This window comes from Mercurialis annua, linkage group LG2, assembly GCF_937616625.2.
Source record: "Mercurialis annua linkage group LG2, ddMerAnnu1.2, whole genome shotgun sequence".
Lineage (NCBI taxonomy): Eukaryota > Viridiplantae > Streptophyta > Magnoliopsida > Malpighiales > Euphorbiaceae > Mercurialis > Mercurialis annua.
The window spans coordinates 55466963-55603838 of record NC_065571.1 but is presented as its reverse complement, the minus strand read 5'-3'; the positions used below and the strand labels follow the sequence as shown (position 1 = coordinate 55603838).

Sequence of the window (136876 nt, the reverse complement as noted above, 5' to 3'; positions counted from 1 at the left end):
TTGGGAATAGTGGGTTTTGCTTTGGCATAAATATTTTTCAGTATTATACTAGTTTTTTGTTAGGAATATGTTCTTCAGTAGCACCACAAAAGCCTTTAACATATGCCACTTTCGCCACTTGGCAAGGAGAAAAAAAATGGAAATTACTAGACTCAGCCATTTTTAGTATTTTCATGTTAATTTAATCTTGTGTTTTTTTGACTCTTTGCTTTGTAAATTAATGTAGATTTAGGGCTAAAATAAGTAGTACATTTTTCACTTTATATTCTGCATGCGTATAGCCATAGTCAGCTTTTCAAAAATTCATACATGAAATTAAACTTTTTGCTCTTATTCTGTAAAAAAAAAAACAATATATCAATCTCTGTGACACACTCGTGGATTGCAGATGTAAATTTAATGTTTTTTTTATTAATTTAAGTATATTATTAAAAAGATTAATTAAGCAACTTTTGTAATTGCAGGTGCACGTACTGCCTCAAGAAATGCTCGGCAGATCAACTTTTGGGCTGTCCATGTGGCTTCTCAAGTGGTTTTCTGTGTCAATCGTTGATCAAATTTTATTATTTGTATCGTATTTCATGCTCGGTGATACTTCTCAAATTGGCCTCCACCGTCCTAAAGTTGGTCCTCTTCAGCTCAAAAATGTCACCGGAAAAACTCCCGTCTTGGATGTTGGCACTCTCTCTAAGATCACAAGTGGTCATATTAAGGTCTATTTTTCTTATGATAGAACATAAATTTCTATAATTAATTAATTAATCTTGTCTTAAATCAAATCTATATGATTTATATATAGGTGTGTCCCGGAGTAAAGAGACTAATGCATCATCATGTGGAATTTATTGATGGAAGGATAGAAAATTTTGATGCTATCATTCTAGCTACAGGCTACAAGAGTAACGTTCCGATTTGGTTAAAGGTATGCATACATATATAGAATTTATATTGGGTATTTTTTTGTTATCAAACTATAGTATTTTTTAAATAATAATAAATAAATAGTGATTTATTTTATTTTGATAACAAATGTTTATATTCGGCAACGGGAGGTTACTAGATAATTTTAAATGACATATTGTTATATGGACAGTAAAATATAAATATTATCTCAATTTTTATCGTATATCATTTAAAAGCTAATATCCACTTTGAAAAAAAATAGTTTGATAACTTTAAAGTAAATAAAATATATAATAAATTTCATTTCATTCCTCCAACTTGTTGCAAAAAATAAAAGATATTTATATTGGTGGTTTTAGACAAATAAACTCACAGTGCGTGATGAGTCAATGATGGAGTAAAATGATTTAATTCTACCAAGTTATGAGTTTATTTGCCTAAAACTTTTTAGACACGTATGATCTTTTGTACAGAATGGGAGTGGTAAAATGAACCTTTATTAATAAATGTTCGATCTTCATTCTCGATGTGAGTAGAGATGCATTTTAAATCATTTAGTATAGATATGTAGAAACCAAAATTAAAAATTAAAAATCGATTATCATTCTATTAAATATTGTAGTTTAATAACGGCAAGTGTTTTTAACCCATTTTCTATTAGAAACAAATATTTTTATGAATTATAATAGTTAAATAATTTGGCGTGCAGGAAAATAATATGTTCTCAAAAAAAGATGGATTGCCAATCAACAAATCGTTCCCAAATGGATGGAAAGGTGAAAATGGATTATATGCTGTAGGATTCACAAAGCGTGGCCTGCTGGGCGCAGCTATTGATGCAAGAAAAATTGCGCAGGACATTGAGCTTCGCTGGAAAGCTGAGGCCACAAATTTCATGGCATTTGCTCGTGCACCACCGCACCAATTATGATACCAAGTTGATCACACTATTTAAAAAAAAAAAAAAAAAACCTAATGAAACATTTTAATTTGAATGAAGCAAAAAAGAAAAAGAAAAAAATTAATGTGTTATTTTCAAACTTTTTCATTTTCATTTTGCACAAAAGCTAGGAATATGTTAATTAGGTTAGAAAGTTGGGGGAAGAAGATTCTCAATGTGTATAATATATCTTTGTGTTCTTTTTTCTATTATTATTAGTTAGTTAAATTTTTAAGTTAGGTAGTTTTATTTTGCAATTTCATTTGTGTCAAGATCAGGTCAATGTGGTGAATATATATATAAAATTAATTATAAATTAAACATCTCCATTCGAATTTAAATTGATGTTTTTATATATTTTTTCAAGAAAAAAATGGATAAAATTCCTATGAGTTCTCATAAATTATGCTTTGGGATCTCATTACAGAACATTCAACTGATCATCACCTTTGGGACCATATTTTTACAATCTTTTTTTTTTCAGAAAACAAAAAGCAAAAGTGATGCCAAAGAAAAGAAAAAAAAAATAAATGAAAGAAAAAACTAGTTCAAGTAAAAAGGTATTTTAAAGAATTACTAATACTCAAATGATAGAGACGTAAGACAACTTTATGCTAAGATTATGAATTTAATTTCTCCCACGAGTGTTGTTTTCTCTAACGACAAAAATAAAATAAAATTATAGAGCTATAAATCTAAAAATTGACTAATACTTATCCTCATCAATCCTCACAATAAAGAAAACTTTGGACCACCACCATACATTTACAAATACATACTCACATATAGGGTCCAAAACAATGATTTTCATCATAAGTTGATCCCTATCATTGAATTAATGGGTATTAATAATGATGTTAATTAAGAGGAAGATTTAGGTCATATTCAAAAATGATTCAAGAAAAGAGATGATCACCAAGTTTGTAGAAAATGACCATTGCATACCCATCACTTTTTCAGGCTAAATTGCTCTGATCTGTCATCAAAATATTCCTATTCCTAAATTAACACGTCTCATGATGTTCTGTTAGTTCAAAAACTTATGCAAAATATCCTCTTAAATTGTTTCGAAAAAAATATCTTCCAAATGATAGTGGTATAAAAAATGTTTTCTCTTCGGTAATGAGGTACCCATAATGAGTTTATTATGTACATCCGTCCAATAAAATTAGTCCATTTTTCTATTATATAATTTTAAAAAAATATACTATAATTAATATTGTAAGTATATTTTTATATTTTTATAATATTTTTCACTTTTTATTGTACTTTTATTTAATATTAATATTATTTCTTAATCTTTTATATATTTTATGAATAGCAATAAATACTATTCCCTCCTTTTCCAATTAATTTCTTCTATTTTTTATATTTAATTAAGGCTTAATGGCAAAAAAAACCCAAACCTTTACGACTTGTTGCAATTATATCCAAACCTTTTAATTTTTGCAATAATATCCAAATTGCATTATTTTGTTGCAATAATATCCAAATTACACTTTTTATGTGATTTTTTTGAGTTTTTTGCCATTTTTGGGGACTTTTACTATATTATTATACATCAAAACATAATAATATCCTAATAATCTTAATTGAAAACAACAAATTTAGCCATCAATTTGACTATTATTGCTACAAAAAATGCAATTTGAATATTATTGCAACAAAAAAATGCAATTTGGATATTATTGCAAAAATTAAAGGTTTGGATATAATTGCAACAAGTCGTAAAGGTTTGGATTTTTTTTGCCATTAGGCCTTTAATTAATTGTCCGTTTAAAATTTCATTGTTATTAAAAAAAATCATTATTGCTTCTATTGTAGGTAGTGAATATAGCAAATATTTACTAATATATTGACTTTTAGTATATTTATATAATTTTTTTATTTAAATAAATCTTTAATGAATCTTTTAATATGTTTATTTTGTTAAAAAATGACAGTTACAAGAGAAATATAGTGAGTAGTTCGTTAGTAATTTTTTTTAAAAACACAATTAAAGTATTAAATTTATGGTTTATTATTTCCTGAACTTGAACAAGATTTATGAGAGAAAAAATAACAACTCTATTTGAACAAAAGAGGGCAAAACAATTTCCTCAAAATAAAAAAAGGAGTAAAACAAAGTGCTCTCCTTCTGTAGGGATACATACATCTAAGAAAATTTAATATACGTTTTAGACCAAATTTAACATGTTTTTTTTATATTCAATCTATTAAATAAATCACATCAACGGTGTTTGATATTTTTTTTAATTCCTCTAGTTTTAGTTTAAATTTCTTTTAAATTAGTGTTTCATCTTAGCTTAATATGTTTAAATCAATTTAATTGAATTTTATTCATCACAAAAATTTAATTGAATTTAAATATTTTAAGATAAATCTAAATTCCGAATAAATTTCGTTTTTAATATTCAAATATATCTATTAGCTTGATTTATATGAGTTTGTTGTACATACATTTTAAAAGATAATAACAATTAAATTTAAGTCTCATATAAATCAAAAAAAAATTATGAGTTCAGATCACACCGAATTTAATTTTACAACTAGCTGGTGCTCAAATCTGATATAAGATGGACCGAATCTGTGACCGTATTTGAATTTTAAAACTAGTGATCAATTTGTGAATGCCAAATTTATGAAGAAATTTCAGTCACAAAGTTTTATGACTAATTAAATTCTTAGTTTTTATTGATTTCAGTTTCAAATTTTGGTTTTCGAATTCTAGATTTTTAATCTTGGTGTTGATGGATTATATTGTAAAATCTCATACAGCCAAGAGAACAAGAGTTTCTCCGAATGACATATTAAAAGGTAACATTATTAGAAATGAGAAAAAAACCGATCGAATTTTAAAGGGTAACATTATTAGGGATGAGAAAAAAACCGGCCGAAATTTAAAGAAAATCGAGTTTTGGTTGAATTTAATTAGGTTGAATTTGATTGGGTTGGGTTTTTTAAAAAAATATATATTGAACTTTAGGGTATTTTTTGGATATGTGCTGAAGTATCAGCCGACATCTGACATGAGAACAGGTTTTTATTTGTCTCTAATATGAAAACATCGATGCCACATCACCTATTTTCAAAAAGATCGCCGATTTTAGTCTCAAAGAGAATTAGCGAATTTAGTGATCGTTTTTAAACATTAAAAGATTTATTGATTACAGAACAAAAAATCAGGGCCATGGATGGATGATTGTTAGTTCATAGGCTATTAATGAATCATAGTTCAAATAGTATAAGTGTTACCATCATTTTAAGAATGTAAATTTAATTTCTTCCATAAGTGCTCATCCTCTCCAATTAACGGAAAAAGATTTAAGCAAACTGACCAAAATAACCAATAAGAGGCTAGATGCACAAGTAGGAAGATCAAGTACGCAGACAATGACAGGAGAAGTGGTAAGCAAGTGTTATGAGTATAATGATGTGTTGTTGGCAGGTTATATTCCGACCGACGGGAGATTATGATGCAAATCGAATCTTCTTGGGTTTAAAATAAAGAAATTAAACTCTAGCTACCTATAACAAATAAGAGACAATTAAGAGTATCAACGTCAAAGTTTGATTTTCTTTTTCTTTCTAGGGTTAAAATCTTGATTAGGACCAGCAAATGATAGGCCTACTAATAATTTGCATGGCCCATTAGATCCCCTAATTTCATACTTAGAGACACTTTATGGCTTAAATCCCTCCCCCATGCTGCCGACTTTTTATTTTGTATTAATATAGTATGAATGTACACATAAAAGGATAATGTCGAGGTCGAGCTATAGCTATAGAAAGGTTAATGATAATGCATTTATTTAAAGTTGATGCAAGTTGCACTTTAAACATCATCATTTTCAGGTTTACCCTTTTTTCTTTTTTATTTAGCCCAAAATGATGAATATTTGAGTTGTGCATTGCAGAGATAAACAAAAAGATGACAAAATAATAGAGATGACAAATATCTTCATCCAACTTTTGATATATATATATACCAAATTAAAAAAGGTTTATATGTATTGGAAATCTCACATTGGAAAAATAATGTGTAATATATAAATAGAAATAATTGACAAAACCATCATTTTGTGTTTAATATGGTGTCTAACCTTATGCACTCTCAATATTTTTATATATATTGCATTTCTTTTGATGTCTGATTTGGCTGGGTGGAACGAAGTGACTCCAGTTAAAATTCAGAGCAGTAAACGGAGCCACTCTAGATAACAATGAACCGACTTTCATGGAAAGTTGAACAATCTAATGTGAAAGTCTTTTGACATGTGAAAGGAGATTGTTGAATAGTACGTGAAACATAAATGGAAAAGACTAATCAATCTATTGACTTAAAATTTTAGATTTAATTTGGTATTTTTGGCCCATAATTATAGTTCTCATTTAACTTATAAATATATTTTTTCATACGTTACGCTTGTACCGGTCGAACGGGAGTTTAGATGAATTGTCCGGCCATGAGAAAGTGTTATATACATACTAAATATTAATTGTCAAGCCACTTGTTGCTAAAATCTTGAATGCAAACAATACAATAGTATAGCTATTACAATTATGCAACTTTCTTGTTCCTGAAGCATGCAAAATTAAACAAAAGGTATAGTTGTCCTATAAAAATAATAATTTCTGTAAATACGATCAAGGTCCAGATCGCACGTGATCACCATGCAAACAAGTCACCACCAGTCTACCGTCGGGGCAGCTTTCCCGATTGTGGAGGTACATATTACGCACATGTGTACTCGTGCACTTGGACCATCCAACTTACTGCTAATATACAGATTAATTTAGTTGTGTTAAATTTATTATTAGTGGTCCTCTAATCTTATGGTAGTAAACTGTCACCATTCTTCCTGGACCATTTCTTTTATTAATTAATTACTATCATATTGCTATATATGTTCTTAACTTAAATTTGTCTTTTTTCTTAGAAAATACAGAATTACAAATAATTAACAATTGTGACTTGTATCGATCATTACATCCCCCGATCATAGTCTTTATTAGACTACTGTTTGATTTAAAAGAAAATCTTAATTTTAATATTACAGAAGCAAAGATGATTTTGATATATGTCATCAATGTTATTTATTTGAGTGGACCTTTAAGAAAATGATTGAGCAGTCAAGTGAAATAGTGTATCATTTTTGATCATATGACATTGACCTTCGAACAACTGTAACAGTGTATGCATAAAAATTGAAGAGAGATCAAACTATGGACTGGATTATCTTGGAACGATTGAGAATTGTTGATTCATGAAATTGTAGCGTATAATGCTAATTTTTAACTTTCAATCCAAAAATATTTTAAGTCCCTGTAACAAACAAATGGTATGCAATTTTCAATCAAATTGTTGTATCAAATAAAGCAATTTGTCAAATATATTATAATTTTTGATTTTTTTATTCCATCGATCTTTACCAAATATACGCACAATATTTTTAGGACTGGCGTAGCGCAATAGTATACGTCAACATGTACAAAATGTATCCTACTTAGTGCATATAATATTGTTCCACATCAGTTTCAAATTAGAAATGGATACATTTGGCAAAGGTAGCAAAAATGATGAACCAAACTGCTAAGATTTTAAATTCATAGTATATCTGGAAAACAAGCTTCATTTGTGAGTATATAAGTTCATTTTGCCTTAAAACAATACTTGGCTGGCCATATTTATATGGGTAACTTTCATTGAAGTGCCTCTCTTTTTTCTTTATCATCATAGCCCTAAAGTTTTAAATCATATTTATATTCTCTCAGTTTTTATTTTATTTTCTTATTGTCCCCGATATTACTTCAACAATATGTACATTAAAATTTAATAATGTGACGGTCAATTGAAATCCTATTTGAACCGAAAAATTACGTCTTATGAAAAAAAATCGGTCCAAATAGGACTTCTGTTAATTATTTTTTAATCGAAACGGAACTCTATTGATGTCAAGGTATACAAAATGAAGGAGAATATAATTGCAAATTAAAGCTTGGGGACTATGACGGGATACTAACAAACATTTAGGGAGTGTGAATGAAAATTATCCTATTTATATGATTTTGACCAAGAAAGGGAAAGTGAATAAAGCCCTAGACTTTAGAGGATTGTATTATTTTTGAAAAAGGGCATTTCATTAGATTCTGATTCTACTTTATCATGCAGATGAAAAGGGCAAGTCATGCAGGCGCAGCCTATACAATAGCAGAGGTAAAACAAGTGTAATATTACCAAAATCAATAATGAATTTTTTTGATATCACATGGTATTTTATATGTAAAATTGGACCACCCATTTTTATTTTGCAACTTGTCTTCTTCAATCATTAGACCATCTCTCATGGGATTCATAAGAAGTCTGCCATGGAGTTTTGTTATCTTTTTATGTCTCTCTTTCTCATCTCACACAAATATTTCTTCTTTAGAAAAATTTACCTCAACTTACATTCCCCTTGATTAAATGATATGAGAATAATTAACCTACTTAACTTCATTTTTACAAAGTCCATTGTAAACTTTAGTAATTTAAAATGCATTTTTTTTTCAATCTGAATTACAGATTAAAAATTTGGTCGATCAATGTTGATGTAGAAGTCTGAATCCATCTTACCATGCCGTTTATTTTTTGAATTTTGGCGTTCCATGTCAACTTTGATGGGCAAATCTTCAATTCGTAATTTGAATTGTACAAAAAATACAAACAAGTGTATTACATTGTAAAAATTGAAAATTATGTTGAAATTACAAAACTTGAGCCTAATATATATCTATAAGTGTATTATGGCAAAACTTTACGATATTATATAGTTGATATTGAATAAAAGTAAATAAGATATATTGTTTTAAGAAGTAATCCTAATCAATATAGAAACCGAAAATAAAAAGGGCTTTTTACTCAAATAACCAACATTCAAGTTTGATTTATTTTTATATTGACTCATATTTGACATTTTAAAACTACCATACAAAAAAGAATTTATTACTTTTATACCATTCATATAAATAAAATCCTAATAGCACAAACCCTCATAAACAAGATTATTTTCTCTCTCCTCAGATTTCTCTATCCTTTCCCTCTCAACTCACCTTTTGTTCTTTGCATCAATCCGCCTCCGCCGTTCCATTTTCATCGTTCCGCCTTCATCTCGCCGTTATCTTTCTTTTATCGTTTTGATTTCAGATCTGAAATTTTTTGTTCTTTCTTTTATTTTCAGATCTGTAATTTGTTTATTTATTACTGTTTTTCACCATTAAACATGTATAAAGAGTATTTTTAAAGAATCTAATACTTATTTCATGTTATGTAGAATAATTTTGTGATTTTATAGAATAAAATTCTGTTATTTCTGAATTTTTTTGTGTTTCTGCGTTTTTTTTATTCTGCAAAACGATTTCTTGATGATGATTGATTGCTGAATTATTGTAATGTTACAGTGTTGTTGATTTTATGTTGACTTTATGTTGATATCAACTGATTTTTTTATATTTTAATATTGAAAAATAAGATAATATTGTCTGTGAAATCAACTAAAAAAATTAAATTAAATTAAATTGAGATTAGAAATGATATGGTAGCATCAAGGAGAAGACATATAATGATGTTGACTTATTATAATATTACAGTGTTGATATTGTGTTGATTTTCGGTTGATATTTTGTTGATTTTATCATCGGTGAAGAAGACAATAATGATGTTAAATTATTGTAATGTTACAATGTTGATCTTATGTTGATATTGTGTTGATATTATGTTGATATTTACTTGATTTAACATTAACGAAAAAGAACACGTTATATGTGAAATAAAATAAAAAAATTGATATCAAATTGAAAAAATGTTTAAAAAATAAAAATTAGTGCAAAAAAAGATTGAAAAATTTAAATTAATGAATTTATTACATATGTTGATTTCGTGTTGATTTCATGTTGATATTAAAACTAACGAAAAACATCAGCAGTAAAAAAAAATCAAAATCCAAAAAAATTAAAAAAAATCAAAAAAAATGAAATTAAAATATGTTAAATATTAAGTGCAGGAATATAATGGTGAAAAAAATAATTAAAAATGATGAAAGAAAATGATGGAAAATGTGAATTAATATCAAAAGTAAAGTTTTTTCAAAAAGTAGTATAAAAGAAAAGAAATCTGGTATGAAATGTAAAGATTTACAAGGGGTGGTAAAAAAGTAAATGTTGGAGAAAAAACAGTATTTTATATAAAAAGCCCAAATAAAAATTAAGTCCAAAAAAGTTTATAAATTAAAGATACATCTATACTATATCTAAAAGCACGGAGGGGGGGGGGGGACAGGCAAATTTACTGAATAATCCTTTTCAGTTTACTACTAAATAAAGGTTTTATAGTCATTAACTAATTAGTTATTTAATTAATCACTATTGTAATTAAAATCCTAATTAGAATAGGTAGCTAAATTATCTCCAATTTAATTTTTAATATGTAAATAATAACTAAATTGTCTCCAAATTAGTAGGAATACTTATCTTTTAGTTTGATTCAACTACAAAATTAAAATACTGTATTTGGTCAATATATTATTATTTAAATTTCTATCTTATTATTTTTAATAATATTATTAATAAAATTAAATTAATTATTTAATTATGATTATTATAAAACCAAAAGAAGAATAAATTCAGTATGGAAAAAATTTTAATAACCGAATATATTTACATTTACAAAAATTCTTAACTAATTTAATATTAATTATAAATAAAAAATTGATATAATTATAATAAATTTATTAATATGTTCATTGAGGAGTTACGTTACGAGCCACGTGCATAACATGTAATGCGAAATTAGTATTTTTAAAGGCTGAAAAGTATTTTAGATGATAAATTTGAACAAAAAAACATGTCCATGATGGTTTAGGGGTTCGTAGATCTATAACTCAATTTCAATTTGATATGTTATTGATCTAAGTAATTTCAATTTGATCAGTCAAAAGTTAATTAAGTCCATCAAAGTAAACAAATTGAATTGAAATTGGACTTGTAGCTATTTATTTTAATGTATATATCAATATGGTTAATTTACATAGATCAGTTACATTAGTATTTCTCTCTCTATAAAATTTTTGCTCTCTCGTCTTTCTATTTTTTTTTCTCATTTTCATCCTTTGAAGGATGGGAGAAGATATTTTTCTCGGTGTTAATCAGAAAATTACTTTCTCTCTGCCTATAATATTATTTATTTTGTAATTTTCATCTTTTAATTTAATAAATATCTACGTTAGGGAGCTTTTTTATGATGTGGATCTTATTGTCTGTTTGTTTAGAGCTTTTATGGTTTTAGTTTCATTTTATATTTTGTTTCATAGATCTATTAAGAATTTTTAGTATTTGTTCGGACTTTAAATTCAATTTTTTTATTGATGTAAGATTGTTGGAGGGTTATCGTTCTAACTTTTTAGAATCTCATTGACGAGAGGATCAAAAATACTAGGATTCAACGGATCGAACGGATTGTCGGTCTAATCGGAAGAGCAAATCGAAGTATCTGCTCCAACAGAACTTTATTCTCGTTCGATCCTCTTATGCGGAATTAATGTTTAGATCTGTCTTAGTTTGTTTTATTTATTGTTTGTTAGTATTTTAAATTAAATATTAAAATCATATATTATTTCTGTTATATAATTTTCCAATTTGTAAATTACTCTTTACTAATGAATTATATCTATTGAAAGAATATATTGTTAATTTTGTGTGGTGTTTAATATGAATAGTGAAGGGTCATATCAAGCCACAAATGAGCTAGGGTTCCAACTTCCATGGATTGAGAGGAAAAACAAAAGGTGCTATTCATATCATCCTTGTCAAAATGGCAAATTAGGATATATGATTGTCTCTACACATAGACATGCAAGTTGTAGTGGACTTATTTTGTCTCCTTCCTATTGGAATCTCAATATATACTTGAAGAATCTACCTTTTTAGCTTCAAAGGATCCACCTAGTTCTATGTAAATCATTCACAAAATTGAGATTCCATGTTCTAATTAGGAGTATACAACTTGGTAACTTTTAGTTGTTATTGCTATTGCTAGATATTGGGTTCCACCACCAACTTCAAGCTTAGTGGAGGAGACATTCTTTTGCCCTAATTTTCCTTCTTTATTTCTTGTATAGAAATTTTTATTTTTGAAGGGCTTTTATTAGGTCTACATTATACTCTAAAGCTCACTCAATATTAGGCCTATTGGGTACCATTTCCAACTTTGTGGGATCATTTGTTTTTCTCAATGAGTTTATTGTTGTTGGGCTTGAAAAGACAGTTTTTTATGTGGGAATTTCTTTCTTTTTCTTTTAGTGGGATTTGTATAATTTAAGCAGCATTTTTTTTTATAATTTGAACATGAATTGTCCTGAACGGGTTCCAACTATAAAACGACACTTTTAAACTTTTCACATTCAGATTAATTAACACTTGAGCCGGGTAGGTCCCTTGCGGGAGAAACTCTGAACTCAAATTTTATACGGCTGCATATATGAGTACAGTTCGAACCCGTAATTTAAGTAACATTAAATAGTCATTTCATGCTTTTTTTTATCATTTTAAAAGGATTTTTTTAAAAAATTTAACAATATGATGCTCAACGCCCATCTAATTACATGCCTAGTAAATGAACAAAATAAATTCAAGAAAAAAAATGCTATTTAATTTAATAATTTTACACTAATATTTCATTCGAAATGGAGTCCCGGAATTTTATTTACCATCGACCATCCCTTAAAAAGTTACTCCCTCCGTCCCATAAAGATAGGCCATTTGGACAAATACGGGAATTAAGAAAAAAATAGTTAGATTAGTTTATTTATGTACTTTTCCATTTTTAGCCTTTAATAATTTTTAAATAAATAAGTAATATATTGATGACTAATTTTTGTATTGGTGTATTTTGCATTGATATTAAAAATTGATATTTACTCCACATTGAAACATGGAGAAATTAATTAAGTTGAAGATTACAATGTATATTTATTAGGGGTAACTAAGACTTTTAATTTTAAAATTACTAACCAAAAATAAAAGGTGACTTATAATTTAAGTCGCCCAAAATAAAAAGGTGGCCTATTTTTGTGGGACGGAAGAAGTATATCTTTAAAAAAAATTGAACTATATCTATTATGTACAACACATTGCACAATCGTGGTGCAAGTCCACCTACAAGTTCAAGATGTTAATATATGGTGAGCTATAATATTAACTGTCATTTATTTCTAACTCATCCCAAATGCAAAAGCATACTAGAAGTACAAAGAGAGTCTGTTACAATATCAAATTAATTAGGTGCGACTCTAACAATGATTACAGCATATATGTGTTGAAATAATTAGCATTACTTTTCAGAAAAATATAAAATTAATTCAAAAATGGCTACTAGCATTTTTAAAAACATTTGATATTAATTCATTAAATTAAAGTATGAAATTGAGTAGAAATCTAAATTAAGTAGACAATTGTTAAACCCTTTAAAATTTGATACCTAAATTGTCCCTCATGTCGAACTCATCCATATTACAAAAATCAGAGAATGGAAGAGCTGGCAAATGATTAGGAATAAGCATTGAATCTTGCTGGCTATAAGGCAACATCGGCAAATGCTGCCTATCCAGACCGCCGTAGCTCGCACTATCGAACACCGTCATATTTCCTCCGACCATCATATTCTGATTCTGACTCGTAACCGGTTGATCAAAATAAGTAGACCGCTGCTGCTCCTCTTTAACCACATTGCAAGCCCTGATGCTACTCGACTCGCCCCCGCCGCTGCCATTGCCGTCATTCCCCATCATCATCATCCACATCGACGGCGAACTATTCAGAGGATTCACGTCGAGTACACCCGGAAGAATTTGATCATGCAAAGACAAACTACTCCGATCATGCAGACGATGATGATTATATTGATTCATGCAAACATTATTATTATAAGCCTCTAACTCAAAATTCTTTTGAACCAAGGCATTAGCAAAAGTTGAAGCCATCGGATTAACTTGAAAATGCCCTAGAAAATTGTTACTCTCGCCCCGTTTCTTCAAGATACTAGCCGTTGTACATTTAATCCTGGAATCAAGAGCACCCACTAACAAACAAAGTTCACGAAATTGCAATAAATCTAAACGAGCGTCCCATGATGGATATTGAGCTCCTTTAATAGCTTTTCGAGTTCTTGAAACATCATCGGCGATTTTTCGCTTCCGAGTCACAAAAAAATCCGACAAATCTTGAATTTTCTTCCGGTCATTGCTCTGATCTCTGTACCTTCTAATGATTCGTGTCATCTCGGAGTCATCATTGGGCCATATTTCCCGATCAACCGGACGATTGTTGAACTGTGGACCGTAGATTATTATACTTGCATCAACATCGCAAAGAATGTGAAATTCTTGAACTTTTTTTAACAAACCCTTTTTTCTTTTGTGATAAGTTGTCATTCGAGATTTCTCGTTGGCTATCAGTTCCATATTTAGCTTCCCACGACCCATCTAATTAAAATTTTAAATGAATTAAATCAAGCATAAAGATAATTAAACAATTATAATCACTAACATGAATAAGTATAAGTAACTCAATACAGAAATTAATTAAACAGCATAAAAAAACGTTACAGAATATAAGAACCTTAAATTAGATTGTAACGGTCTGCAAAGTCTTTAGTTGAAGGAGAAAAATAATAATGGAGGTTGAGTTTTGTTCATGAAATTTGCATGGATGAAGCTTTATTCCTCTTATATATTTATGATCGTTGTTATTAAGGAAAACGAATTTTGAAAATCTTAAAAATTTATTACCTTCCAAATTTTATACCCTCTTATTGAGGAATAAATTATATCGATCAGAAAATTTTCCGTTTTAAAAATTGATTCTATCTTAATTATGCAAATCTATTTCTGAGAAAATTTGAATTTTAAACATCAATTTTTTTTTTTTTTTTTTTAGGGTAAACATCAATAAATTAACCAATAATCAAAGACAATAACTCAAGTGTAAGCATATTCGCAAGGTCTCACAATTTTGTGTACTAATATTGTGAACTAAACATCAATTCTTTAGGGATGTATCTATCATTTATCAGTTATCCAATCGTTTTTTTCATCTATACTTTATGCTTATATACTTACTGTATATGACGAGTGGTGTACAAGTAAATTTATTGAGTAGCCCCCTTAGAGCATCCCCAATGGTATTTTTTTGAATAAAGAGCATCTTTTGGAAAATAAAAAGCATTTTAAAAATAAAAGAGTGATATTTAAAATTTTACTCCAACGAACTCTTTAATATCTGTTTTTTATTGTATATAATTTTAATAATTAATAATAAAATAAAAGTATTAAATAATAATAATATTAAATTAATTGTCTCTCTAATATTAAATTTTATTTTATTTTGTTTTCATAAAAAATATTAATAAAATATTAAATATTAATAAAATAATTTTTTAGTTTTAATTTCTGATTCATTTATTTATTCAGTTTTTTTTATTAAAAGTAAAAATATAATATTTAAAAGTAAAAATAACCACCTTATTTTTTAAAATTTAAAATTTTACTATTTGAAAATTGGAGTAAAGAGTAAAAATGGCTCTCTACATGTGGAGAGCCATTTTCACTCTCTACTCTAAATATAAAAAAATAGAGAGTCCATTGGACTCCTAATTAATTGTCAAACTCTTTAATTTAAAGAGTTTGATAATTTTAGAGAGTTCATTGGGGATGCTCTTATATTTTATTACTAAACTATTACTTAATTTTAAGTTCTATGATCATATCCTCAAAAAAAAAAAAAGTTCTATGATCATTAGCTCAGTAATTATAAATTCAATATTGTTATTTAATTATTAAAGGTAAATATAATTGAAATTTAATTTATATAAGGAAAATTATTGTTAATTAGGAGTTAAATTTGAAGTTTAAAATTATAAGGAAACATAAAGTCAATTAGGAGTTTAATTTGAAAAATTTAATACCTATAAGGAAATATAAAGTCAATTAATAATAATTTTTAATAAGATCACTAATAATATTAATATATTTTTATAAATGAAGTGAAATTTAATTTGAAATCTTATTTTACTAACTGTTTAATACTAATATTGTTTTTAGTTGATGGCCTTTATATATATATTTTTTTTAAAAGAAAATTGATATGTTGATTAGTTGATGTAGTCGTTATAGAGGCGATTGGGCCAATATTTGGCAAAAGCCCATCACACATGGATCAAAATTGACGTTACTTGGCCCGTCAGTTATGTCTATTACACGTGGACCAAAATTGTGATATGGTCCGGTCGAATGCAAATCCACCGGCCCTTTCTGTTAAACTTGTTCATGGACGGGCCCGGTAGTTTTAAGTGCAAATCTAAATCAGGCCCGATAAGAGGCTAATATTATTATTTAATTCGGTATTTGATAAATCATTGAAGAGTCTGGAGATATCCGAGCTGCCACAATCATCATCTGAGAACAAGAAAAACAGAGGTCAGATAGAACGTCGGAGGGGATCTCCGACTTTTCGCTCTAACGCTCAAACAAGTAACTTTGGTCGGGAAAGAAAAAAGAAGAGAAAAAAAAGAAGAATTGAGGTGGAAAAGATGTTAAAAAATAAAAAGTTTAAAATAAAATTATAATTCTTTTTACAATTGTTGATTGGGTTTACAAATTACCAGTCGAAATTCTAATCTTATAAAAAAGAACAATGTAGATTCAGTCAATAATTTTTGCTAGAAGAATATAGTTTTATTAGAAAATTTTAATAGCATCCAGTGCAATTGTTTAAATATAAAAAATTTGAATTTAACGCTTCCTAAAGAAATCAAGATCTTTTTGTTAAAACGTAAATATATAAAATTATATAGCAACACTAAAAATTGCGTTACGATGTGTCAATTTACGAATATTTTTATAGACAAATAAACAATCAACTGGTGTAATTTTCTTTGCACGAATGAATGAGATAAGAAAATTTCGATGATTGCAATATGAGATTAAAAAATTAAATTAGAAAGTCTTATGCAATCAATCAACCTACATTTCTTTTATGATTCTCTAGATTCAGTTGATCATCAATTGATCATTGGATTTAAAGTACATTTTACCAAGACTGCAATATGTGTTGTGGCAATTTCAATCTGAATTGCTCAATTGAATTATAAAAATTGTTTTTCATTCTTCAGTTGTTTTGACGGAATGCTTCTAGTATACTTCTTGATAGTTCATCCATTCCGCTCGATAGTTTTTATTAATCTCATACTAACTTTTTTTATCTTTAAATGAATCTTATTGAAAAATTAAAATCAAAAATTTCACTGTATACAGTTCGGATCTCCACCGCATTAGAAGATTGATAAAGAGAACATCGAAATCCATAAAAAGCCACATATAATTTTCACACAGAAAAATATAAACTCCATAGATATAGATATAAAAATTTATAATTAAAAATAAAAATAAAATAGCATTCAAATCCATATTTCTAAAAGATATAAATTTATTGCATAAAATATTAAAATAAGAGCAACGCCGATCAAATATTGATTTGTGGTGTGTCACTTATAAGTAGGGTTGTGCATTCGGTTAGTCGGTCGGTTTGGTCACCGAACTGAACAAACCGAATACCAAAATTTGGTAAAAATTCCAAACCGAGTCGGACCAATTTTAATTTTGACTTGCACCGAGTCCAACCGAACATTTTAGTTTGGTTCGATTCGGTTAAAAACCAAAATTTGTTGCTTTCTCTATTTTTATCTTTTTATCATAAAATTAATTTTAATCTTAAATAATAAGTGTCTAATAAATATTTTTATATATTTCTTAGGATAATTATATGTTCTATGAAATTTATTAATTTATATAGCAATTATAATAATGAAATAGAAACCAAACAATATAAATTTACATAAATTTACATTTTTTTTTATTTGATTGTTCGGTTTTTTGTTTTTTTTGTTTTGTTTTTAAAATGCTTAAACGGAACCTAAAACCGAACACCAAACTTTTATATAATTACGACCGAACCAAACCATAGTCACAAAAAACCAAACCATAGTTGTAATTTCCGTCCGGTGAAACGGTTTGTTTTGGTTCGGTTTTTTCACAGCCCTACTTATAAGCACGCCTTTTTTTGTTGCGACTAATCCAGATCTGACTCGTGTCGCGCATCTGGCATGGTAGGTGAGTCTGTTAGTGGAGATTTTTTTCATTCACAAGGCTCAAACCCGATATCTTACTTAAACGATATCAAACCGCTTACCATTTGAACCAACCTCCGTTGGTATAAACACGCCTTTTCGATTCACCATATATACAGTCAGTTTTGAAATATTATATTTTTTTTATAGTCACCATGAAACAGGACCACTTTTTTTGGCCAGCATATCATTCACGTCAGACATAACTCAGCAAAACAACATCAAATCAGATTAAAAAATTTGATATAACTAACGCAACACAAACAAATTTAGTATTTTATTGTGGTTAGTTCTTTTTTTAATGTTGTCTTTTTATTATTTTGTTATCATTTCTTTGTGAAGGATTTGTGGTCATTTTTTTATTATAAAAAAATTGTTTTTCCTTTTTTTATGAAGTGTGTGTCAGGTAGTGATAGAATGAGATGTTATACTTGTAGTTTTTGATACAAGAAATCAGTTTGCAGATTTTGAAGAAATTGGTCGAGGACTGTACTCTTTTAATGACACAGTTGATAATTTATTTATTTTTTGTTTTCGTAAGTAGAATTATAAATTAGCCAGCGCATGTCAGCGTAAATTGTTTGTTACAAGTCAGGTTATTGGGTCTAGATTTTTAATTTTTTGTTTAAATTTCTAACAACGTAACTATTTCTGATTCGATTTAATAAAATTTAATGATTTTAAATAAAAAATGTCAAATATATATATTTTCGGTTGTACAAGAAAATAATGAACAAAATTAGATGAACACAATACATATTGAAAAATAGAGTTTTTTTTTGCCAGATTGAAAAAAATAGTTAATCTAGTAATTTTGGGACAATGTTTTATTTTGTTTAATGAATTTTCACTTATTTTAAAAAAATTAATTTATATATCCAGAACTATAATACATTTATTGACTATATACTGGAAAAAAAATTAACAGTTTGGTTTAATAATTATTTAATTTATGTCTATTATGTTCAAACAACAGATAAAAATAAAGAACTGTAATTAATAAAAATAAAATATATTTTAATCTTTCAACTTATTTTTATGATAAATATTCCATAATTGAGATAAACTCAACGTGTTTTAATTATCAATCTGAATTTATTAAAATATATGACTAATCATCTAAAAATATCACATTTATAACTTTTTTTTATTTATATTTTAAACTTTTAGATTATCACTTTTATCTCATTTTCTAATTATAATTATATGAAGCCACAATATATTTATATTTTTTTTATCAAATAAACAAGTTATACTTTTATATTAAAAAAAATTGAATTATATAATAAAAAAGGTCTTGTCATACCAAATGTTTACTTGTGACACTTATAGCTAAATTTTTTTAAGTCGACTAGACGCTACTTTGCTGAGTCCGGTCTAACATAAATGACCTCGTGGCAATAAAAAAACAGTTTGGTTCGATGATGGCTATAAAGAAATAAAATATCTTAAAACCGGCTATATTTGGTGAGTGAAACTGAAAAGACTTATTATGACTTAATTTTATTTTGATCGAGCTGAATATATAATCGTCAAAAAAAAAACAGAGAAACATGTAATTAGAAATTGATTACTAAAAGAATTTCCAAACCAGAGGAACAAATATTCAATATGAACATAGAGAACACGACAATTAATCGGTGACATAAACACAAGAGAGAAGAAAAAACTATGAGAACGCGATTAAAACTCAAACTTAAAACAATGTTAAAAAAAATTTAAAAGGAAAAAAAATCATTTTATGACCTGAGTAAAGAAGGCCTTAGAGGTCTTGAATGGACACTGCGCGGAGTTGAATAAGCTGGTGGTGGATTCAAGAACTCAGCATACATCTCCATGAAGAACTTGTCAACAATGTCTAAATAAACAGGACACGTAAGTCTTGAATAATAATGTAAAACTTCTTCAATGTCCAAAACATGATCAACATTGCTCATGTCAATCATCTCTAGCTCCTTTAATTTCTGTGCCACCAAGAAACTCCGTTCTTCATGATCTCTTTTATTATATTCTTGAAATCTTGTCAAACCCTTCATTTTGTTACGACTGTTACTGCTAGCCTTGGTGAATTTCTTGAATTCTCCGTCCATTTCTTGTTTAGGTTCGGCCACAGCCGCCACGGGCGGCTGTGGCGGCGTTACTGTTACGTTGTTTGTTGTCTTTGTTGCTTTGGGTTTGATATTTTGATCTGAATTATCCCACCGGTCACTGAATTCGTGATAGAATTTATCTAAATCTTTGTTGTTGTTGAAGCTTGAATGGACAGTTCTACTCATGTCGTTGTATGAATATGGATTGTTTGATGTTTTTGGTATTCTCTGGTACGAATCAGAAGAAAATAAGGACTTGAAGTTGTTTAGGGTTTTCTGAAAGAGTTTTTTGGTGGTGGAAATGGATTTTCTAAACAGCATGATGGGCTTCAATGGTGGTTGTTCTAGCTAGGTGGGAGTAATGAAATATATAACTTATGTTATACAAATTAAAGATATAAAGATGGCGGATTCTGATGATCTTGTAAAGATTTCTTTATAAGGAAAAGAAAAGTAGAGGAGCCATGAAAGTTTTCTTGAATTTACTAAAGAGAAAAGGAAAAGAAAAAAGGTAGTTTTCTTGGGTTTGGAGTTTGTTTTTTTACGCTCCTTTTGCCTTTCTTGAATTGTGGTTTGTTTGTTGTGATGTGGAGAGGAATGAAATGAAAAAAAAGATGAAGGGTTAAGAATTCTTGAAATGTACTTATGATGGTGGAGTTGGTGTGTAGGCTCTTTAGGGAAAAAGAGGGAGCGGGTATGGTTGTTGAACTGGATCTTTCTTCGTGTGTGCCTTGGCTTGTGGGATTCATTGGCTTGGCTCCTTAGGTATAGGTATGTATTATCATCAATTTACAATGATATAAAAGTTTTTTCCGATAATTGGGAATGGAAAACACTTGTGAGAAAAATAGGATCCACAACTGCCCAACATTTATACCATTTGAGTTATATATTGCTCATTGGTATAGTGTTATGTACTCGCTCTGATCCATAATACTCATTTTCATTCTATTTCCATTTTTACCGGCTTCTTGGTGGGTGCCTTGTTTTGTGAGACTTCATTGATTTTGAGGTTCAGTTTACATGTATGAGCTCGACCTCATGATCAATTAACTCCGACTCATTTCGAGTTTGGAGAATTAGTTTTGCTACAAGTCTTGTGTGAGTCCGAACCAAATTTAAATTCGTATTAAGTCTGTGTTTGTATTTTTATATGTGGAATTCAATTAGCCAGATTTAAATAGATTGAACTCTTCTCAATTGAATTTTTATAGATTAATATACATTTCAATTTAGGTTGGAAAAGCTTTAATCTGACTTCCCATATTATCAACCGAATTTGACTTTTAAATATTCGATTCAAATAAGATCTAAATTAAATTCATACTGAACTAGATTTATATTGTAAAAAGACAATTATATAATCCGTCCAAATCTGCTCAAATACGCACAATGATAATGCATATTGTGGGATTTAAACTTAGTCCTATAAATTTTTTAAAAAATGAGTTATTGATATAATCACGATTGGTTGATTAGACTTTATCTTAACAATTAAAATCAGAAATAATTTAGATTAACTAGGAAATCGACAGAGGTTTACATCAAAGTACCAGATGTATAATTGTACGTAGACAGTTGAATATTCAATGATTTGGTAATATTTGTCATTTGATGTAACTAATTAAGTAGAAATAAGGAATTGTTGTGTTAATTTGATTGCCCCGTACTCAACAATTTATAGTTGAGGGAATTTTAAGTTAATGGACCATCGTAGATAAAGACAACTCCCCGTGAATCACGGAATTTCTGGACTTAATTGTACTACTTTTGATTAAGTCAAACCCAACAAATTACTGTAATTATTGAATGGAGATGTACATATTCTACATCAAAACCAATAAATTAATTACGGCTTACTGTGTGATCTAGCACCTGGACTTGTACATTTTTACTTTTTTTCACCTCACACCTTCTCATTTCACCTTTAAAAACTTATCAACTTTTTTTCACCTCAAACCCTACTAAGTTTTCTTCTTCTTGTTCATTTGGGGTGGTTTTTGGCCATTTTTGGCCAAAAATCACCTCACCAATCTCTCAAATTTAGTTTTTTCATAGTTTTTATCTTTAGTTTTCGAATAAAGTTTCTTTCTTGGCCAATTTTAGTCTAGATTTAGAAATTATTTTCTACCATAGTCTTTTAATTGAGATTAGATCTAATCTAATCGAAATTAAGAGTAGTTTTTTTCATCTTTAGAGATGAAATTGTTTTTTGCGGTGCAAACGACTTGGATCTCTGAAACAATTATAGGCAGCATCTTACGACGGATTTCATCAAGTACAGGTATGTTTTGCGTCAATATCGATGATGTTTTTAATTTTCAAGAGAACAGATGTATCACAGAAGATGTGATCAGTCGTGCATTCGAAGTTAGACTTCTTTAGAACGTTCAATAAATCTAGATTTTATTATTAGATCTAGTTTTAGTTTACAAATTTGGGTGACCATTGGTGGTTAGTTTAGCCCTAGTCGATGACTGTATTTTTACAGCTCTCATCATCTTTTCTAGAATAGTTGACTCAGTATGTTGAGAAACCGTTCATGTAATTTTCGTTATTATTAATGGAAAATTTTGCCTTTGTTAAAAAAAAAACTTCTAAAATAGCCAATTTTATAATAATTTAACGTTTTTTTGTCCAATTAGGACAAATGATTGTTTACAAACGAAAATAAATGCCTAATTGATAAATTTTTACAAATTTAAGTAGCAATTTATCCCCTCAATTTATAAGCAATGAGCAATTAACATATAAATTAACTTTATGAATAAATCAGTGCACAAATTTGTTGATTATGGACAATTGGCTCCATTTTGGCAAATTAGCTTACAAGTTAAAAGGAGCAAATTGCCAATTGAGGAACTATTAACTTACAATTGAGAGGGGGGATTGCCAAAATGAGGCTAATTGACCATAATCATCAAATTTGTATACTGATTTGCCCATAAAATTAATTTATATGTTAATTGTCCATTGCTTACAAATTGAGGAGGCATATTGTTATTTCAGTCAATTTTTACATATGTGTAAAACTGAAAGTATAATTTCACCTCTAAATTTTGCCACTTTAATAAGTGACGCACCTAATCTATAACTACATCCGATTATAGCATTTAACTTTGATTTTTATTTGGTTTTCACTTTTTTTTTTGATAATTTGGGAAGGGAGGAGCGCTTGTTGGAGAAATCGAACCCACGACCTAGCAGTTTGCTGCTTAGCGCTTATGCCGTTTGAGCTATAGCTCATTGGTACGGTTTTCACTTTTAAATTTATGTTTTTTATTCTTTTGAAACATAACACATCTTTTTTATCTTTAATTTTTAGTTCTCTATTAGATTAAAATACTTAATATTATCTCAATTTCCATCCATTGTTTTATATTTCATCAGTCTTGATTTCTCTAAACTTCCAATCAAATATCTCTGTCAAAATTCAAGGTAATCAATAACATATGTTAAAAAAATTTCTTTCTCAATTATATAGCAGGCCAGTATGCATGTTCATGTGCATGGGTAATGTTCAGGCCCACCCACCTAGCCTGGGCTTGGACAACAATTTAATGTCTCAAACCCAGTCTAAGTCGGATTCAAAAAAATCCGCTATATCATAAACGCCCTTGAACTTTTTTTTATTTCTCATATAATTAGTCTGGAAATCAAGTTCATCCGTATTCCACAAAAATAGAATATAAAGGCCGAGACTGGATAGCAAAAATGAATCTCTACAAAAAGTGTGTGGAAAGAGTTGCAGAGTGAGAATAGCATAAAAGCTTGGAGTAATCTTGTTTGGTATGCAGGTAATGTTCCTAGACAGTCCTTCATAGTCTGGCTTGCCTTGATGAATAGGCTGCAGACTAGAGATAAACTGATGAAGTGGGAAGTGATTCAAAATGGTGACTGTTGCTTCTGTAATTCTCACACAGAAACAGTAGATCATCTTTTCTTTGCTTGCAGCTTTTCAAAAGCTATTTGGAAAGAAATTCTGAAGATTATGGGTTTCACCAGAGATGTTCTGGAATGGAGAAGAGAGATCAGTTTTATGACCAGGAGAACTAAAGGCAAGTCTGAAAGAAGCAGAAGCAGGAAAGTAGCTTTCAATGCTACTGTTTATCAGATATGGATAGCTAGAAATGATTTGATCTTTAATAAGAACAAAGTCATGTGAGATGTTGTTGTGCAGAGAATCGGGTCTGATATCCATTATAGGAGTATGTAGTTCTCCTGATGATGCTGTTTGAAGCCTTTTGGCTTAGTTGTTAGCTTGTTCTGTATTCCTGATTTATCAGGGTTTCTTGCAAATCAATAAAATTTGCTGTTTTGGTTGATTGACCAATAAAAAAAATGAATCTCAGACCGTTTTTGGGTTTACATAAAAAAAATAAAAAATTCAAGTAGGCCCAGCTCGAGCCCATTATGAACATGGTCCATGAACAGAACGGGCCACTGAACAAGGGTTGGTAAATTCAATCTTGTTTTTTTAGGCCCATAACTATGTATATTTATGTGTAAAAAGAGGGCAAAATTTGGCAAAAATTTAGCTAAAATGTACAAAAAATGTATTTTAATTTTAAAATATTTTCTAAACCGTAATTTCATCTTTATCTAAAAGAACATTTTTTTTCTCTTTTTACACTTTTAATGTTGTATATAAAACATATATCGTATATACATATAAAATACCTCAAAGATTTATTGTTAATGCATTTCTACTACATAGCAGATAAAGAAAAAAAAAGTAAGGTGCTTACTGAAATTTTAAATGTTGAATAAATGCTATTTTCTAAAAGAAAAACTTATTTTTGAAAATTTTGATCGATTTTAGGGTATTTTTGTTATTTCCCCCTTAATTGTTATGGAAATAATATTGAAACCTTAAAAAAGTTAATTAGTAAAATCTTTAAACTAAAAAAAAAAAAATTTAAACAATATGTTGTTTAACTTAAAACAATTACAAAGTTATTGAACGATTATTTTCTTAGGCAAAATTTTGTTCCCTCTAGAAAAAGTTATGCTTCCGCCCCAGATTTGATAAGCATAAGTTAACGTAAATTTTATTTTATGTTTCCGAAGCTAAATCCATAGCTAAATATTTGGGAAATATGTAAAGTTATTCAAAAAAATCACTTAAATTTAAAAAAAGTTTTAAGTCCAGTATTTTTAATCTTTACTTGAACAATATACATTTATTAATTTGTATACTTTCATTTTTACTTGTAAAAGTATATTTAATCATTAAAAAATATTACACTTTTTAAAACAAATTATGGCCAAACTTTCAAATTGTTTATTTTAGGCTTAAATATGCACAAAAAATCACAAACTTTCGCGCGTTTTTTATATTTAACATAATTTTTTAATTTTGACAAAAAAGTTCATGAACTTTCAAAATTTTGCAATTAAAGACATCGATACCGTTTTGAATGTAAAATGACGCCATTTTAGATTAAAACGGTGCAGTGCAGTTTTGGATGTAAAAATACACTATTTTTCAAAGAAAACACACGTGGTCTTAATTGCAAAAAATTACAAAGTTCATGTTAAATAGCCAAAATTAAAAGATTATGTTAAATACCAAAAGCACGCAAAAATTTGTGATTAATTATACACTTAAGCCTTTATTTTAACGGCGCCCATTTTTTAAATTTTAGTTTCAAGTGTAGCCATTAGTTCAAAATAGAGCAATTTTTTTAAATGATTTCATATTATTCTAATTTACCTTTTAACCATCAACAATTCCAAACATAAAGGACATATTTGGAATTCAATGATTAAATATAGAAAAATACATCGTATTTTTATGATATAGAGTTTAAAAAGTGAAATTTTTTTGAGTTATAAAAAGAGGGATACATTCATTTTGGACTTAATTACTTAAAAACCACTCACTTTGAACTTTTTTTTTTCGTTTATACCTTGATCTATGAAAAAATTCATTTATACCCTGACGTATGTATTTATGTGTCACCTCTACCCGAGACACTAAATTAACCTCTTTTCATTTAGAAAAAAGTTTAAAATAGTTATTCATTTTTAACCTAAGCTAATTAGAGTTTAATTAGAAATGAATTTTTCTCTAAATGAAGGACTATTTTAAACTTTTTTCTAAATGAAAAGTGGTTAATTTAGTGCCTCGGGGTAGAGGTGAAACATAAACACATACGTCAACGTATAAATGAATTTTTTCTAGGTCAGGGTATAAACGAAAAAAAAAAGTTCAAGGTGGGTGGTTTTAAAGCAAAACAATGTTCAATTTTTATAGTATGTCATATATCACCTAATAAAATATATCAAAGAATATATATATATATATATATATATATATATATATATATACATTAACTTTTAGTCGTTCAATTTATTTCAGTTCAAATAAAAATAAAAATATAAAAGACTACATGAACATACTGTATTTATAGTCGGCCCTCTGATAATTAATATATATGGTGGATTAAAAATTTATTAATTATTAGAATTATTAATTTATTGAATATTTTTTATAACGTACAACTGAAATTGGTTCCCTAAAATTGTATTAATTATTAGAATTATTAATTTATTGAGTATTAATTATTAGAGGGTTTACTGTGTTGTATTACCTAGAAAATATAATTTATTACTATATTTTTGTATTTTTATTTATATAGACTACATCAAACTGGGAAAAAAAAGTTGAGCGATTAAATTGCACTTCATTAATTATTATTTTTTACAATCAAAGGAACTTTTATTAATTCTGCACTTCATTAATATTAATTAAGCCAATCAACTTATTATACTAATAAAATCATACATATTTTGCTAAAATTTCAAACCTCAAATTTTTCAATAATGTAAAGAATTTTACAAATTCTCTATGTTAAAAGCTAAAACGATAAGTTAGTTAAATGAACTTAATCTTACAAAAAAACTGTTGCATTGTTTTACTAGTTTTAAGCTATATTTCTAATGTTTCCAAATATTTGTCCTATAATAAATAAGCTATAGCTAGGTCAAATCAAAAACCCAAAGAAGTGGATAATATTAGTACTAAGTAGGTTACAGAGATGCATGCATGAGAGAGACGAAGCTCAAGAACCCAAAAAATGCTAAGCAATTAATGAGAATTACCAAGCAAATTCCATAAACAGTCGACCAACCAACAATACATATACATATAAACCACTGCCATAACCACACCATTCTTTTTAAATCTTGCCCTGTCAATTTCTTATCATTAATTCAAAGCTCCACTTTTATTTAATCTCTTATCTCCGCTTTGTAATGTAACGAAACATAGCCATCGAACCCAGAAAATCGCAGTAAAAAGTGGAGCAAATGATGCACGTAATTCGAAATTTGTTTCATGTTTTGGGCTCACATTCTCTCTGTACTCTCTTAACTGTTTCACTACCCATTTTATCATTATTCCATTATGTCTTCTCTTTTTTTATAATTTTAAAATTTTAAAATTTTCAGCTAAAGTGGTAAAGAAAAATCCAATATGGAGTGAAATGGACGTATGACTGTTTTTAGGAAATTTTATTAGGTATGACAAATCAGTCTCACAGTCCCTTTTTCTGGAATGGAAACCCTAACTGGGCCTTCCCCAGTCCACCTCCACATGTTTTTATTCTCTATCACCATATATTATTATTTTCCAATCATAAATAGGAGTTCTATAAGTCGATTCGATTTGGTTCGGTCTTCTTAATTATTCGCTAAAACCGAATCAAATTAAAATATGTCAAAAAATTAAACCGAGTAAAACCGATAATGGATCGAACTAATAGTTATTTGATTGGTACAGTTTGATTAAAAAATTGATTCTGATTTGGTGTTTGTCCAACCCTAATTATAATTGTATCCAAGTCCAGTTATATATTTTTGGATTTTGGATTTTCTACTATAAAAATAGTTTAATTGATTTAAATTGCTTGGAATTGGATTATATATGCTAAAAGCACACTATGTTACAAAAGTAAAACTCTGTCCAATGCTAAGGTGGTAGGGTGTGCTTGCTTTTGTCTTGCCTGTTTTTCAATGTAATGGCAACAAATCAGTTACATACTAATTTGAATTTAGTCAATAGTACAACAAATTAACCAAACCTAACACATATAATGGTATTATAATTATTTTGTCTCTTTTATGTGTTTATAAAATAAAAAGAGTATGTATTGCATGTATCTCTTCATTTCATTTGCCAACATGTTACAAAATTTTAAATATTTCAAGTCTTTGTCCACAGGCATCGTGCCAATCATATGCCCATAATATTCAAATTTCAAATTGGGTATATTACATGCATTTTCTTCTTTGTTTTTTTAGTTTCTTGTGAATGAATGGTCAAGATTTCTAAATATTTCTTTGGGTACGGTGGATTGTGTATATTTATAGGGAGATTCTAATGGACAAGAAAGGAAAAAATAACAATTATTCTTATATGATATGATATGGATCTAAAATATAACAATGGACATGTCACATTGTTACTAATTAGCGTTGGCTTGGTACAAAGAACTCAACATGTATAATATCATTTCGATCTTTTGTTAGTTTTGACCACGACATTGATTGAAGATGTCCTCAAATGCCCATATTACATATTAAAAAAAATAGAAAAATAGTATAATTCATGTAGCATATACTTAATAATCATTCCATTACTTTGATCACAGTTTAAATCTAATGATTAATTTAAGTATTTAACATAATCATGGAGTATTTCAACGATTGTTTAAAGGCAACAAGAGTTTATATATCCATAAATTTAACCAGTAAACCCATAAAAATATTTGTGACAATTTGATCCATCAACTTTATAATATGTGATAACTATATCTAAACTCTCATTTTGAAATATTTTCAGACACAATATGACCCTTCTTAAATTGAAAAAAAAATTGTGAAAATAATAATTGGTGGAATCAAAAATTAAATCATAAGCTATAAAATAAATCACAAAAATAAATTGAAATTGAATATTGGATATATTTGTCATGAACTTAAAAGTTGAAGAATCATTTATCATAATTTCAAGGATATATTTATTATTTTATTCAAAAATGTGAATATCCATAAAATTTGTCTTGCTTAAAATATCCTTTTTATTAGCTAATGTTAGGAAAAATGAATTAATTATACATTCAAAATATAACAAAGTTGGTAAGTACGTAAATTCTAAATAAATATTATTATCAGTTTGGTCCGATAATTTTCTAATTTGTGCTAATTATATATATAAATTGTAAGAAAAAAGATGAATGAATTAGTTGATAAAGATTAAGTATATTTTAGTCTTTTAGCATATTTTACAATAAATTAGTTTATATCTAGAAAAATTCATAACAATTAAAAACTACTTATCAAATTTAATCGGAAATTTTATGTTGCTATTAATTTTTTTATGAATTGTTATGTTATTATCAAGAAAATTAGGATTTTTCTACAAATATGACTAATTTATTGTAAAAATAATTTAAAGTGTTGAATTATATTTTATTTTGTTTAATCAGATCCTTCATTTTTTTATTGGCTATTTGGATAAGTGACTCAAAAATAAAAAAATTGAGATAAAGTGTAGATTTCTTTCATTCAACATATATTTATCAATTTTATCATACTATAACTATTTGATATTTATATTTAAATATCATTTGAGATATTGAAGTTAATTATAAAAAGTTGAAATATATTAAAACAAAGAATAAGATAAATAAGCAGCTTTTTCTTTATTTTATCTTCTGGTTGCATTGTAGATGAAAGAGTCCATCGCAATATTTCGAAGTTTGAAAAATCATTTGCTCTCATAATCAGAAAAGCCACCGTCTCAATCTTTCAAAGGCTCAACCCACCATTTCAGTTAAGTTTAAAAAACATCAAATATGTATGTTTGTCAAATTTCTTAGGCTTAATACTGAAAAATATAATATCTCATAGTTTTCATTTTTTTTAACAAAAAGATTTATAAAGTTTTCTACCAATATGGTTCATTTATCATAAAATAATTTAAATTACTCTGACTCAAAATTAAAATTAGTAGACTAAAGTGTCAATTTTTTTTATTCAGCATAATATTATTTGTTATTTTTATCATAGTTGTGGGAGTGATTTATTTTGCCTTATTATAAACCGAAGCTCGAACTCTATTTGCTTAAAGTTTTGAATTTAACTCACAACCTCATCCGAATTCTACTAAATACACAATATATGCCATTTGATATTTGTATTTAAATATGTCTCAATAAAGTTGTCTACTTTGAAAAATTGTTTTGTCCTAAAATTCTTGTCTATTTTTCAAAAATAATTTAACTTTTACACCTAAATTTTCTATATTACCCCTATTTAAAATCTACTAATAAATAAATTAAAAGTAAATTGCAAATGGACCCTATATTAAATAGGGGTATGACAAAAAAAAGTAAGAAATTTTTTATAAAATTTATAAATAATAATTATTTTCTTAAACTGTGTAATAAAGGCAAATTGGACAACTCTATTGAAACACAGGGAGTATAAAAATATCATTTGAGGTATTGAATTAATTATAAGAAGTTCTATATACTATTAAAACAAAGAATAAGATAAATAAACAGCTTTTTATTTACTTTTCTTTATCTTTTGGTTGCATTGTAATTTGTAATGAAAGAGTCCATCGTAATCTTTCAAAGTTTGAAAAAAAAAAGAACTTTTACTTTCAAATTCAGAAAAGCTTCCATCTCAATCTATCAAAGTCTCATCACACCATTTGAATTAGGTTTAAAACACATCAAATATATTTGTTATACTCCCTTAAATATTATTTAAATTCCCCATTTCTTATTTTTGATTGGACTCAACAATATATATCAAACTTTTCAATTTCCATCATCTTCTTATTTCGATCACAAATCTTGTCAAACACAGCTAAAATACGGTACTAAATCATGATACAAGAAAATAAACTCTCTCTTTTACCATATTCACTAAAAAAAACAGACAAAATCTGGCCATAAGATCTAATAATAGAATAAGACTGTAATAAGAAAAAAGAAAACAATCTTTTTTCTGTAGATAAAGTGATTTTGGTACAGAAAATAGAAAGGTAAAAAAAAAACAAAAAGTGATCGATAATAGTAATTAATTAAGATCTTTTAATTAATTAGAAGACTAAACTACAGCATAATAGAAAATTACATAATACAAATTTTTTGAACATTATTTCAAGACCAGTTAGAGAACAAAGCCTCCCATATTTCAGTGAAAACTTCAAGAATAATATTATGATGATTATCAGAGTTCAAAGACAAGAAACACTGTAAAAGCTGCTCAAGATCCTTCGCTGTAAATATTTGTTTTTCAACGATCATCTCCACCATTGATGTTCTGAAATCATTGTACGGATCACTAGAGCTCTTCACTACCGCAAAACTGTCCTTCACTTTCCCATGCAAAGGCAAAATACCCTTATTAACAGCCGTGGAAGCTCTTCTCCGGCGAGAGGAACTCTCCTTGTTACGGCGGTGACGGCGGCTGTGGTGGTGGTGGTGAGATGATGAGTCGGAAGATAGGCTTCTAGAAGAGAAAAGAGTATCAGATTCTTCATCTTCTTCTTCTTCACTGCTGAACCAGTAGTATTTATCTTCAAAATAAGCACTATCCTGAGAAGAAGAGCTGAACAAACTCCAATCTCTACGATTATTTTTACCATTCTTGAACTGGGAGCTACTGGTTTTTTTCTTTTTCTTGTTCTTCTTAGGTTTTTTGTAGAAAGGGTTCAAGAAAGGAGACACCGGAGAAACAGGAGGACACGAGTGTCCACCAGCCGATACAAAAGGAGGATACCGGCCGGCGCCGGAGATTTTCTGTCTCGGAAAAATAGAATTAGAAATGGCTCTGGTGGTTATTTCAGGGCAGTTTGGTTTGCAAATCGAAGGAAATGGTCGAGTTAACGGTTCCATTAAATGGAAGTACTCATTGTAGTGACTGTTTTGAGGGATGAAGACTGGTTTTTCGACCATTTCCGATAGGTTTCCGGTCCGGCACGAACCGAACGAGCCGCGAAACATGCGAGATATTCGGGTTTTGAATCGGTGTTCCATCGCAAGAAAGAATAAAAGTTTTTGTGTTTTTTTGAAGAAGAAGGTGGCGGTATTTAAGGGGGTATATATAAGTACACACTGAACTATAAGTGGCTCTTTTTAAAATTCAAAAAAATAATTATTTTTGAATTTATATGTTTTTAAAGAAAATTAAAAAAATAATAAGTTGGTTTATAACGATACTTTTTGCTGCTTTTCGTCTTATTCTTTGTCAGGGGACTTTGAAAAAACTGGATTTATGAGAGATACGTTTTGCTTAGTTTCAATGATTAATTAATAATGATACTTTTGTTGTACTCATTAGTTTAAAATTAATAAATCCTACTTTATTTTGAATTTTACTACTAATGAAATGGGAAAAACAAAAAAGGTAGCCCTGGAAAAAGAAATTTCTCATTGTCAAAAAGTAATGGTTGAATTTTGCAAACCACAAAATGGTTGAATAATTAATTGGTTTTTAATTATGGGATTAACAAATTGAACTAAATATAAAAGAGAGCAGCAGGTCAATTAGATAAACTAATTTGGGAAAGGTTTTTTTTTCCTGTGTGTTAGTGTTACCCAGCAAATGCTAAGGAGTCCATTTCTGATCTTCATTTATAGGTATGCCTAAGTAGGGGGACCAAATAAATATTGAAACATTTCTTATAAAGTTTTAATTGAGCATTTGAAATTCAAATTGCATAGAATGGTTTAAGTTAAGGTCATCTTATTTTAACTAAAAAAAATTAAAAATTTGGTAAGGAAAGTTTCACTGTCTTACAATTGTGCCTGATCGACTAAAATTCGAATTAGTCGATAGCCAATATGAATATCAGAGTTGGATGGTTAAATTTAAATACAAACTTATAATTAATTAAATTGTTCAAAAATTGCGCACTTAATGTTTCATTTTGATTGGAATTTTGCGTTATATTCAAACAATTGTTATATAGTATATATTATGGTATATTTATAAATGACTTAATCATCAAAACATACTTTACTTTTTTTGACTTTTTTCTTTTATGACCTAAACTTTTAAAATCGTCGTTTTTAGTCAATTTTTTATTATTTTCAATTATAACTATTTGTTAAAATTTAAATTAAAAAAAAATTAAATATATCTTTTATATTGTTCCAATTTGTCTTTTTACCGTCAAGAATTTCAAATAGATATGAAGCGTATAACGAACTTTTTTACTCAAATTTAAACAAATGTTATACGTAAAACTGAAGATTAAAATTGGAGATTTTAAAAATTTGAATCATAAACGAGAAAAGTTAAAAACATGGAATATTGTTTTGGTGATTAAAGCCTTTGTAAATTATGCGTGATTTTGGTTTAAAAAAGATCACCTAGTGAATGCTGAATGACTTGTGATCCAATAATAAGAAACCGACTAAAAATTTATTGCTTCAAATCAAGAAATATACATAAATAAAAGAAATAAAGTACTATTAATTTCAATTTTCCCCTCTGAATTGAGAGAAGTTGATTTCAACGTATAATTATACACGTTATATAGGTACGAACTATATATATCATGTGAATAACGTGCAGTTATGCATCTACTGCCACTAAAAAGTTAAATAGAAAGGAAAAAAAAAGGTATCGAGTCTGTCAAATAGAGAATGATTATGATTTGATTAAATTGAATGAATATTATGAAATTAACATCCTAATAAATAATACATAAACAAAAGAAAGAGGGCTTAGTTCTTTGATAATTATAATTAGCCAATAATATTAAATTTTCAAAGTCACTAAACTATCGTTTTATTTTATTTTGGTTATGGAATTTTAATTATTTCAATTTAAATATTAAATCAATTTTAAAATTATAAATTTTTTATGATTTTTGAGACAATAAATAAGAATTTTGCTAGATTATGCCTTAGAAGGATAAAAGGACATAAATTTGCATGAAGCATGGAAATGGAAGGGTAGTTGGGAAGCAGCTCTATTTGTTTTCTAGTATTATACATGCATTTACCTACCTTTTAATTTCAAGTTCTGTCATTGCCTCTTTAGTACAATCAAACTTTGATTTTTATAATTTACTAAAAAAAACTTTGATTTTTATAAATATGAAATCATGTTTATTTTATTTATTACTTATCACTATTATAAATGAATTTAGCAAATTTTATATTTTAATTCAGAATTTTCCGATAGCTTAAAAATCAGTCTGACAACTGATTGAGCATGGCCACAAATTCACCATTCAACCGGTTGAATAAAAAATAGACAAATTTATTCAAAGTCTACAAATTTTTTTTGATGAATAAAGTCTACAAATTTTAAATTGAAACTTAAATAGAATTTTAGCTTATAGTAAAAAGTATATTAAAAAATATAATAAATGAATCACGATATTAGTACATAAAAAATGAGACAAACAAATGAAGGCGGAAATGCACAGACAATGACTCCTTAATTATTAGAGATCTCTATTTTGAGCCTTAAACATGAAGCCGTTTTTTTTAAAAAAAATATGAGAGAAGTTTACCACCCTAACGAGTAGGGACAAAACTAGTTTTTGTGTATCTAGTAATCGTACAAAAAAAATGGAGGGATTAATTGTATAAAAATAACTGTATTATTTATTAAAAAAATACAGAAATGGATTTTATGAAAAAAAATGGATGGGCGGATGCCCCCTCAGGCTATATATTTGATCCGCCTCTACTGACAAGTCATGTCCGGCTCAATTTGAATTAGTTGACGTAGTGACTCCATATATCAAAACAATACTCGCACCAAAAAAAAGAACGAGACTCTTTTTACGATTTAGCCAATTCAATAAATTTTTATTTTTACGGCTTTTCCGATTCAAGTAAATTGAACCATATTTTAAAGGAATAACCGAACCGTCTGACTTTTTGTTTTCGGCCGAACAGATTGAACCATCCGATCCGACCATTTAGATTCTTAAAACACAAAATTTAACATTGAAACATGGAGAAGTGAATGGAAAAAGTCGCATAGATAAAAAAAAATAGAAAAGGGGGGAGAGTTTTGAAATGTGAGAATCAGAAATATGAGTGGAGGACAAAGGTAAGATTGCTAGCTTTTCCCCTTGTTTCTTGCTGCCAAATTAAAATTATATACACTCACCTTTCCCATGTTCAAATCCATATTTGATTTTACATAAATTTGTCTATATCCTCTTGTCTAGCATGATTTTTTTTTTACCCTGGATGAAAAAAAGTCTACACTCTTTGAATCTTAGAGAGTACTCTTATAAAAAATTATGTATTCCCCAAAAATAAATATTTAAAATATGTATATCAAGGCCTTATATGGTGTATATCAATGGTGAATAAGAGAATCTAAGGTATGAAGAAGGTTCCAAGGAGACAAAAACACATAAAAGAATGCAAATTTTAGCCTTAAAATGAAGAACCAACAGCTAACAGACAGTTTTGGGTAAGTTGGATTCAACTTTTCAATGGACTGGGGTCAGTGAGGACAAGAAGAAACTATTGCATTTTCATTTCACATACATTACCAATGTATTTTTTTTTTCTTCTTTTAATTCATCATTGTTCTATGGAAAGGCTCTGAAATTTCAAATGTCATTTTTGCATCATAAAATTGGATTTTAGTAGTTTAGGGCAATTTTGGTTTTATTTATTATTTATTTCTTTATTTTTCATTGGCTCTACGAATATTAGTTTACTTTCTATGGACTATTAATGTCAATAGCATTTAATCGACATGCTTCTTTTGAATGCAGTGCGTTCATTCTTGATAAATCACCAACGCCTGGACCGGTCAGATGAACCTGGAGGAATAAGAACACAGAAAGTCAGACGAAATATCGGTGGAGGTCACCGGCAATTCGCTCCGACGATCAAGTCAGTATTTACTTGAGGAAGAAGAAAGAAGAAGAGAAAAGAAGAGAAAAGAGTGTAGAGTAAGAAAAAGAGATACTTCTAGGGTTTGTTGATAAGGTGGTTTATATAGTTTTACCTGGCACGTGTATTCCGCAGTGGATTCTTACTCTTTTTGGTCCCCACAGAATCGGTTAGTTGACGTGGTTTGCTCACGTTGAGTCTCGCCTCTCGAGTAAGATATGCAGTACATGGAAACGTCTATATGTCAGATTCTGTTCAGAGTTTGTTATGGAAAGTGTTAACTCGGTAAAACACCGTATACCGAGCTCTCTTTTACTTGTGTTGGAGGTATAGCCGCTCCGGGATAGTCGACCTGTGATTCGGTCTCTCCGTGGTCTTTCTCTCTGGTAGATCGGTCGAAAATGGTCATTAGGTACCAGGTCCTTATGTTCGCTTGACCTGGTAAGGTTTCATGTTGGTGAGGCTGTTTCACCGCCTTATTGCTGGTCTTGTTATCAATTCTTAAGTAGTATTTACGAGCCGAGCCGAGCCGAGTTTGAATATGCCAAGTACAAGTGCAAATTCGAACTCGAGTGTTATATAAAATGAGCTCGAATTTGAATCTTTTTAAATTTAAGTTTGTGCTCAAATGACATTTGAATTACTCAAACTTAAACTTAATTCGAATGTAATAAAGGATGAAAATAATAATTAAAATTTTCACATTTGATGCATTTAAAAGAGTGATTGTAAATTATACAAACCATTCAATTAATATGATATATAACAAAATTTATAGCTATATAAAGTTAATATTATAAAAAAACATATTTTATATGTGTAAAAGGCCAGTTTAGATTTATTTAGTCTTGCAAATCTCACGGGTCTCTTAAATTGATATTCGAACTCTAATTGAGATTTAACACGAGCAGTTATAGTTCGTCTTAATTTTTAAGTCGATTTCGAATAACTTGCGAATAGCTTAGATATGTTTATGGTTCGGATTTGGACTTTACATTTTTAATGAAAGCCCAATTCTTGCACAAACCCGATTTGGACTTTATATTTTTCTCAACTTTTACATCCCTAATTTTAAAGCAAAAATGTCATCTTAATCCATACACTTATATATTATGATCAATTAAGTTCATTTTCAATCATTAAGGTCAAATAGACTCATAAATTTGTTAATTGGACTATACAATCAAGAGTACACATCACTAACTACACATAGATTACACACATTAAGCTTCTCTTGTATTTTCACTACACTCAGCTTTATCATCAAACAGAGATGTAATCTCTTCTAAAGTCTTGCCTTTTGTCTCCGGCATAACCACATAAAAGAACACTATAGCAACCACCATTACTCCGGCCAGCACAAAAAAAACACCCCCAAAACTAATCTTCTTAGAAAAGGATAAAAATGTCATTGCAACCACCCCACTCACCAACCGGTTCACCGATATAGCCAAGGCGGACCCCTGAGCCCGTAGCCTCATCGGAAAAATCTCCGACGAGTAAACCCAGGTAATAGGCCCAAGCCCAATAGAGAAAAACGAAACAAAAGCACAAACAGCCACTACACACATAATAACAGCCCAAAGTGGCCTGTTATCCGGATTCTCAAGGAACTTAGAACCTAACCCTAAAACAACCAGCGAAACCGCCATACCGGCGGTCCCAAACAACAGAAGCGGCCGTCGGCCGAACCGGTCGAGAAAAAGAGCCGAGACCAAGACAAAAAAAGCCTTGGAAGAGCCCATTACGACATTAACACCAAACAAAACATTCTTGTTGTGAATTCCGGCAGCTTTGAACACTTCGGGAGTGTAATAAATAACAGCATCGTTGCCGGAAGCTTGCATAAAGAAGTTAATTCCGATGGCCGCAATAAGCATTCTCCGGACAGGCCGAGATGGTCTTAAAAAAAGCTCTTTCCAAACGCCTTGACCTTGCCACTTTGAAGAACCTGAACCTGAACGTTGGTCTAAACTAGAAACCGCCATTGTTATTTCAGCAAGCCTAGCTTCAGCTTCCTCCGGACTGTCCGTAATTCTGAGCAAAACCCGTTTGGCCTCGTCAACCCTACCTTGAGTTACAAGCCACCGAGGTGACTCGGGCATTGCTATAACCCCAAACCCAATTAACACAGAAGGAATAGCAGCCAGGCCTAACATTATTCTCCAGTTGATATTAATCGGCAGACCGGAGAGCGCAAAATTTGAAATGTAACCTAACAAAATCCCGAACACGATGAAAACTTCCGGTAAAGAGGTGAGGAAGCCACGTGTCATGGCCGGGGAAATCTCGGCAGAGTAAACCGGAGCAATCATTAGAGAGTAACCGACCCCAATTCCGGCCACAACACGACCAGCCATGAGAAATGGATAAGACGGAGCTAAACCCATTAAAAGCGCACCGATTAAGAAAGTTCCGGCGGCTAAAACAATCGTGTAACGCCGGCCGATGCAATCTGAAGTTTTCCCTGAGGCTAATGAGCCTATTAATGAACATACATTCAACACACCCACCAAAATTTCGACTTGGGTTGACGAAATTTTCATGTATTCTCGAATAAATAGTACCGCCCCACTCATTACACCAATATCTGTACACAAATTATAAAAATTAAAGAACACCCAGAAACCAAATTGTAAAAAAAAACTTCGAACTGGTATAAACGCTGAGCAGCAAACTGCACGAAATTAAAAACGTACCGTAGCCTAATAAAATAGAATTGGTGGAAGCGAACAGAGCACAAGCGAGAGCATAATTATTGAGGCGAGTTTTTTTATTCGACGGTGGATTAGAATTGGCATTATCCGGTAGTGTTGTGGGTTGTTGTGATTCAATTTCAATGGCATTTGATTTGGGTTCTTGGGATTCAGTTTCAATGGCGTCCATTTGAATTGATTTTTGTTAGGGTGGGGAGAAAAAAAAGTGAGTGAGTGAGTTACTGTGATTTCGTTTGGTTGTGTGGAAATGAGAGGGAATCAAATGCATAGGAAAAGGGGTCAAATTCAATTACACGGCTAAATAGGGATAAAATTCAAAAAAGAATTTCACATTTATCGCTTTGAAATCGACTTTAGACCTAATTTCATACGCAAGATTTGGGTTTTATTGAAACAAAAACAAAAAGATGGGAATTTGCTAAGGAAATGCAGATTTGTAGGGTTTACTGTATAGCATTTTTTTTTGGGTGAGTAGAGTTCCGCTCGTTTGCCATGACTAACAAGTTTAGTTTCAGGACAGCATTATTTACCTTTCTTGTCCAAAATAACTCTATTTCAGTTTCGCCCATTAATTTTTCCTTTTTATTATTCAAAATATTCTTTTTATATTTACGGATATTTTGAGTATCGTTGGAGATTCTCTAATATAAATGTTTAAAATTATAAATTTGTGATGGGTGCCATGTGATAAATTTAGATGTTGATATGAAATTTTAATTAACATGCAACGTTATTAAAATTAATATAAACAATGCTTGAGTAATGACAAAAATAATCAAATTATTAAATAAGTAATAATTTAGGAACAATTGAAGTATAAATTAGAAGATATTCGACTAGTTAAGTTAATTCAGTTGACTGAAGTTTTAAAAATTTAAATCGTAACTGATCTAAAATATTATTGATTGATCCGGCGAAATAACTAAATTAACCAAAAGTTTGAGCTAATTAATTCGATTTAACCGAATTTTCACTTCATACCTATCATGATTGTTTTATCTTTATCCAATAAAAAAGATCTGATTTCATATAAAGAGTAATTAAGAATTTCCTTAAGTTAATCCCACAATCGAATCCGATTAATTGGAAAAAAGGGTAGTTAATTGAGACGATAAGATAAATAGAACTACCATGGGAATACAAAATCCAAACTATTACAGCATCTTTGTATATTTTCAATTTTTTCAGGGGCTAAAATGTTAAGCTAAAAAAGCATGAGGATGAGCATGCAAGATGAATGATCCTCAAAATTATTTTGAAGCAATTATTTCATTGATTTGCCTGGCAAAGACTGTATGCTGCTGATTACTCAATATATGAGGCCATGCCATGCACATGATGCCTCTTCTTTTACCGATATGAACGAACCGATATAGAACATATAATGAATAATTACTCATTTTCTAAAATTAAAACTTAAATAACATCAATAACATAAGTTTTATGTAGCCTAAAATTTGTGTTTTTTCATATTTGCCAGCCTAAAAAAAAAACTCTAAATCCGCCACGAAAATAAGAATCCATCGAAGCTATCTTTAAGAACAAAATCAACTATATATTGAAATTTGAGAGAATAAAAATGTAAATTTATTTTTGTTATTCCAATACAAATCAAGAATGGACAGTTCAAAAAAGTATTGTACAAACACATCAGACTGGAATCTAATCCAAATGTAATTGATGCATATACAGATTTCTAGCCATTGAATTATGACCAAAAAACCAATCCAATAGCAGGAAAAAAAAAAATCAACCAAACTAATCAAACCAAATCATGAACAATGATATTTACCTTCTTCAAAATTGGATTTTCCTGAAAATTAAGAAACAAAATGCCTTTCATTCTCAGGGACTTCATCTTCAAAAAGCAGACCAATTTCTTCCAAGGTTTTACCTTTAGTTTCAGGTAAATAGAAATAAATGAAAAATGTGGCCAATACCATAATTCCTGAAAGTGAAAAAAACATTCCTCCAAAAGATATCAACCTGGAAATGCTCAGAAATGTCATAGCCACAATCCCACTCACCAACCGGTTGACGGATATCGCCAAGCTTGAACCTTGAGCTCTTAACCTCATCGGAAAAATCTCCGATGAGTAGACCCATGTGATCGGTCCGAGTCCAATTGAGAAGAAGGATACATCAGCACACACGGCCACTATGCACAACACAATGGCCCATGATGGCTTGTTATCCATGTTTCCGAGATACTTGGAACCGATGCCCAAAGCAGCCAGTGAAACGGCCATCCCGATTGTGCCCAATAACAAAAGCGGTCTCCTCCCGAAGCTGTCCAAAAACAGAGCTGACACTATGACAAAACATGTTTTGGCTATTCCCATGATGATGGTCACACCTAGAAGCTGCTGTCTGCTTTTAATTCCAACATCTTTGAAAACTGCTGGAGTGTAATACATAACAGCATCATTCCCTGAAGCTTGCATAAAGAAGTTGATTCCGATAGCCGATATAAGAATTCGACGAATCGGCCGAGATGGTTCGAACAGCAACTCCTTCCAAGCACCCTGCCCTTTCCAATTGCTTGAACCAGCTCCATGAGTTAAATCCTTAGCAGCTTTTATCATTTCTCTTAATCTCAACTCTGCTTCTTCTTCCGAGTCTGATGTTTTGACCAAAACCTTCTTTGCTTCGCCAAACCGACCTTTCATTACTAGCCACCGAGGCGATTCGGGCATCACCATCACGCCTAAAGCAACTATTATAGATGGAAATGCTGCAAGTCCGAGCATTAGTCTCCAATTAATGTTGTACGGAAGACCTGATAGAGCATAGTTCGAGATATAACCCAATAAAGCTCCGATATTGATGAAGACTTCAGGGAGAGAAGATAGGAAGCCTCGAGTCATGGCTGGCGAGAGCTCTGCTGTGTAGACCGGAGCAATCATTAGGGAGTAACCAACACCAATTCCAGCTACTACCCTTCCGGCCATTAGAAATCCGAAAGATGGTGCTAGTCCCATTAGAATTGCCCCAATAAGAAATGTCGCAGCAGCCAGAACAATTGTGTAACGTCTGCCGATATAATCAGAAGTCCTACCCGATGCAAAAGATCCGATTAATGAACAAAGATTTAGGCAACCGACCAAGACCTCTACTTGCGTTGAAGTTATACCAAGATCATCCTTGATGTATAGAACCGCACCACTCATCACCCCAATGTCTGCACATAAAAAGTCAAAATCATAAATGTTTTTAAATTTACCTCAATTAAAATGATTCAAGTAAAAGTCATAACTCACCATAGCCCAAGAGAATAGAATTTGTAGACGCCAAAAGCGCTCCAGCAAACGCATATTTGTTGAGGCGCGTCTTTCTCTGAGCTGGAGCACCATGTGATGCCTCGTGTTTTTGGAATTTACCTCGATCAGCTTCTGAAGGCGGAGAAGATTCTGTATCAGAAAGTGGGTGGTAGTAACCATGTTTGTCTGCTTCAAGAGTAGAACTGAATTGCATAACTGGAAGATCAAATGCCAAAAAAAAGAACAGAATTTAGAAATACAAAACACGAAAGAGCTCAGCTCAATTCCATCCAATCTGTACATTAAGTTATGTATTCCACTCAGAATATGGAAAACAGAAAGACATGTTTAAATTTCTCTTTCAAATGATTGCAAAAGAAGAAATAAAAGAACACCTTTACTTTTGCCTGTTCAAAGCCGCTTTGTCGGCAGGATATGAAGCACGCTTCTTCACGAGATATAACTTGAAAAAGATAGAACTGAAATGAATCTACCTATACCAATAACAATCGCTTCCATGTTTCTCTAATAACATTGTCAACTTATCAAGTTCAAGGACAAAGAAAGAGTCCATAAATAATTTCTTTCTAAAAGTTGGCAGTGGGGACAGAGAAAGCTCAATGATTAACATATGCATTTACTTGTGTTAAACGTGATATCTATTTATTTTTCACATCTAAAAGAATCCTAACTTTCTAAGCAATATTCCGATTTAAAAAAAAATGGTTCGGTTTGGTTTTACAAAAAAATTGGATCGGTCGAATCGAATACAAAATCCTACCTAGAGATGTAGAAACTTGAATCCAAACCCATGTTTGATGTCCTGATTCCACAACCAATAGATACAATGCTACACAAGCGGTATGAACACATAACTTGAATGGAATATGCTAGGGGTAAGTAAATGGCTGGTTCGGTTCAAATCGTGTGACTTAACCAAAATCCAATTAACTTAATTACTTCATCTCTTTAAATCAAACCAACTGAATCAATCAAATTAACAAAAATCTTAAGAAGTGTAAAACCAACCAGACCGAATTAGACGGTTAATTCAATTAATTCGGTCAAACTGATAAAAAATATAAAGACTAATAATTATAAAAATTATTCGGTTAATTGGGTTAACCGAATTTTTAAAAACCTTAATCGTAACCAAATCAAAAAAATTTCTTAACCAAACTGAGCCGACCGAACTAACCAAATCAAACGAACCCTTTAACTAAACTTAATCAAAATAAATCAGTTAATTTGATTTAGCCAAATTAGTGCTCATCCCTAGAAAATGCCACACTAAATTTTTAAAAGTAGGCCCAGCAAGTTCTTTTCTGTGTTAATTCCAAATAATCCCAGGTGAACCAATATTTTTTCTTTTGCCATACTTCAATCCATAATATGCCATTTTGTTTGACCATCTCACAGTTTCTTATCAAGACGGCATAAAATAATTCCATCTATTTTCTAGAATATCCATAATATGCCATTTTGTTTGACCATCTCACAGTTTCTTATCAAGACGGCATAAAATAATTCCATCTATTTTGTGCACATGGTGGAAACCTTCAAATAAACAATAATTCTTCTTTAAAGCCAAACTTCCTGGTCCTAATTTCATTTTCTTCTGTATTTTTCTATTAACTAATAAATTTCAAGCTAATGGACAAGCAAATGAATTATGTGCAAGCAACTGCAAGTTGTGTATTTTTTATAAGCTGCACAGCTGGGCGTTCAGCTGTAACAGTTGAGATGCGTCTCTTCCAATTTACATTAAATCAGTCGGAATAATAGTAGACAAGGAGAAAATAAAAGTTTGATATATTTATTATTTTATAAAGGCTAACTACCAAGGGCCGGAAAGAGACAAACAAATGAAACTAAAACAGAAACTCCAATATTAAATTATTATGTAGTCATCCATTTCAACAAATTAATAGACAAACTCTATCTTTGTACAGTAGTAGAACTAAAAAAAAAAATTTAATTTTTTAAATCAAATTGAAACCCAACAGGTCGGTTCGGTTTGATTAGACCAAAAGTGAACTCAATTTTCTTCTACTTTCAAAACTGAATCCTAAATGAAAGACCAAATTTTTTGATTTGGTCCGATTATTCGGTTTTTATACACCCGTAGAGACGATAACATCATGGCCAGGTCAGCACATCCTTATCCTCTTTCTAAATATTACATGATGTGGAGGGCATAATCTAGTTATTCAGAATAATCCTTGAACCTAAAGAAAGAAATATAATTAGAATTCTTTCAAAAGACTAATTGATACCTTGGGTCATCAAAAATAGCATGTCCCTGCCTTATTTTGCTGCAAAGCCATATAGATAGCTGTATAGCACACCTTTGTAAAACCTAACCAAAAACTCAATTCTCAAGCCCAACAACCTACTTTTTTAAATCATTTCAAGCAACCACCTAACAGCTCCTAGATTTTTTCTTCTACAACCTACTACTTTATCCGAAGGAATTACTCGAAAACTAACAGTGATTCTAATTTAGCAGCAATAAGTATGAGCTTGTTAGAAAATATTAATATCGATATGTTTAAGCTAAATGATCGAATAAATTTATGACAATAGAAGAAAAGGAGGCATACTTGAACAAATTTAGTGCAGAATATCCCGATGTTGATCAGTTTGAGAGCAAAAGTTGCTAAATGACATGATAATAAACACCTGATGCCTCCGGTAACTGAATCAGAATACAGCAAACCATTCAGCGAGCGGATTGGAAGACGAAGATAGTCTTTAACCCAGACATTCTTTCTTGAACTTTTATGACATTGATATATCAAAGTTTCGAATGCTTTTTGCACTAGCAGAGCTCTTTTATCTTTCTGAAGAGGCAATAATGGTAAATCTCAAGAATGCAGAAAAGGAAAAAACATATTATGCATATAAAATACAATATAAGGAGCTACTTTTAATCACTTTCCAAATCCTTACCGATTTCCAGAATCGATCAAAATCGACTAGGTCCCTTGAACCCTTCACTTTCTTTGACACATACTTGAAATCCCCATGGATATATTTCCCAATGTAGAACCACTATGCAATATCTGCAATGAAATGCAAGATTCAGTAAAATTAAATGCAAAGATACATAAAATAGAAAGAAAAAAAAACAAGTACCAAGTTGTTGGCAATGGCAATGACCCAGTTTGCCCTTGGAAATGTTTGTTTGTTTTTGTTTTTGAATTTTAATGAATGAAAAGTCAGTTGGCTTATCATGACTACAAGGGGACACCCATCAAGAAGCAGGGAAAATGGTTGGTCAAGAAGCAAACAGGACCCATCAATTATAAGCTATTAACATCAGAAAAAAAACCTTTTCAAATTGTAAACCTACTCCTCTTTTCTTTTTCTTCTCTTTATCAATTAAAGATTAATTTGAAACAATTTTCCATTTTGGTAAAAGTTCCATTTCAAATAACATGGGAGTCTTTTTTATTTTATCATTGGGGAGGCGGAAACGCTTGTGTGGAAGGAATTAAACCTACGACCTAGCAGAATACTGGTTAATGCTTATATCATTTGAGCTATAACGTTTATATCATTTAAGCTATAGGTTATCCGTAAATAACAGGAAAGTTTGTCACTAGAGCTTATAAAAACACAAATCAAGAAGTCAAACAAAAATAAAATTTGATTGTCCTGACCCAAATTATTGCTCAAAACATCCTAAACAACTTTCTCAACCAAAACTATCATTTTTCAATTGCAAGGTATAAGCAAGTAAAAAACTAGGGTTTCAGTAATGAAAAAGAGATCGAAAAATATCAGTCAAAATCAAGAAACAGTATGATAACAATGTAGATTAAAAACCCTAACAGAAAAACCCTACAAAGATTCGATCAACACTTATACTAAAGCAAAATCAAGAAGAAAGCCAACAGATTTCCACTTTTAACAGATGGAAAACAAAAATGAAATGTAAAAAAGAAAGAAAATTTACCTTCTTTTATGTTTTCCCAAGAAAATAGTTGAAGAAAATTCCATATTTTTGGTTGAACCTTTTCTTAAAAATAGCATAAGACATGAATACAAACAGCTTAATAGCTTATATCCCTATCTGCTCAGTCATTCAACAAGTTAAGCGACGTCGCTTCAACTGGATATGCCATGTGCTTCTTCGTAATGCCATTGACATGTGTCCCGCTACCGCCAAGTTCAAAAATTTATACCTGTAACGTAAACTCCCGCTAAAGCACGACACTTTTGAGTTTTAAGAAATAAAACCCTTCTCTAGCTTTTCTCTGCTGCATGCAAGGAAAATGGTAAAATCTTTTTCTAAGTAGCAATGACACAGAAAAACGGTGTTATTTTAAGATCTTCTACGTAAAAAATGAAGTTCCGTGAACATTTCTGAAACAGAACACGTTTGAATGAAGTGTTCGTGCTACCAAAATCTTTTTCCAAGATGTTGCCTTTCTTTACGTTTGACTGTTGTAAAATGTTGTTGAATCTATGAAATAAGTATCTGTAGTTTCTCTGAATTTAGATTTACATTAACAGTTGACAGAAATAACTGTCAAAATCAAAAAAAATCTGGTTATGTACTTTTTGGCTTAGACATACATGATAATTCTCTGTTTGTGTCTGACTAATAACAGTTTTATGTGCAGAAGCAAAGAGAATTTGCTTTTCCCGTTCTTGATGTTAACACGATGACATTGACAATGGCATCAAGGATTGAGATATTGATTGACTTGAAAAGCTATGTCTGAGATCCAATTCACTGTATTGCCAAAAAAGAGCTCCCAGAACCAAAGATCTATGGCAAGGATTGACGAGAATATGAGCAATGCCAAGGTTTGGTAACGATTCAATGGCCAACCCGATATTTCTGCCATTCTTGTCAGGAATGGAAGAGAACTTCTGTTCAAGTCTTTGTTCTTTATGGACCATGCTGTTATCCACTGCACTTCTGATGGTACCAACTCGAATTCCTCTCTTAGCCTCCTTCCTAGATCCGGCATGTGCCCGCCTCCGTATAGTATAGCTATTTTATTGTGGCCGTCGGCCATTGCTCTTTCAAGTGCTGCAATTGCTGCCTTGTTCCTCTCGCCAATTATGACTGATTTCTCTTCCACGTCCGCTGTTACCTGCGTGAACCTTCATATACATATCCCCTTCAGTCAATCCTCAAAGTTAGGAACTATTCTCACAAGTCACAGTGGAAGGGAAAATATAGTTCTGTAGTTTAACGTGTTATGAAACAGAAAAGCTTGTTCATTATTAAACTACTTGATGAAAAGAAGCTAGCAATTGCATGATTTAGCCTAGAGTGTAATCGAGTCGAGACGAAACAATGTAAAGCTCAAGCTTGACTCTATTTTAAAATTCGAAGCTCAAATTTAATTTAGGAGCTCGAATTCAATAGAATGATTGAGAATCAAGTTCCAATTTAGCCAAATGATCTAAGATCTATAACGGGTTTTTTTTTAACTTATTTTTAGGATTATGTAGACATATGTCAGAAATTTCCATCTAAGCAAATCTAATCCTAAGAAATAGCTCAAAAAATTCAAAAGCAAAACAGGCAATTGAGCACTTACTCAGATGCTAATCGCCTTGCCAGGAAAACCTTCATTGCAGCACCAAAGTCGAGCCTAGACAAGGCTTCTAGTTCTGGATATTCTGATGTCTGTCTCCCAACTTCACAAACACCTCCAATAATGAGAAGGCCTACCAGTGGCATTGGAAATACACGAGAAGCCCATAGAAGTTTGGATCTCCAAGGACCGAGCTCTTCCGGAATTGAACTGAATTGCACCATGGCTTTTGTTGATTTCAGCGTCATGTCTCTTGCAAATGTGAAAAAACTCTCTCCTTTTTCGTGCTGAACAAAATGTATCACACCAATCATAAATCAAGAAAAGAATGTTCTTGAAATGTATTCATTTCAGCAGTTCCCACATTTCATCAGTTTACCTGAAGTTGCTTGAAGGTCTCGATGTCAAGATCTGCATGATACCAATTTTCAGCCTCATAATCAAGACAGTCTAACTGAAAATCAAGCACGAGGAATCGAGCCATCTGCCGCTGAATAAACCCGATAATGTTAAATCCACTTGAACGTGAATTTCTCAGCTCCTTTATAACAGCTTTGTTTTTTCTGTTTTCTAAGATTTCCTTACTAGTCACCATCTCATAAAGGACGCAATCATAGCGCCCAAGGTCATTCTGGAGCTTGGTAAAATAACTACACGAAGGAAATTACATCATTACAATTCACATAATTTAGGAAAAACACCATTACCAAGTTGTTACAAACCAAAGAAATGGCAATCAAACCAACTCGCATAGCTGCCTCAGGCCAAAGCTAAACCTTGCCTTCGAAAGGCACCTAAGAAAAGAATGTCCTTATTACGGATTATGGAGTTCGAAGGGTTAAAAAATCCTTCAAAATCCTCATATTTCAACCCACCAAATCAGAGGGTTGGGAAAAAATTAGACAACTAAAAGCTTATTTTCAACTAAAAGTTATCATAAATTCATATTTTACTTTTAAGGATCCTTCTTTTTTTGGTGACGAGGAATCACTCTTCGGAGCTTAAGCCCAGGGTCATGGTCAAACCCCCGCAAGCCCACATGCCTAGCAATTCCGGGCTATAATGGCCAGTCCCAACCACTACATTTATTGAAAAGGGCGTAGCCGGGATTTGAACCCGTGATCATGGCTCCTAGATGGCTGAGACTTAGACCACTTGATAACCCTTACATTACTTTACTTTAAAAATCCATAATTTATTCCACTCCCCTTATCCCAAACAATTTCATATCATGTCAATTCTTTACACTATTGACAATATAATAAGCTCAACAACTAAATGCCCACATAAGAAGATTATGTCATATGGTCATAAGCAAGTAAACTAAGCCAATGATAATATGAGAAAGACTAAGCACATACTCTTGATCAGCAATATGAATTGTGGAAACCAAATCAACCTACACCAACCCAAAAAGAAGCAGACCAATTAGCACACATATAATTCAATAAAATTCAATACATTGAAAACAAATCCAAAATATACAATCTTTTTTACCCGGAGGAAAGGTCTGAGAAGAGACCAAGGAAACCTCTTTTTATAACTAACAACAGCAGTCTGCAACTCCCCATTGCTTGAGTCATTTCCTCCCTTGAATCTCAAGAAATCAGCAATCGAATTGTTTTGAAAAAACTGGTCGGTGGAACCATCGTTGGTATTGTAAGTTGACGAACAGGCAGAGATTTTTAATGATGTTTTATGAGTAAAACGAAGGGATGCAAATTTGGGTGGCGGTGGTTTAGATATGTCGGAGCTTGAAGGTAAGAAATATGTGGAGGGAAGTGTTGAGAGTGAAGCGGTGACCACCATTCTCGGCCGGTGGCTCTGGTTCTCCGACAAAGAGATTGCGGTTTTGTGTTTGTTTATCTGGCTAATGGCTAGCCACTCTTTTTTTCCTCCGCTTGCTCTGATATTTTTCTTTTATTTGTTTAAACTTGCACGCAAGGCTTGGAAATATTATCCAGTGTTCAAAATACCAAACAGGTGGTCGAACCAGTGTGGCTACCGATCTAGATTCAACCAATTTAATCAAACCGCTTAAATAAAAATAAATATAAACAAACAATTTAATCTTATATCTGAAATTTTTTATAGTTTTAAAAAAGAAAAATAACAAATTATAATTAAACGTATGAAAATCGTCTAATTTTATGGTTTACCCATTCATACATATTCCGACCTTTCATGGTTGAACCGGTTGAACGACAGTCCACTCTTAAAAAGTTGGTAATGCCTGTCTGAGAAGTAAAATCCATATACGTGCTGCTAACACACTAATCAATCTCTCGCTTCATGTTAAGTCAATTTGAAATGCTAAAAAAAGAAATCTAAAATTTTTAATATTGAATTACTATAGAAAAATTTATGGGAAAGCCGAAGTTTAGTGCTTACAACAAGATGTTCCTATATCTACATATTAAACAATCAAATGAATGAACTAATTAAATTATTACAGGGAAATCCATTTCCATGTATAATCATGAACAGCTACAAGGAAAATGTGTAATAGATCTTCGTCCTCTTTTAATTAATGTGAGAACAGCCGAAGACCGGCTTCTAAATCCTCCAAGGTGATGGTCCGCAGTTCATCCATATCTACGCAGTCAAAATCAAGCCTCAAATCCAAACTCTCTCTAGCATTAACGAGCATTGTATCTGTTAGACCTCCGTTCATCTCCCTCCGTTGCTTTTCTGAAGTTTCCGTCTCTATTATCTTCGCAACAGCATCTATACTGCATTTTGAATGTAACTTGAATCCGTAAAGCAAACTATCTTCTTCTTGATTATTCATCTTAAGATGGACGATCTTGGATAAATCTTCGCAAGTGAAGTCGTCAAAATGAAAGAACTTTGTCACCCTTCTACAGAAGCCTTCATTTGAAGCTATTACTCGTTTCATTGGTTCACTATATCCAGCAAATATGACTACAACTTTTCCGCTGTCCATAACAGACATTATCTCTTCCAAGGCTTCTAATCCGTAATCCTTATCGTCTGCTTTCTGCATGGGTATAAGCCGGTATGCTTCATCAACGAACAGGATTCCTCCCTCTGCTTCTTTAATCTAAACACAGAAGTCATTGATTAATGTGATGCTCGAAAGCAGTCATATTGTCTCTACCAGTAAAAAGTAGTATGAATCTGCAGCAGATTTACCTTTCTCCTAGTCTTTGGTCCAGTATGACCGACAAATTCACCAACCAAATCCGTACGTTGTACTTCTGTTACTCTGTCAGTGGGTAAAACTCCCACCAGATGAAGTAATCTTCCAAGTACTCGAGCTACCATGGTCTTCCCTGTATAAATAATATGACATGTATGTCACAACAACTTAATTAATAAAGTTTCTGCAGAACTAAGTACAACTATTTCAGAATATAACTTGACGACAATTGATATCTTGACGTTTTCTAGTAATTTTCTACAAAAAAACTATCTCGATGCTTATAAAGAACTTGGGGAAAAATAGATTGCACCAAACACATTACATAGCATCTACGGAGCTTTAGTTTGTGTGATAAGATGATCATCATTTATAACTGCCTTATAATATCAAACAGCGAAAGCTAGCCAGCAATATCAGTTCCAAAGAAATGGCCTGCGGGGATTCTAAAATACTTGCATAAATGAATTAGTGGTTGAATAAATTTAGTCGAGTACCATAAGAAAATCTGCAATAAGGTAGCCAATTGCATAAAAGAAGTAGAGGGAGTAGATTTTCATTTAGCATCCAGTTCTATAACTGAGGAATGCAATACATGCATGCCAATATGTATCTCGTAATTATCCAATCTGGGTAGCAATTACCTGTTCCGGGATTCCCCAAGAAAGCCATATGAGGTGGTCTTCTCACTCCCACTTTTAGCCCAAGGGCCATGCGCCTCTCATCCAAAAGCATACCCTTCGCCCATTTTCTTAGTTGTACCTTCAGTTCATGCAGCCCCACTATGTTACATAATGCATTTTCAAGTTCTTCCATCTTAGCTTTTGTTTCACAACAAGCTACAAGCGCTTTCTTCTTTCTCTGCTGATCAGTATGCCACTGTAAAAGCTGATACAGCTTCTCACTTCCTGGACCTTGTGAGAGATGATTCGTAGGAGTCATGCCTTCCTGCAAGTTTAAGGTCACAATAACCATCAGCTTTTCATAGTATATTAAAATAAAACAAAATAAAATAAGTAAGGCCGTGAAAATCTGAAGTACATTATCCATAGCACTGCAGTCCGCATTATACTCGAGCAATGTCTTAACAGTTGAGTAGTCATCTGATCTGATCGAGTACCAAACAGCAAGGTGTAATGGAGTCATCCCATTCTGTTTTAACAAGTGCAAAAAGTAAAACTGGTTTAAATTAAAGCAGAACTTTTGCACACCTGGCAGTTTTAATTTTTTTAAAAGAAAAAAAAATTATAGAAGGAGGCTAAGGAAATATACATTTGCTTTGGCTTCAATGAAAGCACCGTGGGCAAGAAGTAACCGTGCAGCTTCATTGCATCCATTCTTTGCAGCCATGTGTAAAGGAGTTTCTCCATACTGCAAATGCAGCACAGAATCACTCAGATCTGAATTTAAGGGCGTAAGGCGAGATAAAGAGCTTATAGATATGAATTAACTCAAGGAAAGTGAATACCAATTACCATATTCTTGGCTTCCAATTCAACCTTCTCCGGTCCTTGCCAATCAAGCAGAACCTTAACTATCTCAGCCCTGTTGTTGCCAGCAGAAACATGGAGTGGAGTCTGTGCCATCTGAAGCAACACAATGAAAGAAAAATCAAAACTTGAGAAGAAAAAGATGCAAATTAACAGAAAATACATGGTATCCATCTTTACTCTGATTGTTCAGTTTCAGCTTTTGTATTCAAGTGTTACTTTAACTTTGCAAACAACAATTGTAAATTTCTTATAAAGGTAGATAAGGTTCGACAAATTTCCTGATTCACTTTACATTACACTACACCACCAAATATGCAAGAACTACGGCTGCAAAGCATTCACCCTTTCCTTTGTTGCTTTACTGATCTTCTAAGCTACGACGTATAGATAACAACATAAGCTTATAGTCTTATCCTAAATAACCAATCCCGGATCCTCCATAACTTGTAAAAGTAATACAAACAACAACATTGTCGACAAATGAAGTATCTAAACCTCCATAGCTCATCAGAATTTAAGCACCCCCAATCAATTCAATTGTATTCATAACAGATCTATAATCACTCCATCATAAAGTTGAAGCCAATAATTTCCTAATTGTTTCTTCTTTGAAGTCTAAATACGACTATACATGCTTACGCTAGAAAATCACAAAATGGAAGAAAAAAAAGATGCCGACCCATCAAACCCAATCAAATTCTGGTCCTAAATTTGCAATCAAATCATAAAATTGTGCAACTAACAACAATCTGGATCCAAATTCAGATATGAAGATAACAATTTAAGATTGGCAAAAATATCAAGACCCAATAACCAAAATTCAACAAAAACCTCGAAATAAAACAGATTATAAAGAATCTTACAACAGGGTTTCTTTCATTGAGAAGAGAAGAGTTGGCACGAAGAAGCTTTTGGAAACTGGGAAGATCACCGGAGAGAGCAAAGCCATGAATGGAGGTCACCTGTCTAGAAGATCTAGACCGTTGATCATAATGGGTAGCCGCCATTTACAAATTTCTGTTGATGTTTTGGATGGTGGATTCTTCTTCTTCTCTCCCGAAGAACAAGGGGAGAGACAGAATCAGAGAAATTCAGAAATGGAGGGACAGTTTTTTTTTTCTTTACTTTTTCTGGCTGACGGTCCAATATTTGTATGATGCAAATTTTTTCTTGGTTTAAGTCAAATTTGTTACACTGATTAAAATGATTAGAGAAATTCACATGCATTACATTACTGTATAATAAGAGTAATTAGAGTGTGTAGTTAGGGAGTTGTTAGCATTTTTTAACGAAAAGATTGGAAATTTATGTTATTTGGGTTTGCTTTCGTCAGATATTGCGTAGCGATTGATAGTAATGAGCTGTTGTGGTATGTGATTAATGGCTGCTACTGCTAGCTAATAAGCACCATCAAAGCTGAACTGGCACACTCATTTCTCATAAATTCAAGGTTGGAAATGGAAATCGGAATGAAAAGAAATAGAAATTGGAATGATTGTTTTCATTTTTTGTTTGGTTCAAAGTATAGGAATGGGAATGAAAATGGGTAAAGTTTAATAAAAAAATTATTTATTATTTATTAAAATATTTTTTTTATTTTTAAATATTTTTTTATATTTATTTTTTAAAATTATTTTTAAAAAAAAAATTATTAAAAAAATAGAAAATAAAAAAAATATTTTTTTTAAAAAATATTAAAAAATATTTTTTTTATTTTAAGTATATTTTTTAAAATTTAAAAATAATTTTTTTAATAATTATATATTTATTATGTGTCATTAAATTTTTTTGTTAAATTTTGATTTCTATTCCCAAAAGTTCATTCTCATGGGGTAAGGGGGGAATAGGTGATTACCATTAAAGGGGTAATCACATTCACATTCCCTAATATAATTTGACAAAACAAACACGGACAAGGGGAATTATTCTCATTCCCATTTCCATTCTCATTCCCCTTTTTTTGGCGAACCAAACAACCCCTTAGTTTTTTCTTTTACATGGTCCATGAGGTTCCTCTTGAACGGCATTTTGATATTACTACACTTCAAATTCACAATCTCATTTAAGTCTGAAGAGCGTCTTACCTACTCACCTACGCCTATAAATTTACTTTTAATTGTTAGTGCCAATGGAATTAGAGAGTATATTGTTTGGTTCAATAAAAATAAATATAGAAATAGGAATGAATAGAAGTGTACAAAAAATAAAATATTAAAAGAACCAAATGTACAATTCTATAAAGAGAATCAATTTTAATTTTTCAATATTATTAATATGTAACATTAAATAAATTACATAAAATATTAAAAGCAATACTATTGATTTTTTAATATTAAATAAATTACACAAAAAATAAAAAACAATATTGTTTACTAATAATATATTACTATTTAATTATAATTTAAAATGAGAAGTGAAATTTTGAATTGATTCGTAAATAAATGAAAGTTCATTTCTATAAGTGAAAGGAAGAATGGACGATCTCATTGAGGGATAATCACATTACCATTCGTAAGTGAATTTTAATAAATTAAAAAAGTTCGTGAAAAGGTACATAGTCGCTTATACGAAGTGAAGGTATGTAATCACTTGAACATTATGCGTTAGTTTCAAGCAAGCCGAGCCGATGAACGGAGAATACCACTCTACTAATAACACGAAAAAGAAGAAGTTTAGAAGTCCAAAAGAACTAAAAAAAAAGCTCCAAAAGTCAAAAGTTCAAAGCCATTAAATATATGTTAAAGCCCAACACAAAAATCTACAATTCAGGATCTTCAACTTTAGCACACGCAATAAAATTTACTAAAACAACCGTTTTTTATCATAATGGAAAATATGGAAAGTTGGAGAACGTGGATACTTTAAAAAAAAAGTGGATATCTAACGGTTGTTTGAAAAAGTGTTTTAAAGTTTAAAAGAGAAAAAAGACGACGATTGTAGAGCCGCGTCACAATCAACCAAAAACTCAAAAACTCTTAAAAAAAATATCAATATCAAACACTTTAGTTTGTGAATTAATTTGTATAGCAATTTATGTTTCTTAGTTCAGTCTCTGTTTTCAACATTATTTCAATCGTAATATCAATTAAAGTATCAATTTCAATTTTTCAATTCCAAGACCTCCCTTTCATTTATCCGTATATTTATTTAACAGCTTTGAAGTTTTTATGTCATTTGAAAACTGTTACAACTATTTGATTTTTTATTTCAAAATCTATAATTTAAGATATAACCTCTAACACGTTCACATACACAAAGACACCAACTATTTTCTAAAATTCATAGGAAACAATTTGGCATGTCTAGTGGGATTATTATAAAGACAGCTCCAATAGCTCTTAGTATTTTCGAAAATATGTAGCCTACTCTCAAGAGGCAGAGTGCGTCTGCAATAGTAAAATTATATGGAATTGTTCACCAAGTGGTTGAGCAGTTTGAAAAAAATTTCGCGCCTCTTGATCATAAAATTTGGAGGCGCCAAAAAATGTTGTTTTTACCGTAGGACCTGGTACTGTAGAAAAGGAGAATGTGACCAGAGATCATCCAAAAAATATGCAAAGTATTATGATATAGATGAAGGAACATTTGAAAAGAGTGGAACTGATGTATGAGAAATTTGAGGAACAATTCAGAGAACATGCTAAGAAGATTGAGGAACAATCTAGAGAACATGCTAAGAAAGTTGAGGAGCACTCGGAAGAGAACAAAGAACAGTACAAGATCATGATCGATATTGTAGGGATGATTTAAGGCTAGAAAAATTTCTCATAAATTTGCAAAAAATACCCTAAAGTAAGGAGAACTGAGGAGGCATGCATCTGATCATCATGCTCAAGAGGTAGTAAAATCAAGTATAATTCCTCAACCGCTGCATGTACTCGGTCCAAACGGTAGAGTCTCTAAGGATTTTTTTTAGTCTGAAAAACAAACAAAACTTGTATTCAGAGAGCAACCCCTTCCGGATCTTATAGAATATAATTATCAACAAGATCTGGAGTCAAAAAACCTTTAAAATCTATTAAGCTATTATGCAATTTTTATGAAGAAACTCATAAAACTACAATAGAAGTCGGAGAACAGGCAAAGACGACCCCTAATCATGTTAAGATTAGGAAAATTCAAAAGAGTCATGGTCCATCATTTATTAGCCGTCAATCTTAAAGATCGAAGATAATTTTGAGGAACCAAATTAGAAAAAGTTTTTATAAAATATGAATTCCTAAGATATTTTTTGTAAAGCAACAAATAATCTTTTATGGTCTTAAAGGAAGAAAATTCATACAAAATTTGAATGTCTAAGAAACACTTGGAGAAGTATAGTAAGAGATAATTTTTACATTCTCCAAAAGACAACCGGTGAAATCTTAAAAAGAAGAGTTTGAATATGTAATGTCTCTAGAGAGATTTTCATGTGAGAAAAATATTATTAGATATAATTCTAGTAATTTTAACAGCCAATCGCCTAAGATCACTTCTAATATTATTAACTCTAACAATCAGATTATTGTTAACTATAAAAAAGGACTCTAGAGGCAATTTATGCGTGTTACAAATATTTCTAATCCATCTTAATGTTAGTGGAAATAAGACCGCTAGAGGATATCAAAAGGAAAAAAACCGATCTCTCATTGAATACAAAGTCCTAAAACGTGACATTGATCAGATAAGTATTTTCTGCTTATTCATTGTATTTAAATGTCACAATTGTTATTTTTATATTTTTCAAAATTGTCAAGAAAAATAGTGTACATTTTAATGACTATACTATATAAATATTATGTTAAAGTATAAAAAAACAAAAAGAAAGACCAAAGACCTTAAAATAAATGAGACTGAAACTAGGACAAAAGAAAGCAAACAGTGAAAGAATCTGAAAAATATAGATTTGCAAAAATGAGAACAAGTTTCAAATTCTCTAGACTTTGGTCAAAAACTAGGGAGGGTGTAACCGAGTCGACTCGACTCATATCGAGTCAAGCTCGATTTCGAACTACTCGAGTTAATTATCGAGTCGAGTTCGAGCTTCAAAATACTTGACTCGATGAGCTCGCGAGCGTAATCAAATTTCGGTTAATTTACCTTTTTATCCTCTTTATTTAAATATATTTATAATAATATATTTATTTTAATATTAAAATACAATTTTTAAATATTTATATAGATAATCAAGTTGAGTCGAATCGAGCTATCCGGTCACAATTATTCTATCGAGTTCGAGCTCGAGCTCCCAAAATGAAACTCGATCGAGTTGTAGTCAAGTTTAGAGCTTCAGATTTTAGAGTCAAGTCGTGTTCGAGTTTGACACTGTTTCGACTCGACTCGGTTACGTCAAACTATGGCTTGTTCATATTTGTTTTTTTTACTGTGTTTTAAATGTCAGTATCGTACTGGTAGATTTGAAACGCCACTTTAGTCGACTAAACCAAATTGAACGAAATGATTAAACCGTTGTCGAAAATAAAAATGGAGGACCATGTAGCAATTTAAGAGTAATTCTCTCTTTATTCTAGGAAAATAATACAAAGGATCAACCAATCCCCTCCCCCTCCCAATTTGACACAAAGCATCAAAAGTCATCTTCGAAAAAGAAAATCCATAAAAAGAACCACAAATATACCAAATGGTATCATTATTCTCCATGTATTAAAAAAAGAATGTAATACTTAATTTAACCTAGGAGGATGCGACTAGAAAAGAGGTTTTTGATATAATTATTTGACAAATTTGTGGATTTTTTTATCCTATTTGCTTAATAATAACTATTTTGATACTTCGTGCCAAGTTGAGGGGTTAAAATTATTTGTTCTTTCAACAAAAATTTGAATCGAGTACAACTTTAAGCCAAAGATGGATATTTTTTTGTTGAACTGCCAAAGATATTTGCTTAAACAAGATACCAAAGATAACACAGAGACCCACAAGGCGACGTGTGAGCATGGAGATTAAAGATGAGGTTGCTTTAACGTGTGGCCATCACAATTCTCTCCTCACCCGCCAAAATCAAGATCATCAAATCTATCACAAACACTCGGAAGATATTTTCATTTCATTTTTTTGTAATCTTATGCCAAAAGATAGACCATCAAACGTGCCAACAACGTTACTAGTACATTAGAGCACCAATTCTCAGTCTCTTACATGACATAACTACTTTACTTTCAGACATGGCAGCTATGTTTACTACTAAACTTCACGTACACCCACAAATTTTAGACCACTTTTCTTTCAGTAAAACACAGAGAAATGGGCTGCTCAGTTCAGGTCTTTCATGGTCTGGTTCTGGTGGTGTAAAGTGCAGGTCTTTTAGGTCTGAAGATGGTGGGGAAGTGGAAGTGGAAGAGAATGGAAAAGATGGTCGTAGAAAGTTGCAGAAAAATATGATTAAGTTGAAGAAAAAAGATGGGTTTTGGAGCTTATTAAAAGATGCTGTTGCACATTCAAATGAGGAAAATAGTAAAGCAATGGCTAAATTGGAAGAAGCTTTCTCATTTGTGAGTAGTAAATTTTGTTAATTTATGGGTTAATCTCATGAAAAATCACAATTTTATGTGTTTTTTTAATTTAATCACGTCTTTTAAAATTACACAATTTTTTTCAAAATCATACACACGGTGCGATTCTCATTTATTAGTGTAATTTGTTGAGGTTGTTGATCATTTTTGGGCTGTTATCTCAGCAAATTATGACAATTTGTGTATTTTTATGATTCTTTTTAAAAAGCGTGATTATATTGAAAAAATACGTCAAGTTTGTGAATTTTTATGATATTAGCCCTTAATTTATTCAATTTTGTTAGTGACTCAGTAAATTCGTAAGTTCGGTTGGGTAGCTGCAAGTTTATTTACAGTTGCAATTTGTTTCTTGTGATTCAGATTGCTCTGCAAATTGGAAGATATATTGTTACTATGATGAGCACAGGTGTGATACTTGCAGTTGGCTTTCAATTGTCAGGTATGGAGATATGGTTGCTACAGTTTTGAAAATGATTTGTAAACCTTCATTTATGATATAAATTGGCAAGGAATTTACTTGTGTGGATTTTGGTGAAGGTGGGGACGGTCAGATGAATACGCTAATTTGGTATAGTTGGCTTGGAGGAATTATTATCGGAACTATGATCGGTGCTAACTTGGTTTTAGATGAACATTGTCGAGCTGGTCCACGTAATGTTGTTGTTACTGGAAGGTATTTCTCTTCAGAAGTAGTTAGTTTCGAGTTGTCTAAATATTTGGTGTCCTCACATTTGGTAATTCTACAAATGACGGGAGTTTTTCGATGCTTAAACAAAATATATCTTAATGTTTCTGTGTCTAATTTGTTATTTTTGTAAACCTGGAAAAACAATTATTGTTTCACTAGGAATTATGGTGTGGGAGGTATAAAAACGCATTTGGCATAGAAATGCTGCAAATGAATTTGAAATATGGAGAATTTATTCTTCTCTGTTTTTATGCATGTTGATGCTGTCTGGTTCAGTACAAGGGGACTCGGAAAGGCACTTGCTCGCGAATTTCTTCTGTCTGGTGACCGCATAGTTGTTGCTTCACGAAGGTTGGATGCGGAATATGGATTATTTTCACTTTGTAGTTATTAAATTATCTCGGTAATATATTTACTCATAACTCCTCATCCTTGTTTGGATCTTTATTAAGGCAGTCCTGAGTCTGTAGACGAAACCGTCAGAGAGCTGGAGGAGAGCCTCTCGGAAGTAATGGTCACCACCAGCGGCTCATCTAGGACAAATCTGGCACATGCAAAAGTGGTTGGCATAGCATGTGATGTTTGCAAACCCTCTGATGTGCAAAAACTGGCAAACTTTGCTGTCAAAGAATTTGGTGCCATTGACATATGGGTGAGCACTTCAGCCTCCTGTGGATCTTCTAATTAGTTATTTGGGAATACTTTTAGTAATCATGATTTTTCATTGGCATTATCCCACATGTTAATAGCCCAATGACAAGGTTGGGGCAGCTACAGGTCATTTAGGAATCCATCATCGATGTCCTGAATCCTGATGCATTTCACACCTGATAAACTACTACTATTAGTTTTGTACCAAAAAAGAACAGTTTATAATATGTATGTAGGCATAATTATTGAGAAAACATAATTGAGATTATTGTTAATAATACTATTATTTGTCTTACAACATGGAACAGATAAATAATGCTGGCACAAACAAAGGATTTAGACCCTTGCTGCAGTTTAGCGATGAAGATATTACTCAGGTACTTGAGATATGTAACTGGTATTTCCCAAGTTTGCTTTCCTTAAATGATTCGGTGAATGTACAGTCCTTACAATAGATTATTGTTTATAGAAGTGCCTGAAATTAATTTTTGCAGGCATTAAGATTGTTAACGTACGACCCTTTATTCAACTAAGCCTTGAATGAATCAATTATTGTCATATATTATATGTTCATGATTCATGAATCCTTATGACATATCTGAACTCTCTGAATATGTGTAATTGTGTGTGCAACATGAAGGATTGTGCTATGATTCTTACAAATGCAGTGTACATGATGTGAATGCATGTCATTCTTTTACAATTCAAGTTGAGTAGCTTGTTCAATTGGTTTGTGTAGATTGTTTCAACAAATTTGGTTGGATCTATTCTCTGCACTCGAGAAGCCATGCGGGTGATGGTGGACCAGGTTAAGGGAGGGCACATTTTTAACATGGATGGTGCTGGTTCTGGAGGATCTAGCACCCCTCTTACAGCTGTGTAAGTTCTAATTGCCTTGCAAACTAGCAACCATAGGTCCATATCCTCATAGGCAGGAGCTAAAAGTTTCAATCGGAATTCTATAATGTTTCTTGTCACTTTACATGTGCTATGCTCAGAAGGTCCTCGTTAAAAGGATTCTTATTGTGTTCAATTTTCTCAAACTTGTAGTTATGGGTCAACAAAATGTGGTCTTAGGCAACTTCAAGCATCACTTTTAAAGGAGTGTAGGCGATCAAAAGTTGGAATGCATACAGCATCTCCAGGCATGGTCCTCACGGATCTACTCTTAAGGTGAATGATTACATCCTTATTTATCATACGCTATTAAATTGCCATTTTAGGAAGCCATTGTTTTAGAAGGTCGTAGTGGCCTTTTATATTCGCTATTGGCATGATTTACTTGAGAATTATCGTGGACGACTCTATGATTGGCTCTCTCTTCCAAACAATCTGCAAATATCTAGAGCTCACAGTTCGTGAAGGTGGTATGGTTGATTAATTACATTTCGATTGTCTATTTTTGCAGTGGTTCAACACTTAAAAATAAACAAATGTTCAACATCATTTGCGAGCTTCCAGAGACAGTTGCTAGAACTTTAGTTCCACGGATGCGGGTTGTGAAGGGTTCAGGCAAAGCCATCAATTACTTGACCCCTCCTAGGATACTACTCGCTTTGGTCACTGCATGGCTGCGGCGAGGTCGCTGGTTTGATGACAAGGTAATCTTGATCTCTTCAGGGAATTTGTTGGGTATAACTCAACTACAAATGCTGTTACTTGAAAACTCACTCATTGAAATTAGGCTTAATTGATTTGAAAATCACGAACTTTAGCATATTTTGCAATTTAACATTAAAAGTTCGTGTTAAATTTTCCAGAAATGCTTAAATTCGTGATTCTTAAAGTAACTAAGCCTTGAAATTAATAGAACTTTAGGCAAGATAAATTGTTTTACCTGTAAATTCTTATTCTTGCATATATTGCAGGGAAGGGCATTATACGCAGCTGAGGCAGACCGACTCAGAAACTGGGCTGAAAATCGTGCCCGATTTTCCTTTACAGATGCAATGGAGATGTACACAGAAAATGCATGGGTGTCTGTGTTTTCACTTTCCGTCGTTTGCGCCTTTATAATCCTGTCGAGCACAGCCAGCTCATTTCATGGCACCTAAATCCGTCCTTTTCTAAAGCATGCAGGACGTAAAATGTCGATGCCATCATTCACAGAAACTTGCAGTCAAGAGAGGTAAACAAACTCAGAATAGGTAGTGTATGATTTATCTGCTTAACCATTGATAAGCAATCAAATGTGTTAGATTATAAGCCTAAGTGATTAATTAACCAATTGGTGCACAGGCTCTGTAGGTTAAGTATGCAGAAAAATAGAGCACATATTTTATTTATTCTGTAGAGAAAATTCAATTAGATGAACACAAATATGGCATTCTTGATGATGCTGAGATGCTTGTAAATATGATGATGAAATTGTTTTGAATTCAATTCAATGCAAGCTGCAAATCCTCTTGAAATAATGGAGTAAATAATATCTTGTCACTCATTTTTTTTGTAATACTTTTATCATTGTGGAGAGAATGTTTGTGAAGAATTGAATTCACGACCTTAGCATAATGTTATCCAGCGTTTATGTTCAAATTATACATTTTGAGTAGTAGCTCATTGTTCTTTTTTTTAAAAAAAAAATGTACATGAAAATGTACATTTTTTTAATGACATTAAAATTTACATAAGTGACTCGTTTTTTTTTAAGTTTACTTTTGTATCTCATGAATGAAATCAATTTTTTGTTCACCTGAAATTAATACAAAATCAACTCTATGTCAACATGATATTAATTTGTAAATCAATTTTAAAAATGAAAATAAAAATTAAAATATAACTTTTTTATTTTATATAAGAAATATTTATGAGTTTTTTTATTTTCGGAAAAGAAATATTTATGAGTTAAATATAAATAAAATGAAAATTTGAAATGTTTATATAAACAACTTGAAAACATTGCCATTTAGGATACTATCATGTGTGGAAGCAAAACCCATATAAAGAGGAATCAAGCATCGATTATGAAGCACTATTCTTAATTTTGAATTGGTTTATTAATGACTTAAGTGACAATTTGCCTTCTGAATTTATAAGCAATGGACAATTAACATATAAATTAACTTTGTTGATAAATTAAATACGAACTTTATAATTATAGGCAACTAATTTTATTTGGACAAATTAATTTACAAGTTGAAAGGATAAATTGCCAATTTAAAGAACAATTAGCTTACAAGTTAAAGGGACAATTTGTCAACATGAGATTAACTGTCCATAATCAACAAATTCGTGATTAATTTATCCACAAAGTTAATTTATATGCGTATTGTTCATTATTTACAAGTTGAAGGGACAAATTACCACTTAAATCATTTATCAATTATGTCTACCCTCTTAATCAAATGGTGACATTTTTAACGACATGATCAGCGCAAATATGAGTATGAGTAGGATATTTTGGATTCTTAAAAAAATATTGAACTTTTATTTATAATAATCAACGAATATAATTTATTAGAGGCAAATAATTTTATGTTCAAAAATATATAAAAGAGCATCGATTGCAAAATAAAAATTATGTTTTATGATAAATTTATTTGATAAGGAAAAGGTAAAATACATATTTGATACATATTTGAATCTCTATGTATTATTTATATTATTTTATACTTAGATCCTTCAACTTTTATTTATTAAGATTTAATTTCTATACTTTTGATTTTATACATATTAGGTCCTTTTACCACACAAATAAAATGTGTGTATCCCATGCATAGTTAATACGACCGAGATATATTTTCACTTATTTTTTATACATTTGTTCTCGAAATTGGATCCATATACTTTTGCTTTTAATTTTTTTTTTGTTAATTTTTTTATAGGCTGACATGATACTGTAAATTTTGTTGTAATAAAATTAATATTTATAAACAAAAAAGTGCAAAGTTTCAAAAAATATATAAAAAAATTATAGTAAAAGAACTCAATTGAAAAAAATAAAATATAGTAATAGAGAAGAGATCGCATCTAGGAAAAGTAGAATGGAAAAAGGGAGAGATTGCATAAATTAATGCGAGACATAGCAATGGATTATCTAAACGAGACTAGGGGTGTGCAAAAACCGACCGAAACCGAATAACCGAACCGAACCGACAAATTCGGTTCGGTTCGGTTTGAAAAAGTAGAATATTTTCGGTTGGTCGGTTCGGTTCGGTTTTTAAAGTAAAAAAATTTCAGTCACTTTTACACGTAAACCGAACCGAAAAACCGAACCGAACCGAAATAACCGACCGAACCGACAGGTTCGGTTCGGTTCGGTTTGAAAAATTAAATTTTTTCAGAATTTCGGTTCGGTTCGGTTTCTTAAAAAACCAAAAATTTCGGTTCGGTCGGTTCGGTTTAACCGAATGCACACCCCTAAACGAGACAGTGAATATTTGCTTTTTTTTTGTTTATTTTTTAGAATAAATATTTGGTTTATTTAGTGAGGGAATTAAGCGAATGTCATGCCACTAATTATGAGACTTTGAATATAAAAATATCAACCCCATGTGCTTCCTTCTCTTTAGTCTCTGCTCCATCTCACCTGTCAATTGGGCCCCTCTAATTATCAAATCTATTTTATTAGCCCCCCTTTCTAGATAACTATATATTTTCAGCCCCACAATTCTTTCCCAATCTTCCTTTTTCAGAGTAAAAGGAAATTTATTATGCTGGAACCAATCAAATTAGTACAGGTAGGCATGGTTCACAAACCGGCGGTTTCAATTTGGAACCGCGTGTTCACGATTGAAGAAACACTGAAATCGGCTTTGACATGCCTATTGGGCGGGTACGGTTCCCACCGGTAAAAAGAACTACAAAACTATTTTGAAAAAAATAAAATTTAAAGTATATGAGATTAAAAGTTACAAAAAGTTCACATAGGTGATTAATTATACTTAATGATTAAAGCAACAAAATTTTATTTAATTTACAATGACATATATAGTACTAGAATATACTAGAGATAATTAAATAATATCTTATATATTTATAATGGAATATGTTATAAATAAATATAGAAAAATATATCAACAATTAAGTGTATATAATATACATCTATAAGTAGATACTTTTAAATTCAAAAAATTCCGGTTCACAACTGTAACCGGCGGTTTTAATTTTAAAAATATTGAACTGGCTCGAAACAGTCATCATCCCGATTCTAACCAGTTTGAATCCAGTTCAGAATTTGATCGGTTTACGGTTCAACCGGCCATGTCTATAAATTGGTGTATGATGTGCTGTCATTACTCATTTAGACCATTAAGAAAACATTTCTTCATCAAATGATTTTTTGTGGAAAGTTTTTACAGCTTAAATTTTCTGGTGGTTAGTCTAATTGTCTGGGCTGTTTCAGAAAGGATATCTGTTCTATATGTAGGAAATGGCATTATTTGATAATATATAGGCCTGCGAATAAATGTAACATGCTTTCAAAGACTTAGCCAATAGGCCATCGACATCACATTAATTAATAGCATGTAGGAGATAGGCAATATTAGGGGAGTGCATTGTGATAATTTAAAAAAAAATTAAATCGACTTTAAATTATAAAGAATTAATTTTCTAATTATATTAAACTAATCGGTTTCGGTTAAATTTTAAATTCGACATTTCAATTAACTTTACTTTAATCTAAAATCAGACTAAATCAGAAAATAATTTTCTTTTATAGTATCAAATTGAACGGAACTATCGGTTTGAATCGAAATCGGTTTTTTTTACACTACTAACCAGTATGGTTTGACAATGTCAAGTCAAATGCCAACCATTTGATTCAAAACAAAACAAAGCCTGCTGCCTTCCACATTTGAACAAACCTCTGCTATTATTCTTTTCTAGAATTATTTGCCGTCTACAATTTTATATAGAATATTAGCACTAATATTCTATTTTTGGAACAGAATTTTGTATTAAAAAATACTCAATTTATTTCCCAAACTGAGTAATTTTTATAAGGTCAATGTGCAATCAATTAATCAATAAAAAGAAAATAGCTAAAATAAGAAATTTAATAACAATGCGCGTAGGTCCATGTTAGTAACTGCATGGATATTATTATATTAGATTAAATTTAAATAACTCTCATGCATTATATATATATATATATATATAACTTCAGATTTCATAAAAAAAAAAATATAACTTCAGAATGTTTGAACGAGGCATCGCTGACCATTATGAATCCATTGAACATTATAGTATATAGTACAAATTAAACAAATAAAAGTAAAATTATATCAATACTATTTTATTGTTGAATATGTCTATATTTCTTTCAAGTGGGTAATTTTTTAAATTTTATTTTTAATTTTAGGAAAGATGTCAAAATCTTCAAGTGTGGTTACCCGCTGGTATCCAGCTGGTCTGCCTTTTGCTTAGAGTAACAGCCATATTTATATATAAACAATTTAAATATAGTGATATTAAATTGCATTAGTTTTAGTATTATTGACTTAACACAGTTAAATTTTTTTCCTTTTACCTAATATTGTTGTCCTGATGTGTTGCTGATTCATTTGCATTCTATAGTTTTATTTACTTAAAAAAAAAATCAGATTTCCGCTGCTTTGGAATTTCATATTCATGTCAGATAAAATTGTAATGATTAGAAATTTAGATGGCAGATAAAGCTAAAATAGAAAGAAATACGATCAAATGCAATAAATTGGATTTGATTATGATCTTCAAATATAACAATGGACCTAAGTTTGTCTAATATGGACATACCTGTATGGATAATTAGTTGGCCATAATTATTAAACCAACAATAATTGATTCTCTAATCACAAAATAATGGCTTAATTACTTAAAAACCACACACTTTAAACTTTTTTTTCGTTTATACCACGACCTAAAAAAAATTCATTTATACCCTGACGTATGTGTTTATGTTTCACGTCTACCCCGAGACACTAAATTAACCTCTTTTCATTTTTAAAAAAGTTCAAAATAGTCCTTCATTTAGAAAAAAATTCATTTCTAATTAATCTCTAATTAGCTTATGTTAAAAATAAATAACTATTTTAAACTTTTTTCTTAATGAAAAGAGGTTAATCTAGTGTCTCGGGATAGAGGTGAAATATAAATACATACGTCAGGGTATAGATGAACTTTTTCCTAGGTTAGGGTATAAACGAAAAAAAATTCAAGGTGAGTGGTTTTTAAGTAATTAAGCCCAAAATAATAATAATAATTGATTCTCATTATCATGTATATAAAGAAGGAATTCCAACAATAATAAATTGATTGAGTAGAAACTTTTACATAATTTCTGTCCCTAAATAACGTGTTAGACGAGCCTTTATAATTTTTTTAATTAAAATTTTTTATTTTATCATTTTATTCCTTATAATGTAAATATTTTTCTCAAAGATTTTATTAATAATAATAAACATTATGCCCGCGCGGGTTTGGTCTAATGGTCTAAGTCTCAGCCATCTGGACGCCAAAGGTCGCGGGTTCAAACCCCGGCAGGTTGGGTTGCTGGCCATTATAGCCATAAATTACCAGGTATGTGGGCTTGCGGGCGGTCCACATTCCGGAGTTTGACAATGATATTGAGTTTCGGCTCAGTAGATACTTATTTTATATACTATATAGTTGAAGATAATTATTTAAATTTTTAAAAAATTGTGGGCACTTAATTAATTTCAATTATTATATATTCTCATGAATTATAAATTTACGGGTACTTCTTTTATACAACGTGAATCTGTATTGAAGTTGTCTTTTTCTACTTTTAAATATATCTTTTTATCGTAAAAAAAGAAAACAAGTTCTACTTTCATTTTCACTATTAAAATATTTATTACTATAGGAAAACTGAAGTTGTAATTTAACCAGAAAATTAACTTCAGATTTGATTCCATAATTTGCCTATAATTTAGCCAGTCTTCACTCTCAATCCAGTTAGGAAGTTCTTACCTAGACCGGGTCCATGGAAAATTTATGGACCTATCCAATAAAGTGTTAGAGAAATGAGAAAAAAAAGAAAATAATAGGAAAAAAGAGAAAATTGTGTTAGATTTTCTAACACCTCATTGGGTAGGTGCATGGAAAATTTATAGACCGGGACTAGGTAAGAATTTTCCAAGTTCAAAAGGGGAATATTTTTTTTTTCTTCTGAAAATAAGAGAATAAAATATTATATAGCTAAAAGATACAGAAAGGAAAAGCCGTTGAGGGACGACCAATCAGAATACAGGCAGCGCTTAACAACAATTCAGATATTTAAAAAGAAAATTCCAAACAAACCCTCACATGTAACAAAAACATTTTAAGATTAAATTACAACAATCTAAGGAAAAAAAAAACAACTACTAATATCCCTCTGTTTACACTTAACACTTTAAATATTTCATATTTATTATAAACATTTTTTAAACTTTTTTATATAAAATCAAGTATGATTTTTAAAATCGGACCGAGAAATATTTATTCAAAATGTTTATTTTTATAAATTTAAAATTGATTTAGTATTTTTCTACTTATGAATAAAAAATCCAAAACGAGTGAAAAAAAGCCGGAGGTCGTAAAGCGCGGGCCAGACGTGTGGGTCCTACTAACGAACAGACGATACTTTTTGGTTCATCTTCTAATCCTCCACTCCCATAGCCAAAAAAACAAAAATGAGTTCTGCAACTGAGTTCAACTCAGCTCACCGAGTCTATATTTTCTGAAACTAAATTATCCAAATCCTTTTCAAATTTTAATAACCGTTGAAATATTCATTTCTTTCTTTCGAACAATTCTTCATTTTCAGTGAGGTGAAACAAAAAAATCGCCATGTCTGCTCCAACTCCCACTTCTCCGCCGTCTACTAACACTACTGCTCCGCCACCGGCTACTCCCACCGCACCTCCTCCGTCCACTCCGGCTGCACCTCCACCTGCTACTCCCGCCACTCCAGCTGCACCTCCACCTTCTACTCCCGTCACTCCTGCCGCCCCACCACCTTCTACTCCCGCCACTCCGGCTGCTCCTCCACCTTCCACTCCAGCCACACCGTCAGCACCGCCGCCAGCCACTCCATCTCCACCTACAGACTCATCTCCTCCGCCTCCTTCAAATCCTTCAACTCCTCCAACGTCCACTCCCACTACTCCTTCTCCGCCGTCTACAACGCCGTCTCCCCCGGCGCCACGTGGTACCACACCGTCGACGCCTACTCCGATAGGTAAAAGTCCTCCACTTCCGTCCACTCCCACCTCGACGAATCCACCTTCGTCCTCCTCAGGAGGCTCATCGGGAATATCAACCGGCGCGGTAGTCGGAATAGCCGTTGGTGGACTAATAATTATATTACTATTTAGCTTGTTTTTTATTTGTTGCCGGAAAAAGAGACGGAGACGTGACGATGAAGCTGCCTATTATATGCCTCCGCCAACTGGCCCTAATAAAGGTCTCATTTTAATTATTTTATTAGTTCTCTTATATCTATTCTGATTGAAGATTTAATAAAATTTTGTTCTTAATTATTTCCCGGTGATTCAGATGGTCCTTACGGCGGTCAACAGCAGCAACATTGGCAGCACAATGCACCACCGCCACCAGGTCATGTATTCACAGCAATGTCAAATCCAAATCCAATTCCACCGCCGCCAGTTGCGTCTCGGCCACCGTATCCTCAAGAGCGTGTCTCAATGCCGCCGCCGCCGCCTCCTCCTTTCAGCAGTGGCGGGTCTGGCTCCAATTATTCGGGTTCTGAAAACCCATTGCCGCCTCTATCTCCAGGTCTTTCATTGGGGTTCTCTAAGAGTACGTTTACCTATGAGGAATTAGCACGCGCCACCGACGGGTTCTCCGATGCTAACCTCCTTGGTCAAGGTGGTTTTGGGTATGTGCATAAAGGAGTTCTTCCCAATGGGAAGGAAGTTGCTGTTAAGCAGCTTAAAGCTGGAAGTGGACAAGGGGAGCGTGAGTTTCAGGCTGAGATTGAAATTATTAGCAGAGTGCATCATAAACATCTTGTTTCGTTGGTCGGATATTGTATCACCGGCTCCGAAAGATTGCTTGTTTATGAGTTTGTTCCCAACAACACTATGGAGTTTCACTTACATGGTATGCTTCAATAATCAGATCTTAAATTATTGCACAATATAATGTGATTAAGTGAAGAATGTGTTTCAGAAGATGTGTTTGATACTTTGTTTAGCATATAGTTTTAAGCTGAATATCCATGCTTTAGGCTACATGTATCTGATAGAGAATATACATTGTAGGTAAGGGACGACCTACCATGGACTGGCCGACCAGACTCAAAATTGCACTAGGATCTGCCAAGGGACTTGCATATCTTCATGAAGATTGTAAGTTCTTCTGATTCATCCTCGCCACTCTTCCTTTCCCCTGAAAAGTAGTCTAAAAGATGTTATGGTATGTCGATTTGTTGATTTAGACTAATTGTTTCTTTTTGCCCCGCAGGTCATCCTAAGATCATTCATCGTGACATCAAGGCAGCTAATATCCTCTTGGATTTCAAATTTGAGGCAAAGGTATAACTGCAGCACTGAATTTGTGGATTTCTATTGATAGTCACCGAGCAAAATGTAGCAATTTTTTAATAAATAAATCAACTTTATTCTGCATCTTATTTGAACTTTAATTCTTTTTATCCTGTTGATTATTGCTAATGGGAGGATATATCTGATATCTGGTTTTCCTTCTTGCTCAGGTTGCAGACTTTGGACTAGCAAAGATCTCTTCTGAAGTTAATACACATGTCTCCACCAGGGTGATGGGAACCTTTGGGTAAGATCAACTCCTTCATTCATTTTTAGCTTCAAAGCTCTTAGATTCTATTGTGGATTGTTATTTTTCTAAGTTGAACTTGAGGATAAAAAAAATAAATATTTTAAGTGTGAAATTAAGATTTATTTTTTTGGGTGCTTCTTTCTTGTTACTTGCTTAAACATTTTGAATTGTTCATAAGACCATAGTCACCTTTAGAATTTTCAGCTGCATTATCCCTTATTGATATATTAGCGCAGACAATTTATACAATTTTTCTTTTTATGGTTTTATGATAGTAAGATCATTTGGTCTATAACTGTTGATGATGAGACTGATGAAATGACGTTCTCTTTTGGTCTATTTTCTTCTCAGCTCACTACAAAATTTAGGAGCTTTATTAATGTCATAATTTATTATTAAAGTTATTAATGCCTCTGCACTTGCATGCTTTTTATTCAGGTATCTGGCACCAGAATATGCATCAAGTGGGAAGTTGACAGATAAATCTGATGTGTTCTCTTTTGGAGTCATGCTTCTGGAGTTGATTACTGGTCGTCGGCCTGTTGATCATAGCGGCGGGCATGGTTATGCAGATGATAGTTTAGTAGACTGGGTGAGTTCTAACTCCTCAATGTACAATCGGAACATGACAATACTTATGCTTAAACACATGTTTGCAAGTTCTTCACTTGCAAACATGATGCCATAGATTGTTTTATTTCATTTCTGTACACGATTTGATCTTTCATGTATTATTGCAGGCAAGGCCTTTGCTTACACGAGCTCAGGAAGATGGAAACTTTGATGTTCTAGTGGATCAAAAATTGCAAAGAAATTATGACCACAATGAGATGGCTCGCATGGTTGCTTGTGCTGCTGCTTGTGTGCGCCATTCAGCTCGACGCCGTCCACGTATGAGTCAGGTAAGTATTTCAGTTCAGGCGGGATAGTGATAAAAATTGCTAGCTGAGTTCAAACTGACGAGGTTGTTAGTCCAGCTATAAATGTGCGGAATTAATCAAGTTTTGTGATAGTCCTAATTGGCATCTTCAACATTTGACTGAGCAGGTAGTCCGAGCTCTTGAAGGAGATGTGGCTCTGTCAGATCTTAATGAAGGAATTCGACCCGGACAGAGCAGTTTCTTCAGCCAGAGCAGTTCAGATTATGACACCAACCAATACAAAGAAGACATGATAAAAATGAGGAAGATGGCTTTAGGAAGCCAGGAGTACGCTGCCAGTAGCGAATACAGTGAACCAACCAGCGAATATGGTTTATATCCTTCTGGATCAAGTGGCGAAGGACAGAATACCCGAGATATGGAAATGGGAAAGATGAAGAAAAACAGCCAAGGTTTCAGCGGAAATTCATGACAACCGAAGCCTCCGATTTTTCTGTACTCATACTCTTAAATAGATGTCACATTGATTGCAAAGAATGGCGTGTTTCCGATGTGATAGTCGTATATGATTTTTTCCCCTCCACTTACCTCTGATTTTGAAGTGTTATTGATTAAATTTGTATTTAGTAGTGAGCATACACAACAAGATAATCAAAATTACATGTTGATTCTTTTATTCTTTGGTTAAATGCTTAAATGATTCCGTATGTTTTGCTCTTCTTGATTGTTTATGTTCATTCACATTAATTGTGGTTAAGTAATTAGGTAGGGTGGGGCAGAAAGCATGAATAAGTGAAGAAGTATTTTAGGTTGTTATGAGTTTGTGTTATATGCAAGAAAAGATTGTTCCTGGGGATCATTTGCCTTGGATTTTAAAAAACAAAAATGTTTGCAAGTCCTTTTTGCGTTTGGATAAAGCTCTTTTAATAAGCAAAGCTAGCTAGACGCGTTGAAGCTACTATTTTTTTCTTACCAACCTACCAACCTTAAATTAACACATGAAGAGCACTCGGACAATTTAGACAAAGAATAAAGGGTCTAACGCTCCCCCCTAAACTTGTGACACGGAGTCATCTAACTCAATTTATACTTTTTTAATCGATTACCCTAAAACTCTTCATTTTTGGATCAAATAACCCCATAATTGTATTTTTAAAACGCATAAAATACAAATCGGAGGTGAGGAATTTAAAAAAATAATTAGATAATTCTCTAATTGTTGCGATATAATTATTCTAAATCCATTTTTTAAAATAAAAAAATTAATTATGGGATTAGTTGACTCAAAAATGAAGAGTTTTGGAGTTAATTGCTCATAAAAGTATAACTTGGATTAGATGATCCCGTATTACAAGTTCAGAGGGCGCGTTGACCCTTTGTTCATTTAGACAAATGATTGTGGGTTAGCATCTTGAGCCTCTTCCCTGGGTTATCACCAGGTGTAAGATGAATTGGTTACCAAACATTTGTTTCAACCAATGTTTTAAGAACCGAGCCGGATGAGCTGGTTCGACCGTGAATCAAAGGTCAATATAGTTCAGTTCTTTCTAAAAGTTGGATTTTTGGTTCAATCTCTTTAAATTGGAAAACACTGCAAACAATTTATTTAACTGGTTAAACCGAAATTATCATTTTTCATTTACTAATTAGAGTGTGATTTATTTATTAGTTTCTTCAATCTATTTAGTATTTACTGATTAGAATTTCATGTCTTATATTCATATTTTTTTTATATAGACCAAAAAAACATACCTATTATTTAAATATATTTATTTTCTATTGAACAGGTAGTTTGAATGGCACATGGGTTAATTTGATTTTTAAAACATTGGTTTCAACTGTCATATTAATAAATGATTAAAAAACCAGACCAGACCGGTTGGTTAAACCGACTAGCTGTCCTATCCAACAAACCTTAAAAATAAAAAATCAGGTCCAATGTGGTTGAACCGGTTGAATCGGTAGTTGGGCTATCAACTGTGTCCAAAACCTATTTAATTTTATATGATTTTACTCAATTGGTTCAACCAATAATTGAATTGGTTGAACCAGGAACCGGTAGCCTGTCCAGTAACCAGTTTGATTTTTAAAACACTGATATTGATATCTTCCACTTGCACCTTAATTCTTGTACACAAGCAAAATGGCACTAGAATGAGGATATGAATAATTGAAAGTGACCTTTGTGTAGTGCGCGCATGGTGGCCTTTTGCTTGAGAAAGAGATTGGCCAGCTTATGCCACTTTTGGCTTTTTCTTTGGTAAAACTTTCTTATAGCAATTGAGATACCAAGATAAAGAAAAAGTAGAAGAGCACGGATGGTTTGGTTGGTTGTGGACCAAGCCAAACCCTAACCCTGAACCGGCCATTGGTTTCACAAAAGAAATCAAATTGGCTCCACCAAGTTGTTTTAATATGGATATGATCTATATGATTTCTTTTACTTATCAAAATTTGTCTTCAAAAATTTGTGGCGCTACAAAGTGTCCGAGCCAAGATGAATGTACAACTCTATCAACACTACAGATACAAAGCTAATTTCTATAATGATGCCTGCAACAAGATTTGCAAATATGTGTAACATTTTGGGAAAATTGCTTAGTTTTCTAACATTAAAAGGAGACAGACCAGATGAGAAGATCAGTCTTGACTACAAATTTGCTAATCGACCCGAGCCAGAACCTCTTCTCCTTCTGCGACCCCTTTGCCGAATCCGCCAGATACTCAACAATAGTAAAAGACCTATCAAACAACCATTATTTAATTAAGAAATGTATAGAAAATCTACAATACTTCCCTAAATATTTGTAAAGTAAAGGTTTTTTCACCAACCAGTAATTGCCACCGCTGCAGGTACAAGCCAATGACTAGCAACTACAGGGATATCAAGCTGCAAATAAGAAGTAAGCATCTCCTAAGCATTTCATAACATCTGATTACTAATGAAGTACAAAACTTAAATAAATGCTATAATTTGTAAGAGACAAAAGCATTATAAACTAACAATACATTATTGTTCGGTTGCATATTCATACCTCATCTCCATAGAGCATACCCCAGTAAGTATTCCCGGATGAGTCACTCTTACTTTTCGTAGTAAACTTTGGACGTTTCAAATTCGAATTGTCAACAGTGGAATTCAAACCTCGACCCAAATCTATAAAAGAATGGCCTGGAAGTCTCCTGTTCCTTCCCCTTACATGCAGATTATACCCCTTAGTTCCCCATACTTCTGATCTGGAGTCGCTCGAGCATATCATATCTTTTCCCACAACAGCAGAATATGAAGAGAAATTCACATCAGTTCTTCTAGAAGGTAATTGATTATCATCTATGTAAAGTGCTTCATCTTGTTTAACAGAATCTGAAAAGAGCAGTGGATCTCTTATGTTCCCACTGGTAAAGTCTAATATTTTCTTCAATAGCCAGTAACAATTTGTAACCATATGGCTGCTATCCAAGCAATTGGAGTCTCCATAAACAGCAATACGACCTTGACCCACCTCTACAAGGCCAAGGATTGGGGAGTCTGCCTGCATAAATTCAATACTGGAATGAGATATTACTTTGACTTGCATATTAATTGGTGAAAAAGGACCTAAATTCACATACATTTTCAAGGGGTTCAAGAACAGAAAGGATTTAACTAAATATGATCGAGCATTCTTTGATTAAACACGTGATAGTTTATGTCTGTGTCCTGCACATTTACATCTTTGTTTCACAGAGAGAGAGAGGCGCCGTTTTAAATGGCAAGATGCAGATTACTCAAGTAAACACATGACTATGCAGAATAACTCCGAGAAACTACCAGTAAGAAAGCACATCACAGGCTATCGTTAATTGCAAGGTATTAGTATTGGGGATTCACCTTCATCATGCCTGAAGTCAGCAGCAAATTCTGAGTAGCTCCACTCTCGGAACTATCCAGGAAAGGAAACATGTGCACATACCCACCTTTAGGAAATCTCACAATGTCAGTTCCAGATGCATATCGACTTTGCTCTCCATTAATGGAAAAATCACCATTCAAGATCTTGTCTCCAAAAGCGATCCCAAAAGGTGCCAAAAGATCATTTAGTGCAGGAATATTTGCTCCTCCAGTAACAGGAGTCCACCAGCTTCGTGTATTGTCATCAAAGAATCTCATTTTCACCATTGTTTCAACATTATACCATTCCGAAAACACAGCCAACCCCAATCCAGTACTGATAACATCATCTCTCAATTTTTCTATCTCTTCTTTAAAGTACTCATCCTCAAGATCCACTAGCAGAAGTGTGCCATATTGGCGAGCATCAAAACATGTGAAAGGGGAACCGAGTGTTTCAACGTAGTACCCAGCATCTCGTAACATATTGAACATAATATGAAAATTTGTATGTAGGTGGTCCCCATGCCAGTCAAGAATGTCATTGCGAACGTCCAAAGAGTCTCTTGGAATATATCCAGGAGGATACTTGATGCTATGAAATTGATCCCATAAAACCCGCTTTGATCTTGCTGGAGTGGGAACCACCTTTAATTTTAATTGAAGCACGCAACTGCTAGTTCGAGGAACCTTTTCTCCTGGAGCTGGAGGACTGCGAATCCTAAGAGTTACATTGCCCTCAATTTCTCCAGAAAACTGAGCACCTTCTTCCTTAATTTGCATGTGCAATGCTAGATAACCAGTCCAAGGCCAAATGACTTCCGAATAACTGAAGTAAATGCTTAAAAGATTTCCTTCTTCATCCAAAGGTTGCCATGTTGGTGGACTTTCAACATAGCCAATAACACCCATTCCATTCAGTATCGTGGCATTAAACATAACTGGCATTGCACCTGCATAAAGTGGTTGGCGACAAAATGGCCAGGAATAAGGGCAATCTGTAAAATCAAGAATACTGGGGAAGATGCTTGCCCGGGGCTGGTAATTCTTCAGGATTTCATATGATTCTAACCTGATGAAGGAATTAAGAGTTGAAATAATTATATAAAAATAAAGGATTTGACAATGAGAACACGGCTAAAAAATGACAAGTTCCTAATGATTATTCTAGTGGATTGCACTTCTAAGGTTGTGCCACTGACCTTACACACAAAAAGATTCTAAAAAACCCAGATAAACAGTTGTTACAGTTCTAATAACACCATAAATATGGCAATAATTTCTAAAAGTAGAAGTGGAAAAACATACAGATCTACTCTTCCTGCACCTTGCTCGTACAAATTAGGACCAGAAAGCCTAGCAGCCCCTTCAACCAGCGCTTGTTTCATGCTTGCTGGATTTAGAATGTTCTTACGATTCCTTTCAGGGATAACACTGACAAGGAGGCATACCACACCAGCAACCACAGGACTTGCCACACTAGTCCCAGATAAACTTTTACAACCAGTACTAATCTTGGATCCCATTATTTCTCGTCCGTATGCAACAACATCTGGCTTCACACGGCCGTAACTGTACCAGAATTTTAACATAGTTATAATTTTACACATAACCTTAAATGCTAAATACATACCAAATAGGGAGGATCCAATAAACAATAGAAAATGAATAACAAAAGATGTGATCACGAATGTAAGCACACTGAAAATGCAAACAGAAGATCTGCCAGACATAACAGTTCATCCATGCAGCAATCAACAACTAGAAGCTGTATAAAGTGAAGAAAAATGGATTACCCGTGAGGGATCTCCCAGGTGCTCATGCCACGGGATGAAAAAGGAGCCATGTGATCGTTATAGTCTATTCCACCAACTCCGATAACATCACTTTGGTCCGCTGGGTTGTTTAAAGTGCCATAAAGCGGACCATCATTACCAATAGCCGAAACCATAATGATATTATTAGCTGTTATTTCCCAGACCTGGTAAACAAATAGTGTTCGATCAAGAAAAGTGACGTTCTTAGAGATACAAGCACTCAAAGTACCATGCAAGAGTTCGCACAAGTGTATCCCACCCATCTAGTTGATCATCTAGATAAACCGGTCATACTTTTATACAAGTGAATCCCAAGAAAAAAGTCCTCTCAAAAGCTATTAAGGAAGTACTATGAGGTATTTTAAAAAACTAGAACCCATTATTTATAGACAAACAGACACGATTGTTGTTGAGCAATTATAAGCAGGGAAAACAAGTCACACCTTCTCAACAAATGGAAGATCCAAGTAATCAGGTCCACCTATGCTCAAATTTAGCACATCCATCTTAGTAGCAATAGCATAGTTAAACGCATCAAGGAACCACGATGTGTAGGATACCTGCAATAGGCTGAAGAAAAATTTCTCATAATCTTGCCTAACACTGTGGACTGCATATCATGCATTACAGGACGTGTTTGCACAAATCTACTTGAATTCAGTAAATAAGAATCGAAGACAAAATGTATTAAGCTACTACTCGTAACTCATAACAACAATTACCTGTGCATCAGTAAAAACACGAAACGCATAAATCTCAGTGTCAGGTGCAAAGCCAAGACAAGCAGCATCTTGACCAGCAATAACACCAGCAACAAAAGTTCCATGTCCAAGATTGTCATTCAAAGTATCTTCATTAGTCCAGTTTGTACGTTCCTAAAAGAGTTTCGCACGAGTCAAGATTATCAAAAGAAGCATCTCCGCCAGCAGCTACCAACAAGAATAAGTAATACATACCTTAATATTACGGAAATGAGGGTGATCAGCTCGAATTCCAGTGTCGAAAATCGCCATTTTGACTTTAGCCCCTTTGTAACCTTTTGACCATAGCACCTCTGCCCCAAACAATGAAGTAACTTGTGTCTTCTGCTGCAGCAGAAAATTCAAAAACTTAAGCAAAATGAAAAAAGAAACTGAAAAATAATGCTTTATTTTTTGTAACTATACCTGCATAAGAAGACGGCGTTCCCGTTCACAGTGGACGGAAGAGTTAGTATGATGATGCTCATGCTCCTCTTCACTAAACGACATTGAAGTAAAAATCTTACCAGGTCGTTTCTTGGCAAGCAAATCCCTGTTATAAGTGAAATCCAGATTGACATCCTTAACCCTATCTAATCTCTCAATTTCCCCAATTAATCTGGTCTTCTCTGATTCTTGGATCGTAATAACCCCAAAATCAGTTGGGTATTTCATAGCAGGGTTTCGCCGCTCGATCCATTCCCATCCAAATTCAATTCTAGACGCTAAATAGCGACGGTGATCCTCCGCCTCTTTGTAGTCCGTGAAACGGATTATGTACCGGGTGCTGTGAGTTGTGTTTTGGGGTTGAGTTAGGGTTAGGGGTTTTGGGGAGGGATTTAGGAAATGGAGGAGAGCTAGGGAAATGATGGCTACGAAGAGAGCTGATTTCACCGGAAATGTTGAAGGGAGGTGGTGATTGGAGGTCATGGTGGTGGTTATACAGGCGGTTTCAATTGGCGGGAAAGAACCGGCATTGAATGTTGAAGATCTTGATGTTAGTTAATGAAGTGAGTTCTCCATTGTTTTTCTTCGTTCTGGTCAGATACTTCCATGATGTTTCTTTGTCGTTTGGGATGTGGCGTGTCATAATATGCGGTGACGAGGCAAATGCCACGTCATCACATATAAGATGTGGCATAGTCATGTTATTCGAAACGGAGATGTGGCATTTACCACGTCATAAAGGTAGTGGACAAAGCGTTGATGTGTTATATGCCACATCTAGACCTGTTCATGAGTTAAGTTCGAGGACATGCAAACTTTTTTTATTTTTATTATATAAGCCTAATGCGATATGGATTCCATATTCTTAATTTTGGCCCTTACACTTTCCATTTGGGGATGTATCGATTTTTTCCGCCATTACATGAAGAAATATATAAAAATGAAAGTTCAGACCCTTTTATAAATAGTGATTTTTTTCCGGATTTATGCCTGGGTTAGGTTCGGAACAAAAAATTACTGTGCAAATCCGACCTAAGCGGGTAGACTTGAACAGTTACCTAGGTCACGAATATATATAGAGTGTTTATCCCATGCAACTGTTGCGCCACGTCATTTTTACATCAAGCCAATGAGCATTTGCGATAGGGAATTTTTTAATTATTACTTATTTTTTTTATCATTCAATTTTCCACATGGCTAACGCACAATTGGTTTGTTGCACGAATGACATGACACAACGGTTATGTGCAATAATTTTTCATATATATAGCCATATCACTAGATGGTGTCTAGTATTTCCACGTTATATGTTCCATGTCACTGAATCGGTAATTTGGAGTTCGCCACGTCATGACTGTCTCTGATATGGTTTGTGCCACGCAATAACATTCCGTGACGTGGTACGTGCCACGTACTAGATGTGTGGATGATGTGGCTTTTCGTGGATAGCCTTACAAAAGCAAAATAAAAAGAGGAGAATGTGCAGTATCCGGTAGCGTAGCACCGAGCAATAAAGATGGGGAGGAGATGCCTGATTCCGTCGTCACAAACGGCGGCGTTGGTTGCCAGAAGCTTTCCATTTCCGCCTCTAAAATCTCAAAATAATATAATTAACTTCAAAAAGTATCCTAAACATATCAATTCTCTGTATCTCCACTGCCCAACTCGCATGTTTTGCTGCAAATCATGTCTTATTCAACACCAAACCGACCTGAAAAACTACAAGGAAGCTTTCTCCAAGCAGATGAGCATGGCCGGTCTCAAACCCCACCACCGCATTGGTCAGTTTCCACGACTTATTTCAAAAATGACCCAAAAATCATGAACTGAACTCCATTCCTAAGTTTAAATTATTTAGGGTTTTCGTTAGTGTCAGTAATTTTTGCTTATAAGCACTTTTTTGTAAAATTACCTCAGCAATAGGAGTTTCCGGTGGACCTGACAGCATGGCGCTCTGTGTACTAACTGCTGCTTGGAAAACTAACGGAGTTGCCAATAGTAACGGTGGTTTTGTTGATGGACTCTTAGCTATAATTGTTGACCATGGCTTACGTGCTGAGAGTAAAGAGGAGGCTCTCACTGTTTCCGGTCGTCTTTCAAAAATGGGTATGCTCCATTTTCATTATTGCCACATTTTATCACGATCTTTTATTGGACTTGTGTGCATTGTAATTTCTATTTTGTTATGTAGGAATTAGATGTGAGATTGACTCTTGTGATTGGTTACTTGGGAAGCCTAAACAGGGTCATCTGCAGGAAGAGGCAAGAGATATGAGGTGATTGTTTATATTTGTGGTTTGCAATGTTTCCTTCAAATATATATGCTTAAAGTTCATGGTTTGATCGAAACAAATACACTTTCTTTGAACTTCAGGTACCAAAAATTTCAGAATATTTGCCTTCAGCACCAAATTAGCGTGTTACTAATTGCTCATCACGCAGATGACCAGGTTTTAACCACTGTGCCTTCTAACTATTGTGTCTGTATGTTTTTGATTGAAATGCCTACGGTTTGCTTGTTTATGAATATTTAGAATCATTAGGATGCTTGAAATGTCTTAATGTCTGAACAAGTGCAGGCTGAGCTATTCATTCTCAGACTATCTCGCAATAGCGGTGTGCTTGGACTTGCTGGCATGGCGTTTGTTTCTGAAATCTTCTCCTCCACCCTACCATTGTACGACGAGGGAATAAAGAACAAAGGCATACTTCTAGTGAGACCACTCCTTAATTTTTCTAAAGAAGACCTGTATAAGGTTAGCACTAAAAAAGGCATGTCATATGAGATTGCAGGTATAACAATCTCGTTGCTTTAACATATCATAAGGATAATGTCATCTCTTGCACATCTTTTCTAGGTATGTCAAATGGCTGGACAGGACTGGGTAGAAGATCTAACAAATCGAAGCCAATTATATGTTCGCAATAGAATTCGAATGTCATTAGGAAATCTGTCATCATGTTGGTATATATGATACAATAATTTGAAATTGTATTCATTGTACAGATGCGTATTCTTAATATTGTTGATAATTTCTATTTTGTAGTAGTGTCATTATATATAAGCTTATCCATTTGTCGTTCATTCTTTCAGATACATTCAAGTCTGAATTGCAGGCTATGATATCTGCTTGTCGAAACACACGTTCTGTTGTTGATCAAATTTGTTCTAATTTGATAAATCAGGCTGTTACAATCATGCATGTAAGCATCATTGACTGATTATATTTATTGTCTACTTCTACTTCCATAATACTTTGAAATTGAATTTTTTTAAGAAGATTTTGTTTGATCATTTCCCAGTGGTTAACATATGATGAAAAATTCCTGCTCATCGTCCTCTTTTTTTGATGTGGTTGTTGGCTTATTGCTACAGCAACAGGGATATGCAATCATTGATTTAGAGATTCTTGATCCATCAAAAGTTATTGCCATATGCCTAGCAAAGTTTATTGCTTTGGTCTTGCAGGTAGTTTAAATCTGACTTGATATTGTCCTGAGTGGTATTCTGATCTGGAAACATTTGGAAACACTTTGTAATGCTGTTTGATTTGAATCTGTCAGTTCATCTCTCAGAGGCACAAGCCAGTTAGAGGTAATGCTTCAAGATTGTTGTTAGACTACATCCGTACTTTCCCATGCAAGGTACGTCCACTTCCATGCCTTTATCCTTCTGCTGTAATATTGGCTTGTCCTCTATTATCAGATGTTCAAGTCCTTAAGTTTTTTGTAAATTTCTCTCTATAAGTGCATCGCTTAGACATGGGTTTGAGATTTTATTATCAATTCAGGAAAGGGATCTTGCAGGAGTCTTTCCTGAGTTCATTTTGCTCTGTTCTATAAAATTTAAGTTGAACTGGAATTCTCATATAAATACTTTGTGAAATATTGAAAAATTACCATGCTTAATGAAGAAAACTTCCTTTTCATGAGATCTCTTAGAATATAGAGAGCTGTGGAATTCTAATCTATATGTTTTATCATTATATGCAACATTGACTTCGATTGCTGAACTTTTGTCTCAATCTGTTTTTTGACAATCCTGCAGACCTCCGTTACAGCAGCTGGATGTTACCTATGTCCAGTTCCTCAGTCTAAGGGAACCAAAATCCTAGTTTGCTGCTCTGTTGGTTGTCCATTGCCTTCCAGAATGGAATTGACTAGCATGCATTCTGATGAAGAACTTAAGCAATATATCCCAAGTGAGTTGGATCAAATTATAGCTGATGGAAAATCATATTCGGATCACTTAGTTCCAGATGCATCAAATGTGCATTTCTTAGACTCTACATCTGAATCAATCCTAACTGAAGCCAAGAGGTATAATATTATCGGCGAGTCAACCTATAGGGAAATTCTTCTGTTGGAGATGGACGAAATCAAGCATTTCAAGGGCAAAAATGAAGATAGCGTTAACCGTAATTCAAATAATGAAGTTGAATACTGTAATTCAAGTAATGAAGTTGAATATATCACTGCATCTTCAAAAGAACAATTCAGACCGGGACAAATTTGCTATTTCATGAACAGATTCTTTATCACATGGAAACCAAGCAAGTACAGAGCTGTCAATGATGTTTCTGAGAAAGCAGATTGTGGTTACGATTTGGGAGACCAAAGTTGGTATCATTGTTCTGAATCTTGTACAATTGATCCTGACATGTTTGCTGAGGTGAGACACATGAATGACTGTGATTGGCTGTATCTCGCAAAGCTGTCAAAATGTGCTAGTTTGGATGAATTGCAGCAGCAAAGATTATTTACATCCAGTGGAATGAGGACGAAAATGAAGGAGAGAAAGCTAGATTATTTGAGATTTGCAGCAGAAAGAAGTCTCAGTGTGCTGAAATCTATTCCAGCTGCTGCTAGAAGAAGTCTACCTGTCCTAGTCAATCATCAAGGACAGTTGCTAAGCATTCCAGTAAGTTGATCCTGCTCGTATTGATGAATTTCTCATTTTTTTGTGATTGTTTCAGATTCCGTATTGAACTTGATTCCTGTTTTTTCAGAGCATTGGCTTCAAGTGCTGCCCTTGTTTGATGGTGTCTTGCGTATTCAAGCCAAGAGTGCCACTTGGGGGAGGCTATAGTTTATTCATGTAGTAAGTAGTCTGTAATTTCAGTTCAGTAGATAATATTTTGATACAACTCTTCATAGATTTTGTAGTTCTAAACTCATACTCAAAGTGTAAATTCTTACATGATAGACCGATTCTGACAATGATAGGCTGTGTTTTTTTGACTATAAACAATTGTACTAACTGAATCAGTGAATTGGTTAAGAAGCTGCAGTCAAGAAATTTGTATAAGATCAAAGGACAATTTTCATTGATAATCCCTCGACTTTTGTCCCTCTCCCACCGGGCTCTCCAAATTTTATTTTCTCACAAAATTCTCATTTAATTTGTATTTTGTATCTATAATTTTACTGGCATCACTCTAACCATATTTCTATCAAAATCTCATGATATGGCGGCCAACTGAAGGCCTATTCGGTGGCTGCTGTTTTCCAGAGATCAAAAAGATTAATTTCCAGTCCAAATAAGACTACAGCTGACCGTCATGTCATTAAATTTTGATGAAAAAAGTGCCTGAGTGACATTATGCATTATATTAAAGTTACAAACTAAAGATTAAGGACTATGGCATGAAAGAGACGAGAGTTGAGGAACCCGAACTCATTTCATCCAATATTCAAAAGAAAATCTAAACCCTGTGGCTTTTTCTTTCAATCTACCATCATCATATTGCCAACATGAGAAGAGCTGATAATACATAATCAAATGCCCTGTCAAATTAGTCTGTTTACCATTGCAACAGGGGATCCAATACAATGTTTCACAACTAGAAAGCAATCAATGTATTCCCCAAATCCCAAATTTTAAATTCTTTTGGTGTTACACAAATAATGGTAACAGACTGTCTTTATTATCACTCGGGACGGAAGAGCCCGAGGTGAATTCATCAACTGCCCTGACTCTGACCCTGACCTAGATCTTCTTTTTCCTTTAATGGCTTCACAGATGAGAACCACTGCTTCCAAGGGGCATCGTTTTGTTGTTCGAACCATGACAAGAAAGCGCTGTCCAACAAGCAAAATGTGTTGACATAAAGGAGCTGATGTCTGACCGGCACATACCGGAAATTAGCAACCTGAACTACTGGCCATATACAACCCTCCATAAGCATGGCTGGTAGAAAGTCTCTCTTCACATCTTCCTTCACTTGTTTCACACTCTTGCCGCTATACAATCCCATATACGAGAAGAACACCAACAAGTCGAAAGGGGCAAAAATCAAGGTATCTGCTGCTACTTTAGCTGCGACAAAACGCAATGATTTCGGCGGGAGTTGAAATTTCAGCCGAATTAGCTTGTCCAAGCCTTCATACCTGCGACAGGAATTTGCACATTATAACAAAAATTGATGTAGCTATTATAAGTATTATGTTCAATACAGATGATAGCATCTCATTTTCAAATTTCAGTACTTTAAACTATCCTAAATAATAAAACTGAAAAGTTCTTTGCTACAATTGGGTAAAAGATATTGATACCAGTCAAATTTAAACCATCGACTTTCTCGTCTTCAAATATTAGATATGGACACAACACACACTCATATATAGGTATATGCCACGGCACGGACAAATGCTCATTCCAAGATTTAAGCCCTTGAGTAAAATAAATGGTTTAATCAGCTGGCAAGAGGTGGGTAAAGACTAAAGACAACTGATACATGGATTAAGGTTCAGTATCATATATATATGCCTATGCCATCAGCTTAGCTCCAACAACAAGTTATGGATTGTTGAGGCTTAAAAACCGTCTCTACAAGAAGATCGTCACTAGTTGCAACTTGCAAAAGACGCAAAAGAAAAATCAAAATAACTTAAAGAAAAGTAGCAAGAATGAACACAAACCAATAATGGCCTAATGGACCGATGAAGCCAAAGCCAAACAGACCAGTGGCAGCTACACGTGTCCAGCTGACTTTGAATTCTTTTTCTTCATCCTGCTCAAGAAGAGTAGGTAGTACCATCTTTAGCGCAGATAAACTGATAAATGCACAAAATACAGCTTATCGCAGCAACAACTAGTTATTTCCCATCATGCAATGGTAAAATACCGCAATAGCATAAGTTAGATAAAAAAAACGAAATAAATAAGTAAAACTCGATTAAGATAGTGTTTCTTCTTGACAACAGATAATGTCAAACGAAACAAATAAGTAAAATTAGATTAAGCTAGTGTTTTTTCTTGACAACTGATAATGTCAAACTAGAAGAAAATCGGGTGAGAAATGTTAATAGTTGAGAGGGACAGGGATTTAATTACTTGAATAAAGATATATGAAAAAGGAAAATCTCTTCTTATTAAAATTAGAGCACTAGCAACGTATTCTTCCATCAGATGTTAACAGACTGCACACGTTATGTAATTATTTCCTAGCAATTTTAGAATCAAGATTATTTTCCAAAGTAGAGCCATATATTTAGAGTTTGGCCCAAAATCAACGAATCTTCTATAAAAGATGTGTCCTCTGAAAAATGCAACTGCACTGCAATATATCGGAAACTAAAGACAGTTAGACATTGTTAAGCATAGACACTTGGCTAGAATCACAAGAAATAGAAGTTCCATTCCTTAGGTGAATATACAGAGTAATCTTCAGTTGGCACCAGTATAATCTATCTTAGATTTCATCCAAATAGTTATGCTACAAGGAGGTGCAGCCTTGAATATGGATTCAACATTCTTACCCGCGGCTTATCCTAAGAACCAAGTAAACTATGCATTTTCGCACATGAACATAGCTGCTTTAAAATGACCAAGTTTTATGAACTTCATACAACTACAGACACAAAGAATTAACATTTTCTGCATTGGTCCTCAAAAGAAAAATGACTAACGAAAATTTCTGTCTTTACTTCTATCGAATTTTAGTGGGCTACTGGACCAGATTTGCATGAATGTTGCAATTGACTTAACCAATTAGAAGCACTCAAACAATCTCTAAACACCACCAGGTGACACTGCCATAGTGCCATTACAGGAAGGTACAGCTATTCGCGAAGCTAATAATTTGAATAAAATTACCACTTCTTTGCACCATCAGCTCTCATAGTATCTGCAGTAGGTGTCTCTAGTGACCTCTCTTGACATTACAACCACATGTAATGCATCCATTACAGAAAAATTGGAGGCATTACTAGGGACATTGGAAATCATTCATAACAAAACCGCGAGGTGAAAATCTCATATCTTAACAAAGCTTACGTCAACCAAAATTCTTGAAACCCAAATGCACAAAATCAACAAAAACAAAAAACCAACAGCATCTACATAAAGAGGAAACATTAGAATATTCCCAAAAAGTAGATAACTTTTCCAATCTATGAATCTCATTTACAAAGCAAACTAAGAATTTGATAGAGCAAGAACTTCCAAACTAAATTAAAAAACCAAACCCAATTGATATTCAAATGTCAAACTAGTAATCCAAAACACTAAAGCTACCAATGAGCTATAGCTCAAATGGTATAAGCACTGCTAAGTCGTGGGTTCAATTCCTCCCACAAGCTCCCCCGTCCCATTTATCAAAAAAAAAAAAACACTAGAGCTAAACCCTAATTAAAACACAAAAGACAAGGACTTTAAGTAAAATCAAGAAAAATAGAGGCAGCCCAATAAAAAGTTACAAACATAAAAACAATGCAAAGTGTGAAATGGTAAGAATAGTGAGAGAGATTACAGATTTCTTATGGTGGCTGACAGCAGTAGAATGAGTGATGTACTGAGCACCAATATCACCAGAACTCCATAAGAATCCAGAAGTAATCATCTGGGTCTTCACTGGATGAGTAGATAAGCATTGCTGGTACCATTTCCAAAGCTTCAACATTTTTTTTTACAGAGCAGAGTAGCAGAGACAGAGCAAGTATTATTGGGAGTTATGTCCTGATGTTAACAACTTTGCACAAGAAACCATGACCCAGCCAGCCTCCCATTCTATTTTATAAAGTTTTCTGTTTTTTCTTTTTCTTTTAAAGATATTGTTTTTTCTTATAAGCTCCCACATCTACATTATTAACTATACAGTCGACCCTCTGATAATTAATATTCTATAAATTAATAATTCTAATTTATTAATAGAAAATTGAGGAAACAAACTTCGTTCCACGTCGGATAATTAATAATTCTATTATTTAATAATTAATAAAATTTAAAACATATTTTATATGTATATTAATTATTAGAGAGATTTTTTAAAAAAAATATATAATATATAAATATAATAAATTATTTAATTTATATGTGGGACATAAAAATGTTGTTCAACACTTAAAAAATACAACAATTGGTGATTTATTTGGGTCAACACAAACCTTGATTCGTAAGGTGGAAGCTGAAATACCATCAAATTATGACTTTCTTATTCATTTGAGAAAATTTTAAAGAAAGTTATTAGATGAGCAAGTAAGAGAATATGAAGCAACCCTGATACAAAAAGATATTAGAAGTTATTTTACTTTATAAATACAATTTTTTTATAATTATTTTATTATTTTATTAATTTGGGATTTATGAAAATGAATATAATATTATTTCTTTTAAATTGAGTGATTGTAAAAATATATTAATTAGTTGGTTTTTTTTATAATATAATATTAATATTAGGTCTATGAGTGCAAATGCTTTATAATATAATTTTTAATTTTTAAAATTTTTCTATACAAATTCAATAAATTAATAATTCTAATAATTAATAAATTTTTGATCCACCATGTATATTAATTATCAGAGGGCCGACTGTATATATAAACAATCCGACAAGCATCGTTTGTCGAAAAAATTGAACCTACGAGTAATTTACCGATTAGTAAAACTGAAATAATACCCATTATATTGTTTCTGCACAAACGAGAAACTAATAATTTTACCAGCAAGTTGTAACTCAAATGTTGAAACCATTTGACAATAAATTGTTAAGGTCGTGAGTCCAGTTTCTTTAACAAGCGCTCTTCTTCTTTGATTATATAAATAATAATTACATTATTATTATATAAATAATAGAAGATGTATTTAATTGAAAATGTTGGAATACAAAGTTTTTTAATTGTCATTTTATTAAAAAAAAATGTATTTTTGACTGGTGTGTTGAATTATATAGGAACTATTTGCTTTCTCAAATAATTTAATTTGGCCCTCAATGTCCACTATAATTTTTTTTCTTTAACACAATCATACTCTTGTCTTCCACCTATATTAGATTGATCTTTTTGTTGTATTATAGTAATAGTAAGATTCACCAATCATTACATCCTTAAGAAAACTCCAAAATGGAGCAATTCTTTTTACCAAATTGTGCTCATATCCTCTCTTAAGTATGAAATTAAACATATGTTTGCAAAAAAAAAAATTGGTGAGGAGAGAAAATATGTGGTGTGGAAATGGGAGTGAAAACAAAAAGATAATGAAAAATAAATGTTTTATCATTTGGAAAATAATTTTATATATATAAATTTACTATTACATTTTTAATTTGTATTAAAAATTACAAAAGAATGTTATTTATAATTTTTATTTTCCACTTCTTTTCATTTTGGAAGGAAAATATGGGGTTCATGTATAATTTTTTTTTCTGTTCCAAATAATATTTTTTTATATGTTTTAATACTTATCTATTTCCTCTTTTTTATAGGTTTTTAAATAAGAACAGTATGAACGGCAATGTAAATTATGTAATGACAAAATTATTACTTTTAGCTTATTTAATATTTTTTGGTACAACTTTTATATACAAAAAAAATGGTTTCTCCTCATTTATTTCATTTATCATCTCCATAGGCTATAGCACACCAGTGACCAGCCACCACTTTCTCCAAATACAATATGAATTTTTTAATAAAACATGTGAGAGAAAAAAACCAATTGTCTATGACAGAAAAGACAGAAGTGAACCAATTGGCGCAGGACAACTGTTGGTTAATTTTCATCCATAATCCCTAACTTTGTTTTTCTCTCACTAAAATCCTTAAATTTCAATTCATAGTCAAATAAATTTCTGACTTTTCTTCTCTCTCCCACTATAATCCTTATACTTCAACTCGTACCCACAAAATCCCTGAAATTTCATTAAATGTTCACAAAAATCCTTTCATCTATTTTTAATATTAATTGAGGCTTACATAGAAAAATATAAAAAGACAATAAAATAAAATTATTCATCTTTTTTTATATTTTTTTATTAATTTAATTTTATATCCTAATTGTTAATTGAAATATTATAAAAAAAACTTAATTAAATTACACCACCATCTTGTATTATTAACTAATTTATTTATAAAAAAATTATAAAAAATCAGGATTTCATTTCTAAAAAACAATTCTTTGATTACTTTTTTAACTTTTATAATTATGAACAGATACAATAATATTACTAAAAGTTTACTTTAAATTTTTTTATATAGACAACCAAGTTGATTCAAATCAACTTTACTATAAAAATTGAAGTATTATTTTATATGCTTATAATTATAATAAGAAATTAAAAATAGAATTTTTAACAAAAATAACAATATTATTTATTATGTTTATAATTATAATTATAAAAAATTTAATTTATATTTTTTATAGAAATGAGATTTTGATTTTTGTATAATTATATATTTTTAAAACGAATTAGTTAATTCTACAAGACAATAAAATAATTTAATTATTTTTTTACAATATTTAAATTTCTATTAATCAAACTAATAAAAAGGATAAAACAGACGAAAGATTTTTTTTTCTTTTACTTTTTAAATATCTTTTACAACACTTTAACTGCCACATAAGTCTCAATTAATATTAAAAAAATAGATTAAAGGAGTTTTGCGACAATTTAATGAAATATCGGGAATCTTTAGGCTACGAATTAAAAATTAAGAACTTTAATAGGATAAAGAAAATTTTTTTAGAGATTATTTTGTTATGAATTGGAGTTTAAAAACTTTGACAAAAAAACAGAAGCAAACTCAAAAATATGGTGAAAATTATCCGAGAAAGAATCTATTGTAGATGCTTTAAACGTGTAAAGTTTATGTATTGGCAATATCTTAAATTTTGGCTGGCATCTAAAGTTATTCAAAACTGATGAAAGGTATCTGTAATCATATGCACACTTAATTCTGGTTAGTCCATTCTTTTTTTGATTTCACCTTATTTTATACTATGTCACTGCTTTGTTTCATTATCTTTTATTAGTGTTTCTAATGGTTTTCTTTTATCTAGTTAAAATTATTTTTGATAGAAATGTATTTTGTTTTTTATAAAAATACTTTATTAACTGACATGAATTTTATCATAATATTAAAAATCTCTAAAAATCTATAATTTGTTTTTATATTTTGGTTGATAATTTTAGATATATTGTTTGCACTATAAATATACTCCCTCCGTCCCGTAAAGATAGAAAAAGTACCCATTTTACAAGAATTAAGAAAGTAGTTATTTATAGGTAATTTGTGATAGTTTGTCTAAATTACCCTTTGTACTTTATTAGTTATGTACATTTTCCAAAGCCACTCTACTAATTATAGCACTTACAACTCATTTGTTTATCTTTTCAAAATATGCATTTAATGTTTTATGATAAGCATGTAGGGGTATTTTGATAATTTTTGACTTAACTAACTCAACTTTTTCTATTTTTATGGGACAAAAAAAGGTGGTACTTTTTCTATCTTTATGGGACGGAGGGAGTATTTCATATGGATATTAGTTTGTCTAAATTTTCAAAACATAAATATAAAATTCCGCTTTAAATTTATAAAATAATAATTTAACTATAAAATTGGATGATTATGCTGGTGTTTTTCATATACATTTATTTCAAATTTTTCTTGGTCTTATGTCTAAGAACTAACTAATATTTTCATTAAATTTTGGCATTTTAAATTGGGAATTGACCGTTTAGTAATTGTTTCGTAAACAATTTGTTTTAGATGGCGGTATAACATATAACATTTAACTCTTTATGGCCGTTTCTATAATTATTTTGTATTTAATTTACTTTATTTACTTTACTATTTGATGAATGTGTCATCACATTCATCTAATAGTAATAAGTGGATAATGTATTATTTATTAAAAAAAATAACTATAGACCTATTTTTAATGGCAAATTATTATATTTTATTTTTTCCTACTATTTGGCTTTTTCAATTTTGATATAGGCACGACGGTTTCTTGACACTATAGAACCAATGGTGGTGGCGGTACTAAGACTACGAACAACAATGAATGAGTTATTGATTTCAAACCATCGCCGTCTGATGACAGAGTTGTTAGAGTAGTCTTAGTTGATATTCTTGATCTACTTTCAAATTTTCAGAAATTAAATTTAATTTGGGTGGCCCATTCGATGGCTGAAAAAGTCCTTATATATGATTGCTTTGCAGTTCTCATCATTTATTTTTGGAATGACTTACTCATTCGTGATGAGCAGTCATTTTCTATTTGTATATATCATTTCTTCAATTAATGAAGTTTAGCCTCTGACAAAAAAAAATTATCCGACAACTATATTATGCACCAACTAGCCGCGTAGCCAAATATTTAGTTGGATGAAGCCAATTTTAGAATAGAAAATCGATACCGATCATTTTTTTCATACTAATAAAAATAGAGCTCGAAATCATAATTTTCTCTTTAATAATATGTGCACTTCTAATTACCTCCGATCAGAGTGGATGTGTGGCGTGGCCCGTGCATAACTTCGCAGCTGCACTAAACCAACCAACTAATTCAAAAACCAACCTAATCTATATCTATATCTATATATTATATAATTGAGAGGACCAACGGAGCACTCTCATTGATTCTCACCAAATAGAGCATTCTCATGAATTCCCATTTTTATTGAACTACCTATTTATTTTATTTTTATAAATAGTCTATTTATATATATTAGTTATTTAGTGTTTATCCTTTTAAACTATTTAATAGTGTTTAATTTTTTTAAACCTTTTAAGAATTGTAAAATAATATAAATGAATCTAGCATTTTTTATTCATCGTAGTTCAGTATCCAATCATTGTTTTGTTTTTAATGAATATATACCATTTTCATTAGTGAACAAAATATGAAAGTACTTCAAACCCAACAAACAATCTTGAGCCATATTTGCCAAAATGCTAAAGTGATAGTTCGAGTAATAATCAACTATAGTCTTTTTTTTTGAGAATAATGAAAATTTCATTAATAGAGAAATAAGAATACAACTTGATCAAATATTGAATATATCAATACATTCAAGAGGTACAATAATAGAACATCAGTAAAATAACAAAAAATCATATCTAATTTCTTCAATCGTATTGACGGAGCTCTTTGAATGTGCAACTCGGCGATCCGTCCACTCCACTCGAAGGTTATTTTAAACCACAAATCGACTCTTTGGTCTTTGAATGAGTCCGATTGAGAGAATATTAGAAATAAGATTTCTACTGATAGCACTTCAGATCTACGTTCCGTAGATAATTTCATCAAGAAAATAGCAAAACCCATAAAGGGTAAGAGCCAGAACTCCACTAAGGAAGACAAAACATCCATAAAGGAAGAAAGAAAAAACCAACAGATCTCAGATCTGTGATTATTGACGTAAAATAAACTAAATACGAGATTTAAAGAGAAAACGAGAAGGTAGGGAGGTGATTTTGAACCAAACAATGGCCAAAATCACATCCCTCTTGTTGCGGCTAGGGTTTCTGAAAAGAAAGAGAGAGTTTTAATCAACTATAGTCTTGGATTTATGCATATGGCATAATTCTGCAAATATCACTTTGAACAAAAAAACACAGGAAGTTGAAAGACATGTTGAATAAATTATCGCTATTTATTAGCATATATATTTTGGAATAAGGTGCAATTTGATCCTTCTACTTTTATAAGTAAATAATAAAATTTCATAGTTCATGTTGAGTTTTCAAACTTTCTTATTTATTTAATGGATAAATGTTATCTGCAAATTTGAGTTACCATTTATTAAGGTTTAATAGTGCCAAAAAAATAAATATTTTGATTTTATAAGAAATAATCTAAATCTTTCAAATATTGTAAATCTATCACAATCTATGATAGATTTATTGGAAATATATCAAAAAAATTAAAATTGATTTGATTGTGCTTATATGACAATTGAATATGTATTTTTAAAAAAAAAATTCAAATTAGGATACCCTGTATCAATTTTAGAAATAGTATATCGGCGGTTATTTGAAAAATTTGATAGTTTTTCAATTGATTGACTAAATTAAAATAAATTTATAACTTTTAAATTTTATGAATGTTTCAATATATATATAAAAGCTTATCGGTCTATTTAATTATTTTTTCTCTTTTTTTATTTCACTTTTTTATTCTATATATCAGTATAAATATTTTGAAAACAGAGAGGCAATTCTTTTATATTCATAAAATATATTTTGCAGGTAGATTTTAAAAGAGATGTGGATGAAAAGTATTGAAAAAAACTAAACTTATATATGACTGATCATTTGAATGAATTTAAAATTTAATAATAAAATAGTTAATATTTTTTATAATTTAAAAATTTGATCATCGTTTAATATATATTATTTTTAAATATAAATGAAACAAATCTAATATGAAAAATATTTTAGAAAAATATATATCATATCAATTTCGCGCAATTGCGCGGACTAGTACTTATATAATTGAGAGGACTGACGGAGCCCTCTCATCGATTCTCATCAAATAGAGTATTAACATGAGTTCCCACTTCTTTTAAACTACCTATTTATTTAATTTTTATAAATAATCTATTTATATACATTTAGTGTTTAGTGTTTATTCTTTTAAGCAATTTAATATTGTTTAATTTATTTAAACCTTTTAAGAACTGTAAAATAATATAAATGAATCTAGCAATTCTAATTCATTGTAGTTCGGTGTCCATATACCATCTTCGTTTTTTTGTTTTTGATGAATACATACTATCTTCATTAGTGAACAAAATATGAAAGTACTTCAAACCCAACAAACAATCTTGAGCGATATTTGCCAAAATGATTTCATGCCTAATTAAAATAGAGAAATCAAAAGCTAAAGTGATATGCGTCATATGGATATAATTTGAATTTTAATATAATTGTCTTGACAGTTTAAAAAAAATATAATTGTCTTGATTCGTAAAATTACCACATTAGAATGTCCAAATTGTTAATGATTGTTATGAATTAGCTCATTTGAAGATTCATCCAAATGTATTTAATTGTTTTAAGGGCTTTTTACTCAAATAACCAATATTCAAATTTGATTTACTTTTATACTGACATATGTTTGACAGTTTAAAACTAACATATAAAAAAGAATTTATTACTTTTATACCATTCATATAAATAGATCTCTAATAGCACAAACCTTCATAAATAAGATTATTTTCTCTCTCCTTAAATTTCTCTCTCATTTCTCTCTCAACTCACCTTTTGTTCTTCGCATCAATCCACCTCCGTCGTTCCGCTTCCGCCGTTCCGCTTCTTCCGTTCCGCCGTTCCGCCTTCGTCTCGCCGTCATCTTTCTTTTATCGTTTTGATTTCAGATCTGAAATTTTTTGGTTTTTTTTTTAATTTTCAGATCTGTAATTTGTTTATTTATTACTGTTTTTCACCATTAAACATGTATAAAGTGTATCTTTAAAGAATCTAATACTCATTTCATGTTATGTAAAATAATTTTGTGATTTTATGGAATAAAATTCTGTTATTTCTGCATTTTTTTGTGTTTCTGCGTTTTTTTTATTCTGCAGAACGATTTCTTGATGATGATTGATTGCTGAATTATTGTAATGTTACAACTATTATTGATTTTATGTTGACTTTATGTTGATATTATGTTGATATCAACTGGTTTTTTTATATTTTAACATTGAAAACTAAGATAATATTGTCTGTGAGATCAACTAAAAAAATTAAATTAAATTAAATTAAAACTAGATAATGATATGTTAGCATCAAAGAGAAGACATATAATGATGTTGGATTATTGTAATGTTACTGTGTTGATATTATGTTGATTTTCGGTTGATATTTTGTTGATTTTATCATCGGTGAAGAAGACAGTAATGATTTTAAATTATTGTAATGTTACATTGTTGATCTTATGTTGATACTGTGTTGATATTATTGATTTTAACATTAACGAAAAATAACACATTATATGTGAAATAAAATAACAAAATTGAAATCAAATTGAAAAAATGTTAGAAAAATAAAAATTAGTGCAAAAACAAATTAAAAAATTTAAATTAGTTAATTTATTATATATGTTGATTTCGTGTTGATTTCATGTTGATATTAAAACTGACGAAAAACATTAACAGTAAAAAAAGTCAAAATCCAATAAAATTAAAAAAATCAAATAAATTAAAAAAATTAAAATTAAAATATGTGATAAATATCAAGTGCAGGATATAATGGTGAAAAAAAAGTAAAAATGATGACAAAAAATGTTGGAAAATGGGAGTTAATATAAAAAGTAAATTTTTTTCAAAAAGTAGTATAAATGAAAAGAAAGTTGATATGAAATGCAAAGATTTAAAAGGGGTGGTAAAAAAGTAAATGTTGGAGAAAAAACAATATTTCATATAAAAAGCCCTAAATATTAAGTGCAAGAATATAATGGTGAAAAAAAAAGTAAAAATGATGAAAAGAAATATTGGAAAATGGGAGTTAATATAAAAAGTAAAGTTTTTTCAAAAAGTAGTATAACTGAAAAGAAAGTTGGTATGAAATGTAAAGATTTAAAAAGGGTGGTAAAAAAGTAAATGTTAGAGAAAAAACAGTATTTTATATAAAAAGTCCTTGTTTTAACGACCTATTTTCATTTTCTTTTTTGTGATTTTTTATTTATTTTTATAATCTACCATTTACAATAGAATTATCAAGAAAAATAAAATCGTGTGTATCAACAATTAGGTCAACCAATCCATATAACAAACTCTCGCTACTTACTTGCATATATATTTCGGGATAAGGTGCAACTTTATCCTTCAACTTTTATAAGTGATAGATTCCGGCATCTCGACGGCGTTAATCCTGCAAAACAGTGTAGATGGCTAATCGGACAGTTTGTCCGATTAGCTCTCCGATGCTTAAGTCAGTTTAGGCTTAAAGGAGAATAATTGTATTTGTTATCAGTTGTGTGTTTAGGCATACCTTAACCTCCTTTTATAGTAGTCGAATGTATACCTTACAGAGTTGTAGTAGGAAAGTGATTCCTATTTAGTAGGGTTTGACCCTGATTAGGAGTGTCCTTCCTTATTCAGACAGGAGTCCTATTTAGGAAGATATTCCTAAACAGTCTCGCCTTCCTAAGTTGGAGGCTATCTTTCTAAGTTGGAATTTGTATCCAAATAGGACAGATACTCCGAATATGCGTAGATCTTGGAGATCTTATCCGAATCCCGGGGTCGACGTGCTTTGTCCGAGTCCTCAGTGATTCGGTCTTTATGATGTAGAATGATGTATTCCAGTCAAGGCGGATCCGATGGATTCGGCCATTTGGGCGGGAGTCTGGTGTCGTCTGAGAATAGATCTCCTGCGACTCGTCTCCATTATAAGTAGAAAAGGATTCGGTATCCATCATTAGCCCCCCCGCAAGTGAGTTGAAGTCATGGTATTTTATGCCTTGGAGTATCTCAACTCCATTTGAGGCGAGTCGTTTTGTATTCTGGCGTTCCTTTTTGCTCTTCGAGCAAGATTCCAGTTTTTCTTCTTTTTCGCCATGTGTCGTTCATCTATTCGTTATTTTTTGAAGGTAGGACATGTGTCCATTCGTTCTATCTTCCTTTGTCTTTAAACTGTTGTATTTGTTTCATTTTTCATCTTTTACTCTTGGTTGTTCGAAAGTAGCTTTGCCTCATCTTCAATCTTTAATTCTCGTGTTTGATTTCTTCTTTTGGCGAGACTCTTGGTGAATCTCGTTGATTTATTTTGATGCCTTATCTCTAGGTATTCCTTTGTTCATGTTTTGATTGTTTTATGTTCTTGAAATTTCTTCAATTGTCTTCTAATTTCCAATCAATTTTGTGATTGATCCATCGGCCTTTTGAATTTTATTTGTTTATCCTTTTCCTCTTTGTTGGGATCCTTCTCGGAGATTCTTTATGCCGAAGCTCATTCTCTTGGCGAGACTTATTGTCTTCTTTTAGATATTTTTATAGGCAAAATTCATGTGGCGACTCCTCATCATTTGGTGAAGCTTTTATACTATATGAATCTTCACTAGTGGGCTAAGCCCTTGTACTGGGCGAAACCCTTCAGCGAGTTTTTATCTTTAGGTGTTCCCTCATCTTAGGAAAACCTTGATTCTTCTTTTGGGTGAAACTCTTTATAGGCCGAACCTTTTAAGGATTCGATCGAGTCTTTTCTTTTTTCTTCTGGATTTTGAACCTTTCTTGTTTAGCACTCAGTTGATTCTTCGTTACTGCCGCATTACTCCTTATTTTCCATTTGATTTGCTATGTTTGATCTTCGTTGGTTGTGATTTTAAGTTTCTTGTTCATTCCTCTTTTTTCTTGATGTTCATTCTTCTTTTCTTGGTTTTCAGATTTCAACATTCCTGTGTTCTTTGTGCTTGTCTTTATCTTCATTAATCGAAGTCTTTTATTCCAGCTTTCTTTTATTTAGGCGATGCCATTATATTTGGCGAAACTAACATTTCAGGGATGAAACCTTTATCTTGGTGTTATCTTTGAATGTCAGTTGATGTTTACTATTTTAATGAGTAATTGTTTCTTCGAAGTGACTCTTCTTGTTTTCCTTTATGCAATTCTTTTTCATTTTGAGAGTTTTGTTTTCTTCTTTGGAAAGATATGAGTTCTTTGACCTCCTCCACAAATACACTGATCTCAAAGGGTATTTATGCCCGTTTTTGAGATCATGTCTTCAATTTATTTCGTCGATTTTCCTTGATTTTAATTCTTTTCGGGCGGACTGCCTTCCTTTTTAAGATTTGTTCCTCTGATTTGGGCGAGTTTCTTGTGATTTGTTGATTTGGGCCTGTAGCCTTATTTCTTTTGATTTGAGTGAGTCTCCTTATTTTGGCACTTGGCCTTATTTTTACCCGAATCACTTTAGACTTGGTCTTCTGTTTTGAGATCTTTCGCATTCCTTTTGATTGGCGTTTTGCTTTCTTTTTATTTTGCTTTATTTAATTGATTCGCCTTTCGCTTTATTTTGCTTTGAGTTGATTTTGATCTTTGATATTTCGCCTTTAGAGTTAATCTAAACTCTGTTTTTGGCGTTTTTCTTTTATTTTTAGAGTAAATCTATACTCTGGTTTTTTGGAGTTTCGCCTTTATTTTAGAGTAAATCTATACTCTGGTTTTTTGGCGTTTCGCCTTTATTTATTCCTGATTCCTTTCTGCTTTGCTGAATTGTATGAATTAAAGATAGCTCGCACCATTGGGTATGACAAACTTCTATACTTGACAATGGGCGATTGGCACCATCGGGTATGACAAAAGATCTATACTTGACGACGGGCGATTGACACCATCGGGTATGACAAAAAGTCTATACTTGATGATGGGCCTTTTGACTTCTATCTTATTCATACTTCTTTCCCTCTTGGGGTTTTCTTCAAAATTCAGACGAATCTATCTTTTTTGTCCCTCTTGGGGTTTTTCTTTGGATGAGTCTTCTTTGGATGGTTCATCTTTGTCAACCCTTATTATTATTATTTTTTAGTTGTTTTCTTGTTTTATTCTTTTTGACCGAACCCTATTAAGGCGAGTCTCTTCTTGTTTAAGCTTTGACTTATTCTTCTTTGACGGAGCTTTTTTGGTTTATTCATTCGTTTCTTCCGAGGTCTTTTCCTTCATTTTTACATCGCTTGGTTCTTCATGATCTCAAGTGGTGTTCTCTTTGTTGATTTCTTGTTTTTTTTTTCTTCTCTTCCTACAATCTGTAGGTTTTTCGCTTCTCTTGCTTTCTTGATTAGGTCTTGTTTGTCTTTATTTTTCTTGGCGGAGGCTTTTTGCTATTTTTGCTATTGTTTTCTCCTCTTTCGCCCTGATCGGACCTCCCTCTTCATCACTATATTTGATTCGCCTTCGTTTTTTTCTTTTGGATCATTCATCTCTTTTCTTTTTGGGCTACTTCGCTTTTCGCCTTTTGGGCGTTGCTCGTCTGGTTTTTGCTTTTTTCCTTTTATTATTTTTTTCTTGGTGTTCCTTTTGATATCTTATTTTTGACCGAGCTGTACTAGGCCGAGTCTCTTCTTTCTTGTCATGATCTATTCTTTTTGACCGAGTCTTTATAGGAACAATCCTTTCTTGATTAAGCCATATTTGGCTTCTTCTTTTTTTATATATTTTATATTGAATTTCAGTTTAAAGATATAACATATTTGAAGTTATATAAAAATGAGAATTAAATTAAAATAATATTATTTTTTTTGATTTTAAAACCGAAATCAATAACCAAATTTTAATATATATCATGCGAGGTTTTAGAATATATAAAAAAGAATTCATCATGCATTATAAACATATTATTCCAACGAATGTAAAAAATATTGAACCTGTTTTTTTATCACGTAGATATTTTTCTGGCCATCGCTTCAATTGATTTGACCTGCATGCTTCCTTATCTCACTTTTAACGTGCTTGGTGTCCTTGTTTATTATATTCATTGATTTGCAGCTAACTTATGTGTGGGCAGCTATTAGTGCTTTCTGTTAAAAAAAAAAAAAAAAAAAAAAAAGCTATTAGTGCTTCAGTTTTGATCCTCCACTTTATAATTGCTCAATGAGATTTGTGTCCATTCTTCATAACGTGACCTGCTTTAATTTGACTTTGTTGAGTTTGGTTTATTCTTTGTGCTTTGTTTCTCTTCCTCTTTTAATTTATAAATGTTGAGTTATGGCTCATATTGTTCCTATTTGGATTAGGATATATTGTTCCTATTTAGATTAGGATACTTAATCCTTTGTTTAGCATTGTTTTCCTTTTAGGATTTATAGTCTATTTCCTTATTGGATTAGGACATAAATTGTGTCTTAAGGGTTCACTATAAATAGAGGTGATGACCCTATTGTAAACTCACAACAAACATATAGAATAAATTCTCTCTCTGCCGTGGAGTAGATCGCATTGATCGAACCACGTAAAAAATCTTGTGTGATTCTTTTCTCTTCTCTTATTTATTTTCTGCTGCGCTAACAAGTGGTATCGGAGCCTAGATTTCAAATCTGAGATTCTAGGTATTTTGTTGATTGAAGATGTCGCTTCATAAATTCGATATTGAGAAATTCAATGGTTCGAATGACTTTACTTTGTGGAAAGTCAAGATGAAGGCTGTTTTGGTTCAACAAGGATGCGTAGCGGCGTTAGGAGGAGAAAGCAATTTACCGGAAGGTTTGTCTGTGGGAGAGAAGGCAGATATTATGTCAAAGGCACATAGTACGATTCTATTGAGTCTTTCTGATGAGGTGTTGAGAGAGGTTATCGGTGAAGGAACTGCTGATGCTTTATGGGGAGCGTTGGAGAGCAAGTTTCAGAAGAAATCTCTTACAAACCGGTTGTATCAGAAACAACGTTTGTATACATTGAGGATGACGGAAAATACTCAGGTAAGAGATCATGTTAATAACTTCAATCGAATTGTTATAGATTTACAAGGTGTTGGTGCTTCGATTGAAGAAGAGGATCAAGCCCTCATTCTTTTATGTTCTTTGCCCAGTTCATATGAAAACTTTGTTGATACAATGTTATATGGTAGAGATTCGATTTCTGTTAGTGATGTAAAGGATGCTTTGCAATCCAAAGAACTAAAGAAAAAGGTCTCTAACTCTAATGAGGAGGAATCGGTTTCTGGTCTTGTGGTGAGTCGGGGCAGGAGTCATGAGAGAGATGGTGGGAAAGGAAACAGGTCGCGTTCCAAATCGAAGTCTAATGGACGACGATGCTATCACTGCAAGGAGAAGGGGCACTTTAGAAGAGATTGTCCGAAACTGAAAAAGGGTGGCGAAAACAAGGAATCAAGCGGTAATGCTAATGCAGCTGTGGTACAGGAGAGTTCTGATGAGGAAGAAAGCGGTGATGTTTTGACTGTGAGTACATCAAGTTCTGATAGTACCTGGGTCCTAGATACTGGTGCATCTTATCATATGTCTTCTAGAAAGGAATTGTTTAATTCTTTCAAGGAGTGGAATGGCACTGTAAAGGTGGCGAATGATAAGGAGCTTGCTGTCAAGGGTAGTGGTTCTGTTCAGATCAAGATGTATGATGGTATGGTTAGAACATTTGATGCTTGGTATATTCCTGAACTGCGGAAGAACTTGATTTCTGTGGGTACACTTGACAAGCAAGGGTACAACCACTCAGGCGGAGATGGACAGATCAGAATTTCTAAAGGTGCATTGACTGTGATGAAGGGTGTGCTACAACACGGCATTTATATTCTCACAGGAAGTGCAGTAGTGGGAACTGTGGCGGTTGCTCGGTCCTTGGAGGTACATGATGGTAAAACCGAGTTGTGGCATCAGAGGTTAGGTCACATGAGTGAGAGGGGGCTATCCATATTGAGTAAACAAGGGTTGTTAGAAGGAGCGGAAATGGGGAAGCTGAAGTTCTGTGAAACTTGTATTCTTGGCAAGCAACACAGGGTGAAATTCACTTCTGGAAGGCACACTTCTAAAGGCATCCTGGATTATATTCACTCGGATTTATGGGGTCCTGCTCGGGTTGAATCCCACAGGGGACTCAAATATTTTGTGACCTTTATTGATGACTACTCGAGAAAGGTGTGGTTGTATTTTCTGAAATCGAAGGATGAAGTGTTTGGGCGGTTCAAGGAGTGGAAGACCATGGTTGAAAAACATACTGGAAAACAGGTCAAGACACTCAGGACGGACAACGGGTTAGAGTTTTGCAATGCACCATTCGATGACTTCTGTAGAAAGGAAGGTATAGTGAGGCATCACACTGTACGGTACACGCCACAGCAGAATGGGGTTGCAGAGCGGATGAACCAAATACTACTACAGCGTGCTCGGTGCATGCGGTTAAACGCGGGTCTTCCAAAGCGTTTCTGGGCTGAAGCAGTTAACACTGCTTGTTATCTGGTGAATAGATCGCCATCTACTGCAATTGATTTGAAGACACCTCAAGAGGTATGGTATGGTAAACCCTCTGATTATTCTGGCTTGCGTGTTTTCGGTTGTGTTGCCTATGCTCATGTTAATGATGGTAAACTTGAGGCGAGGGCAATGAAATGCATATTTCTAGGATATGCGACTGGAGTTAAAGGGTACAGACTGTGGTGCACAGAGATGGATAGAACTCCAAAACTGATTATTAGTAGAGACGTAACCTTTGATGAATCTACTATGTTTGGCCAGAAAGAGGAACTTGGTGATCTTGCAGGAAAAACTGATCTGGGTGCTAGCCAGAAGGTGGAGTTTGTAGCTCCAAATAGGATTACTACTGATCCTATAAACGAGCCTAATGAAGAAGTGGTAGAAGATAGTATAGCAATAAGGAGAGGAAGAAGGCAAATCAGAACACCAATGAGATATGTGGATTGTGTTGATACGGTTGATACTAATCCTATGGCTTATGCTTTGGCAATAAGTGAGATCATTGATTCCGATGAGCCGCAGTCGTATAAAGAGGCAGTGCAGAGTAGAGAAGCATATGACTTGGTTAATGTACGTAGTGCATGAGGCCCTTAAGGGGCATGGATGGCAGAGAGAGAGTTGGTCTTGGTTAACTTTGACTTTGGAGTAATTTTAAGTCAAGGTGGAGAGTTTATTCTGTGATGCAATTTGGTGGCCTTTGTGATTTGCTGAAGAAGGTTTCAAGATTAATCTTGTTGGATGTATTCGCCAAGGTGGAGATTGTTGAGTTATGGCTCATATTGTTCCTATTTGGATTAGGATATATTGTTCCTATTTAGATTAGGATACTTAATCCTTTGTTTAGCATTGTTTTCCTTTTAGGATTTATAGTCTATTTCCTTATTGGATTAGGACATAAATTGTGTCTTAAGGGTTCACTATAAATAGAGGTGATGACCCTATTGTAAACTCACAACAAACATATAGAATAAATTCTCTCTCTGCCGTGGAGTAGATCGCATTGATCGAACCACGTAAAAAATCTTGTGTGATTCTTTTCTCTTCTCTTATTTATTTTCTGCTGCGCTAACAATAAATTGAGCAGCTCGTCTCTTGGCTAAATTTTGTGACTTCTTTTTCCTTTTTCAGCTTTGTATCTCTTCGTCTTTCCTGCTTAATTTTCTTATTAGTATTATTTGCTCGCTTCTCCTTTTATAATTTTCGATGACAATCGTTTGATTCTTTCTTGATTCTTCAGATTTATCAGATCCGTTAGATTTATTTGTTGTTCTTTTGGATTAGTCCCGTCGGATGCCATCCTTCAATGAGAATTTATTTGAGTTCAGAGAAGCTCATTCGAATTGAAGTTTGTTAAGCTTTTTCCACAGACGGCGCCAATTGATAGATTCCGGCATCTCGACGGCGTTAATCCTGCAAAACAGTGTAGATGGCTAATCGGACAGTTTGTCCGATTAGCTCTCCGATGCTTAAGTCAGTTTAGGCTTAAAGGAGAATAATTGTATTTGTTATCAGTTGTGTGTTTAGGCATACCTTAACCTCCTTTTATAGTAGTCGAATGTATACCTTACAGAGTTGTAGTAGGAAAGTGATTCCTATTTAGTAGGGTTTGACCCTGATTAGGAGTGTCCTTCCTTATTCAGACAGGAGTCCTATTTAGGAAGATATTCCTAAACAGTCTCGCCTTCCTAAGTTGGAGGCTATCTTCCTAAGTTGGAATTTGTATCCAAATAGGACAGATACTCCGAATATGCGTAGATCTTGGAGATCTTATCCGAATCCCGGGGTCGACGTGCTTTGTCCGAGTCCTCAGTGATTCGGTCTTTATGATGTAGAATGATGTATTCCAGTCAAGGCGGATCCGATGGATTCGGCCATTTGGGCGGGAGTCTGGTGTCGTCTGAGAATAGATCTCCTGCGACTCGTCTCCATTATAAGTAGAATAGGATTCGGTATCCATCAATAAGTAACTAATAAAATTTTATAGTTTATGTTGAGTTTTCAAACTTTCTTATTTGTTTAATGGATAAATGTTATCTAAAAAAATATTTTGCTTTTTCAAAAATTGTCTAAATCTGTCACAATTTTTGATAAATTTATTGAAAATATATCTAAATTTTCAAAATTGATTTGATTGTGCCTATATGACAATTGAATGTGTATTTTTTTTTTAAAGTTCCAAATTAGGATACCATGTATCAATTTTAGAAATAGTACATCGACAGTTATTTGAAAAATTTAATAGATTTTCAATTAATTGACCAAATTAAAATACAATTATAACTTTTAAATTTTATAAATGCTTCAATATATATAAAAAATCTTATCGTTTTATTTAATATTTTTAGTCTTTTTTTATTTCACCTTTTTATTATATATATATATATCAATATAAATGTTTTGAAATAAATAGGCAATTCCTTTATATTCATAAAATATATTTTTACGGGTAGATTTTAAAAGAGATATGGATGAAAAATATTGAAAAAATATAAACTTATATATGATTCATATGAAATTTACCACAAGTTCAAAAAATTCGTGGCTTTGGATTCAAAAATTATATTTTTATTTTGGTACAATTTAAGTTGAAAAAAAAAATCATCATGTTCTATGAATGGTGACAAATATCGATGTTGCATTGCAAAAGTTGATTTATTTTTTAGAAAATTGTAAAAAGAAATGAAATTTAATCAATTTAAAATTTATGATAAAATAGTTAATATTTTTTATAATTTAAAATTTTGACCATTGTCTAACATAATATTTTGAAATGTAAATGAAACAAATCTAATATGAAAAATATTATGAAAAATATTAAAAAAATATTGATGTTGCGCAATTGCGTGGGATTACGACTAGTAGAACATATTAAGGTTGATTTATTTATTGTGCTTATTTTAAATTTTTTATTTGATTTGATTTTTAACTTAAAATAAAAAAAATTCTGATAAAATGAGCTATACATAATATTTTTTTAAATTAATACTATTATCTTTTGTATATTCGTGCAATTCAGATGTCCAATATATCAATTTTATCTAAATTTATTTCTCAAATTTCATACTTTTTAAGTTCTTTTCTAAAAATATTTATAGTTCAATAAAATTAAAATTTAAATAAACTAAAGAAACCATAAAAGCAAGCGTGGCAAGGTCTCCTCCTCAAAATATAAAATTCATATTATTAACTTTACGACCTCAAAAAATAATCCAGAAATCTATTTCATGATAATATTTGTGGATAAGAATCGCAAGTGCATGCTAAAACACACACACATACCCACTAAACGACATCAACTTTCATTTATTCTAGTTCTAAAACCTGCATGTAAAAGAAAAAAAAAGGCCTGTGACCAACCATGTCCAGGAAAACTCATCCCTCTCCTTACAATTGGCAACTGCCCAACTGATAAACAGGTACTTTAATTACTGTCTGAATAACTGATTTAACTAATTATTTTCATATTTAACTGTAATTGAACATGAATATTTTGGTTATTTAAATATTAGACCAGCTTTACTTTACTTCTGTTATTGATCATAATCTGTATATTATGTTTGGAAGTTTTGGCATTTCTGAGTATTCTTTGGTTGCCAATTACTTTCTTAGAATGGGGCAGTGTGCTTTTGTAATCTGATTGAGGGTTTCTTGTTGTTGAAGAGTAAAATTACTACAGAATTTCATATAAAAATCAAGAACATGCTTATACTTTTGTTGTTATGTTAATTTGTTGTTTGTCTGCACATAAAATTTAATTTACATTCCAAGGTTTAACATAGCTCCCTTAGGTTGTCTGTATTGTTGACTGTTGATGGAAATTCCACATTGGTAACGTATGAGTAGAATGGAGAACATGCATATGTTGGGCTACTTCTGGTTCCAACATTTATGTTGCACGGAAATTTACGGAGTCCTATGTTTCGTTTTCATCTTTCGAAATACTTCAGAAACTTGGAAACTTTAGTATTTATAACCTATTCTTATAAAAGTTATTAATTTCACCATTTCCTATTTCGACATTTCCGTTTCCGTGTAATATTAGTTGATAGTAGTATCTTCAAATTCCTATTATTGAATGATAAAAATGCATATCTATGCCTTTGCCCCTGCCGATGTTTGTTGATTTCTCATCATAAATTGATAACTTGAGTTCCAGTGAAGTTTCTGATTTGCTGCTAAATTTTCTGCCAAAATCTATTAATGTTGATTTGATGATGCATATTATTATTATTAGGCTCAATCAAGAAAGACTCTGCCTTTTATGTATGGAATGTTAGCTTGGACTGAATCCACAACTAAGGCGCGAGGGCAGAGAGAGAATCCGGAGAATTTGGTCTCTAGTGCTGTCATATTGTGATTATGGGCAAGCAGCAAGCTGCAACTATCACAAGAAGAAAGCTCGTTGATACATCAGCCGTTATGGTACATTGCCACATTTAAATTAATTTGCTTCAGTTGGAACTTGCAATCTGCTTAAAAGTCCTTCAAACGACTGTTTAATGAAAAGTTCAAGCTCGGCTCACGTTAACTTATGATTTTCTTGTACAATTTTGAAGTGTTAAAATGACAAAATTAGCTACAAGCTTGTATGTATCTAGCTTTACGAGATAACTTAGCATTAGTTCAATCCTAATGTTCATGCCAAACTGTTATTTTTTTGGCAAGTCTCTAAATCAAATGATAGAACTTCGGATAATTTTGAGTGCAGGACCCGCGTTTCTCAGGAAAGGACCAGTTTCAGCTTATTTCTTCATCTGTCGATGATTCACGAGCTCAATCCCAGTGCTCGGTATGCTTGGGCAACAATAGTTGCCAAACGGTTCGTTCAAGAACAAAACTGATGAGTATTTTGATTGCAAGAGGGAAGCCTCACGAAGCCAATCTGATATTTGATAGTTTAGTGGAAGATGGACACAGGCCAACTATTGTAACATACACAACTCTCGTAGCTGCCATGACGAAGCTGAAACATTTCAAGTCCATTTTATCACTCATCTCTATAGTAGAAGAAAACAGTATGAAGCCAGATTCCATACTCTTCAACGCCATGATTAATGCCTTTTCTGAATCCGGAAATGTAACAGAAGCTATGAAAATCTTTCAGAAGATGAAGGAGAGCGGGTGCAAGCCCACAACCAGCACATTCAACACTCTCATTAAAGGATATGGAAATGCCAGTAAGCCTGAAGAAGCTTTGAAATTGCTAGATTTGATGTCGCTTGAAAGAGATGTGAAACCAAATGATAGGACATATAATATTCTGGTCAGAGCATGGTGTAACAAGAAAAGCATAGAGGAAGCGTGGAATACGGTGGACAAGATGCTGGCATCCGGTATACAACCTGATGTTGTCACATATAACATACTTGCTAAGGCTTATGCCGAGAAAGGGGAGACGTTTATGGCCGAAGAAATGATATCGGAAATGCAGAACAAGAGAGTGTCGCCCAATGAGCGTACTTGCGGTATCATCGTCAATGGCTACTGCAAAGAAGGTAACATGATAGAAGCCTCAAGGTTTGTTTACAGAATGAAGCAGCTCGGAGTGAATCCAAATCTTATTATTTTCAATTCTATTATCAAAGGATTTCTAGACATTACAGATACTGATGGAGTCGATGAGGTGAATGACTATGTCTCCGCTGTGAAACTTTGTCTTGAGCGTTTAATACAATGATGTTTATTAACTTTTCGAAACATTATTGGATTTCGCAGACGTTATCTTTGATGGAAGAATATGGCGTCAAGCCAGATGTTGTTACGTTCAGCACAATCATGAACGCATGGAGCTCAGCAGGGCTAATGGAAAAATGCCGAGAGATTTTGGACGACATGTCAAAGGCGGGAATAGAACCCGATACACATGCATTCAGTATTCTTGCCAAAGGATACGTTCGAGCTGGAGAACCTGAGGAGGCAGAATCAGTCCTGAATTCCATGAGCACGTCAGGCGTGCGCCCAAATGTTGTAATCTGCACAACCATAATAAGTGGATGGTGCAGTGCTGGTAAAATGGAGAACGCGATGAAGGTTTACGAGAGAATGTGCGAAATCGGGATCTCCCCCAATTTGAAAACATTTGAGACCCTGATATGGGGTTATGCAGAAGCTAGACAGCCGTGGAAAGCTGAAGAGTTGCTCCGAGTGATGGAAGAAAAAGGCGTGCCTCCGGAGAAGAGCACTATCGAGCTCGTTGCAGATGCGTGGCGCTACATTGGTTTACTGAGTGAAGCCAAGAGACTTACATACAATGATGAAGAAGATGAGGAGATACCGGCGGAGAGGATTTATAAGGATCAAAATAGTAGTGCTTCGTACCCCAAGATCTTGCCGGTACCTGGAGAAGTTATGAGCAAGCATAAGGGATCATCATCATCATCCTCTGCTGGAAATGTTCGAAGCCAAATGACCCTCGGAAACTATAGGTGTTTGTCGCAATATCAGATGCAACCATTGATCATCTGCAAAAAGCATTACAATGATTGCGTGGGATTGTGCGGAAAGTTTGTAAATTCATGTAGAATTATTGCCATAAGCTAGATGCTGAAATGCTGGCATCTGCTGGTCTGGTACATAACAGAATTCTTGCAGCCTTCTTAAAGTTGTAGATACTGCAGTTGCTTTATTACAACATATACCTCAATTTTCTATAGGCTCCATAAATTATGCATGTCATAGTCCATTGTTGATCAAAGCAAACGTTGGGGTTAGACAACTTAAAGGTTGTTATAAACTTTGGTTAATTTAAGGGTTTAAATAATCACTTTTGAAAACGTTAAAAGTCATAATTAAGTCGAAAAAAACATTAATATCTTCAGTGAGGCGCGGCCTATATATTAAGGTCATTTTTATGCTTTTTTCCTTTTATATACAATAAGCTAGACAGAAAACGGGACACTTGGATAGGGCGAAATAGTATTATTTTAAGGTTTTTTATGATAAAAATGAATTTTCGAGTCCAAAATGTCAAGCTTTCGAAAGCGGGAAACGAGGATTGAAGTGTTGGTGCTACCTAGAATAAGACGAATAAATACATTGTGTCGTTTAAGCTCTGCTACATGTCATTTGATAGAGACAACTTGCCGTTTGCAACTAGATAACCGTTACTTGTTTAGTCTAGCCATGGGGGAAATAGAAAAGAAAAATTCAAAGCTGACTGAAATCGAACAGTAAATAAAGTCCAAGAGATGATATCTTTACAACTTCTATCTCCTTTATCTTCATTAGACATTCACAATTTGAGAAACCCTAATTTAACCTCAGTTCCCTCATCTAAACCCTACAAAAACCCAAATTTTACAGTCTTCAATCTTCACTTAGGTCCAAATTCTTGTAATACAACACTTACCCAGTCCAATTCTCGTACAAACCATCATAACCCGCTTCTCAATTTCTCCCAATTTAGAAGGGGAACTTGCAATGGAGTTAAGGGTTCCGGTGAGGAGACCAGTACAGCGATTGATTCCGGTGGTGGAAGTGGCGGTGGTGGTGGAGGTGGGGGTGATGATGATGGAGATGAGGAGGTGGAGAAAAAAGGTGGGATTTTACCAGAGTGGGTAGATTTTACTTCTGATGATGCAAAGACTGTGTTTTTAGCTTTGGCAGTTTCGTTTGCTTTTAGGGCGTTTATAGCTGAACCCAGATTTATTCCTTCTTTGTCTATGTATCCAACTTTTGATGTTGGTGATCGAATTGTTGCTGAGAAGGTAAAATATTGGTTTTTGTTTGCTTAATTCTGTTTAGTAATGTCCTAACTTTTTTGTATTTAAGAGTTAACTGTGTGTTTAAGTGGATAATAATTGGATATTGATTGATACAAAGAGTATGTTGATACTATGACATAATTAATAGATTTGTTATTTGAAATGTTCAGGTTTCGTATTATTTCAGAAATCCTTGTGCAAATGATATAGTGATTTTCAAGAGTCCGCCGGTTCTTCAGGAGGTTGGATACACTGACAATGACGTCTTCATTAAACGAATTGTTGCCAAGGAAGGCGACGTTGTGGAGGTAAGATTTGCGCTCTTAAGTTAAATTCAGTCGTATCTTATGCATAAACATTTTGATATTCGCTTCAGTTTTGTTATTTGTATGTATGATGGTGGAGTTTTGATCTATATTTGTAAGACATGAGGTTTTGTAATTTCTTACAGTTGGTTTAGATGTCGTATGACTAACTGTGACTTTGAATTTTTGATGGAAACGTATTCGGAGTGCTTCATGTTCTTCATCATTTACCATAAAAGTATCTCTGTTAGAATGCTTTGGTGATTGCTGTATGAACATATGCAGGTTCGTTCAGGGAAGCTTGTAGTCAATGGAGTTGAAAGAAATGAAAACTTTATTCTGGAATCGCCCAAGTATGACATGACTCCAATTGTAAGTATATGTCAATTTTTATTATCTTTTGTTTTCGTTATCTAACACTCGCATTACATCCTTAATGATAAGATCTACTTTCTGGTGTAACCATTATGTTTTGTTTAAATAATTTACATGCCTGTTTTCTTTACTCTGTGACTCAGCGTGTGCCTGAGAAATCAGTTTTCGTGATGGGCGATAATCGCAATAATAGTTACGACTCACATGTGTGGTAATGTTTCTTGATACTATAATACAGAATTGGGTTTAACATTTTCTTTTTGCTGTTTATACTGAATTTTGGAGGTATTCTTGTTTCAGGGGTCCTCTTCCTGCAAAGAATATAATCGGAAGATCAATTTTTCGCTATTGGCCCCCTAACAGGATCGGTGGCACTGTTCTTGAGACTGGTTGTGCCGTTGACAAGCAAGAAACTGTTTCGGTTTCCCCCTAATCGGTCCATCGAGCTGGACCATTTTAGCTCCATTTTTGGTCTTGCAGATATGGCTTAGTCGTTCGCTAGGGAGGCACAATTATTGCCACTTTTTAAAGGCCTTATTGAAATTAGATTTGCTCCTGTAATCAATAATTCAATAAATATTATAATCTCGAATCAAATAATTTTGTCAGTTTGATTCGGTTATATGCGCCTACGCGGTTTCTGATTTGCACATTCACAATTGATTGTTTACTGAATCAAACATTATAGGCAGAGTCGATGCTTGTACTTGAAATTCAATAACTCGACAAAGCAATGAGAATATTTCCTGGTAAGAAAATATTTATATCTACACAAATAACAACTACTTAGTAAGAACGAAATCTATTTTGTATTATTACAACTATATTCTACGTGGAAATCCAAATGAATCAATCATATGCACATGAATCATTCTCAAAAATGATAGGTTTATTATTATAACTACCAGATTGAATAGCAAAAGAACAAGAAATACGCCTTGTATACTTTGAACTCACCAATCTCCCCAGACCATTTCCTCGCGACTGAACATCAAAACGTAACTTAAATGGTACTGTTTGATTCATATGCGAGTCGGAAATCACCAAATTCAACCCTGCACCGTATAGAGGAACTCCGACACCTTCAAGATTCACAAACTCCGTCATCTCGCTCTTTCTTGATTGATAAGTTTCCTTCAACTGCAATCACCAAAAACAATCAGATTCAAATACGTAATTCAGAGAGCCGATCATTGAATAATTTGGTAACGTAAACAGATCTTTACCTCGCCGGAAGCAGCTGTGATTTCAGAGTACATGAGATTAATAGGCATCGAGCTAACATAAATCCCAAAATACTTGGCATAATTATCAACTTTAATCTCTAATGAACAATTCATCGTTATCATCTTTGTCGGTACACCTGTCGAGTCTGATCCTTGACCGAAATAAAAATGATGCACTCTCAAACTCTGTCAGAAGTTGAAAATTCGTGTTAAAACTAAAAAAAGATCGTGTTATAATTGCAAAACACATTATGATTTACGAAATGTACGGACCTTAACAATGATTCGTGGTGGAAACGGCCTGATAGAACTCCGAATAATGAAACAAAACGTGCAAAGCATCAGAATAAGCCCTAAAACCGCAAGCGAAATATGAAACCGTCGCGAAACTTCATCATCAAAATCACTATTGCTCCTAAAATAAAACAGTTTTCCATCTTCTTCTTCCTCTTCGCGAATAACGCTAAATCTCCACTCTCTAATCCTGTTAAGCCTCTCGGCTTCTTTCTTCTCCCTGTCGGCCAGGATCTTCGCGTAAGGGCCAGAAATTCTGCTGCACGACGACGAGACTACTGAGTGGCGGGAAGAGGAAGAACGCCGCGGCGAGTTCGCTGGAATAGCGAAAGGCGGCGGAGCATTGGCTGATGAGACTCCTGAGTGGCGGGAAAAGGAAGAACGCCGCGGCGAGAACCCTGGACTAGTGACAGTCGGCGAGGCATTGGCTGATGACAAGTCTGGAGCGTCTGACGGTGGATTTTCCACGGTGTACGCCGGCGGCGGAGATGAGATGCTTGTTGAGTCGTCGGAATCTGATTTGGTGTACGTCATTTGGTAATTTCAGGCGTGGTTTTGTATTACTGGTGTAGAGTTTATTTGGTTAGTGTGAGTGTTAAAGGTGTTGAGATTTGGGAGAGAAAATAGGGGAGGTTGTTAGGAATTTAGCTTAGGCGGAATAGAAATATTCCAAGTCTTTGGTTTCCGTTAATAATTTGCAGTGAAATGTAACTGCCATGATCAGGTTTGTGACGTCGTTTCGAGCTCCCTGAACTTTGAACGACGACCATTTATTTATTGATTGTTTGATCATTTACTTTGCATTAATTAGATTCGTTATTCTTTATATAAAAAAGGCAAAAAGGTCTTAAAAACTACACACCTTTCAATTTTTTAGGGGCTTAAGGTCTGAAAAACTACCGACCTTTCAAATTTTTTTCAATAGCACCCTCACCTTGTAATTTTTTCAATAGCACCCTATTTTGTATTATTATCTTTCAATAGCACTCTAAATTAAAAAAATTAGATGATTTGATTATTATAAGGATGAAAATTTTCAAAAAAACTAAATTTTAAGGTGAAATCATACTTTTTTCTACTTGGACATTTTTAAACAAGTCTTTTAACTTAAAAAAAATTCAAATAAGTCCTCGATAAATGAGTTTAATTTGATGATTTATGGTGCTATTGAAAGTCAAAAAGACAAAATAGGGTAAAATTGAGTGTTTTACAAGGTCGGGGTGCTATTGAAAGCCAAAAATACGAAATAGGGTGCTATTGAAAGCCAAAAATACGAAATAGGGTGCTATTGAAGAAATTATAAGATGAGGGTGCAATTGAAAAAAATTTGAAAGGTCGGTAGTTTTTCAGACCTTAAGCCTTTTTTAGGCAAAAATAATGAAAACTTTTCCACTTTTGAACTTTTTTTCAATTCCACCACCACCTAAGAGAATTCTCAATTGCATCCTATTTAGGGTTTTCAGTTTTCATCTGTATTCCAAAATAAAAAAAATAATAATTTATTTAATTTATTGATAAAATTATTAAAACCAACTAAATAGAGGGATTGTATCATTATTTTCTCCATTTGAAAAAAAAAACAAATAAATTAGTATATGAAGGATTAATTTAAACTTTTTTCTAAATAAAAAGAGGTCATTTTAGTCAATTGGGGTACAAACGAAAACTGAAAACCCTAAATAGGGTGTAATTGAAAATTCTCCTACGTGGTGGTGCAATTGAAAACAAATTCAAAGGTGGAGGGTTTTTAAATATTTTTGCCTTTTTTTTAATAGCACCTTGTAATTTTTTCAATATCATCCTATTTCGTATTTTTCGATCAATAGCACCCTAAATTTAAAAAAAAAATGATTTTATTATTATAAGGATTAAACTTTTTAAAACAATTAAATTTAAGGGTTATTTTATACTACTTTTTTCTACTTGGACAAATTCAAATAAATCCCTTAACTTAAAAACCTTTCAAATAAATCCAAAAAAATAAATAATAATTTAATTTAAAATTAAAAAAAATTGAACCCGTTCCGGAGGAAGACGAGCAGCTCGTCTTCCTCGGAAGACCAGCAGATCTGATCTTCCGCCATGGAAGACCATCGGCTGCTGGTCTTCCTCCATGGAAAACCAGCAGCTCGTCTCCGGATTCGGCTACGGGTCTAATTTAATTAAATATTTATTCATATTTTTTTTTATTTTGTGAAGAAGAGGGCGTTTATGTATAATTTAAAACATTGTAGAATATTTAGAACTTATGATATATATGAAGGAATTTTTTTTAATATTAACCAAATAAAAAAAGTTCAATTTGATGCTTTAGGGTGCTATTTAAACTGAAAAATACGTAATAGGGTGTTATTGAAAAAATTACAAGGTGAGGGTGCTATTGAAAAAAATGAAAGGTGGGTAGTTTTTCAGCCTTTTTACCTATAAAAAATTACTTATAGTTATAATTTTAAAACTTTTTTCATAAATTTAAACATATTAAATTCTACAATAATGTATATCAATATTATATTAAGATGTCATTTTTAGGATAATTCTCAAAATACCCATCTTTTGAAAAGCTGAGGAGTTGGGTATCCATCTTTTATAAATAATTACATCTCATGCCTTTTTATTTTTCAAATTAACCAATAAACTTCAAAAATACCTTATTCAAAAAAAACTTCAAAAATACCTTTTTTGGTGAATTTTTAGTTTTTTTGTTGTTGTTTTTATGATGTATTTATAGCGTTTTATGATCTATTTATAGTATATTTCTGGTGAATAAACGCTGGTTAAAAACATTATCGTAAATATTGTTTGAAACTGGGTACCGAATATAATTAGCAATTCATGATCCAAATTTTTGTAATTACTTTCTGAAAGTAGGATAGCTCACTACTAGAATACTAGTAATTAGCGACGAACGCAAAAACCGTCGCTAAGTTCATATTACCGACAAACGCGTCCGTTACTAAATCTGCGACCCTTTAGCGACGGATGTCGTCACTAAACGTGGATGGGACTTGGCGGGAGACTCCCGTCGCTAAATTCTTCATTATCAATACGAATCGTTTCATTTAAAGAATAAATCGACGGATTGCCGAAGGACGCAATTCGTCATTAAATTCTTACCAGGTAGAGCTGCAGATGAGTGTTGTAGAAGCCAAAGTGGATGAGCGGATATGTGGTGAGCTGGAGAAGCTGCCACCAGGTCTTCGCCCACCATTCCCTACATCCCCACCGGATGATGATGACACTACACGTTTGTAGTGTCGTGTGTGTAATATTTAAACACTTGGCTATATTTTTTTTTACATTAACGAATTTTATAAACTTTTGACAGATTTTATATTATGTTTTGATTTTATATATTCATTACGTCTTGTGTATATGAATGGTGCATGTAACAAGTTTCAATCGATAGAAAAAAATACGAAAAAAGCCGGAAAATGGAAAAGTTATGTCGGCAATTCAGTATTATTGCCGATGGAAATTTTAATTTTAGCGTCGGACAATTTGTCGCTAAAGCCCAACAAAATAGCGACAGAAGTTGGACTTTTTGACGGATCGGCCGTGACTAAAATTATAAAATATATCGACGGCTTTAGCAACAGATTGTCCTTCGCTAAAACGTCGTGTAGTGGTCGATGAATGCATATAAAATTGCCGATGGAAATCCCATCGGTAAATTTGGAAACAAAACACATTTTATGTTGCTAAGTACTGAGGGTACTAGTCCATCAGTGAATTTATTAACAAAACACATTTTTGCGTCGCTAATTACTGACAGAACTATTCTATCGGTAATCCGTCGCTAAACCATATTAGCGATGGAATATTTTGTCGCTAGACACCTATTAATAAAATCAGTCCAGATTAATAAAAAATCACAATAGCTTGAATCATATACAAAACTAACAAAAAGTTAACAAATTTTCATTAATTGTGTTTCTTTATTCATACACACAATTGACAAATTTTGTAGTAGCAAAATAGTGTTTTTCTAAGTATATGGTAATGACAAAGTAGACAACTCTATTGTGACGGAGAAAGTATTATTTAACAGCCATTTTAAAAAAAAACAGTCCAGATTTTAGGAATTCCCACGGCGTTGTTACTCAAACCCATTAGTTGTCCAAGCTAATATTTTCAAAAGGAAGGTCTATGATACCAACCTGTGCACGCTGTGCAACTCTTGTAAAGAGGACATTATGCACATGCTCCTTCATAGCAATACATCTATGCTCGCCTCGTTTACCTCAAGCTTAGGGATCACTCAACATATGTTCTGCTCTTCTGATTGGTGGCTGAATATATATAATGCCCTCACCTCTGATTGTTTACAAGATAGAATTTTGGGCACATGAGGTGAGGTGTTTTTAAAGATGACTTCTTACATTTTCAACCAAATATTTTAGTGGAAAATTTGAATTTTAACCTTTCATAAAATTTAAATCTTATTAATTTTGGTATAAAATATCAAATACAATTTACTTTTTTGTATTGAAAATCGCAGCTCCTCTTGGATAAGTTTAGGGGACACTTATTTAACAGAATCCATAGCTTTCATGGAAGCATTCAGTTTGATCACAACACTTTATGTAAGTAGGAACAGTTACAATGGAATCAAATGATATACACTCCTTAGTGTTTATCTAACTTCTCATATCAAACTACTAAACTGATTATATACATCTGAATATTTCAATTTGATAAACCACTTGATAACATGGCTGCTACCAGCAACTCCTGCAGTCGATGTAGTAACCGTCGCACACAGCTGGTACTGCTCACAACTCGTAAAATCCCCATGAATATACTCAATGTGGCATCTCAATCACTATAAACATACAAACAAGAAGCATTACTTTGAAACATACATATTATTGCCAACGATTAAATGAAAAAGTTGATTGCAAAGGACTCAGAATATGGGTGGTGATATATCAGGATGGTCATCAAGGAACACTATTGTGTCCCATTAAGACGAACGAGACCAATGATACAAATCGTCACTGTCCATAATAATCAACTCATTCAACATTTTTCAAAACACCAAATATACTTACAAAGTGATAGAAATTCAAATGCATTACATAAAAACCATTTGGCCAGCTATAGAAAAGGTCATCAGATAGGAGCGAAAGACTAAAAATTAGATTTATAATCACAATTCATATTATCATTTGAACTATGCATTAAAATCATCACCTGAACCTTTTCAATCCAACTGACCAATTAAATTAAAAAAAAAGTGTAAGAAGTTTTATTAAATTAACTAGAAAGACTCAAAATTATAAGGCTCAGAAGGAAGGCAGTAGTGGTAAATATGTAATCACAGATTAATCATATTTAAGTGACAATTACACCATTTCTTCATCACAGACTACTACACATTCCTATCTACCAAATCAACAAATCATGACACAAATTGTTAAACAATTAAAATTTATAAAAACTGTAAAACATTTAGAGTCAGCCTCATTGAGAAGATTAGATAGATCCACACATATAATTCGGACATATGCTTGTCTTTAATTTTATTCTAATCATCGGCCGAAAATCAAATAATTTTTGCAATAGAAACAATCAAAAAATAATCAAACCTATGATAAGCAACTGTGATAAATCAGGATCTTCGTCGAGAGCTTTATTAATTAAAAAGCCGATTAAGACGAACGATGATTTTCACAGTTTGACTCAAATTAAAAATTATAATCAGAGTAGACAAGAAGATTAAAACAAAGAATACCACAAGAATGATTGAATATCAAGTATAGTTTCGCGGCTCTTTATAAAGAGAAGCAAGTCGGAGAATTAGGGTTTTGGCAGTGAAGGTTCAAGACACATTCGGCTGCCACTTATGATCATGAGCTAAAATGGGCTCATTTTCTGAAACGTAACCGGCCGGTTTTATTTTATTTTGATTTAGCATCCGGCCCATTTAAGTTATCACTGGTAACAAAACGGTATCCTTTGATTCATCCATTTTTGTTTTATTTTTTGTCATACTGGGCACATGAGGTGTTTTGGACGGTTCTCAATTATGAGGTTTCACGACCTCGAGACAATATTACGGAATATTGTATGAACTAAAACATCACTAATTATTTAATCGATTCTACTACATTATTGATTACGCATCAGGTTTCTTAGTGGTCAATCCGGATGATGTTAGGTTTTGATTATTTGTTCGCATAGCTGTTTAATGCAATGACTTGTCAGTTTTCACAATGTAGAAACTTTCAATTTCCAAATGGATGATAATAGAAAAGATCAATCATTGAACCTGAATAGGCCATATTATCTACAAGGCAAGCACTAAGAGTTCAAAAAAGAGAGGAACTATAAATTCAGCGCGATCCGTCAAAACCACCCTAAGGATGCCCACAAACTATCTGCCTTTAATATCATATCAACCAGACTACATTCCCGATCAAACAATAAATCTACATTCTAAGCAATATCGACTGTTACATAAGCTGCCAGAATTTGACCCATCAACTCTAACAAATGCAAATCCAGCTTTACCAACTACTATATCAATCTGTATTTTGCTCCAATGGCTCAATTGATGCAACCAATAAATGAACTCCTCTACAGCTATTGTCTTTTAATCAGCTTCTGTCGGATCTATTTCTATCCATTGGAGTGCGTGAATCCAAAGTTGCCAGGATTTGAGGCATCGACATTCCACCCGATACTACAATTTCTGCAATTACAAAAAGAATTAACTTTTGCAATAAGTAAATGTTATCGTTGTTCGACCCTGAACTGCTAAAAATAAAAATGGCATCTCTAATGACTGTTCTACGCCACAATAAACTCGACTTTTCTCTATGCTTGAAGTTGCAGGTTTAGCAAGCAGTCTTTATGAGATGCAGAAAGGTACCAGTACAAGGCTACGAGAATTTACTATAACTATGTAAAAAGCTAACAAGTTGAATCCTCACCAATGCCTTCACGAACTGAAAGATTGGGTCTGATAACATCCTTGGTATTAACCAGGAATATATCACCAATATACAGATGATTTGTGGGAACATAGACGCAGCACAGCTCCTCTTCTCCAGAATAGCTCTGCAGTCAAAGATTTAAGAAATCCAAAATAAGGATAAACATTCAAATAGACTGTCTTGTCACAGTCAGATGAGTAAAGATTGCCCAATTTAATTGACAATTCAACCTCGCTAAGAAGGTTTTAGAACAAAAGACAACACCCTTGATTATTAAACTGGACTAGTAGAAAAAGCAGACCAACTTGAAAGATTAAAAAGACCAAAATTGGTATCTCCAAAGATTGGGAATCCTCTGCAGAACCAGTAGTCAATTAAGCCTAAATCCTCAATTCATTAGTGGCAGCTACATCAACAGTTCCCACCATTCTATCCCATTTTGTTTAATATTTTTCGAAAAGCGCTCGTGAGCAGAAATTCGCTTCTGGTTGGAGCTACACTAAAATAGTCGTTGTTCACCCCCACCATTCAAGTATTAAGTTAACTTTGGAGCAAGGATACTCCACCTCTAAGTATCCATAAGGATTCACACTATATCTTAAAAATAGGATACAACTATCAATATGTACAATATACGTCCTGATAAGAAAAATGAAACTGAATTGATTTTACGGATTTTGTATTCAAACCCACTCATTGTTTGTAATTCTACAATACCAGCACAAACAATGCATATAATTGATGTGGTGCAATCATAACACTTGAGAAATGTCATTCCTTACCTGGAGGATGACGGATGATGTGATGAAGCCAAATGCATATTCACCAATGCGTGGATGCCTTATAATGGCTACTTCCTTGAATGCTTGTGTATTCTGGTCTGAATCAACAAAGATGAGTGAAATGTGAATATTACAATCATGATAGCAAATTCAATGAAACGAGGATTAAGTCATAAACACACCTGGCGATATGGCTGCACTGATTTGCTTGGATGCATTGTAGATATGGCGGACAAATGGCATCCTCTTGATGAACCATTCTCCCAGACCCAGGACAGATGCTCCCAACCAAGATGACATGAATACCCCAACCAAAAAAATGAATGTCATGGAAGTTATGAATCCAAGACCTGATCAGAGCAAAATGTCAAGCCAACTCATCAACATGACATGATGAAACATAGTCGGAAAAAAAATAGTGTCTAACCAGAAAACACAACGAAATACCATTAAAGAAAACATATTTAATTTAAAGAAGCAAAGAAGTACATATGTGCAAGCTAATTATTGCAGTTTCGAGAATAACCTTACATTCCCTGTAGGTAAATTTATTTTTCATACAATTTAAGATATGATGTGAGATTACCACGGAGATGAATCTCCTTCAGTCCAGGTATATGGACTGGATAACTTAGAGTAATAAAACCAACTCAAGTGGAAGGTTAGCACAGAAATACGGTTTCTAGGATGATATTGAAGCAACAAAGAGTTAAACATAACATCTGATGAAGCGTGATTGTGGCAGATATTACAACCTCCTATTCGGATATGGCTTTATTTCCTTCACTTTTTGCTCAGACATTAATGATTTGTGAAATGAAAAGCATATCAAGGAATTAAATTCTCCAGCCTGACTTAAGAATATCCAATCAATGTCAAGTGTAATCTAAGTATTAATTGCAACCTTCCAGCCAAACATGTTCCTATTGCTACACCTAGTTCCCTTGGACAAAATATGTATTAAATTTATATTACATGCATTTAAACAAAGAAAATGGGGTTTGAGGCGCCAAAGTAAAGAATGCTCACCAAATATTTCAATTCCAAGCTGAGCATAGATAGGAGAGAAAAATCCATCGACAAAGTGAATAAACCACCACGTTATGTAAAAGGTGACCGCAATTGGGAATAGGATTACACTGCAAAAATTAATAGAAGGCAAAAAATCCAAGAGTAAGCACCATTAATAGAATTAAGCATGAGAAAAATGAAATTTTCTTCCAATTTTCAATTATCAGCGGTCCATATTTGACAAACTTCTGACAAGTGAAAAAGAATGGAAATTAATGCAGAGAAAAGAGATAAGATAGTACATTTGTCACGTTATTCCTATTTCATGCATGAAGCTTTATGGTTTATCTGGAAAAATTGCACCAACATGTAAAACTGACCTTATGCAAATTAGTAGCAGACTAGTACAGTAGACCAATACCCAATCAACTTCTTCAGTGAATCAGTACGTCACAGCCAATGTAAGGAACAATAAACCACAATGGAAAGTGAAGCCACCTTCATTTGCTCATATAAAGTTTAAGGAGCATATTTAATGGGTTTTAGATAAGTTGGGATTGGGATTTATTTCTATGCAAATTTATATTATAAGTGACCTCAAGCGCATTCAAAGTGCTAGCTTATGCAAAAACAATCTGAATGGATAAATAAAGTTTGAAATAAGTACAAAGATACTAATATGATATAAGAATAAGCTACGCACCATCCAGTCATAAACTTCTTTGAAGCCCAGCTCCTCACAACTTTGGAAAAAGTCTAGACATGCAAAAGATAGATTAGAATAAAAAGTCAGATAACAAAAATGTCATTATTACTTTACATAACAACTTTGCATTCACAGAATAAGCCTTCTTCTTCTCCTCCAGCTGAAATCTCTCAGTATTAAAAGTTTAAAACTACTAGATAATGATTCTGCTTGCAAAGTCTTTCATGAACAAGAACAAGTCGATTAATTCTATTTAGTCTATTATGAAGTTCAGAAATGCAAGAATTACAATAAGCATTTTTTAAGAACATAACTTATTTCAAAAGTGAATTGGTTTTACAAGATTGCAATTCAATACAACTCTTGCAGATAATTTATCCCAAACAATCCCTCATGGAAGCTTCAATTATTTTGTTTTGATAGTTTCGAAATACAATAAACTTCTCCTTCAGCAAACATTTTAATTCAAGATTGCATAAAACACCTCAACTTGCATAGTTAACACGTCCTAAAAAATGAATTAATTCTAAGCTTTAAACTAGATAGTAAACAAAAATAGTACACAAATTAATCCAAAATTCAACTCAATATAATCAAATCTTCAAGTTTAAATTGCATTAAGCTTTAAGTAAAGAAATAAACATCACCAATCAATCACTAAACTAAGCCAAACAGAAAAAATTAAAACCCTAAAAATAACACGAAGAGATTTAAATTCAAACCTCCCGTCCAGAGTGATGCGAGGAAGAGGAAGAAGAGGAAGGTTTAGATTCAACATCAACGTTGACGGAATCAGCTACCGGAATGAGAAGCTCTCGATCTCGTTCTCTACTAGCCATCGCGATCGCCGATTTCTCATCTCCCATCACTCAAACCGAAGCGAGACGCTCGCCGTTTAATTATCCCAATCCCTCCTCCTGTATTGGCCGGCTTTAGAATCTCCGTCAACGGCAGCGCCGCCGCTGTTTATGACTGCTGTGTAATTAGAACTATTAATTGAAATTCCAGGTAAGTAAAGAGCTTTTTCAGAAATGGCAGACTGTAAATTATGCAATAATGATAACTAATAGCAATGGATTTTTTTTCTTTTTTCAAAAGTGTTTGTACAGTTAATCAGTTAACATTTTCACTAATTTTAATTAATAATTTTTTAATTTTTTAATTAAGTGACGGATTATTCAAAGATTAGATTAGGCAAAAGATACAAAACAAGCCTTGTAGTTTCTGTGAAAGTACAGATAAATCCTTTAACTATTTTTGGATATTGTTAAGCACCTTTAACTTATTTTTGGGCCACTTAAACCCTCTAAATTTTACAAATGGTACACATAACTCCTTCCGTTAAACATGATTTGTGGTCAATCGTTTATCAGAGTTATTAAAAAAATTCAAATATCTCTCAAATTAATATTTAAAGGATCTTTTTATTGACAGAAATTTTTAATTGGGGACCAATTAATATTTTTTATTTTATTTTTTTCCCTCACTTCTCTTCTGTCAACTGTTTTGCCACCGCCGCCATCCTGCCTTCACCTTCCTACCACATGAAGACCTTTTGAATGTCTGACTGAGTTTGTCTCAGGCGAATCAACCTCTGTTCGTCGAAAGTTGTTATTTTTTCTTTTTTTACTATTTTTACTACTATTATTATTATTTTCTAAATTGAATTGGATAAATATAATTAGCATGAAAGATTAATTTTAAAATATTATTTAATTAATGGTGTTCAAAGAAAGAAAAAGGTAATGATGCTAAAATATCCATAAATATAAAGATATTATAAACATTAAAGTTATAAATATTAAAGTAATTTTTGAACCCTTTTTTTATGTGGTTATGAGAGACACTTCACCGATTAACGGGTGTTTCTAACTGTGATTAACGGAAGAGATTATTTGCCCCATTCCTAAACGTTAGAGAGCTTAATTGTTCCCAAAAATAGTTAAAGAGGTTATCTGTATTTTCTTAGAAACTACAAATTTTTCTATACCGTGTGCCATTAGATTATACAAGATGGAGTGGTTGACGAGGTGCCACTGGCTGCCAGCGTGTACATTGTGTGTACAAAGTGGACGCATCTGTAAATTAGATAAATTTCAAATTATTATGCAATTTTGTTTATGATGGATATAATATTACTTTTGTTATAGGAAACAAAAGTTATTCTATTATTAATGCCCCGATTCTATTGAATAATTATCTTTATGTAGCTAAATTTAATTAGAGATATATGGCATACTTGGCTTTAAAAATAGTATACTAGTATTTATTTCTTATTATTATTATTATTATTATTATTTTGTTAAAGTATTAATCTTATTATATATAATATATTTAAACTATATTAAACAATTTGACTCTTTGTAAATTACATAAATATTACAGATATTATATTATAGTGGATAATTTCATTAATTTTATTAAATTATTAATTATTTTATTTTTAAAATTCTACATAAATTATCTTACAAAAAATTAATTGTTTTTATTTAATATAACATAGCTTATTTAAAATATTAAAATCAGAATATTAAATATTTTATAATTATCTAACATATCAATAACAACAACAGGTAATCAAATTTTACCAATAAAGTAATATACTGATATGCATCAGTTATCAATATGGCAAGTGAGTGTTTGGCCTGATGGCCAACCTCACATTTGCATTTGCAGAGGGCGTGGGTTCTACCCACCCCTCTGCCAGTCAGTGGGCTGAAAAATGAATTTCGAAAAATTAACACTAACAGCTAACACCTAACATAGAATAATTCTATCTCCGACAAAAAAAAAAAAGTTATCAATATGCATTATTAACTATCATTAATAACTATCGGCCATCTGGCACTAACAACCAATAAATCAAAAAATTCAACATAAACTTGAAAATAAGTTTTAATATAGCTCAATTAGTAGTAATCTTTATCTTTAAGCAATATACAATTTTATTTTGTAGTGAAAGTCAACTGATCTAGTCACAGGAAGTCCAGCTCTAGACTAAACCACAACATTGTTATTCCTTGATTAATTAACTCTATCAAATAATTTAATTTTTGTGAATAATTATGGTACATGATTGAGGTATAAAAGTTTTCCAATCTTCTGATTTTAAAATTGGAATGAGTCAAACTGCAACCAATGAAGAGGAAATGTGAATAGAGAACCAACAAGCTGTAGCTCAAATGGTATAAGCGTTGGACACAAAGTGTTAAGGTCGTGGGTTCATTTTCTCCCACAAGCGTTCCCGCGTCGCCAATTATCAAAAAAAAAAGTGAATAGAGAGAGTCAGATTCATCAAAAGAAGGCGCGGTTTGGCAAAATATTCACAGCAATTCAGAATTATCTTTTCAGCAATGCTAATTCAAATCAATTCTGAAGAACTCAATTGCAAGTGAATCATCTCACACATTAGCAACTAATCGATTACCACAAGTGACAAGTCAGTCATGAACAACTCAATTGCAAGCTTGAAAAAACTCAAGTCCAAATCAAAATCTCGACGAGTAGTAACATATCTATGTATTAGAGGTCCGACATTGAATGAAACCAACATAGATAAATACCGCAGCCAATAAGGGATTGTCGTGTTATATATGTAGAGTGATTTAGGGACTATGTTCGCTTATATCTTTCGCCAATTTTGTATCTCCACAAGATCAAACCATTAGCTTGCGTAACCTTGTTGAATATTTATTTGGATCAAGAAAATGCATATGTTTCATGATTATCTTGTTAATGCCTTGGCATTCAAGGTAAGGTGCAGAGCACTAAATAGGAATTTTTCGACAAGATTTGTAAACATCCTCAATCTTAGTGATTGAATCTTATATTGAGTGAAGGTTCAATTTACCCCCTATACTTGGCACGAAAGATCAAATAAGTCCAACCTCGCAAAACCGGATCAATTCACCCCACAACTATGCAAAACCGGATCGGTTTCACCCTTTTGACCAAAAAAGAGAGTGGAATAGCCAAATTTTAAAAATTAACCCTAATTAACTCTAATTAATCTTAATTAAAACACTAATTAATCCTATTTAATTTAAAATTTAATTACTATAAAATTAGGGGTCTTTTATACCCTTTTTCCTAATTAATTCTAATTACACTTATAATAAATTATAATTAATCAAAATTAACCCTAATTAAACACTTAAAATACTAAATAACCTCATCTAACCTAATTAATTTCTTCTTCTTCTTCCAACCCATCACCTAAAACTCATCCTCGCCGCCATCACATCACTAACCACTTACCACCATCACCACTGTCATTTCAATTCACATTAATTCTTTCAAAACCAACTAAATTTAAACAGTTTAAACAAAGAAACCAAAATTCTAACAAATTTAACAACAAAAATCAAAATTCAAACAAATCCAACATATTTGGATTCAAAAAGTTAACAATTTCTTCATCTATTTTTCCTGATTGCCGTTGCACATGAAGTTTATTCTCCCGCCGTCTGGTGTTGTCGCCGCCTGATATTGCCGTTGTTGCTCTGTCTGCCTCTATTGCTTGAAACAAGGGCTGCTTCTACGACGAAGGCCGGCTACTGCTACTGCTGCGATGAAGGTCGTCTGCTGCTGCTTCTACTACTCCGACGAAGATCGACCTCTGCTGCTGGTATAACAAAGGTCGGCTGCTGATGTTGTGACAAAGGTCGACTGCTACTGTTGTGACGAAGGTCGGCTTCTTCAACGAAGGACGACCGCTGAGATGTTGTGAAGAGGAAGGAGATGGTTGTGACGGCAGAGGCTGGTGGTTGCCGGTGAAAGGAGGAAGAAGAAAAAGAAATAGGTATTAGAAAATTAGGGTTTGAACATTTAGATAGGAAGAGATAATTGAAATGTCAAAAGTTTGAAATGGTCCCTTTATTTGTATTTAAAAGTTGATAAAATTTGTGAAGTTTTAAAATTGTAGAAATTAAATTATATTTTAAAAATAATTAAATGTGAATTTTGTAAATAAAATAAATATTAAGGATTATCTAAGCTTTTAACCATCTAAAACCACCAAAAATCGGAGAGTGTGTTCACTCTCTAGGGTGAGAGTGGGGAAGGGGGTGTTTGATCCGTTTTTGCATAGTTATGGGCTGATTTGATCCACTTTCACGAGGTTGGACTTATTTGATCTTTCGTGCCAAGTACAGGGGGTAAATTGAACCTTCACTCATCTTATATTTTACTAAATGATACAGAGCATATAACCAAAAAAAACTCAACAATCATAGCAGTAAAACTTGACTTCATTTATATCATAATGCGGTCTTCCAATAAAACAATTTGAATGAGAACACTAACAAGTTCAAATCTACCATTTCAATTAACTCAAATCTCTTATTTACAGAGCATTAGTTTCGCCTAACTAAAATCTGTATATTCATAAATATCTATCATCAAAGTTCAGAAAACTCATGAAAACACCTCCTCCATTAACTCATTAACAAGCAACTTCTCTAAACCATTTACCGTCTGCTCAACTTCGTTCAGTGAGCATCCGTTCCTCCAACCTGAATCCCATATTCCACTCAACACTTCCGCGCACATCATATCTCTCTCCAGAATTCCATAGACGCCATCAGCACATACTTCGTAATCAGAAAGCTTGTTGTACCTTTTGAGAGTTTCGACTCCGCTACAGACTTCATCCACCAATTGCTCTAAAGATAGATGAGTTCTTGGATTTGCAATATATGTTATTATAGGATGTCTTATTTGTGAATCTGGAAGGCTTCTGCGTTCGATGAACTCATTTGCGTAATCTAAACAGAGTTTCATGTCAATTACTCCTGAATCGTGGATTTCAGTTGGCAAGATCTTAGGATAACTCACATTGAGATGAAAGGCCTTCTCTGCTGAATTTAGAAACGAAACGCTGCTCAAAAGCAAATCTTTTAATAGGTTTCCCGTTTTGAAGCGTGTGTTATCAGTACTACTTTGAGTCATTTCATCATCTGCTTCTTTGGAATTTTCAGAATCCTTTCCACTTTTGGGAGCCGGCCTACTAACAATGGAAAAAGAACTGTGGCTGATATCACAATGCTCTGTAAGGAAGAAATCGAATCACATTACGACTAAAACAAGGTTAAGAAAAACTAATAAATCACAAATGTTCATTAATATATATATTATAAACTATATCAGCATGTGATCACTAATAGATTTATATTTTAGGAGAAATCCAAATTAAATATGGGATCGGCAGCTACAATAGCGAATGGTAACTTGAAGATGCAGCTTACTTTCAGTTTCAAATTCCAAAGCAATTTTGTCCTCATCTATAGATAATTGTTCTGCAGCTATGATGGCGGGTTCTTTCTGTTGAGAGTAATTATTGCATGATAAATCAATCCTCTTCTCTTCTTCTTTACATTCTAAAATATCAGCCTGCAACAAATATGAAAAGCATTAGAAAAAATGAAACATGGCCTGCTTAATAGCTTAGTTCTTTTATTATACTTCAATTTTGCATTCCATTTTAAAATTTCATAATCAGCCTGTTAATCAAACTTGGAACCGCAGCAGCTGAAAGTAGATTTAGACAAGCAAGTAATCCAAAAAGAAACACGGGCAGTTTCAAGTTTAAGGATTTCAAGAAAGACTTACAGTTGGTTTAGCTGATGTAGGCTCACTGGCTTGCTTCTCCTTCTGCTTCCGATCCTTCAAAGAATGGATTTTATTTTCCGTTGTGTGCTTTGAGTTGGTTTTTCGCGTAGAACCACGATGTTGTGAAATATGATCATCCGTAGTAATTGATCCAGCGTCAGGTTTTCTCGGCCTTGTTGTGGTCAACTTGGCTTGATCTGGAGATCTTGATACAATTTTACTCTTCAAAATCTCCTTTTCTGCTGGTTTTCTGCTACTGGACACCGCCTTCTGATTCTTATCAACTTTCTTATCAGTTCTCTCCTTTTTCGGTTGCTGGTCAAATGCAGGATTAGAGACTATTACCTTATAAGAGTCCTTCAATTTTCTCCTTCTCTCTTTCTCTTCTGCTTTTATGACTATCTCTTTGTGATCCTTAGATTCTTCATGGCTAAGTCTTTTCACGGGAACCTGTTCTGCTTTCGGTTTTCGCTTCACCTTGTCCACATGTACAGCCTCTTCTTTCTGATCAATGGTTCTGACTTCTTTCTCTATTGGCAACACGAGTTCCTCTATGCGATCCTTTGCCCCTTCTTCCAGGATTACCCTTTCCATCGGAATCTCCTCCGCTTCTGAAGTTCTGTAATGCATTTTCCTGGAATTTGAAGTTTTTATCTTCAATTTTCTCAGCATCATATTTCTGCTCAAGGCTTCATCTTCCCAATCCGTTGGAGCAGGAGCCTTTTCGGGTCCTGACCGAGAAACATGCCTAGGTTTTATAAGTACAATTGGCGGAAAGTCATCAATCGACCTTTCTCTATAATGAAAATCATTCGACTGATGGGGCTTGGTATTAATCTCCTTGGGAGAACCGTCTTCCATAAGCCCTTGAAACTGCACGGTTTCAAGAATTTCCTTCAGTGTTCGTCGCTCTGAATTTGCCTTTTGTGCAACATACTGAGGCTTCCGTAGCTTTGGCATTTCGATATCAAACACCGGTCTCCGCTCTAACTGTTTTAGGGAAGGTTGCATCATTGCTTTCGAGGGGATTTCTTCCAGGCCCATAAGCTTGGCAATCAAATTTGGACTTCTCTCCACCTTCTGCAAAGTTGTCTGTGAGGAAAAAGAACCAGTAGAATGACTATTATCGGACTGAATTACTGAAAATTGGCTCGAGCTAGAGGAGGCAATATTCGTAACTGAGTCCATCCTGCTCTTATGATAACTTATCTTCTCTCGCTTCGATTCATTTGGCAGCAAATTTTGCCTAGCAAAACCATCCTTTATTGAGTTTCTAAGCTCCTCAATGCAATCTCTCGAATAGCCATCATGTCGATCTCCAAATCGACGCGAAATCATTCTATCACTCCATATTTCATCAATTCTCCCTCTTTCTAGCTTCTCCTTCTGCTTCTTCTTCAACTGAGCCATATACTGCGACGCCTCTTGCAACTTACCAAGCATACTCAAAGACTCCTGAAGATCAAGAGCTCCTTTCAGCAAATCCTTCGCAATATCCTTCGACTGCCCATCATAGCTCAACCCTTTAGACCACGAATCAATCAAATGGTTCAGCTTATGAGCTCCTCGAGAAACCTCGAGAAGCTGAAACGAAGACGGACTATGATAATCCTCTGCATTCCCTTTAAGCACCATCTCTTCTTTCTTCCCCTCGTATGCGCCCGATTTCTTCTCTATTCTACGAGTACTCTTAATCTTATTCTCCTCCCTCTTATGAGACACACTCTTGGATCTTCTAATTGTCCCACACTCTACAACTCCATTTGGATCATCACATGTCACAAACGATCTGTACATATTCTATTAAACAAATCCTTTTAGCATTGACAATGTCAAATTCTAATACTAACAACTAGTTTAAAGAACCAAAAAGGACAATTACTTATAAGTAAAATTAATTAATACTCACATAATGTCTGGATATTTAATCAAACCTGTCAATTCCTCTCCCTATCAAATATTGAAAAACACAAACAGAACAAGAATCAGTTGCCGCCATGATAAACAATTCATTATCCTTTTGAAACATTCAAAACTACAGGACAAAGAGATAACTCCAAGAAATGCAGGCCATGATCAAGAAACCAAACCAGAATTAGAAAACAAGATTAAAAAACAAGAACCCATGATTAAAAACCAAGAAATAAACAATTCTAACCAGAATTCAGCTACCAAGAAGTGATCAGATCCATGGAAATAAAAGCAGTCGGTGCATTGACTAAAAGTATGAACAAGAGAGCGTGTGAGCGAGGGTAGCTTCTTTAATATATATTTTAATGTGATTAGATTAATGAGGGAGACAATGAAATCAGTGAGAGATTAGAAAAGAAGGCGCAATTTGGTTTCTTGTCGTAAAGTGTTAGTGTTGCAGAGAGAATCTGACTGTGAATAGATGACGATATGGTGAAAAAGATGACTGATTTTAAAAACATGGGGTACAAGCTACTGTTTTTTTAATCTTGATTGGAAATTAGAAAGCTACGTCTAAACGTGTTTAGCTTTTTTAATTTCATTTTTATTTTATAATCAACCTTTTTAGTTTTTAATTAATTCGCTGATGTGAGACATTATGTTGGAATTTGTTTATATTCTTTGCATGATCATATGAAATACGTCCATTTGTGTTAAATTTAGTTTTTTTTGTTTAGAAAAATTGGCCTTAAATCATTGACTCAATTGATGTTTAAAATCGAGATTCTAAAAACACTTTAAAAAATTTAACTATTTAAGTTAGACTAAATTTTTAAAAAGTATAATGATGTGCGCTAGACGTTATTGTGCTAAGATTGTGGGATTAATTTTTTTTTTTGTCAAATGGAAAGAATCTATCCTCTCTAGTTATAATTAGAAAAGTATATAGTGATTGTTATTATAGTTATTGATGTTATTAATTGGCTTTTTAATAGATGATTTAAACTGTAACAAAATAAAAGTTTTTCTTTCAGTAAATAGGCAGTGTATTAAATAACAAATAGGAGTACAAGTTTATATTTTTATAATAATATTAAAATATACATTAAAATAGATTATAAAATTATAGAATATGTTATAATTTATGATTTTATTTAGATAAGTACTATATTTTTTGAAAAATAAATTGTACTATACATTATTTTCTGTGTTGATATTAAATGATTAAATCCAACTTTATGAAGGGAAAATATAATTATTTTAGTAGGCTCTTTTGGACTAGTAGCATTATGGAGTTTGACTTGTATTTTTTTACTAACAACAAAGGCATCGAGCAATCGAATATGAAATTTTTATATTCAATAGTATAATATTTTTTAAAATAAAGTATATAAATTTTAACCGTCAAATTATTTATAGACAAAATGAACGATGTTATTATCGCTAAGTTTTACTTTTGGGTACTGATTTATATTTTTCTTTCATTAGATTCTTCGTTAACATGTTAAAATTTGAATTTGAAAGTATTATACTAGATTTGGATAGTCTATAATTGGAGCGTTAATGTAAGTACATTTCATCATTAAGTTGAAGTTGGTTTAATTATTATCAGTCTTGCATGCTTCAACCATACTAACCTGAATTATTTGTTCTATAATCTAATAATTGATTGCAATTTTAAATTACACTGCCAAAAGGGTAGGGTTCACCGCACCCTAATCAACACTTCCATTCTTGCATTTTAAATTACAAGGTATAGTATAATATTAATAAAATGCATGGCATGGCATTATGGATGCACAAAAACCTAACCAAATCAAATAATAAAACCAATAAATTTAATTAGTTCGGTTTAATGTTGTTAAAAAAAATCGGTTTGTTTCAATTTTAAAAATAAAATATTTTAGTTTGATTTTAGTGCAAATCGGATTGAACTAAAAAAATCATATAAACCTGCTGATTTTGTTTGATTTAAAAAAAAAGACAATATCATTATAAATATATTTATATCTTTGACCAAAGTTATAAATATATTTTTAAATAAAGTGATAAAGTTAATTAATTTTATGATTTATGATAAATGTATTTAATTTTCAATTTAAACCTATTTTAGATACATAAATCTCATTTTTATTAAAAAAAAAATCTCTCATTTTAAACCCAAATAATCCTTCATATGCGAAAATAAAAATTGATTGTGTAAATAATTATTAACAAACTCAAAATTTAAATCACCACCTGTATAAAACAAACCATCAAAATAGTTTTAAATTGAATAATATCACAAATTATAAGATTGACCATATGTTTTAAAAATATATTTATCATTTTGGTCAAAGATATGAATATATACAATTAGTTTACTTTTTCATAAATATAATTTGATTTGTTATTAAATATTAACATAATTACTGTTATATAAAGTCATTAAATTTAAATATTTTAATTTAATTTGTTTCGGTTCGGCTCGAAATAAATGCACATCCAAATTTTCAATTACTAGACATAAATTACTAACAATGGCCTACAACCTAAGATCATCAAATTTATTACAACTACCAGAAATAATTATCCATTTGAAATTTTGAATTCAACCCTTTAAAAGGACCTAAAGTCATAACTCTAAATTTTGGCATGCATGCCATTTTAATGTACAAAAAATTTAAGCTAACCATAATTAAAGATTAATGGTAACCACCAAACCAACAACCCCTATAACTATTTGCTTGGCTTAACCAAACCAATCAAAGCATTAAAACCAAACTATATATTATAATTTATTTCCAAAATCAATGCATTGTCAATTCAAATTTTTTAATTTTACAGTTCAAAATATGATAATTTAAGTAAATGCAGTCACAGGAGTCATGTATTTGACACTTTTGGGTCCAACCATTTATAAATGCAATTTTACTTTGTACCTAATGTTTGATTGCCTTTTTTGGAGGTAGACATAAATAATGTATGGTTTTGAAATTTTTCAAATTTTCAAAGTTTTAATTTAATATTTTAGTCCCTATTGATAACATGTACAGTACACTTTAGTCCTTAATTAAGCATTCAGGCAGTTTTTTGCATGTTAATTTCTTTTTTTCTTGGTTTGGATTTTTTTACTTATATTATTCAACTAATAGTTTTCTTGTATAACTGCGAGTTGTCATCAATATCATATTTGGGTAATCACTATCGTCCTCTGAGCTTAGGTTAAAATTACTTTTGTTTTTCTTTAGACTTTGAGTTTATTTTTTTTAATTCTTTAATTCTCTTTAACTGGAATCTCTTCTAAGAGAATTTTCTTTATATAATATCTCAAAAAATTATCAAAATAATAGTTTTAAAAAAAATTAAAGAAAAAATAATAATTTCGACAAAAAGTTTTTTAAAAAAATTAAGGCAAAATCCATACGGAAGCCCCTGTACTATACCATTTTTATTCAGGAAGTCCCTACTGTAAACTTGATTACATTCAGGTCCTCATACTTACCAAATTCCGATTATAACACCCTTACTTGGACTGGATTCCACCACAATGCCACTTGCCTTTTATAGAACTAGGAATCATAGGCAGAGGAAAATGTTTTTTATTCCGAATTTTGGCATAAATCAAAACACAAAAACTGGCTCAATTTTTATAATTCATTATTTAAACTATTTGTAACTAAATAGTTGCATCTGTATAAATTAAATGGGATTTTCATAGGGAATATATATATATTGTTCTGACTTGTTTGCCCCAGTGATGTAAAATAAGCAATAAATGTAGGAAAATCCATTAATTTCATTTTCAAACCATAACTATGATAAGAAAATAAAATCCAGTATTTAAGAAAGTAGATTCACTTGTCCCCAAAACACAATCTTGCACCATATCATAATGTCCAAAAACAAAAAATAAATTGGGAATGAAGTTGCATTTGCAGTAGTTGCTAAATGTGAACCCTCATTCGCAAACATTTAAATATTTTTCTTTTTTTTTATTATTTTCTTTTGCTATTTTGACAATTATCAACAGTTTAATAAATGCTATTTATAGTTTTTCAAAGAAATAAAAAACTTGAATAATTATAAAAGAAATACTACTACAAAACTAATTACAGGTAGGTATCTTGGCAAGTTTACTTGGGATATAGTATAATTAAATATGGTGGCCCGGGTGGCAAATTCTTGAATTTAATGTCACCTTAAACATTCATATTTACAATGTTATCATTCAAATTTTACCTGAGAAATTGATTGTGAAATCAAAGGAAACACCAAAAGCTAACTCCAAGTAGCTTCTACTAATTTTGAGACCTTGTTAATGGTTTTATGCTACTTATTGAGACCTTGATGGATCCATAGATACCGATTTGGTTTAATGAATGAAAAATCTCGAGCCTCTAAGGTCCAATTAATAAAAAATATTAAATTATTAAAATGCACTCAATAAAAGATGATGAATTTTACAAAGTTCAGTCGAAATTTAAAAGTCTAGTTACTGAATGAAAACATCTAAGGTCTAGTTAATGAAAAATATATGAATCTCGAAGTTGAACTTAAGATATGACCGGATGATTATTAAGACTATTAACAAGCGAGATTCTCGTACTACAAATATTCTGATAAAAATCATTCAATATACAACTAAGAAGCATAAAAACTTTGACAAAGTTGTGCATCTCGTTTCAAAAACATTTCCGAAACCGAAAATTCCCGGAAACTCATAAGAAAATGTTTCGAGTTGTTTCAGTAAATCAAAATTTATATATATAGCATTTAATAATTTTTAATTTTATAAATATATTTGTGAGTGTAGCGGGGTTCGCGATTTGTAAATGGGTTTTGAAAAGGGGAGTTGCCACCTAGTTCAACTAGGAATTAATACGAAAAGAAAGCTTTATTGATTTCAGAAAATGAGAAATTTTACATGATGAAGAAGAAGCTACATGCCATGCCTTTTATAGCACAAGGATGGCAGTTACAAACTACTCCTATTGGCTACTGAGAAGAAGGCATTGTTGATGTCTAACTGATGAAGTTGCCAACCTTTTACTGCAGCAAGAGCAAGAAGAGTCCTAACTGTTGTCATTTTAACAACAGGAGAAAAAGTGTCTAAGTAATCAAGACCTTCCTGCTGAGTGTATCCTTTGGCAACTAATCTGGCCTTGTGCCTCTCAATTGTACCATCTGCATGATATTTCAACTTATAGACCCATTTACAACCTATAGGTTGTTTTCCTGGAGGTAAATCTGTGAGAATCCAGGTTTTATTCTGTTCCAATGCTCTTAATTCTGTCTGCATAGCCTGCTTCCAACTGCTATGTTTGATAGCCTCATTGTAAGACTTAGGTTCAGTGTTGGCATCAATAGAAAGAACAAAATGTTTGTAAGAAGGAGAGAGATGATCACAAGTCATTACTGCAGACAAAGCATGAGGACTGGTTATAGTTTTGGTTAAAGATGGTGGTAAAGAGTAAGTGAAGTCTTTTAAGTGGTTTGGAGGATGAATGGTTCTTGAAGATCTCCTAAGAACAGGAAAGTCTTCAGGTTGAAATAAGGATGGAGTTGGTGGGGAAGCAGCAGGAGCTGCATTCCAAGATACAGATGGAGATTTTTGATGGTTTGGTGATTCAGGAGAAAGATCTCCAGAATTTGATGATGTAGATTTAATGTATGGTTCATAGTCTAGTTCTGAACTTTCTGCAGATGAATCAGATTTAGAAATGCATGGTTGTTTAGAGAAAGGAAAGGTGGTCTCATAGAATATAACATTTCTAGAGATTAGGGTCCTTTTTGAATCCAATGAGTACAAGATGTACCCCTTTGTAGCAGCAGGAAGTCCTATGAAGACACATTTCATAGCTCTAGGATCAAACTTGGATCTACCATTGCTGATAGTGCTGGCATAACACAAACAACCAAAGATTCTCAAATGACTTAAAGATGGTTGATCACCATATAATCTTTGGTAAGGAGTCTGATTTGATATCACAGGAGAAGAGGTTCTGTTTATCAAAAACACAGCATGCTGCACACAATATGACCAGAATTGCATTGATAAAGAAGCTTGAAACTTCAAAGCTCTTGCAACATTCAAAATGTGCTGGTGCTTTCTCTCCACTATGCTATTTTGCTCAGGGGTATAAGTACAACTGGTCTGATGTATAATTCCATATCTGGAATAAAAATCAGTGTTCATAAACTCAATACCATTGTCACTTCTGATGGTCTTAATCTGCCTGTTAAATTGAGTTTGAACAAAGACCACAAAATTCTGCAGCAAACCTCTAGTCT

At 32.4% G+C, this 136876-nt stretch overlaps 17 protein-coding genes and 3 non-coding genes across 28 annotated transcripts in view; 6 read left to right on the top strand and 14 right to left on the bottom strand.

Annotated features, from left to right (window-relative positions):
* The window catches only part of LOC126666880 (indole-3-pyruvate monooxygenase YUCCA2), a 3590-nt gene extending 1473 nt beyond the window's left edge, over positions 1 to 2117 (top strand). Inside the window, exons 2-4 of the mRNA XM_050359769.2 lie at positions 465 to 713; positions 800 to 922; positions 1613 to 2117. Of these exons, the coding sequence (XP_050215726.1) occupies positions 465 to 713; positions 800 to 922; positions 1613 to 1834 (594 nt within the window). The 3' untranslated portion in view covers positions 1835 to 2117. The remainder of the gene's footprint in view (positions 1 to 464; positions 714 to 799; positions 923 to 1612) is intronic.
* Positions 2118 to 13341: 11224 nt separating this feature from the next.
* LOC126670651 (agamous-like MADS-box protein AGL82) lies at positions 13342 to 14507 on the bottom strand. The gene has a single exon (XM_056104879.1). It carries the CDS (start codon positions 14356 to 14358, stop codon positions 13342 to 13344), a length of 1017 nt encoding a protein of 338 aa, XP_055960854.1. The 5' UTR covers positions 14359 to 14507.
* Positions 14508 to 19609: 5102 nt separating this feature from the next.
* LOC126669452 (uncharacterized) lies at positions 19610 to 20838 on the bottom strand. Its single transcript, XM_050362919.2, has one exon. It carries the CDS (start codon positions 20468 to 20470, stop codon positions 19799 to 19801), a length of 672 nt encoding a protein of 223 aa, XP_050218876.1. The 5' UTR covers positions 20471 to 20838; the 3' UTR covers positions 19610 to 19798.
* Positions 20839 to 31246: 10408 nt separating this feature from the next.
* LOC126667108 (transcription repressor OFP8) lies at positions 31247 to 32262 on the bottom strand. The gene has a single exon (XM_050360079.2). The coding sequence runs from the start codon at positions 32206 to 32208 to the stop codon at positions 31330 to 31332; it is 879 nt and encodes a 292-aa protein (XP_050216036.1). The 5' UTR covers positions 32209 to 32262; the 3' UTR covers positions 31247 to 31329.
* Positions 32263 to 37190: 4928 nt separating this feature from the next.
* On the bottom strand, positions 37191 to 39319 carry LOC126666827 (probable polyol transporter 6). Its single transcript, XM_050359703.2, has 2 exons — positions 38751 to 39319; positions 37191 to 38641 (listed from the first exon to the last, which is right to left on the bottom strand). Exons 1-2 carry the CDS (start codon positions 38935 to 38937, stop codon positions 37275 to 37277), a joined length of 1554 nt encoding a protein of 517 aa, XP_050215660.1. The 5' UTR covers positions 38938 to 39319; the 3' UTR covers positions 37191 to 37274.
* A 1013-nt stretch (positions 39320 to 40332) lies between these two features.
* LOC126667400 (polyol transporter 5-like) lies at positions 40333 to 46083 on the bottom strand. Of its 5 annotated transcripts, none has more exons than XM_050360366.2 (6): positions 45990 to 46083; positions 44981 to 45093; positions 44632 to 44871; positions 42424 to 42553; positions 42029 to 42244; positions 40333 to 41949 (listed from the first exon to the last, which is right to left on the bottom strand). In XM_050360366.2, the coding sequence occupies exons 5-6, from the start codon at positions 42240 to 42242 to the stop codon at positions 40589 to 40591; spliced, it is 1575 nt and encodes a 524-aa protein (XP_050216323.1). In that variant the 5' UTR covers positions 42243 to 42244; positions 42424 to 42553; positions 44632 to 44871; positions 44981 to 45093; positions 45990 to 46083; the 3' UTR covers positions 40333 to 40588. The 5 variants fall into 5 exon arrangements, with proteins under 5 accessions (XP_050216323.1, XP_050216320.1, XP_050216324.1 ...); XM_050360363.2 differs by lacking the exon at positions 45990 to 46083 and adding an exon at positions 45167 to 45273; XM_050360367.2 differs by lacking the exon at positions 45990 to 46083 and adding an exon at positions 45167 to 45273 and having other exon boundaries at positions 42424 to 42491.
* A 3828-nt stretch (positions 46084 to 49911) lies between these two features.
* LOC126670084 (uncharacterized) lies at positions 49912 to 53536 on the bottom strand. The gene is made up of 7 exons (XM_050363742.2): positions 53109 to 53536; positions 52228 to 52338; positions 52025 to 52123; positions 51794 to 51904; positions 51397 to 51700; positions 50746 to 50885; positions 49912 to 50653 (listed from the first exon to the last, which is right to left on the bottom strand). The coding sequence occupies exons 1-7, from the start codon at positions 53250 to 53252 to the stop codon at positions 50117 to 50119; spliced, it is 1446 nt and encodes a 481-aa protein (XP_050219699.1). The 5' UTR covers positions 53253 to 53536; the 3' UTR covers positions 49912 to 50116.
* A 4721-nt stretch (positions 53537 to 58257) lies between these two features.
* LOC126668938 (probable chlorophyll(ide) b reductase NYC1, chloroplastic) lies at positions 58258 to 62536 on the top strand. The gene is made up of 10 exons (XM_050362195.2): positions 58258 to 58736; positions 59118 to 59196; positions 59295 to 59430; positions 59722 to 59796; positions 59902 to 60097; positions 60405 to 60473; positions 60836 to 60975; positions 61147 to 61269; positions 61505 to 61697; positions 61965 to 62536. Exons 1-10 carry the CDS (start codon positions 58410 to 58412, stop codon positions 62148 to 62150), a joined length of 1524 nt encoding a protein of 507 aa, XP_050218152.1. The 5' UTR covers positions 58258 to 58409; the 3' UTR covers positions 62151 to 62536.
* A 6153-nt stretch (positions 62537 to 68689) lies between these two features.
* On the top strand, positions 68690 to 72427 carry LOC126668799 (proline-rich receptor-like protein kinase PERK1). The gene is made up of 8 exons (XM_050361978.2): positions 68690 to 69487; positions 69580 to 70146; positions 70308 to 70394; positions 70510 to 70580; positions 70760 to 70836; positions 71278 to 71431; positions 71580 to 71741; positions 71887 to 72427. The coding sequence occupies exons 1-8, from the start codon at positions 68872 to 68874 to the stop codon at positions 72190 to 72192; spliced, it is 2040 nt and encodes a 679-aa protein (XP_050217935.1). The 5' UTR covers positions 68690 to 68871; the 3' UTR covers positions 72193 to 72427.
* A 1661-nt stretch (positions 72428 to 74088) lies between these two features.
* Positions 74089 to 79228, bottom strand: LOC126668937 (subtilisin-like protease SBT6.1). 3 transcript variants are annotated; one of them, XM_050362190.2, is made up of 10 exons: positions 78575 to 79228; positions 78365 to 78496; positions 78131 to 78283; positions 77852 to 77968; positions 77388 to 77572; positions 76900 to 77163; positions 75592 to 76663; positions 74756 to 75253; positions 74553 to 74610; positions 74089 to 74462 (listed from the first exon to the last, which is right to left on the bottom strand). In XM_050362190.2, the coding sequence occupies exons 1-10, from the start codon at positions 79076 to 79078 to the stop codon at positions 74371 to 74373; spliced, it is 3075 nt and encodes a 1024-aa protein (XP_050218147.1). In that variant the 5' UTR covers positions 79079 to 79228; the 3' UTR covers positions 74089 to 74370. The 3 variants fall into 3 exon arrangements, with proteins under 3 accessions (XP_050218147.1, XP_050218148.1, XP_050218149.2); XM_050362191.2 differs by having other exon boundaries at positions 78365 to 78493; positions 78575 to 79227; XM_050362192.2 differs by lacking the exons at positions 78365 to 78496; positions 78575 to 79228 and having other exon boundaries at positions 77852 to 77978; positions 78131 to 78225.
* An 846-nt stretch (positions 79229 to 80074) lies between these two features.
* LOC126667777 (uncharacterized) lies at positions 80075 to 83815 on the top strand. Of its 2 annotated transcripts, XM_050360850.2 has the most exons (11): positions 80075 to 80376; positions 80513 to 80701; positions 80787 to 80871; positions 80970 to 81045; positions 81175 to 81351; positions 81454 to 81556; positions 81690 to 81799; positions 81972 to 82064; positions 82160 to 82240; positions 82644 to 83516; positions 83605 to 83815. In XM_050360850.2, the coding sequence occupies exons 1-11, from the start codon at positions 80112 to 80114 to the stop codon at positions 83695 to 83697; spliced, it is 2145 nt and encodes a 714-aa protein (XP_050216807.1). In that variant the 5' UTR covers positions 80075 to 80111; the 3' UTR covers positions 83698 to 83815. The 2 variants fall into 2 exon arrangements, with proteins under 2 accessions (XP_050216807.1, XP_050216808.1); XM_050360851.2 differs by lacking the exon at positions 80075 to 80376 and having other exon boundaries at positions 80521 to 80701; positions 80831 to 80871.
* Positions 83816 to 84314: 499 nt separating this feature from the next.
* LOC126667778 (uncharacterized) lies at positions 84315 to 87649 on the bottom strand. Its single transcript, XM_050360852.2, has 3 exons — positions 87349 to 87649; positions 85517 to 85608; positions 84315 to 84985 (listed from the first exon to the last, which is right to left on the bottom strand). The coding sequence occupies exons 1-3, from the start codon at positions 87496 to 87498 to the stop codon at positions 84559 to 84561; spliced, it is 669 nt and encodes a 222-aa protein (XP_050216809.1). The 5' UTR covers positions 87499 to 87649; the 3' UTR covers positions 84315 to 84558.
* Positions 87650 to 106024: 18375 nt separating this feature from the next.
* On the top strand, positions 106025 to 109391 carry LOC126670584 (pentatricopeptide repeat-containing protein At5g21222-like). Its single transcript, XM_050364349.2, has 4 exons — positions 106025 to 106159; positions 106978 to 107165; positions 107452 to 108366; positions 108459 to 109391. The coding sequence occupies exons 2-4, from the start codon at positions 107103 to 107105 to the stop codon at positions 109281 to 109283; spliced, it is 1803 nt and encodes a 600-aa protein (XP_050220306.1). The 5' UTR covers positions 106025 to 106159; positions 106978 to 107102; the 3' UTR covers positions 109284 to 109391.
* A 418-nt stretch (positions 109392 to 109809) lies between these two features.
* LOC126670586 (chloroplast processing peptidase) lies at positions 109810 to 111748 on the top strand. The gene is made up of 5 exons (XM_050364351.2): positions 109810 to 110449; positions 110617 to 110754; positions 111037 to 111123; positions 111270 to 111337; positions 111427 to 111748. Exons 1-5 carry the CDS (start codon positions 109931 to 109933, stop codon positions 111557 to 111559), a joined length of 945 nt encoding a protein of 314 aa, XP_050220308.1. The 5' UTR covers positions 109810 to 109930; the 3' UTR covers positions 111560 to 111748.
* A 91-nt stretch (positions 111749 to 111839) lies between these two features.
* LOC126670585 (uncharacterized) lies at positions 111840 to 113409 on the bottom strand. The gene is made up of 3 exons (XM_050364350.2): positions 112626 to 113409; positions 112353 to 112538; positions 111840 to 112266 (listed from the first exon to the last, which is right to left on the bottom strand). Exons 1-3 carry the CDS (start codon positions 113178 to 113180, stop codon positions 111976 to 111978), a joined length of 1032 nt encoding a protein of 343 aa, XP_050220307.1. The 5' UTR covers positions 113181 to 113409; the 3' UTR covers positions 111840 to 111975.
* Positions 113410 to 117548: 4139 nt separating this feature from the next.
* On the bottom strand, positions 117549 to 117649 carry LOC126670844 (small nucleolar RNA Z43). Its single transcript, XR_007638838.1, has one exon. It is a non-coding gene; the product is annotated as a small nucleolar RNA Z43 (small nucleolar RNA).
* A 101-nt stretch (positions 117650 to 117750) lies between these two features.
* Positions 117751 to 117848, bottom strand: LOC126670843 (small nucleolar RNA snR60/Z15/Z230/Z193/J17). The gene has a single exon (XR_007638837.1). It is a non-coding gene; the product is annotated as a small nucleolar RNA snR60/Z15/Z230/Z193/J17 (small nucleolar RNA).
* A 79-nt stretch (positions 117849 to 117927) lies between these two features.
* On the bottom strand, positions 117928 to 118016 carry LOC126670847 (small nucleolar RNA U83). Its single transcript, XR_007638841.1, has one exon. It is a non-coding gene; the product is annotated as a small nucleolar RNA U83 (small nucleolar RNA).
* An 873-nt stretch (positions 118017 to 118889) lies between these two features.
* LOC126670587 (protein CONTINUOUS VASCULAR RING 1-like) lies at positions 118890 to 123165 on the bottom strand. The gene is made up of 7 exons (XM_050364352.2): positions 122806 to 123165; positions 122081 to 122133; positions 121396 to 121505; positions 120549 to 120716; positions 120367 to 120464; positions 119582 to 119708; positions 118890 to 119340 (listed from the first exon to the last, which is right to left on the bottom strand). The coding sequence occupies exons 1-7, from the start codon at positions 122947 to 122949 to the stop codon at positions 119246 to 119248; spliced, it is 795 nt and encodes a 264-aa protein (XP_050220309.1). The 5' UTR covers positions 122950 to 123165; the 3' UTR covers positions 118890 to 119245.
* Positions 123166 to 127314: 4149 nt separating this feature from the next.
* Positions 127315 to 131114, bottom strand: LOC126669330 (uncharacterized). 2 transcript variants are annotated; one of them, XM_050362777.2, is made up of 5 exons: positions 130851 to 131114; positions 130602 to 130642; positions 128693 to 130492; positions 128329 to 128473; positions 127315 to 128130 (listed from the first exon to the last, which is right to left on the bottom strand). In XM_050362777.2, exons 3-5 carry the CDS (start codon positions 130487 to 130489, stop codon positions 127499 to 127501), a joined length of 2574 nt encoding a protein of 857 aa, XP_050218734.1. In that variant the 5' UTR covers positions 130490 to 130492; positions 130602 to 130642; positions 130851 to 131114; the 3' UTR covers positions 127315 to 127498. The 2 variants fall into 2 exon arrangements, with proteins under 2 accessions (XP_050218734.1, XP_050218735.1); XM_050362778.1 differs by lacking the exons at positions 130602 to 130642; positions 130851 to 131114 and having other exon boundaries at positions 128693 to 130595.
* Positions 131115 to 136876: the final 5762 nt, after the last annotated feature.

Excerpts from the sequence above, each read along its gene's own strand:
- LOC126668938 (XM_050362195.2), top strand. The coding sequence starts at position 58,410 with ATGGCAGCTATGTTTACTACTAAACTTCACGTACACCCACAAATTTTA. Across the intron at positions 60,474-60,835 it reads GCGATGAAGATATTACTCAG|ATTGTTTCAACAAATTTGGT; the intron begins GTACTTGAGATA and ends TGGTTTGTGTAG. Across the intron at positions 61,270-61,504 it reads CTCACGGATCTACTCTTAAG|TGGTTCAACACTTAAAAATA; the intron begins GTGAATGATTAC and ends CTATTTTTGCAG.
- LOC126668799 (XM_050361978.2), top strand. The coding sequence starts at position 68,872 with ATGTCTGCTCCAACTCCCACTTCTCCGCCGTCTACTAACACTACTGCT. Across the intron at positions 69,488-69,579 it reads GCCAACTGGCCCTAATAAAG|ATGGTCCTTACGGCGGTCAA; the intron begins GTCTCATTTTAA and ends CCGGTGATTCAG. Across the intron at positions 71,432-71,579 it reads ATGATAGTTTAGTAGACTGG|GCAAGGCCTTTGCTTACACG; the intron begins GTGAGTTCTAAC and ends GTATTATTGCAG.
- LOC126670587 (XM_050364352.2), bottom strand. The coding sequence starts at position 122,949 with ATGGGAGATGAGAAATCGGCGATCGCGATGGCTAGTAGAGAACGAGAT. Across the intron at positions 122,134-122,805 it reads CGCATCACTCTGGACGGGAG|ACTTTTTCCAAAGTTGTGAG; the intron begins GTTTGAATTTAA and ends TTGCATGTCTAG. Across the intron at positions 119,341-119,581 it reads TTCAGTTCGTGAAGGCATTG|AAATTGTAGTATCGGGTGGA; the intron begins GTGAGGATTCAA and ends TTGTAATTGCAG.
- LOC126669330 (XM_050362777.2), bottom strand. The coding sequence starts at position 130,489 with ATGTACAGATCGTTTGTGACATGTGATGATCCAAATGGAGTTGTAGAG. Across the intron at positions 128,474-128,692 it reads CTACATCAGCTAAACCAACT|GCTGATATTTTAGAATGTAA; the intron begins GTAAGTCTTTCT and ends TATTTGTTGCAG. Across the intron at positions 128,131-128,328 it reads TTTGGAATTTGAAACTGAAA|AGCATTGTGATATCAGCCAC; the intron begins GTAAGCTGCATC and ends TCTTCCTTACAG.
- LOC126670585 (XM_050364350.2), bottom strand. The coding sequence starts at position 113,180 with ATGACGTACACCAAATCAGATTCCGACGACTCAACAAGCATCTCATCT. Across the intron at positions 112,539-112,625 it reads CACCACGAATCATTGTTAAG|AGTTTGAGAGTGCATCATTT; the intron begins GTCCGTACATTT and ends AACTTCTGACAG. Across the intron at positions 112,267-112,352 it reads TCACAGCTGCTTCCGGCGAG|TTGAAGGAAACTTATCAATC; the intron begins GTAAAGATCTGT and ends TGGTGATTGCAG.
- LOC126670584 (XM_050364349.2), top strand. The coding sequence starts at position 107,103 with ATGGGCAAGCAGCAAGCTGCAACTATCACAAGAAGAAAGCTCGTTGAT. Across the intron at positions 107,166-107,451 it reads TTGATACATCAGCCGTTATG|GACCCGCGTTTCTCAGGAAA; the intron begins GTACATTGCCAC and ends TTTTGAGTGCAG. Across the intron at positions 108,367-108,458 it reads ATACTGATGGAGTCGATGAG|ACGTTATCTTTGATGGAAGA; the intron begins GTGAATGACTAT and ends TGGATTTCGCAG.
- LOC126667777 (XM_050360850.2), top strand. The coding sequence starts at position 80,112 with ATGGGGAGGAGATGCCTGATTCCGTCGTCACAAACGGCGGCGTTGGTT. Across the intron at positions 81,046-81,174 it reads CTCATCACGCAGATGACCAG|GCTGAGCTATTCATTCTCAG; the intron begins GTTTTAACCACT and ends GAACAAGTGCAG. Across the intron at positions 82,065-82,159 it reads TTATTGCTTTGGTCTTGCAG|TTCATCTCTCAGAGGCACAA; the intron begins GTAGTTTAAATC and ends TGAATCTGTCAG.
- LOC126669452 (XM_050362919.2), bottom strand. The coding sequence starts at position 20,470 with ATGCTGTTTAGAAAATCCATTTCCACCACCAAAAAACTCTTTCAGAAA.
- LOC126668937 (XM_050362190.2), bottom strand. The coding sequence starts at position 79,078 with ATGACCTCCAATCACCACCTCCCTTCAACATTTCCGGTGAAATCAGCT. Across the intron at positions 78,497-78,574 it reads AACGCCGTCTTCTTATGCAG|CAGAAGACACAAGTTACTTC; the intron begins GTATAGTTACAA and ends TTTCTGCTGCAG. Across the intron at positions 77,969-78,130 it reads GTGTTTTTACTGATGCACAG|GTATCCTACACATCGTGGTT; the intron begins GTAATTGTTGTT and ends AGCCTATTGCAG.
- LOC126670084 (XM_050363742.2), bottom strand. The coding sequence starts at position 53,252 with ATGGCGGCTACCCATTATGATCAACGGTCTAGATCTTCTAGACAGGTG. Across the intron at positions 51,701-51,793 it reads ACTGCAGTGCTATGGATAAT|GAAGGCATGACTCCTACGAA; the intron begins GTACTTCAGATT and ends TTAAACTTGCAG. Across the intron at positions 50,654-50,745 it reads GACCAAAGACTAGGAGAAAG|ATTAAAGAAGCAGAGGGAGG; the intron begins GTAAATCTGCTG and ends TTCTGTGTTTAG.
- LOC126667108 (XM_050360079.2), bottom strand. The coding sequence starts at position 32,208 with ATGGAACACCGATTCAAAACCCGAATATCTCGCATGTTTCGCGGCTCG.
- LOC126667778 (XM_050360852.2), bottom strand. The coding sequence starts at position 87,498 with ATGTTGAAGCTTTGGAAATGGTACCAGCAATGCTTATCTACTCATCCA. Across the intron at positions 85,609-87,348 it reads TCAGCCACCATAAGAAATCT|GATGAAGAAAAAGAATTCAA; the intron begins GTAATCTCTCTC and ends CTTCTTGAGCAG. Across the intron at positions 84,986-85,516 it reads GGTCCATTAGGCCATTATTG|GTATGAAGGCTTGGACAAGC; the intron begins GTTTGTGTTCAT and ends TTCCTGTCGCAG.
- LOC126666827 (XM_050359703.2), bottom strand. The coding sequence starts at position 38,937 with ATGGACGCCATTGAAACTGAATCCCAAGAACCCAAATCAAATGCCATT. Across the intron at positions 38,642-38,750 it reads TTCTATTTTATTAGGCTACG|ATATTGGTGTAATGAGTGGG; the intron begins GTACGTTTTTAA and ends ATTTGTGTACAG.
- LOC126670651 (XM_056104879.1), bottom strand. The coding sequence starts at position 14,358 with ATGGGTCGTGGGAAGCTAAATATGGAACTGATAGCCAACGAGAAATCT.
- LOC126670586 (XM_050364351.2), top strand. The coding sequence starts at position 109,931 with ATGATATCTTTACAACTTCTATCTCCTTTATCTTCATTAGACATTCAC. Across the intron at positions 110,755-111,036 it reads AGGAAGGCGACGTTGTGGAG|GTTCGTTCAGGGAAGCTTGT; the intron begins GTAAGATTTGCG and ends GAACATATGCAG. Across the intron at positions 111,124-111,269 it reads AGTATGACATGACTCCAATT|CGTGTGCCTGAGAAATCAGT; the intron begins GTAAGTATATGT and ends TCTGTGACTCAG.
- LOC126667400 (XM_050360366.2), bottom strand. The coding sequence starts at position 42,242 with ATGCAATTCAGTTCTACTCTTGAAGCAGACAAACATGGTTACTACCAC. Across the intron at positions 41,950-42,028 it reads TTCTATTCTCTTGGGCTATG|ACATTGGGGTGATGAGTGGT; the intron begins GTGAGTTATGAC and ends TTTTATGTGCAG.